Genomic DNA, 127636 nt, shown 5'->3' on the forward strand with positions numbered 1-127636 from the left:
TTCTAAGGTGTGTTAGACACTTTGTACTGTTCACTAAAACATGTTTTGAACAAAAATTTGTAATAGTTATTTAAAAGATTATTGAAAAATCAGTGACAAAAGTAATTTGCATTTTTGGAGATCTTATAGAACAGCTAGGATTTTGGGAAAGATATTTTTGGAATCGGGGGACAAAAATGTATCAGGAAATGAAAAAAACTGAACGCGCATGTTTTTTTAAATAAACATTTTATCCAGGACAGGGGTGTGAAAAAAGGCATATACCCAAATTCAGGGACGTCTTAGCTTTTTATTTTAATTTTTTTTTGAAGGGGGGGGGGGGTGCATATTTTAGAAGTAAAATGCAAAAAAATTTTCTGGTTTCCAAAAAAATAATGATGCATAATAAAAATTTTATTTGTAGGGGTTATAGAGTTTTTTTTGTAAGGGGAGGGGGTGAATAAATACCCCTTTACTACACTATAATTCAAAAATTGTGTCGTTAGTCTGCATGTCTTTCCATCAGTCTGATTAACTAAATGCTACAATACTATAATACTAACTAGTAGCTGCGCCCCTAGCATCTAGGGGCTCTATAATCAAAGGGATATGGCTGAGCAAAAAATATCCTAAAACCACCTTAGGTCCTTTAAGAAGCTTTACTGTAAAGGAGTACCATATCTGTTCGTTAGTTAGCGAGATCCTTCGCTTCAGAGAAAAAAGCTTATTACTTTATATAATAGGACTAGCGGCTGCGCCCCTAGCATCTAGGGGCTCTATATTCGATGGGATAAATAAGGGCATAAAAATAGCTTAAAACCATACCCAGACTTATTTATAAAAATAGAATAGCCTAAAACCATCTTAGGGCATATACGAAGCTTCGCTCTAAAGGAGAACCATATCGGTTCAGTGGTTAGCGAGATCCTTCGATACAAACAAAAAAGCTTATTACTTTATATTCTAGGATAATACAAAAATTACATAACATTTAAACTGCCTTTCTTTAAGCTAGAAAAGTCAACTTTAGTAAAGATTACGTACGGATGAACAATCCGAATTATAAATTAGCTTGGCTACTAACAAAATTATTTTAGAATAATAAATGTCACAAATAAACAATGTAAGATGGATGAGCAAAATATTAAATAATAAACCTCAAACAAAAGAATGAAATCAAGAAATTTATTATATATTTGACCGCACAAGCAGATAATTATGCCCTACTGCTATAAGATTATGACGTATATTTTGTTTGGGTAGGTTTATGCTTTTTTTGTCCCCTTTTAACCCTTACAGATCGTGGAGGGGGAGGGCCTAAAAAGTGGCTAATGAGTTGTCTGACCGCTATAACTAGAAAAAGTAATTTTCTTTAAAAATGCACATGAACCACTATATCTCTATCTGTAACAGGAGCCGAGATAAAGGGGGGCAAAATTAGCCCCCCCCCTCCCCCGATCTATTAAGGTGGGAATTGGGGCCCGATCTATAAGGGTTAATACAGAACGTAATAGTCACTAAAATTACGTTAAATAATTGTTGATATAGGTTTAGCAATAATAAGTAAATATCGAGGATTTTAATGGATATGTTAATTGTTAATAGACGATAAATTGATCTTCACATCCCCAATTTTAATAAACAAAATTACCCTTTTAGAAGTTTGTACCAACCAACCAATTAGGATTTAATAAAGTGTTTAGGCAAACAAATGAGATAAAGTATTTATAAAACGTTGGGTACCATGCAGTTTTATGTACAGCTCAATACTCCAAGGTGAGAGGGGACATTAGTCTGATTATAACACTAAAATTTATGATAACATTTTCTAATAAGTTGTCTTATGAATTTTGATAGGTTGGTTCATTATGTTGAGTGTTCAAACGTTTCTACCAACAATTGTAATTTACAGAAGGGATAACTTTGTGTATTATCATTGGAGATGTACATCAATTTATTGGCTAATGTTCCCTCCATTTCTGGTAAACGTTTTTTTGCTTTTATGATTGTTGTCATCCTTGTGAATATATTTATGGTTGACCTTATTTAACATACTAATATTAGCTAGCTATTAGCGCAAATGTGCTAAATATTATGAATACTTATTAAAACAAGGATGACAACATCCATAAAAGCGAAGCTACGAAACATTCTGACAAAGGTACATTAACACTTGGAGAATGTTTGAACTGAATATGCAGAATATAAATGATTAGTTCTGAGCAAAATTGTTGCAAAAAAAAGTGAAAGATCGACATGTTTTGAATGGACTGACGAAAATTCTGATAACGATTATGATAGTAAGGAACGATTTTAAAATCGTTCCTTACTATCACAAGAATCATCATGCCAAGTTTGTAATCGATAGGAAAACTTTAACATCCTTAAAGATTGCCGACGGACCGATCATAATTATAGAAAAGCTTCGCTTTAAAAAATTGCACAATACATCATGAAAGTCATAAACATGTCATAATTTAAACTAGAATGAAAGTTTACAATAATTAACACTTTTATGTTAATTAGGCTAAATATTAAATAATTTATACGATGTTTTTTTGTTTAATACGTTTGAAAAGATTTCTATACATAAAAAAGGTAAAATAATTCGTTTTTTTCCAAAACTGGGAATAAATCAATGACTTGCAAAGCAAGCAGACGAGCGAACATTTACATTTATAGAGTAAAAATACATTCATTTTAGGACTAATTTATAGATTTGCTTCGTTTGAAACGATTTATCCAATTATCTGAGTAATCAATATTTTAAAAAATCAAGCAAATTTGATAATCAAATCATAAAATATCCAAAAAGAAAGATATAATTAATCTTAAAATGGACAGACTGACTTTTTGTAATGATATGAAGTTGCTTGTCTTTCTAATTGGTGGGCAACTTGTTAATCATTGACTGTAGCAAATTTTTACTTTATTATGACAATACATGTATAAGTATAGATTATAATCCAGACAACTACCTGGTGCAAGCGATGGAGACCCTATTCGTCTGATAGCAAATAGCTTTTGTTTGTTTGTAGGGACTTGGCTGTGTTTATATTTCCAGCGCTATTAGCTAATTTCAACGACCCAATGCAAGATCTGGATAGGGTCTCCGCTCTGTGGGCAGAGTTACATATAGCTCATGCGAACCTAGTAATAGTGTCTAACTTTTTATCTTTGTGACGTAACAAAATTTTTTTTTTTTTTAAGGTTTTCCTTTCCCACCTCCCCTCTCATCCTTCGATTTTTGTAAGTCACAAAGATAAAAAGTAAGACACTATTACTAGGTTCAGCTCATGCATCTTTTTTTCGTTTACTTTGATATTATGACAATTATTTCAATTAGAAAACGTACTTTTTTACATAAATCAAAGTTATTACGTAGTGACATATTAGACAGAAATATATATTTCCATTAAATGAAGTACAGACACGAACTTAAAGAAAAAAAATACCCGCCTTCTTAGAAATACAAGGACGCTTTAGTCATACTGAGGCGAGCTTTTAAATAATATCTTTACCTCAATTTAAACTAGCGGCTGTGTCTTTAGACATCCACAAGCACTGCACTGTATATGAAGATACTAGAAAATAGCATAAAATCATCTCAAGAATAAACCATAACAATAACATACAAATAAGTATCTAATCGGTTCAGTGGTTATAAAGATCTTAATAGACAAACAAACAAAATTCTTACGTTATAGTAAGAAATAATAGGTATTTTTAACTCTGTTGATTTAATTATTGCAAAATATGTTATCTCTGCTGAAAGCGTTTTTGTGTTTGTGTTCGCCAATGATTAAATGTATGCATACAGAGAACACTACAGATATACGGAAACTACGCTTCCAAAAAATCTTATAATACCCCAAAACCAACTAACCACTCCACCCTTTACTTGGTATATTTCAGCTTATCTGTGACCGTATTATTTCTTTAAATTGCGTGGCTTTTGTCAGTCTTATCCCGTGGGATTATCCTTTTCACAGCGGCGCATCTCACAAGTGAAGACATTGCCCCCCCCCTCACCCCTTGTTACAACCCCTTAGATTAAAACCTAGGATCTTCAGGGATAAGACAATGAATAATACATTTATGTACGTACCAATTGATGATAGACTAAATTACACCTTCTTTTAATGGTCACAATTGGTTGAAAAGTTTGAACACTACTTTCATCAAAATTCAATTAGCACCCAAAGTTGCTAAGTACTTGATTATGAAACTTTGGGTACCAGTGTAATTTCCAATCCAATATCCCCCTGCCTCCCTGGATTCACCCCCTTGCCAAGGATTAAGTATTCTACTATTATTATCAGAAGTAGAATCTTGAACCTTGTCATAATTTTTAACATTTCAGGGAGGAGCCCAACTTTAGATTAACAAAGAAAATAACGTTTTCATAATCTGAAATATTTTTATTTATGGTTTCATTATTGGAAAGGTTAGGTCATGAGCAGAAAAATAGTCTAAAACCACCCTATATGAAGCTTCCCTTAAATGGAGAACCTAACCGGTTCACTAGTTAGAAAGACTTTAATAGACACTACTTAACTACTTCATATAATTGGATATACGATGGTTGTCTATTTGTTTATTAAAATCTCTTAAATAGTCTACAAACATAAAATTAAATTATCTAGATTAAATAATTGCTTGTGTCAGGTCATTGTTTTCTAATAGAAAATTAATTGCAGATGTCGTTTCGCTGAAAATTTAAAGTACTGCTAAAATAAAGTTTCATATTTTGGTATGATTACTTAAACACTAAGATTGGCTTCCAAATAATGGGGGGGGGTATGAGAAAGACTAATGAACAAATAAGGGTAAGAATTAAGTAAAAGGATAATGAACGAGGATAGTTATGTCCAAAAGTCTAATAGCAACAATAAATTAATAATATCTAAAATAATAAGTTTATAATAAGGTATTTTAATACTATAAAGTTGAATTTTTTTATTTGTGACTTAAACTAAGATCTCGTAAACTGCAAGCTTGTTTGATGCACATTTTTCATAGAAGGTAAGTATTGTTCCAGAGCAGGTTCAAGGCCATTTTGCGAAGTGCTAATAGTATTCAAAATGTTCCCAAGAATTTCAAAAATACTACTCCCCCACCTACCCCACCTACGGAAAAATTAAAATGTGAAATTAATTGACAGACGGACAATATTAATTACGGATTCCCTAGTTATAGAGTAGCTGCGCTACTAAAGATACAGGAGTTGAGGGGGGAGGAGAAGTTAGGGGCTTATGTCTGAACTATTGATTTATATGTCGCGACAATAAAAAATATAATGCAAATTAAAATGACAACACCTAATCTAATTGTTTAATTGTTAGGAGCGAGGCTACTCTATATTTGAGGGATGTCCGTAAGTTTATTTTATTCGATAAAAAATGAGGGATTGCTTGATTAAATTAAAGCAACGCAGATAGGGAGGGGATGTTGGAAAGTAAATTACACTGGTACCCAAAGTTTTATAGCCATGTTATCTTTTTAAAAGCGAAGCTTTTCTATAATTAGGGTCGGTCCGTCCGTCCGTACGTCCGTCACGGATAGCTTTTTTCGTTAATTTAGACATGTTAGAATTGTCCTATCGATTTCAAATTTTGCATGGTGATTCCTTTAGTAGTTAGGTACGATTTAGAAAGCGTAGCAACTCTATAATCATTACCAAAATGTCCGTACGTCCATTTTAAACATGTTGATTTTTTTACTTTTTTAAATAGCCTTTTTCGTTAATTTAGGCATGTTAGAATTGTCCTATCGATTTCAAATTTTGCATGGTGATTCCTGTAATAGTTAGGTACGAGTTAGAAAGCGTAGCAACTCTATAATTATTATCAGAATGTCCGTACGTCCATTTTAAACATGTTGATTTTTTTTACATTTTTAACAACAAATTTGTATGTGACCTAATTATCCGATTGGTCTGATTTTTGGTATACTGATTCCTAGGACAACAAAGTACAATATTATAAGCGAAGCAACTCTATAATCAAGTCCTAAAAATGTAAGTATGTCCATAATCATTATCCTGTATCAAGCAGTTTTTCAACAAATTTACTTACAATTTTGCTTTGACTCTTATACATTCGCATTCTGATTAATTAGTTCTGACATTATAGTTCTGACATTAGTGTTAATGTCTGTTTGTCCTACCCTTTCAGAGCTTCGCTTTTATGGATGTTGTCATCCTTGTTTCGTTAAATATCCGATTGTTTGGTTATTTCCAAAATTTGCAAACCTATTTAAGGGTACTTATTGTATATTATTATTTGGGATGTTTATCAATTTATCGTCCATTGTCTTATTTCCTGAAAAATGTTTTATAACATTACATTTATTCGAAGTATAACAGTATATTGCTGTTTTCTTGTTGTGGCTGCGCTACTAATCGACAAAATTGTATTTGTTTTTTTTAATTTTCTGATTTTTATCTAAGATAGGGGCATATATGATAAATCATAGGGATTATTTGATAACAATAGTTCATTCATTTTTGTTTACAGCCTTTTTAACACGAAGCTTTTCTATAATTACAGTCTATCCGTAAGTTCGTAACGGATAATTTTTATCGTTGGTTGTTCGAGCTTTTTTTGTCCTACCGTTTGATTTATGAGTTCAGTTTTTATGGTTGCTGTCAGTCTTTTTTTACAAAAAAAAAACTTACAAGAACTTACAAAAAACTGTCCAAAACAAGGATGACAACATCCATAAATTCGAATCTCAACATTGACAAATGAAGTGTGACAATGAATTTCATATTTAACATTATTTGTAAGCCTTAACGAAAATTTTATTGCTTCGCTTATAAATAATCGACCTAGGAATCAATATTCCCAAAACTTGAAAAGTTCATAGAGTTGATACGTTTTTAATTTGTACCTAATTGTTACATGAATCATCTTGCCAGTTATGTTGGCCCCGAGGTGCCCTAGGTCAGGTCCAACAAAACTTGTTTTAATTACATAATCTTCAGATAATTAATCCAGGGATCGGAAGCCTCACGTAAGCCGCGCATAAGCCTCAGTTTAAAACCTGCTTGTGAGCAGAAAAAAAAATTTCAGAAAGAAGGATTGTCTGCTAAAGAGCCGTTTTATACATCCAGCTGAATTTTATTGTGATAAAATCACGATTTCACTGAGGCTTACACGCGGCTTACGTGAGGCTTCCGATCCCTGAATTAATCTTTAATATGATACGATACAGGATTTAGGCTGTTTCATTTTCTTCAAGTCTTGAGATGGCTTTAAGCTATTTGTCTAGCCCGTAGTAAATTTATAGAAAGGAAAGATCTACAAATCGAAGGTAGGCATGGTATTATGGGTGGCCCTAAATAGGTGATCTAAATAAAGAAAATTATGTGAATATAATTTTCAACCAATTCATTGAGAAATAATTGAATTTTAGTCTGATCAATGGCTAGGATTGCTTAACCAAAATGAATCAATTAAATTGCTCGATTAAGGGACAAGATTATTGCAATTATAAAAATAATTTCGCATTAACTTTTCTTTATTTAAAATACTTTTATAGTTTCGTTCAAATACTGTATAATACAGGTATAAAGAATGAAAAACCATCTTGAAACTCAAGCCAAAAAAAACACACGAAACCCTTATTTTGGAGAACTCGATTGGTTCAGTGGTTAGCAAGATCGTAAAAGACAAACAAACAATCGTTGCCAAATTATATTATACTAGCGGTTAGAGGCCTCTAAATCCTTCGGTATACTCAGACAGACATCCTGTTACTTTTATATAAGGAAAAATATTATTTGCGGGTGGTATATTGATTTATCATCAATTGTTCCATCCCTAAAATTAATTGACTCAAACAAACTTTCAGACAGGAAATATAAAAACCTTAAAAACAAAACTGTCACCAACAAAATTAATTTGTTATCAATTTATTCTAAAAATAAAATTGTGATCATTCTATTCAGATCAATTTAGGAATTAATTACCTTTCAACAAGTTGTTAAAATTATACAGGGAAATGACCAAGGCAAACAGATTCTTAAAAACTTTAAACTTTATCTAGTTTATCTAGGGGCTTTATATTTAAAAAAATATAGAACAGAACAATAGCCTAGAACCATACCCATTAAGGATGAAATAGCCTAAAACTATCTCTGGGCATATAAGAAGCTTTATTGTGAAGGAGAACCACATCGGTTCAGCGGTTATGGAGTAAATGTTAATTTGTTAACGGAAATTTTAACAAGAAATCTATCTTTGATAGCAGTTGAGAAAATTGACTGATTGCAAACAATTTACATGTAACAAAGCAATTGACATACGGATAAGGCAAAATTCAGACATCTATCTTTAATAACAACTGAGGAAAAACCGATTTGCCTTAAGATTTCCCCTAAAGCATCAGTAACAGAAACGGCTGGCCAAAAACACAAGCTCATGTCTATTGCTAAGCAAAATATATCTCTCATAGCCTTAAAGACGGGCAGACACAAAACCAGACTAAGTTAGTGTGTCGGTATGTATTTCTTGTATTCCCCGGCAAGTTCGAACCCATTAATCCCTTTTTTCCTTACACCAGAATTCCCCAGAGAATGAGTGTGTTATGCGGCATTCCTAACTATCTCCGCGCGTGGCTTGTAAACAAACAAAAAAGACGCGCACTTTTCCTTTGATGATTCCCATGTGAGGAGCTACATGAATGAAAATAATGTATTGCTTGAATATACATGCGCTCTGATACGTGGAAGATCTCAAATAAGCCTTCCTGCTTAGTTTGACATCATATGTGGTAAGAATTTATCTTTTGATTCTTGAAAATAAGCGTAGAATGGTACAATTTTATGAAGAAATTTAAATCATTAATTTTTCAGCAAATAGACCATTTAACTGCTAAGTTTTGATATACGAATATTTACTTTTATATTATTGATTATTTTATTCTAAAATTATCAATTTCTGATGCGATTTAATATGATTCGTGCCAATTTTAAGTTTTTTAGAAAATTCATATTTTTTATTAAATTAAAATCACGCAACCTCGATGTTACAAAATAATAACAATTAATTTTATGTAATTAATTCTTATATTTTTGTTTTAGACTTACTGTTTTCATGGTAATAAATACACATTCGTAAACTTCACTATGTTGGTCATTCGGAGGGCTTCGAGATAAGATTTCGAGAACGGCTAGGCATTGCGTTCCGAAACAATGAAAACAAGACAGAACAGATGCAGCTAAGAAGAATCTGTGAAGTTTTGTGAATGTGTTGGTTGTGATACCTTACCACACATTATTATAGTCATAATCAGTACAGTTAACTTTAGTGACAATCATGGGTCCTAAAAAGAATAAAGGTCAACATTTGGAAAAAGCGGCTGCGCCCAGCCGTTGAGGCCCTAACCAGTGAGCTAAGTAGAGTGATGAAGTTGGTCAGTGATACTTCAGAACTTGATGTTAGACATCTCACTAAGGAGTCAATCCTTGTCCATGACAAGTTCGAGACATTTGACAGCATCATGGTCGGTTTTAGCAAGCTTGGTTTGAGAATCCAAGAGCTTGATGAGTTTAGTGACATTTATTCTGATATAGTTACTGTGCAAAAAGACTATAGTGCCTTGAAGGATGCTCTTGATGCTATAGAAGAGCTTAGTGACATTCAAAGTGTTGTTGATTTAGTTGGTGATAATTTGCCTAACCATCAGGCTGAACTATATGATCGATGCTTGAAGATTGTGAAAGTTATTAAAGGGTCGTATTTTCCCTTACCCGATCCAATTATAAACACTTTGTCTGCTTTGATGAAACGATTGGCTGAGGTTAAGCTTGAACCTATGAAGCCACCCACGACAACGGCGGGTGCCTCAACAGCATCGCCATTTGTGTCACCGTTTGGCACACCACAATTCGCCACCGGTTCTATGTTCACGCCAGGATATATGAATCGTGTTGACGAACGTCTTCTCCCCTCTTTCGACGGCCAGGAAGCATCCTACGTAAGTTTCAAAGACAATTTTAAAAAGCTTACTGTAGGACAGGACCCGTCGTATTTGCAGTTATTGTTGAGCAGTGAGAAGGTCTGTAAAAATAAAGAGCTGAGACTTCAATTAACTCAGATTCAATCGCATGAATCTCAGTGGGCTTACCTTGACTCGCGTTTCAAGTCTAAGACACGTCAAATGCTCTGCCTTTTCAACCAATGGGAGAAAAAGTCAAAACCGTCGGACTCCAACCAGATTGTGACTGTGTTAGCAGAGTTCGGTGGTGCAGTTAGCCAGCTGGAGCAGCTGACTAAAGATGATGAAGATGATGAGGTTACCACCAGCCAGTGGTTGACCGTGATCCTTCTGGAGATGTTATCCAAGAAGTTACCTCGAGATTTTCAAGACAAGCTTAATTTGGCATTGGGCTCAATGGACGTCCCAAATGTGCCAAAGTTGATGCAGATTATCGAGGAGCAGAGGGGCGCTATTTTAATGCGGTGCTCGACTGATACTGACACCCCCTCTAAGAAGAAGGGTAATCCTGCGGCAGCGGCTACAGCCGTAGGTAAACCTGGGTCTCCAGCTAAGACCAAGAAGAAACAACCTTGCCCGTCGGAAGGTTGCAGTTCTGAACACTTGTTGTTTAAGTGTTCCAAGTTTAGGGATCTGTCTGTTCCTGAACGTAAAAACTTTATCAAGAAGATTGGTGCCTGTTTGCTTTGCTTGCAAAAGGGACACAGGGTTGCTGATTGCCCTAAGGCCGATAGACTTGGCAGCTGTACCATAGACAGCTGCAATCAGCCTCATAATTCGTTATTACACAAATCTGTTGCTGGTGGACAAGTTGCGGCAGTTTATGAATCACAGTTGTTCAGCAAGAACAATTATATGCTGATGTTGCAGCAGCTACCAGCCGTGGCGGCTGACAAACGCCAAGTCACCGTCAATGCAATGTGGGATAGTGGAGCAAATCTCACATTGATTTCTAGAAGCATCGCCAAGAAGTTAGAGTTGCCATCAACTGGTCGCACAGCTACTATTTCTTTGGCAGATGGAAAGAGCCAAGCATGTCCTACGGTTAAAATCTGCTTGGTTGACCGCAACCGGAATTGCCATATTCTGGAGGCGGCGGTAGTGCCCAGCATTGGTACTGACGAAGGGTTACGTTCTATTGATCCTGCAGCCGCCGCCGAGATTTTCGATATGAAGCCTGATAATTTCTCTAAGGTTGACGGTAAGATTGACGTTCTTATCGGTCATCTGACACCAGCTATGTTCCCGTGTGCAGATAAAATGGTTGGTGATTCTAGACTGTACAGAAGCTTATTTGGTACAGGTTATCTAGTTGTGTCTGCGGACGGCAGGACTGTTGCTAATCCTGTCGCTTGTAAAGCTACTAAGCTAGAGGTCAGCAAGATGGAGTTCCTTTCCACCGAGAGTTTGGGGATACAGCCGCCATCAATGTGCAGCGGCTGTAAGAACTGCCGCCATTGCGCTGCCATTGCCGCCGGGCAGTCCGCCTTGGACGTCCGCAAGCGGCAGCTGATTGAAGAAGGTTTGACACTGGATCTTGAGAGCCGTATCTGGACGGCTTCATATCCTTATAAGACGCCGCCAAGTGTGTTGTTTGATAACTCAGAGCAGGCGTACAAGATTTGCCTGCGTGACCGGCAAAGAATGGTCAAAAAGGGCGAATACGATACTTTCTGCCAAGTGTTCAAAGAAGCTGTTTCTTGTGGCGTGTATACAAAAGCGTCGCCAGAAGACCTGTCTTATACTGGGCCTGTGTATTATTCGAGCCTGGTATGTGCATATAAAGAAAGTATCTCCACGCCGTTGAGGATATGCGCCAACAGTAGCCTCTGTTGCAAGGGGTTCAGTCTCAACAGTATTATGATGGACGGGCCAGTTCCATTATATTCCCTGATGCATAATCTTATTCGGTTCAGAAGCTACAAGTGTGCGCTTGTGGCTGATATCCAGAAGTTTTATAACAGTTTGTTAGCTACCTATGAAGATTCTCAGCTGAAACGCGTATTTTTTGCTGATACAGTTGATGGAGAGCCGGAGGTTTACCTCACCAGAACCGTTAATTTTGGTGAAGCCCTCGCCGGCGATATGGCCGTGACCGCCCTCAGACTCACTGGTCGTATTTTTGGTGGAAGATCCCTGCAGGATGTTCATGATGTTTATGGATCTGAGAAGATTAGAGGTTCTGATGTTGTAGCCCATCAAGATGTGTGGAGAGATGTTCAGCAGCCACTCCGAGAGCTGGAACAGATGATTGAACCTGGAAATTTCAGATTTAAATCTGTTATTTATTCTGGAGATGATGTTGACAGTGTGAAAGTTTTGGGCATTGTTTGGGTCCCAAAACAGGATATATTGTTTTTGCCTGTCAGAGCCAACCACGGCGCGAAGATCAAGGGTAGAAAGCTGCTGGAGGACCTGGACTTGGAGGATCTCTGGAGAAGTCTACCTGAAACGATAACTAAACGAGAAGTTTGGAGAATAGTACAACAACTATATGACCCGTTGGGTCTAGCAGCACCATTGTTGCTTAAATCCAAGCTGTGTCTACGCTCAGTTTGCATACATGGATGTGACTGGGATGATTCCATACCTGGAGAGTTGAGGTCAGAGTTCGTGAGCAGCCTCCAGGACAGGGCGGCACTTGGAAATGTGTCGTTCAAACGTTCGATGGTTCCTGATAAGCCATTGGGGCTTCCAATGGTAATTGGTTTCTGTGATGCATCAAGCTCAGCCTATGCAGCCATCACCTACCTGAGATGGCCAGTTGCTGAAGGATTTGATGTAGTTTTGTGTTGCGCCAAGTCACGTGTCGCACCAGTTAAGATTGAGTCTATACCAAGGTTGGAAATGCTATCTTGTCTAATCTTGGCAAGGCTTGTGGATACAGTTGTCAGAGCCCTACCTTTCAACATCTCTGGCAAAGTATTTTTTAGTGATAGCAGCTGCGCCCTGGCACAGTTATCCAGTGACAGTGTTATGCTAAATGTTTTCAACAGTCATCGTGTTTCTGAAATACAACAGTTGACGAGCCCTGAAGATTGGAGATGGGTACCAACCCAACACAACATTGCGGATTTGGCTACGCGAGGTTTGTGTACAATTGAGGATGTACAACCTGGATCTACATACCAGGAAGGTCCAAGCTGGTTGCGCCTGGAACAGGACCAGTGGCCCGTTAAAACGGCGGGTGAGGTTAATGCATCTATTCCTGAGAGTGAGCTTAATCCAAAGATGGCGAAGCTCAAGGTAATGTTCACACAAATGGTGGACAATGATTTCTGGAGGTCGCTGGCAAAGAGGACCTACAAGCAGGCAAGAAGGACTGTAGCTGCAGTTCTTAAGGCTGCTAACCGTTTCAAGTTGTTACTTGTTAAGAAACGTGGTGTTGCAACAAATGAGGATGGTGGTAGCAACAATGATAGTTCTAGGTATTATGAGAACTATACTTTCACAAACACTTACTTGGATTCTGTTTGTGACCTGTTTTTGACATCCTTCAACCAAGAGAAGGAGATGACCATGGACGCCGAGGGGAAGTTCGATTCTCTTCAACCGTATCATCACAAAGTTCAGGTTTGTTGGCCCATAGTGGGTCACGATGGATGTTTTCCTCTTCGGACATTTACAATACTCAAAATGGCCGCTAGAGGTGACGAAGCTCTCGAGGCCGCAGCTGGAGGCCCGAGGAAAGTTATGAAGGACAGCCCAGGTGTTGTCTTGCTTAGCCGCCACAACAGGCTGGCAAAGCTGATTCTACAACAGTCTCACGATGAGCTGGGCCATGGAGGCCATCGTAAGACTTTGGCGCAAAGCCGAAGATATGCTTGGATCACACATGGCCGCATGGAGGCTATGAAAGTGGTCAAGAATTGTGCTGCATGTTCCATTGAGTATGCCAAGCGTTCGAGTCCCGCAATGGCTAATATCCTGCCAGACCGTGTGGAACCGTCAGTGCCCTTCCAAGAGGTTCATATGGACCTTGCGGGGCCCATAGAAGTTGTGAAACCTGGCGTTGGCACCAGGAATACCAAGACAAAGTACAAAGTCTGGTTGTTGATAGTAGCTTGTAGATTTACACAGGCTGTGTTTATTGATGTTTTGACAGATTATTCAACTGAAGCCGTGCTGGTCGGCTTGAGAAAACTTCAGGCGTTTTACAACATGCCAAGAAGAGTTACTACTGATCGTGGTACCAATATGGCTGGTACCAAACGCATTCTAGATGAACTTTTGAAGGATACAAGGATGCATTTTGAATGGCATCTTGTGCCCACAGCTGCACATTCATTCGTTGGCACTGTGGAGAGACAGGTTGGGCTGGTCAAGCGGGTGTTGAACAAAAAGTTGGCCGGAGCTACCGTAACCTTCAATGATTTACTGGTGTTGTGTGCTGAGACAGCTAGAGTGCTGAATTCTAAACCATTGACGTATGCCACTGCAGGAGAAGACGTCAATACCTGGAGAATAATTTCACCTGCTGATTTGCTTGGAGGCAGGACAAATGATGCAATCTGTACGTTTGAAACCGGTTGCAAGGAACCGATTACCAGGAGGTTGGAGAACTTGGAGGAGTTGACCAGGCAGTTCCATCAGGTGTACAAGGAGCAGCTCATGCCCGAGCTGTTGAGGTCCATCAAGTGGCGCCGCAACAAGGTGCTGCTCGAGCCAGGAGATGTGGTGCTTGTTGATGACAGCACAAGTTTGATGAAGAAGTTTAGACTGGGACGAGTTCAAGAAGTGCGCCCAGGTGGAAGGACCGTGGTTGCCAAATACAAATTATCAGACGACGCAGCCGCCACAGATAACGAGACTTCCGCGAGACGACTACTGAAGATCGATCTACCCAAAGTTTAGTATAAGTATCGTTCTTGTTTAACTTTGAATTTTATTTTTTCGGTAGATTTATCAGATTTTTTTCGAAAGACAAAAAACGCAAATTTTGATACAATTTCGTTTAAACTTTCAAATCGATGCAAGATTTTTTTCATTTGAAATGCAAACTTAAGTTTTTTATACGTTTTCGCAAGTTCTTTCAATGATTTAAGTCTTTCCGAGACCTGGGATTTTTTTCGAGGAAAATTTCCTAGGTACCTACGCAGATATAAACATTTTTATCCTTGTTGGATTGAAATTTGATATGATAAGAAATTAACAAAATGAGATTTTTACATCATTTAAATATTTCTTTATGATTTATTACAATCACATAAATAATTTAATATTACATGCATATTAAAATTATTACTATTTACCTTGGAACTGATGTACCTAAAGAAAAATGCAGATTTTTTTTGCAATGAATTAAGTAGATTCTTTGATTTTCGTAGAATTTAGCTTAATAAGACCGCTTTACGACGTACCTAAGCTCTGTTTCCTCGGCCAGGCCCGACGCAAAACGGCAAAACTAAAGCATAAAATATTTTATTTTTAATTTTGATTTGCTTTGATTGATGAATTTAAAAGTTTCTTTGAATTATTTCATGATTCTTTTTATTTTTGATTTGAATTAAACATCACTAATTATGTTTGTTTCAGTTGATGCAGCCCTGCGCCAGAAATCCTGTTAGAAATTATGCAGTATCAAAAGTTGTGATGGAAAGTCATAACGTCCAACAGGATAGCTGGAACAAGGCATTTATTATTATTTGATGGACATTGTTAGTTTGTATCTTGAGGGATTCATTCTAACTGAGGCCCAGATTGCCTTTAATTATGACTGTATGAATATGTATATGTTGCTTTCTTCTTAAAACAGAGAGAAATTGAAGATTCAGCATTTTAGAAAAGTTCTTTTCTTACGTTGAGCTTTTGTTTTATTTTAGTAAATTTAATTTGCATATTTCAGTTGCAATTTTAATTTTACGCAATTTTGATTCACGAAGATTTAAAATTATGAAATTTTAATTTTCCAAAGTTTGATGATTTTTTACAGTCATATTTTATTTAGATTTAAGTATCTATTTTATGAAAACATGTTTAGATTTAAGGATCTTACTTATCTTATCTGAAAAATGTTTAGATGTAAGCACAACTATTTTTCTGTCGGAGAAAATTCTAATTATTGAGAAGTTTTTATGCAATTTTACTTTTCTTTTCTAGCAAAAAGATTTAGTAGAAGAAATGTTATTATTTAGTCTTTCTTTCTTTTGATGAAAAAAGTTTGAGTTGATTATTTAATTATCGATGCGATTTTTAGTATAAAAATCATTTACCTATTTTATTATGTAGGTACCTAATTGAAGTTTAGGTACTAATGATTATTAATTCATGTATTCGCAATTACATGGTCTGTAATTCTAATTTTATTGAGATTATGAGGCCATGATATAATGAGATGTGTGAGTGGTAAATGTGCAATTCATGAATGTTGAATGCTTTTCCCATTCCTTATTCCTGTCCTTATGTGGTAGCTGAGGCGGTTTGAGTTGTTGTGGTATTCGTAAGTTTCCATAACCAATTTTAGGCCTTATGGCCATGACATTTTAAACTCTTGTAATTTATGCGTTATGAGATTGTGATCTCGTGGACACTGTCTGCACGTATATTGCAAAGATGAGGTATTGTGTTCGATTCCCAGTGAATAGACGGGTGTGTGTCGGTATGTATTTCTTGTATTCCCCGGCAAGTTCGAACCCATTAATCCCTTTTTTCCTTACACCAGAATTCCCCAGAGAATGAGTGTGTTATGCGGCATTCCTAACTATCTCCGCGCGTGGCTTGTAAACAAACAAAAAAGACGCGCACTTTTCCTTTGATGATTCCCATGTGAGGAGCTCGGTGAATGAAAATAATGTATTGCTTGAATATACATGCGCTCTGATACGTGGAAGATCTCAAATAAGCCTTCCTGCTTAGTTTGACATCATATGTGGTAAGAATTTATCTTTTGATTCTTGAAAATAAGCGTAGAATGGTACAATTTTATGAAGAAATTTAAATCATTAATTTTTCAGCAAATAGACCATTTAACTGCTAAGTTTTGATATACGAATATTTACTTTTATATTATTGATTATTTTATTCTAAAATTATCAATTTCTGATGCGATTTAATATGATTCGTGCCAATTTTAAGTTTTTTAGAAAATTCATATTTTTTATTAAATTAAAATCACGCAACCTCGATGTTACAAAATAATAACAATTAATTTTATGTAATTAATTCTTATATTTTTGTTTTAGACTTACTGTTTTCATGGTAATAAATACACATTCGTAAACTTCACTATGTTGGTCATTCGGAGGGCTTCGAGATAAGATTTCGAGAACGGCTAGGCATTGCGTTCCGAAACAGTTAGTTATAGAGTAGTTTTGCTAATATTATTGTATATTAGGAAACAGAACGTCGTTTTACTAAAATAAATCAGGAATCTTAATGGATATAACAATTGATATTCATTTTGAAAGTTTTTAAGCCTTTCAATGATGACGTCCTTATAAAACTTTGGGGACAACTATAATTTACTACCCAATGACCCCTCCCTCCCAGATATGTCCCTTTGATGACCATAAGTTTAAGACTTGTTAATGAATCCTTGATTTAAATTACGATATGCTACAAGAAAGTGTTTACATATTGTAACCAAAAAATAGCTTTACTAAATCATACAAGAAAAGTAGTGAAAAAAATAGTAAATGGTACAAGAAAAACAGATCTATAGTAAAGATATATATAAAGACAAATACCCCCATTTCTTTTTCAATGACCTTTTTCGTCTGCTTCTAAATTATTTTCTGCTGCTTGGCTGTGTTAATATAAGCGACACCACTGGTTGTTTTTCATTGACCCAATCGAAAGATTGCACAAGGTTGATGCGATGGGGGGATACAGTTATTTAACCCTTTCTCCCTCTAGTATTTTACTCTAATACCAGAACTACAAATGTATAACAATAATTGGATTTCTAGAAGGTCCAATGGAACTATTCATCCCATCGTACAGACAACCATCCTTGATTGTACGACCTTTTACTGGAAGTCCTTCCTACACTCTAACTTCAAACATAAATGATAAAAATATTGAAATCTTAATAATTGTTGAAAATGCTACAAGTTGTAATATAGCAGAAGAATAAATATACTTATTCTAAAACCACTGCGTTATTTTTTAAACACTAAATATATGGTTGATCTAATATTGTAAGAGAAAGGGAGGTTCTTACTTAACTACTTCATTTATTAGAGCTAAAATAGAGATGTCTACGTAGATTTATTTGGTTATGTGTCTAATAGTAGAGAGTAGGTTTACTCGTGGTTTACCTCAAAGTGACTTATCAAACACGAAAATCCTCCTAAATTGAATATGTGGGGGAGGGGTAGTTTTGGTATTTTTCTTAAGGGTAGGTTAGGTTGGATTATATTGGGTACAGGGTAGAACAAAAGAGTTGGGTCCCCCCGCAGGGGTTATGCATAAAAAAGATATTCCCATTCTATTGTTTCAATTTCTAAAGGGATAAGACAATGTTTGATAAATCAATGTAGCAAATTTACTGCTTCTGCTGATAATAATTATTGGTTAATAAGTTTTGACCCAAAAAATCAAGATTTTGAAAAATTAATATTAATGGTGTTAATGGTTTTCTAGATAATAAGTCTAATATTCTATTGAATTTTTATGATTTTAGGAAATGGGTGTATATAACTCTAATACATACATGGGAAGGACATTGGACTTTAAATGATACCGGTACCCAAAGTATGTGTCTTATTTCTTGGCCTAAAAACTTTGGGTTCTTTTATAAAATTTTGACTTTTCAACTACTAATTGTATTCTACAAAAGGGTTGATTTTATAAATCATAATTGGGGTTGTACATTAACTTATAGTCCATTGTCTTATCCCTTAATATCCCTGCTCTAGTTAGATTATTGTAAATACCAACCCAACCAACTATCTTATTGTCTTCTTGCATTGAGTAATTTAATCAAGAATATTTCCTTATAATAAAGTAACAGGATGTCTCAGATTCAAATTCTGTCTGCCTGTTTGTCTGTGTGTTTACTATTTGTGTGTTTGTTTGTTCCGAAGGATCCCTCTAACTACTGAACCGATTAGGTTCTCCTATACAGTGTAGCTTATCATAGGTCCTGGGGATGGGTACTACCAAGAAAAAAAACTGACTGACGAACGGACATTGCGAATTATAGTGTAGCTTTACTACTATAAAATTTTTTAATGTGTTGCAATCCGACGAAACTTAGATATGTTTAATGAAAAATTAAGACCATTGCAAATTATTACTATTTCTTTAATAAAATTGCTTCATGTATAATATTTTAATAAGTTATAATGGCTTTATTAAAAAAATATTATGTTTAATGTTTATTCTACATAATTACTCTTCGTAAGAAAAGGTTTGCCGAAAGTTGATCCCAAAGGATCTTTAGGGAAAAGGAAATGGCCGATAAATTCACATACATCCCAAATAATAATAAACAAAATTTACTCTTTTGTAGATTGTAATTCTTGACTGAAAAGTTCTAGAACGTGGTTATAAAACTTTGGGTACCATTAAAACTTTCAGTCTAATGTCCCCTCCCTTCCGGCTAAGATGGGAGACTCTAAGAGATGGTAACAATTTTAATGATTATTGTTGTGTGGTCAAATTTATTAACACAAGAAGCACTTTACCAATTTACTTACAATTACGCCTCTAGAGGCCTCTAGGGACACTCGAGGTGATGGGTGTAAAAGTCGACCCCCATTCACATCATTTAATTTTAGTTTTAAACTAAAACTTTTTTTGTAATGGGTCACTTTTTTAGGGGGGATTTTTCTTGTAAGGGTGTTAGTACCAAATAGTTATAATACTTAATAAATCCAATGAGAAGCTACACTGTAAAGGAGAAACATATCAGTTTAGGGGTTAGCGAGATCTTTCGGAACATGCGGACAGACAGACAGATGCTATTGTTGTTTCGCGACATTCATGGAATTTATTATTTCCATCGGATAAAAACACTTTTTTAAAGATATTTAATTGTTATCAAAAATTAATATTTTTCCTGGACCAAATCGACCTTTTTAGTTATCAGTAAATTAAGTTTGTATAAATGTACCAAATTCATTTGATAACCTATACTAGTGACTAAGGGTCATTATTATGAAATTATCCTTTCATACAATATATAGAAACTAGCGGCTGCGCCACTAAAGTCTAGGGTGCTCTTTATTCAAAGGGCTAGATAGAAAACAGAAAAATTAGCCTAAAACCATACCAAGGATTAAATCTTCAGACAAAAAACATTAATAGGATATCAAAAACTAAAATTGTAAACTTTTTATGATTATTATTGAAACACAATGTCTTACTACTTAAGTTTAACATAAAAAAAGTATAAAAAAACATCCATAAAATCGAAGCTCCAGAAATCAGACAGACAAACAAATAAAATTTGTAGCTGTTTAAAATCAAAGAAGCAAAATGAATTATTGGTATGCTCTGCTTTATAACTAATAGGTCTAGAATTCATTAGTCTAAAATGCATGGCAATAGGATAAATGCTTGAAGTAAAATTCATTTTAAAATATCTAAAAAGCATTACAAACATTAACAAAAAAAACTTTTTGAAATGATTTGATTTATTACACTTGTCTTAACCTCTTTTTGAGGAAGCTTTGTGTTTATCAAGATCGAAATTAATTTCCTTATTTCATAATTCCAGTCAGAAAAAATGTCGTCTTTGTTTGATTTTCCTAAAGAGTTGCGGCATTGTAAAATTGTTTATGTTTGGTCTCTCCACGTTACTTCTGATTTATGTGTGTGTGGATAAAGACATTCGGAGAATTGAGTCGGGCCTAACATTGGTCTCAAAGTGCGTGAATAACCCTAGTATGCCAGGTGCTTAAACCATAAGAACTTCAGGTAGTTTTTTCTTCATTTATATATATAAATTGTATGGCATATAGGACGGATTTATTAAGTTTAAAGGCTTTAGCCAGCTACACGTGAAACTTTATTATGATTCAAATATTATGTTTTAGTAATTTTTATGTGCTTATATTTATGCATTTAACAATGATCTATTAAACCAAATAATTTTCCTTTAAAGCCAAAGTACCCAAAGATTCTTTAACCGTAGAAAAAAAGATTTTTAAAAAGCAAATAATATTGTGTGGATATATAAACTGGAATTTTGTATTAATTGATTTTGTAATTTCAGGACTTTGAAATAGTTTGTGTCAATAAATCTATACTCAAACCTGCTGTTGAACTTGATGGTTCCTGGTGTTGGGGGTTTTGCCTTGTAAGACTAAGATCTCTAGAACTTCCCGCAAATTCGGAAGTCACACTTAACCAAAGTGTTATGGTTATTAAGACAACACTTACTAAATTGTACTTAACTGTAATAAAAATCAACATATCAAGCATTGAATCGACAGGACAATTTTGACATACCTTATTTAACCCATTAGTGCCAAGCGCCACTTTTATGGGCCGATCAAGCTGTAAGTTTCAGGGAAGCTTTATAATGGTCAAAACGGAATTCGTATTTTTTTGTTTTGCTCTAGTGGCATGCACAGGAAAGTTGCAAAAAAACCCGGTTCGGCTTGGCCATAAATACCAACCAGGCATTAACACCCGTTTTTGGTGCTTTCCCCCAGTTTTAAAACCCGGTTGACCTGTATAAACCCGGTTATTTTGACCAAAAATCGAAAAATGTAATTTTTGAACGCCAAAAGTGAGATGAACACTTTTTAGAACTTTGATACGATCCGTAATTGAAAACTACACAACCTCATGTAATCTAAAGAGCTACAAGTATAATACGAAGCGATTTATTTCAAATTTCGTGTTTAGCCGGCGATTTCGGGTAAAAAAACCCTGTTTTGTTGTTGTTGTCAAAAAAGATCTATTAGTGAAACCAGGTAATAAAAATTTCAGACTCAAAATGGAAATGCCGAACCGGGCCTATATAGGGCGTAAAAAAACGATAAAAAAATCATATAAAAAATAATAATTTAAATAAAACGAATTCACAAATAGATGTACTTGTCAATAAACTTTAGATTTAACGAAAAAAATCAGCGACTTTACTATAAAAACAAAAAAGTTAGATGGGGTATTTTGAATTGTCATGATTTTCAAACTTTGTTGATCTATACCGGCAAACGGAAGTAAGCAAAACTGCCTGCTCCAGGGGGAAATGAAAGCCAGGGTAGTAGAGGGGGGATTCATACTGAGAATGATGCAATTATGAAGCCGGAAACCGTTTTTTTTTACATTTTCTGGCACCGGGTTTTAAAACCCGGTTTGGCACTAATGGGTTAAGGATCATAGCTTTCCGTTACGCACAGTTATCGAATCTCGACGACAAAGATTTTTTTATCCAATCTTGACAAGTGAGGTATTTTTGGAAAGAGGAATATATATAGAAAACGCCTATGAAAATTAGAAAATCCGCAGAAATCATATTTGCAAGTTATTTGCAAAAATCTGCAATGTTAATTTGCAAAATTAATTTCATGCCTTAAATGACTTATTTAAAAAGAAATCTTTTTATGAAATGTGTTTATCTATAAGTTTAGAACATACTTAAGGCAAAAAAAATTTCTTTAGTGTTACTTTTTTCACCTTATATATGAAAAAAGCAGTTTCTCACATTTTATGATAAAAAAAGGTATAGGAACAAAAAATATTTTTTTTCTTGATGTAAACACAATGATTAGCATAAAGACTATCATCCTAAATGTAAAAATCAGATATAAAATGCTTTTTAGAGCAAAAATAGTACAAAAAGTAACCAAGACATTTTTGCAAAGTATGAAAATCTGAAGAAAATAGTTCTTTTTGATTTTGATATACATATCAGATAAATGTATATAAAATTAGTGATCAAAAACTATAAAACAAGTTATAACTTTTTCAACCCTATCATTTATTAAAATGCACTTTTAGGTTTACTTATTACCAAAGTAGCACATAAAAACTCTTTTTATTAAGTTATTAAACAAAATAAATTCAAATCAACAATTAGGCGTTTTTTATAATGCAATAGACCATTTTGTAGTTGGTTTTTGGCATTTATTTTGTTCAATTACATCATAAAAAGAGTTTTTATGCACTACTTCGGTAATTCTTAAACCTAAAAGTGCAATTTAATCAATGACAATGTTGAAAAAACTTATAACATGTTTTATAGTTTTTAATCACTAATTTTATATACATTTATCTGATATGTATATCAAAAGCAAAAAGAACTTTTTTCTTCAGATTTTCATACTTTGCAAAAATGTCTTGGTTACTTTTTGCACTATATTAGCTCTAAAAAGGATTCTATATCTGATTTTTACATTTAGTATGATAGATTTTATGCCAATTATTGTGTTTGCATCAAGAAAAATCATATTTTTGGTTCCTATACCTTTTTTTATCATAAAATGTGAGAAACTGCTTTTTTCATATATAAAGTGAAAAAAGTAACACTAAAGAAACTTTTTTTGCTCTAAGTATGTTCTAAACTTATAAATAAACACATTTCATAAAACGATTTTTTCTAAAAAAGTCATTTAAGGCATGAAATTAATTTTGCAAATTAGCATTGCAGATTTTTGCAAATAACTTGCAAATATGATTTCTGCGGATTTTCTAATTTTCATAGGCGTTTTCTATATATAATCCTCTTTCCAAATATACCTCACTTGTCAAGATTGGATAAAAAAATCTTTGTCGTTGAGATTCCATAACTGTGTACGAACAGACATACGGACCGACCCCAATTATTAAAGAAAAATAAAACAAAATAGTCATTAACTTTCAAGGTTTTATAATGATCCAATGTATGTATTATAACCGCAATGGTAATAAAATAATTATATTACATTCATGAATATAAAGTAATTAAATATGAAGGGTCGTTAATTGGTTCAAATCATAAAAGTTCAATTTATAAGTAGGGCAGCTACTCCATAAACAAGACATTGTCTAAACGTCTGTCTAAATATATTTTCGTGTTTATTGAAGACTTTTAATAGTTCTAAAAATTATTCAAAGAGCTATCTAAGACATCATTTTTTTTAAATTGTTAAAAATTAACAATTGCTAGAAAGTTGAAGTTGTCACAATTAGATTTTAATAAAAAAACTAAGCAGATTACAAGACACAGAAAATCAAAATGGGAGGGGGAAAAGCTTATAGATGCTATGGGCGGAAAAACTAGTAGATTATGTTGTGTTGACCGATACGTAATCGTAAGTAGTCTAGCCTTGTAACAAATTTGATTTCCTTTTTTAATCCAAGAAAGTGTTTATTGATACCTACTTCCGTTATAACTACGGATGTGCTCGCCCATGTTCTTCATATAATAACCTCATATGGACTTTTATAGACGTTAATAGATAGATAGATTAGTCTAGCCATATTAGATAATAATTACAAAGGAGGGACATTGGGCTGTTTATTTCACTGGTCCCCAAAGTTTTATAATAACGTTTTCTCATTCGTTGGCCTAAAAACTTAGGGGACATTTATTGAAATTTGATTGGTTGGTTCATTGAGTTGAGGGTCCAAACGTTTCAACAACAAATTGTATTCTACGGATGGGTTTGTTTTATGTGTCATCATTAGGGATGTTCATAAATTTAACGGTCATTGTCTTATCACTTTAGATCCCTAATAATTACACTCTAAAACTCTGTCAAGATTTAAGTGGAGAACTTAGGTAACTTTGTTTATGATCATTTAGGATGTATATCAGTTTATCGTCCATTGTCTTATCCCTTAAGATCCCTGTCTTTTTACATTCTTATCAACTGGATATAAGTGTGTTTTCTTTTGCCATTACGGATATGCTCATTCTTGTTACTCTATGATAAAGCCGTATTTAAACTTATTTAAACTTTTATAATAGCACCCCTGTTTTATGAAGTATGGTTGTCTCGCCATATTAAATAATTTATATCCTATATTAAGTAACAGGATATAAGTGTGTCTTTATATCCTTTGCTATTATGGATATGCTCATTCTTGTTACTCTTTATAGCCTTATATAAACTTTTAAAATAGCACCAATGTTTTGCTATAAGTATGGTTGTCTCGCCATATTATATAATTTATATCCTATATTAAGTAAAAGGATATAAGTGTATCCTTATTTCCTTTGCTATTACGGATATGCTCATTCTTGTTACTCTATATATTTAAATTTTTAAAATAGCACCGCTGTTTTGCTATAAGTATGGTCGTCTCGTCATATTATATAATTTATATCCGTTTCAGTAGCGAATCTACTCTATACCTAGTGTATGCAAATTTATGTAAAGTTATATAAAATGGCTGTTTCTTTTGATATAAATTTAAAGCTTCTGAAATATAAATTTATTAACATTTTTTTTAAGGCTTATTAATTAAAAAATATTTTTTATAAGTGTAGAGCCGAATCGGTTCAGCGGTTACCGAGATCTTAAGCTTCTGGCAGACAAACGGACAGACATCATTCTGTGCTAATTATGAATATTATTGCTCATATTACTAAGTAGCTTCTTGAAGGTAGAGGAAATTGTAACTTGATATCTTCTTTTTAAAAGCAAAGCTTTTCTATAATTAGGGTCGGTCCGTACGTCCGTCCGTCCGTAGGTCTATTTAAAACAAGCTGATTTTTTACTTTTTTGACAACAAATTTTTGTTAAAATTATTTTATTCATCTGATTGTTTTAATACTGATTCCTAATACAGCAAGGTATAGTGTTATAAGCGAAGCATCTCTACAATCAAGTCCTAAAAACGTAAGTATGTCCTTAAACAGCAACATGTATTTAATCAGTTTTGCAACAAATTTACTTACAACTTTGTATACTATACTTTGTATAGACATATCCATTAATATCCAGTTTATTCAGTTTTGGCACTCTTTAAGTTTGTTTGTTCTTCCATTTCAGAGCTTTGCTTTTATGGATGTTGTCATACTTGTTATTTTGATTTTGACCTCATTTATTTAAAATAAATTTTTGTCTCGCCATATTAGATAAAATTCTTCCTTTTGGAAATAAATATGAATATTTCCTTTGATTTTGTTTATTAGTTTGAAATTATTTTTTTATATTATTATGGTGTTATACTAAATATCATGATTTTAATACGTATCTTTTATATTGATTTTGTCTTAATCAAAAGGAATCCCATTATAATATGAATAATCCTTAGGATGATTTTAGGTTAATTGTACTTTTTTGTCCTTACGTTAAAATGTAAATACAAAAAAATGTTTATTAAAGTTCTCTTAAATAGCTTTTTTTGTCCTTAGGTTTTAGGTTATTTATTTCGTATATCAACTCCCCTTAGCAGCTAGGTGCAAAACAACTGGTAAATTGAAAGTGTGTGTGTTTGTCTAATGTATGACGACATACGCATCGTATTATAGACAGCTTTCCGCGGAAATCTAAATGAAAAATTACAAAACTGGTATAAATTTTATGTTTTTTGTTTTGTTCTTTGTGAAAAATTGTCTGTAATACGATGCAATACATGATTTTTCAGTATGGCTGTTTTGTTTTTAAATCATTGCATTACTGGCCAAATAACAAACTTTGCTTTTGACAGCAAAAAAGTAACTTAATTGCTTTGATTTTAATTTTCCCCCGAACATAATTAAATCGTAATAAGGGTGTGTGTGCATCACGGAGGAAGGGAGGGGACATTTGACTGTAAGTTACATTGGTACCCAAAGTTTTATAAACACGTAACTTTGGGTACTTTAATTGATAGGTTCGAAACTTGTACTGTCTAAACTAATCAACCAATAATTTTGATGTTCAGAAGTGGTAATATTATTTACCATCATTTTATTTTCGATTTCTCTTGGGAGGGTGGTGGTACCCTCCCCCAAAATAGCCATAAACCTTTCCAGAACCTATGAGAAACTACACGCACTGTAAAGGAGAACCATATGGCGGTTGGCGAGATCCTTCGGCACAGACTGAACACAGAAATCCTGTTACTTTATTATAAGTATTGTCTTATCACTTAAAATCCCTGAGTGCCTGAACTTTAGGAAGTGAGTCATTCAAATTGATTGTGTAGTCACTTTTTATAACAGCTACAAAATAGGACAATCTCCCTATAGGAAAAAACCTTCAAATTTAAATTCTATATTTTAGAAGACAATAAATGTATAGATGTATATAACCCAAACAACTACCTGGCCTAAGTTTTTGGGAACTTTTTGAAATACTATCAAGTTGATTCTTTCTTTTTGTAGCGACTTAGCTGTGTTGATATTCCTGAAGCTATTGGCTGATATTCAAAGACCTAACTCGAATGTCAGCACACGGTTCCAACCCCGTGGGTAGAGTTACATAAAGCCAGTGTCACCTCTATCATTTTAGTGATAAGACAATGTACGATACATTGATGTAAACCCTAAATTACTTAAAACAAAACTAGTCCTTCTAAAACTTTAAGTTATCATTAGAAAATTTTGAACACTGCTAGTTTTTACAAGCCATAAAGATTAAATGAAAATCTCTTTTTAACCAACAAATGGGAGAACCCATTTATAGAACCTAAGGGATTAGTCTTATTCATATTACATTGTCCCCTACCTCCTTTTGAAAGGAATTATTTACAAAAACGCTTCAAATTCAAAGCTGGAGGATTTTGTTAAAGGGGGAAATATAACCATTTGCGCCAAAAATTGTAGAATCCCTTCGTGTGGTTTATAATCTCCACCCTATGATTAGTTTATTAATCAAATATGCTAAATTCACACAAGTAAAAACTACTTTTTAATAACTGTGTTTAGTCAAAATAGCTTTAAAAATTAGGGCATAAAAATAGCCAAAAACCATCGCAGGACCTAAATCTTGAATAGAACAGAAATGGATGTATTTAGAATACTTGTATATATTGACAAGAAAAAAAATTGTCGTCAATTCAACTTGTTAATATGGACCTCATTTATTAATCAGTTAGTTGATCCAGTAAAAAGGAGGAGGGTTATGTTAAAGGGGATGTGTTTCGTTATTTTAGTCAACTGCGATCATTACTTTATTAGAGAAAATATGGTGCAATATCCAAGTAATAATATATCGATTAGAACAGAATCAAAATATTATGTGAAGCTTTCCTTAAATGAACAATACAATTTTTCTAGTGTTAAGCAGGGTCTTAATTCGCATTATGAAATTTTTGCTGTAAACAATAATAATCTATTTTGTTTTACCTCCACACGTAATGATTATTTGATAACATGCAACGTTATGATTTTTAAAAAAGCATAAACTCGATATTTACTAATAAGTACTGTTTGGATGTTTGCAGGGATTTTAAGGGATAAGATAATGGACGATATTTTTTTTATACATTACCAATTATGATAAACAAGATTAACACTGCTTTAGAATAAAGTTATTGGTCCAGAAGTTTGAAACTAACCAATCAAACTCAAAAAAGCGCCCAAAGTTTTGGAGCCAATGAATAAGATAATGTGTCCAGAAACTTTGGGTACCAGCTTAATTTATAGTCAAATGTACTCTCCCTCCAAAGAGTTTATGATTATTCACCTCAAAGTGCCTAAAGAACACAGAAACCTTCTTCCCTTTACATTTATTCAAACTGGGGGGCTTTAATTACTCTTAATCTTCTACAAACAGTTTAATTTCATTTAACAAAGATTATAAGATGCCTCTAGGGACGTAGCAGCCAGTGTACTAAAAAGTAAAATATGATAATTACCATTCGATTTTTTTGATGATATGTCGTAAAATATTTATTTAGGTCAACACTTACATTAAAATCTCATAAAATAATATAAAAATCAGGGAAGGGGACATTGGGCTTTTTTACACTAGTCCAGTATAGTTTTATGATAACGTTTTATTATTCGTTGGCTCAACAACTTTGGGGATTCTTAGTGAATTTTGATTCGTTCGTTCAAGAAGTTGCTTAACAACCACTAATTGTAATCTACACAAGGATTAATTTTGTGTAACATTATTTCGGATATAAATCAATTTATAGGACATTTTTGGTAAAATTTACATTGAATGAATATCCTTTTCAGGAATGTTTAATATTGATCATAGTTTTAAAAATCGGTCTAATAATTGTACTGGGCTTCAAATTTTTATTAAAACTCTTTCCAAATTAACTTAAAAGTGTATATCATTTTTATTAAATCTTGATTGGCATTTGTAAACCAGCAGTGTCCAAAATTTTCCAACTAAAAATCTGTTGAAGGGGTATCTTTTTAACAGTCCATTGTCTTATTCCTGTTTTTCTTAGTAAAATGTATGAATTAAGAAAATTATATTATATTAGATTGCTTATAATAGCACAAAATGACATAGAATAGCTATAATAAAGCAAGGGATTAAAAGGGATAAGACAATGGACAATAAATTGATGTACATTCCCAAAGATGATAAACAAAAATAACACTCATATAGATCAAAACTAATGGTTGAAAAGTTTGGACACAATTTGTTTTAACCCAACCAACAACAATTGAATAAAATTACCCAAAAATTTGAGCCAATGAATAAGAAAACTTTGAGTACCATTATAACTCACAGTCTACTGTCCCCTCCCTCCCTGAATTAAGCATAAAACAATATGAACATAAAAACTTATTTCTAATTGAATCATATAAATAAAAAAAGGATTTTGTGCTTTTTTACAACAATACGCAGTCATTTTATTTTCATTTATTGTTTATAATAGTTATTATATTATATCAAATATACATAAAAAATGACGCATCTTATAAAGTAACAGGATGTCTTTTAACTTAGTATTTCCATTAGTATCCCGTAAACGGCTAAACTGATCATGCATAAAAACGATTAATATCTGCTGCATTAAAACCAGTTCTAAGTCATACTGGACAATTATGTAATACATCGTATTACAGACAATTTTCTTCAAATAATAAAATAAAATTATAAAATTTATTTGTTTAGCTATCCCAGGCCTTCCGTCCCTCGGATCTAACAAAATTGTTTTTTCATTTAATATACGTAGAAAGCTGTTTATAATACGATGTGATAAATAACTTTTGTCTTCGCCCCTTTAAGATACATGGTCTTCACATCAGTTTAAATGGCAGAATACCTTCCAAAAGAACATATAATAAACTTCCCTGAAATTAATATACCTAATAGCCTTTCGAGATATTGAGTAACACTAATGGATTTATTATTTTTTGAATCTTACAACAGATTATCATGTACTCTTAGTGAAGCTTATAGCTGGCAAAAATAAGACCCCATTCACCCTCTCTACACAATCTCCTCCCCTCCTACTTGATAATCTAAATGATCAATAAATGGTGTCCATGTTAGCAACATAAATTGACTGCAATATTTCCCCTGTCGTAATATCCATATATTCACACTTAAACCTACAACTACTGGTATTAAATCATCCTGCAATTTTTCCAATCCTTTATAATCTAAACGTAAAAATATTTCAAACACGTTTAAAGCTATTGTATTAAATAACAAGGACAATTATGGCTATTAATAACGCAACAAAAACAAGTTATTTTTCAAGCTTTAATTTACGCATTAAACCAGATATTTTTTAAGTTTGTGAACTTTTAATGAATTCTGATTAGTTGGGTCATTAATTTGAGTGTCCAAACGTTTTAACCTCTCATTGTAATGTATATTAATGTTTATTTTGTTTATCATCATTGGGGATGTACATTGAACCCGGTATTAGTGTCGGACTGATTATGACGTAACAAAAACAATTAGCTAATGAGAGGCTACTATGAATTTTACCATTGGACAATAATGTCCTCTCATTGGCTATTTTTTTTTGTTACGTCATAATCAGTCCGACACTAATACCGGGTTCATGTACATTAATTTATCGGCCATTGTCTTATCACTTTAGATCCATGCATTAAAGCAGTGCAGCATTGATATTGAACAACTTAAGAAATATACTAAAATAATCACGAAACTTTATAAGAAACTTGACGAAGTGACATACGAACGTATGGGTGTACAAACATACGCTAGTTACAAAGTAGCTGTGATACTTAAAATAACCCTATGAATAAAAATGTCTCAACTTACAATTGAAAAAAAAGATAGAGGATTTTGTTTTGAATTCCTAAGTCACTAATCCGAAAATTGTGAGAATTTTTAAATCCTTAGGAAGGTAGGGGACAATGGTTTATAATTTACACTGTTACCAACAGTTTTCTAAACGCGTTATCTTATTCGTTGGTTCAAAAACTTTGGGCACTCGATTTCTAGTAGTCTTTAAACATTTACTACAATAATTTTAATTTACAGAAGGGATAATTTTGTGTATCTTCATTAGGGATCTATCTACATTAATTTAGCGCTTAGTACCTATGAGAAGCTACACTGTAAAGGAGAATCATATCGGTTCAGCAATTAGAGAGAACTTTTGGTACAGACACAAAGAAAAAAGGACATTCTCTTATGTTTATATACTTTACTCTTTTAACAAAATCTGAATAAGTCTATATGCCTAAGTCCAATGTTAAATAAATATTCAAGCCTTTTTGTATATACGTGTTATCCTTTTCAAATGAATTCTTTTATGGCTATGGGAATCTTAATATAAAGGACAAAATGCCTCATAGAAAATATTTTCCAGTATAGCTTCGAAACCGAGTAATATTATGTACATGCTTACATACAATATTTTCACAAAAAAATAAAAGAACAAGGATGACAACATCCATAAAAGCGAAGCTCTGACACGGTAGGACAAACGGACATTAACACTTGTATGATGTCAGAACTGAATAATCAGAATGCGAATGTATAAGAGTCAAAGCAAAATTGTAAGTAAATTTGTTAAAAAACTGCTTGATACAGGATAATGATTATGGACATACTTACATTTTTAGGACTTGATTATATAGTTGCTTCGCTTATAATATTGTACTTTGTTGTCCCAGGAATCAGTATACCAAAAATCAGACCAATCGGATAATTAGGTCACATACAAAGTTGTTGTTAAAAATGTAAAAAAATCATCATGTTTAAAATGGACGTATGGACATTCTGGTAATGATTATAGAGTTGCCACGCTTTCTAACTCGTACCTAATTATTACAGGAATCACCATGCAAAATTTGAAATCAATAGGACAATTCTAACATGCTAAAATTAACGAAAAAAGCTATTCAAAAAAGTAAAAACATCAACATGTTTAAAATGGACGTACGGACATTTTGGTAATGATTATAGAGTTGCTACGCTTTCTAAATCGTACCTAACTACTAAAGGAATCACCATGCAAAATTTGAAAGCGATAGGATAATTCTAACATGTCTAAATTAACGAAAAAAGCTATCCGTGACGGACGGACGGACGGACAGACGTACGGACGGACGTACGGACGGACGGACCGACCCTAATTATAGAAAAGCTTCGCTTTTAAAAACCATACTATTATTACCAGTTTTGTAAACCCGAACTCTCGGACCATCAAAGCTAACAGATGTTTCATTTTTGATTTTGATACGCGGAAAGCTGTCTATAATACGAGAGGCAATCGGCGCATTCACAAGTTTTTATATAAACAAGGATGACAACATCCATAAAAGCGAAGCTCTGAAACGGTACGACAAACGGACATTAACATTTGTATAATGTCAGAACTGAATAATCAGAATGCGAATGTATAAGAGTCAAAGCAAAATTGTAAGTAAATTTGTTAAAAAACTGCTTGATACAGTATAATGATTATGGACATACTTACATTTTTAAAACTTGATTATAGAGTTGCTTCGCTTATAATATTGTACTTTGTTGTCCCAGGAATCAGTATACCAAAAATCAGACCAATCGGATAATTAGGGCAAATACAAATTTGTTGTTAAAAATGTAAAAAAATAACATGTTTAAAATGGACGTACAGACATTCTGGTAATGATTATAGAGTTGCTACGCTTTCTAACTTGTACCTAACTATTACAGGAATCACCATGCAAAATTTGAAATCGATAGGACAATTCTAACATGCCTAAATTAACGAAAAAAGCTATTAAAAAAAGTAAAAAAATCAACATGTTTAAAATGGACGTACGGACATTTTGGTAATGATTATAGAGTTGCTACGCTTTCTAAATCGTACCTAACTACTAAATTAATCACCATGCAAAATTTGAAATCGATAGGACAATTCTAACATGTCTAAATTAACAAAAAAAGCTATCCGTGACGGACGTACGGACGGACGGACGTACGGACGGACGGACGGACCGACCCTAATTATAGAAAAGCTTCGCTTTTAAATAAGTGAGAAGTCTAAAAGTACAATAAATTAATGATATATTTAACTTTATTAATATTAACTCCCCATTTTTCCAAAGATCAAAAGAAAACTTAACAATAAGATAAAATTCTTTATTTTTAAAGATTTATGACATTATCTTATCGATTATAGTTTCAATAATAGGAAGATAGGTCCATGAAAAATTGTTTAAAATTGGCACAATAGCCAATCCCTCCCTTGGGGATTCAAATTTTTTTTAAAAAAAAGGGGGAGGGATGGGATAAGTTGGTTGGTTGTTTGTCCTATAATGTTTCCAAAATTTCAATTAAAAGAATTACATAATTTTAGTGTTTTGTTTCTCAGTACGTTCATTCTATAGCATAAAGTTTTAAGGATTTTTAAAAGCGAAGCTTTTCTATAATTAGGGTCGGTCCGTCCGTCCCTCCGTCCGTCCGTCCGTCCGTACGTCCGTCACAGATAGCTTTTTTTGTTAATTTAGACATGTTAGAATTGTTCTATCGATTACAAATTTTGCATGGTGATTTATTTAGTAGTTAGGTACGATTTAGAAAGCGTAGCAACTCTATAATCATTACCAAAATGTCCGTATGTCCATTTTAAACATGTTGATTTTTTTACTTTTTTAAATAGCTTTTTTCGTTAATTTAGGCATGTTAGAATTGTCCTATCGATTTCAAATTTTGCATGGTGATTCCTGTAATAGTTAGGTACAAGTTAGAAAGCGTAGCAACTCTATAATCATTACCAGAATGTCTGTACGTCCATTTTAAACATGTTAAATTTTTTACATTTTTAACAACAAATTTGTATTTGCCCTAATTATCCGATTGGTCTGATTTTTGGTATACTGATTCCTGGGACAACAAAGTACAATATTATAAGCGAAGCAACTCTATAATCAAGTTCTAAAAATGTAAGTATGTCCATAATCATTATCCTGTATCAAGCAGTTTTTTAACAAATTTACTTACAATTTTGCTTTGACTCTTATACATTTATATTCTGATTATTCAGTTCTGACACTATACAAATGTTAATGTCCGTTTGTCGTACCGTTTCAGAGCTTCGCTTTTATGGATGTTGCCATCCTTGTTTTTTTAGAAGCTAAAGGTCTCAGAAAATGCTGGTCTGTAATGGTTCTAATTTTCAGCGATTTATAAATGTTTTGGCGTTTACTGTTTATAGATTGATCTCTGCTTTTTAAAAACACTATTTTTACAATGCAATGGGAGTGAACTACGTGTATTACTCTTCAGAAGACTAGCAGCTTTGCACTTAGCCTGTAGAGAATTTATCATTTATTTTTATTGTTTAAAAAAATGTTTTAAATCTTTGAAAGTGTCTTTGCCTTTTTGCGCTTCGCCCCTACAGGAGAAGGGAGGTCCTCTATCATTTTAAATAAAAAAGAATTAAAGAAGAAACTAAAAAAGGAGAGAAAATTTTTTTAAAATATATGTAAAGGATAGACATCGTTTTACTTTGTATTGTAGACTAGCGGCTTCGGCCCTAGCATCTAGGGGCTTTTCCCCTAAAGGTTAAGGGGAAAATTTCAAAAATCTAGTTTACATTTTTTGTTTATATTTTTTCAGGGAGAAAGGGAGGGGACAATGGATCGAATATTCAATTTTTAAGAGTCTCAGACTTTGGGTACTGGCTCAAAGGGAATGTGCAAGAATTTAGCAGTTTCTGACTGACTTTGGGTACTAGCGCAGAGAATGCCGCTAACTCGTTTGTTAATTTTAAATATTGCAGACTATCAATAAACTTAATTTGTTATGATGTGGCTGATTTTAACATTGTTTTTCTCTCCAGAAAATATCATTTCATAGATAAAAACTTTATTGTGATATTTGTTTAATAAACGATCTAAGAATCCAATTAAATTTTGGGTTTGGGGCTATGGGTTGAATGGGTTCCAGGGAGATTTTTCTAGTTATTAATTACATAATGGTTATGTCAGTCTGATGTGCTGGTAATATAATTTTCAAATGAATGCTTTTTTCTTGGAACTTTCTTCTTATTTTATTGTTTTCTGTATTGTATTAACTCTCCCTTTAAAATTTCCTCCATATTTGCTGGATTAATCTGGATTTCAAGGCCTTTCAGCAAATACTCTTAAATTGAATTAATTGCCCATTGTCCCCTCCCTTACTCCCTGATATTTTTTAGATATTTTCTGTATTTTATAACTTTATATGACACTTTATAACTTTTTATATTGATTTTAATTTTTCAAAACCTTCAAATTTTTTCTCTTTTTTAATGTTTTAAAATATGTCTTTGCCATTAACCTTTTTGGGGCTGCGCCTCTACAGGAGAAGGAAGGTTTTACAATCTTTTCGAATTTGATAAAATTAGTTTTAATATTTTAAAATATAAAAAAATCTAAAATTTATAAATTTATGAAGATTTATAAAAATATATAAAACATTAAAAATTGATAAAAATATAAAAAAAATTTGGGGGGGTGCTTTTCATTTTCTGAAGTGATCGTGTGGAAAAGAAAATAGCCTTAAACCCTATATTCCCTGAAGATTAGAATCCGATCGGTTCAATGGTTACTGATATCTTAACCCTTAACGGTCGGGGGGGGGGGGGGCGTTGAACGCCCCCCATCCGGTTTTTTCTATCTCATTTCTTGTGTGTGAAAGATAAAGAGCCCAAACTGCTTGACTTTTTAAGTATGGGTATGACACATAACTGAGAGTTAGAATTTTTTGAATATCTCCATCCTGGCGGGCACAGGATGCCAGCAAACCTGGCAGGGTCATCCAGGTAAAGAACAAAATTTTTTTTTTGATTTAAACAAAGCATTTTATCTTACCAAAATACTAAAATATCCTCTAGTAGTACATCCTCATATTAAATACAGGTGTTCAAGTCAATTTCAGGTTCCAGGTATGATCCTGCAGGTCCTGAACCTCCAGGTCTCAAGAAATCTTTAAAATGCTCCTGTGGCCGCAATTTTTGACTTAGAGACTTTAAATTTTAAACTTAAGCTTTTCTTACATGTCTACGTAATGTATTAAAATTTCATAAAGATCCGCCGCCGTTTTCCCGCCGACTGCAGCGGCTGGCAGCTGCCAAGTACAGCTGCGACCGCTGAAACTTATGTTTCGATATTTCAAATATAAAATTTAAATAAAATAAACATTTTCTGCAAAAAAAAATTTCTTCTAGCTTTAAAAATAAAAAAATTACAGCCGTTTGAAATTTTTAAGTAAAAAAGGACCTAAAAACAAAGGTTGTTAAATAAAAGGGTGAAGGAAGCGGAAATTGACCTTGACTTACTTAAGGTCGGAAATTCACCATAACACAGGGGACTTGCACAAAAATTTTTAGCCCTCTAGCTCTAGTAGGAACTGAGATAATGAGGGGGGGGCGTTGAACGCCCCCCCCCCCCGACGGATTAAGGTGCGGCAATGGGCCCGACTGTTAAGGGTTAAAGGACGACTGGACATTTAATCAGAAAAAATCATTTATTTCTAGGATATTTATTTAAAAATTTATTAAACACAATAAAAACACAAACACTTGATTAAATACATATTAAAATGAATGATAACTCTCTAGGAATTCTTATAAAAATTTGATATATATTAATACATTCTATTTTGAATTTAAAAACCATCAAATATTAAATTTACTGATGTCAAATACTCAATCCTAGTTTGCACCACAATATCTTAGGTTAACGGTACAGTCTCGTATATTATCAAGATAGTACACAAAATAAGTTCCACAGTTGGTAACTTTTCCATCATATGCAATCCAACATTGGAAACCAGAATAATCAAAACAAATCTGAATTAGTACTTACAGGTATTAGGTGAACGCACTGATATAATTTTTATGTAAAAGTAACAGGATATACAGGGTGTCCCTCATAAACTGTTTTTTTTTGAAACGCTTATTACTCCCTTAATATTTGAGCTATCTTAGTAAAATAAAAAGTATTTGGCAGCCTACTACTGACCATTTTATGGAGCAATGATGAAAAATCCACAAAATAAACAGGAAAAAATCTACGAGGTATTACATAAGAGGTCCATTTTATTGAATATAGACTAACCCACAAGAAAATATTTGCTTTGTGAACTTTAAGATTAGTTAGGGTCCAAACAGCTGGTCGCTTAGACTTTCTAAGCACAAAAATAGAACAGACTTGACATAAAATACCAGAAATTCTCAATATTCAAGAATCTGAAGTGTAATATAAGTAAACAACATGTAAAAATAGGCATAATATTGATCTTCTTTGTTAATTTTTCATGTGAGCTCGCTTCAAATGCACACAAGAACCTGAAATATACCAGATATTTTAATTAGACTACAATGCCAGTTCTTATAATGTCTGGAGTAAGTCTTTGTGATCCACCGTTTAACCACCGGCTGCTTTTAAAGTTAACTAAGGCATATTTTTCTTGTAGATTAGTCTTATAGTGACTAAAATCAGCATGTTATGTATTACCTTGTAGATTTTTTTCTGTTAACTTTGCGGATTTTTCATCACTATATCATTAAATGGTCAGTAGTAGGCTGCCAAATACTTTTTATTTTACTAAGATAGTTGAAATATTAAGGGAGTAAGAAGCGTTTAAAAAAAAAACAGTTTACGAGGGACACCCTGTATATCTGCTGGAATTACATTTTCTCCTATTATATACATTGAATCTCACATAGACAAAGGAAAAGTATATAACTATTTTTTTGGAAAAAAATAGAGGTCTGTGGGGTCATAGCTGCTATTCTTATCATAAAGATTAATATCTGTATTTTACAATTTTGATAACTATTGAATTTTTGACCCTCCATTTTCACATAGGTCACGGGATCTTTTAGGCTTTTTTGTATTTAAGCCTGGTATGTTTTTTTCATACCCTTTTGAAAACAGACAAGATGCTTGGGGCAAATCTGCTAGTATAAATCTTAACCTTATTAATTATAATGAGAATAATTAGTAGCCTTGTACTACCTCTATGTCTAGTGTAGAACCTGGTACAGTAGGTAAAGTTGCATTACACCATCCTGAAAGCCATGTACCACAATGATCTTCACCTGGAGCAGCCTGGGAAAGTATGGTCCCTGCAGGAGGGAGAAACCTAGGGAAAAACATTTAGTTGTAAAGCTAAAAAAGAGGTTATCAAATTAGGATATTGGGGTTAGAGTCAGGGGCGTCCAAGCTTTTTATTTTGGGGGGGGTAAAAATTTTTGAAGGGGGGGTTAATTCGTTTTTTTTTTGGGGGGGGGTAAAATGGCGCGCGAAGCGCGCCGCAAATTTTTTTTTACCCCCCCCAAAATTTGCTTGGGAGGGGTAATTACCCCCCCTGAAATCTGTTGGCAGGGGTAATTTTAGTTTACCCCCCACAAAATTTACCCCCGGGGTAAAATTTTTTTGGGGGGGGTAATTTAAATTTTATTAAATATATAGTATTAAAAATTTTTTTTTATTAGAGATTTTTTATTTTGGGGAGGGTATTTACCCCCCCAAAAATGTTTGGGGGGGCTAAATACCCCCACCTAAATGGTTGGGGGTGCCTACGGCACCCCCAGGGTAGGGGTAAATTTTAAATGGGGGGGGTAATCGCCCCATTACCCCCCCCCCCCTTGGACGTTTATGGTTAGAGTTGAAAACAGAATATACCTAAAAAGATCGAACTAATCCAAAAAGAAATCTCATCTTATTACCAAACCTTAACATCATCTTATTTATAATTTCTCAATGCTACGGCAAATAGATTCGCTACCTTGAAATGGCTTTTTACGCCAAAAATGAAAGAATTTTTTTTGTTTTATATAAATATGTGGGTTTTTTGTAGATCTAAAGGTATATAAGACAATGTCCAATAAATTGATGTAAATTTCCAAAAAGGATACACAAAATTAACCCTTCTGTAGATTACAATAAGTGGTTGAAATGTTTGGACACTCTAGTAAATAAACCAACCAATCAAATTTCAATTAAAGTCCCAAGGGTTGTTAAGCAAACAAATAAAAAAACGTTATTGAAAGACATTGGTGAAAAGTGTAATAAATAGCAAAATGTTTTCTCCCTCTCGGCTTTTATCAGTCTGTTTATAAAGTTCAATATTGTAAAAATTTTACCAACAAGTTTGCAATTAAAGGATGGAGAGAAATTGGGCAACTGAAATTTTCTGGATACTGATATTAAATAAAAATATGGCATATTTTATCAACGTATATGTTATAAGAATGCTCAACAGTTAGAAAATATAGAATACTATGTAACAAACTTTATTCTTTGCTACAGAATCAAAAAAGACAATTAACCCAAGTTTTTATTTTAATATTTAATATCTAGATTACTAATAATCATATACCTGTACCAAGAGGCTCCTTTCCACATTGGGCTAGTATTTAAACCTGTGGAGTCACAATTATCACCGTCTCCACTGGATATTCCACGGTCTGCTTCATTAAGAATATTATACTGAGAACACTCTGCGTTACCTTAACATATTATTCTTATAAAGATTAAAGCTCAAAAATTTATAAAAAAAAAACACATTTATTATTACAAATTAAAATTTGTTTAGCAATATCTATCTTTTAGGAAATTGTCAAAATTCTAAACCATAAATCAATTAAATATAACCAATTGTTCTGCAAAAACCTAAAATAAAAAAAAAACCTTTCAAGCCCTCCCCTCCGTTTTTAAACAAATTGTCCCAAAAAGGGACTTGTCCTGACGGGAGAAAAGATTTTTTATAAAAAGCCTTTTATGTAATTATTAAAATGTTTAGTATGTAAGTTTTCTGAATTTTTTTCCTTGCTAATTTTTCTAATTTAAAATGATACACTTATCAACAATATATCCCCCGCGTAGAGATACCTAAATCTGGTGAAAGAAATGTGTCATGAGTCAAGAAATAATTCTTTTTTTTGACTCCACTGGATGATAATACTTAGACTGAGAATGATCTATATCACTCTGATGCTTTGTGCATTTTAAAACAAGGTAAAAAATTCATTAATTTTAAACATTAAAAGTTTTATTTGATTAAGCTAAAAATAATTGATTTTATTCTTAATTCAATTAGCCCAAAAATAAGTTTATTTTTTTCTTTTGTATTTTTTTAATTAATTGATATGAAATTAAGTTAAGAGTGATTTAATTTATAATTCATTATTAATATTATTCTCTTGTGTATAATGTTTCAATATAATTACTTAAAGAGATGCATTGCTTTCTCTGGATTTATACAGATTGACCCACAAAAAAGTATCTTTTAGCATTTGCAGCCCATATTTCTCAATAAAGTATTAAAAAATGTATAAGTCCTTGTTCTCTATAAAATATTTTTTTACATTAATTAACAAATGAGATTTTTAGAGCTAAAGTTAAGTGGTTAAGGAAAGTGTAACTATTTACACTCCCAAAATTGTTTGTGAGGGGTAAATACCCCCTCCTAAATGTTTGGGGGTGTCCTTAAATATATGTTAGAATTGTCCTATTTATTTCAAACTTTGCAAGAAGACCTTCTTAACAACAGTTTTTTAACCCTAAATAGTCGTTGGCGGGGGGCGTTGAACACCCTCCCCCCCAAATTCGTTTGGGGGGGGGGTAATAACCCCATTACCCCCCCCCCCACCCTTGGACGTCTATGGGGGGGAGGGTGTTCAACGCTTCTTGCAAAGTTTGAAATAAATAGGACAATTCTAACATGTATTTAAGGACTTCCCATAGTTGTTGCTTAGGTTCTAAATATCGCTATACTAATTGAATGGAGATTTTAGGGAAGCTCTTTATTTTCTTATTTATACATACATATATACACTTAAATCAACCCCCTCTCTCTAAAGCAACTAACTAACAATGCCTGGTATATATCAGTGCTTGTGGGGCAAGAAGTTGTCTCTATAGTCAAAAGTATAATCCACACATTTTTCAACTACTTGCCTCAAATGGCAGACACCCATTTTCATTTTTTAGGGACCCAGCTGTGTTTATATTTCCAAAGCTATCAAGTAATTTCAAATTCTAAATACAAATAACAAAAATGGAGCCCTGTCCTGAGGGGAGAATATCATATAGCTCTTGTCACCTCTGTTTTTTTATTTTAATAATATTATTATACACTAAGGTGTAAAATTGACATTAATACACCAGTTTTATTTTTGCCAATTTTTCTCTTGTCATGTACCTACTCTCTCTATCTAACGATCTAGAGTGATGTATTTATTGACACTAATTTATGTCCTTTTCTCTGCAAATATTTAATAGATAATATAGTTTTCTTACCTACTTTTAGGATTCCAAGCTTATAATCCATTGCTTTTAGTAAAAACTAAAATATAAAAATTGAATTAAACCTTATTTTTAAAATTATATGCTTAAATTAGTGATATAGCTATCCATTTCAGACAGACAGACTGACCTGAAACGTAGAAAAACTTATGTGTAAAACACATTGAATAAAAAATTGAAAAGATTTGTTACTTTACATCATCACTGTCTAATTCATATGAGCTACTTGCAAGTACTTTTGAATTTTGACAATCACAAATGTACCTCAGTTTGATTTGTTATCTCCCCAAACAAACTGTTCACATCCATCTTAAAATTTCATTATAGAATTATTTACTTTTTTTGTACTTTATAAACAGTTAAGAGGTTGAATCCATTTTTATATAAGCAGAAATATAATCTATGATTACGGTTTTGACCCTCTAAAAAATTTAATTTTCCTCCCTCTTGGTAATGATATTATCAAGGCCGGTTTGATTTTTGTAATGTACCATTTCACTTTTTATTTGACGAAAAAATCTCTAAAGACAAGAAAGTTATTAAAGTTTGAATTTTTTTTTATAAAAACTTCAAAATTTCAACTTTCTATATAAAAAAATACCTTAGTCAAATTTGTTTGCTCAATCAAATTTTCTAATTTCAAAACTTTAGTCTAAACATGAAAAAATACTCTTTTTTAGTATAGTCTTTATAAATGAAACTTTAGCTAGAAATAAAATATCTAAATCTTAATACTACTTAGATTATTTTAATTACCTCATATTGATTTGTTATCTTCTCATCCAAACTCTTTACATTAGTCTAAAATTAGTCTTATTATAATTACAAATGTTTTTGATTTTATTTTTTACTTAAATTTTATTGACTAAATTGTAATATTTATTATCTATCAAAGTAGAACGATATCTATCTGTCCGTCTGAAGCTTAAGATCTCAGTAACTCTACTCCTCAGGGAATATACCTACTGGTCCTGTGATGGTTTTATGCTATTTTCTAATCTATTAAGTCCCCAACCTCCCCAAAAAATGAAAAATACCCCCCCCCCCCAAAAAAAAAAATTCTTTTTAAAACTAAAATTAAAAAAAGGGGGTCGAATAAACCCCCCTCCTCCCCTAGATTTTTTTTACTTTTTCTTTTTAAATCTGGAATACGAAAAATTAGGTTGAGGCTAGGGTCTAATATAAAATATCATTAATATTATTAATATTAAAAATAGGGTTAATGTTTCAAAAATTTTAAAAAGAGGCTTATAAATAAAGAGAAATAAATAAGTTACATTACTTGTTAAATAAATTTTCTAATAAATTGGAAGCAAAACAAATTTCTCAAAAAATAAATATAAAAAATGTATTTTTACTTAAACATAACAGTGTCCAGTTTTATACAAATGAAATCTAAAGCATATAGCAAATACTAGAAAGATTAACAATAGTAAGCTTTTTTAAAATTATTAGTGTGTCCTTAATTGATTTGGTGCTCCAAATCATTTGCTTGACTTAACAGTAAATACAGTGGTTATATAATCCTTTCTTTATTTTTTAAATCCATACTTATTTAAACGAATTGCTTATTGAATTAAGTTTCTTATTCTTATTGATATTATTTAGAAAACTGGAAGGATTTTTTAGGCATTTTTCTGTCAAAAATACAATTTATTTGTACCTGTGATTCATTTTTCAAAGTTTCAATTTTCATGTTAGTGGCCTCAAAGTTTGCCTTGAATAAAGAAATATTTTTCCTCTTAGTACATAGTAATGTTAAATATTGGTTTATTTTTATTTTATTTTATCTCCAATAACTACGTTTTCTGGGTTTGAAAAAAAAACAGTTAGAGTACAGAAATAAATATTATATGTCCATATTGTCTGTAAAAAAAGGGGCCAACAAATTATTCTACCAATTAGTTGTTTTTTTTTAACAATTTACTAATTTTTCTTGTTGCATACTTATTACGTCTTTACTTAATAATTGCTCATGACTGTTACTCATCTTTTTCAATTTACATCCTTAATCCTTCAATTTAAAAGACACACTATAAGCAAACTTAAAGAATTATAAAACAACAAAATTATCAAGAAAAAAAAATCTGTTTACATAGAGCCACAAAAAAATTATTGAAAAGTCTTGAACTCAACATTTATTGAACCTCTTATTTTACTTTTCAACTAATTTGTTACAAAGTAAATAAGATACTTTAATCTAATTGTTATCACAGATTTAGCATTTTCCTCTTACATGTACCTATTAGTACAGTCATATTTTTAGAAATATTAAAAACAAGTAAATTTTATGTTTTTTTACAGACAAAATAAAACTATAAAACTATACTTGTTTCCCTTATGCTTCTTTTAATTGATTTCTAAAACCGGAATAAATAAGTTATACACACTGTGTACATTTGCTATTGGTTGATTTATGCAAAAAAAGACCCATGCAAAATAATTTTTCTGTAATGCAAAAATTGCGACTGTAAAAGCACTTTGAAATTTTGATGCCCCCCTTATGGAGATTAAAAATTAATTGCATCAGAACTTTGGCTTCTTGGTTTACCAGGAAAGGCCTTGAGGAGTAGAATCAGAAAACTTTGTCCATTTCAAAATATCTTGTTCCTAGCCTAATGACCAAAAACCACCATTTTTTAAAGTTTATTGAGAATTGTACAATTTTTAGATGTTTAGAGATTTTCTCATGATAGGAACGAAATAGTTCCTAATTCTCAATAAACTGTAAAAAATTGTGGTTTTTTAGTCATTTCTAAGGCTAGGGACAAGATACTTTGAAATGGACACCACGAAGCCATAGTTCTGATGCAATGAATTTTTTACCTCCATAAGAGTGTGCTCAAATTTCAAAGTGCTAGTAACGTCCCAATTTTTCATTACAGAAAAAATATTTTGCATGGGTCATTTTTTGTTGCATAAATGAATCATATTTTGGCTGGGGACAGCCAAAACTTTAACAAAATTTTTCTAGGACAGGACTCTGTAACGTATATATATAAAAGCTTTTGTTCAATATACCTTGTTAGATTCTTGAAGTTTTTTTACTTGTTTGGTTAATATCTTGATGGCTTTGTTTACATTACCTGCACACATAATTATTTATCCTGACAGTCCATTGCCACACCTTTATAAGTTGGGGGGGGGGCGTATTCTTTGAACACCCCCTCCCCCTATTATTTCAGTTAATAGAGGTAGTAATAATAATTAGAGCTAGAGGGCTCAATTTTTTGTTCAAGTCCCCTGTTTGATAATGAATATCCGACCTTAAGTGAGTCATAGTCAATTTTCGCTTCCTTCATCCTTTTGTTTAAAAAACTTTTTGTTTTTAGGTCCTTTTTTTAATTAAAAATTTCAAACTGTTGTAATTTTCTTATTTTTGAAGATAGAAGAACAATTTTTTTCAGAAAATGTTTATCTTTATGAAATTTTACAGTAGAAATATCAAAACATAAATTTCGGCGGCCGCAGATGTAATTGACAGCTGCCAGCCACCGCAGCAGAGCTTTGTGAAATTCTAAAAGTTATGTAGACATGTAAGAAAAGCTAAAATTTAAGATTTGAAGTCTCTAAGTCAAAAATTGCGGTCACAGGAGCCTTTTAAAGATTTCTAGAGACCTGAAGGATCAGGACCTGCAGGATCATACCTGGAACCTGAAATTGACTTGAACACCTGTATATCATATGAGGAAGTACTACTAGAGGATATTTTAGCATTTTGGTAACATAAATTGCTTTGTTTAAGTCAAAATAAATTTGCTCTTATTATTATTATTTGATTCTTTAATTGTCTTTATCATTTACTTCCAAAAATTACATTAAAAGTAAAAAAATATTAATTTAAAACTCATTTAAAATATTTAAGTTGGATAAAAATTGTTTATGTACACATATACATAAAAGAATATCATTTCAAAATTACATTGGTTAAATAAAAAGATTTTTACAAACTGAGACATTCCCTTCGTTCAGTCATATTTTAATTCCTCAAAAATTATAATGGATCACATTTAAGATGTGATTGGCAGACTTGAATAAAGAAGAGAGGGGCAGGGACAGTTTTATTAAAAGCAGAATGCTCTAACACTGTTAGGTACAAGGGTCGCCAGAGGATGAATTAAGAATAATTTTCGACTGGTCCCTTACCTTGTTATTGCCCCTATAACTCAAGTCACAGATCCTGGGCAGGGACAGTTTTATTAAGAGCAGAATGCTCTAACATTTTTAGGAACAAGGGTCGCCAGAGGATAAATTAAGGATAATTTTCGACTGGTCCCTCACCTTGGTATTGCCCCTATAACTCAAGTCACAGATGTGGTATTCCCCTAGCCCAGTCATCAATAAAGCCTCCAAAAAAATAGTGTATCACATATAAGATGTCTTTAGCAGACTGAATAAAGATGAGAAAGGATGGTACAGGTATTCTGATAATAGACAGCTCTGACCCTGTTAGGTTTAAGAGTCACTAGAGGATCATTATCGACTGGTCCCTTACCTAGGTATTTACCCTGTATAGCATACTTGAGCTGACTAACCGACAGAGTAGAAATGAAATTTATCCAGGGTCAAATTGAAAATTTATCCAGGGTCAAATTGAAAATTCATCCAGGGTCAAATTAAAAATTTATCCAGCGTCAAATTGAAATTTTATCCAGGGTCAAATTTGATCTTTACCTGGATGACCCTGCCAGGTTTGCTGGCATCCAGTGCCCGCCAGGATAGAGATATTCAAAAATTCCAACTCTCAGTTATGTGTCATAACCATATTTAAAAAGTCACACCGTTTGGGCTTTTTATCTTTCACAATGAGATAGAAACGCCAACCCCCCCCCCCCCCACCCGACCATTACGGGTTAAGTAACTAGAATAAAATAAATTATGACATAAGGGGATAGTTCCATGAAGTGCATTTAAAGTAATCAAGAATTTGAAATTGTTTATATATATCAAAGAAGTAATTACACCATAATGAAATGGGTACTTAACCCTTAACGGTCGGGTGGGGGGGGGGGGGCGTTGAACGCCCCCCCGTCCGGTTTTTTCTATCTCATTTTCTGTGTGTGAAAGATAAAGAGCCCAAACTGCTTGACTTTTTAAGTATGGGTATGACACATAACTGAGAGTTGGAATTTTTTGAATATCTCCATCCTGGCGGGCACAGGATGCCAGCAAACCTGGCATGGTCATCCAGGTAAAGAGCAAAAATATTTTTTTGACTAAAACAAAGCATTTTATCATACCAAAATACTAAAAAATCCTCTAGTAGTACATCCTTATATGAAATACAGGTGTTCAAGTCACTTTCAGGTTCCAGGTATGATCCTGCAGGTCCTGATCCTCCAGGTCTCCAGAAATCTTTAAAAGGCTCCTGTGGCCGCAATTTTTGACTTAGAGACTTCAAATTTTAAACTTAAGCTTATCTTACATGTCTACACAACGTATTAAAATTTCATGAAGATCCGCCGCCGTTTTCCCGCCGACCGCCGACTGCGGCGGCTGGCAGCTGCCAAGTACAGCTGCGGCCGCTGAAATTTATATTTTGATATTTCTAATGTAAAATTTACATATAAATAAACATTTTCTGGGAAAAAATTTTTCTTCTAGCTTCAAAAATAAGAAAATTACAGCCGTTTGAAATTTTTTTAAAAAAAAAGACCTAAAAACAAAGGTTGTTAAATAAAAGGGTGAAGGAAGCGAAAATTGACTTAGACTTATAAAAGGTCGGAAATTCATTATCAAACAGGGGACTTGCACAAAAAATTTAGCCCTCTAGCTCTAATAGGAACTGAGATAATTAGGGGGGGGCGTTGAACGCCCCCCCCCCCCGACCGATTAAGGTGCGGCAAGGGGCCCGACTGTAAAGGGTTAATCTAAGATGTAAAGTAGAATATTCACAAATCACAAGGTAATCATTTAAAATCAATATCTCATGTAGCAATAAATAACATTCAATTAAATTAAATTAAATTAGCTTATAAATCAATTTGTCAATGAGATGAATTAAAGTTTTATACACTATAAATAATAAGAAAATAAAACCAATAAATTAAAAGTAATATTGATCATTATTAAAATAAAGAAAACAAAGACATTAAAAAAAGGAAATGTAAAAATAATATTGAATATTACCTTGTGATGAAGAATCATCAAATCCAAGTATAAAAAGCACAAAGAAACAAAGAAACATTTTCATGTTTGCCTATTTTTAGTTTGTTTAGCCTTCTGAAAATTAGATTTTTTTTTAACCATAATAATGTATTCTTGGAAGCCTGTAGGAAATACACCACTGCAACTGCCACAATTAGACCCAGCAAGCAAAATTTGAAGCAGCTTCAATAACAAAAAATATAAGCATATTAGAATTACTTTTTAAGAATTGGATATTTTTAAAATTTGATTAAGCATGTGACTAATCTGAAGGCGCTTTTGATAACCCCTGTTCAAATGAATAAAATACAAAATAAAATAAGTGACTTTTCAGCAAAAACTTTTGAACAAACTCAATCAACACTGAAGAGACAGGTGAAACAATACACCAAAAACAATGCAGCAAGAAGAAAAGCATAATAGCCTGAACCACATCTGAATCTTTTGCAACACATCTTTCTTATAGACAACCTACAAAACAACAAACATAGCAACCAAATTTTCAATTCAGCCACCCATCAGCTAATCAATAAGCCGAAATCAATCCCAGCCACCATCAGTTACAGTCTCATAGTCTAAAATAGCAAAGCCTACAGACACATCAGCCAAGTCCAATCTGTATTGGAAGCACATCTGCCAAATTAGAAGTAACAAATTTTACTGCAATTGACCAGTAAAAAAAAAAACAGTTTAACAAAATACAAACAAATATTTTGATATTTCAACAAGACACTGATTATGCTATGATTATATAAAATTACACAGATGTTTAATTTTCTTCTTTACTTCTCTTTTCACTTAAAACAAAAATTAGTTTTGGGGCACTGAAGGGAAAGGGGGAAGTTGAATCTCTACATAAAATTTTAATTTTTTTTTGTTGGGGGGGGGGGGTTCTTTTGTGGGGATGAATTTCCTACCCAAGCATAGAATTAAATCTTCCCTGGACCTTTGAGATGCTTCACTGTAAATGGTCATCATATTGATATTGAGATTCTTTGCTACTTAAAGACAGACATCCTTTTACTTTTATATTAGGATTATAGTCAAAAACTTGCTTTACATACTAGATGTTTTGTGTGCTTTAATATGCCCATTAGGGAGGTAAGAAAAAGTTTTAATCCTCTTTGGGGCACTGGTGGTATGGTGGAGAGTAAGTTTTGTTGGTGGTAATTTTTAGTAGCGAAGCTACTCTATAATTCACTTTGTCCATCTGTCCGTCAGTCCATAACGCTATGGGGGAAATAGGATTTACTCAGCTCCTATAAAAGATAGAATGCTGAAATTTTTTGACAACATTCCCATCATTAAGTTACACAATTAAGTATAAAACATCGATGGTGGTAGGACCGCTTTTTAGCAGGTTTTAGGCTATTTTTGTATTTTTCACATTTTTCTTCATATCTTCAGTGTTTATGGTGCGATTTTTAAAAATTTTTTCAGTTATAGATATATAAATTAAATTTCCAGTCGTTTCAAGAAAACAACTATGACAGTCAGACTGCCTTTAAGCAGGTTTTAGGCTATTTTTGTATTTTTCACATTTTTCTCCATATCTTTGGTGTTTATGGTACAATTTCCAAAATTATTTCAGTTATACATATCAAAACTGAATTTCCTGTTGTTTAAAGAAAACAACCATGACGGTCAGACTTCCTTTTTGCAGGTTATTGGCTATTTTTATATTTTTTACATTTTCCCCCATATCTTGGGTGTTTTTGGTCCAATTTTAAAACTTTTTTGGGATATCAGTATCAAAATAATTTTTCCCATTGTTGTGAGCATTTTTTATGTAATTTACTTTGACCGTCATCATTAACAAAATAAAACAGGGTTTCGTGTTTATTTTCTCCAATAAATCAATTAACCCCTTACAGTCGGGCCCCTTGCCGCACCTTAATCGGTCGGGGGGGGGGGGGGGGAGAGCAACGCCCCCCCTTATTATCTCAGTTCCTATTAGAGCTAGAGGGCTTAATTTTTTTGTGCAAGTCCATGGTTTGATAATGAATTTCCGACCTTTTATAAGTCTAAGTCAATTTTCGCTTCCTTCACCCTTTTATTTAACAACCTTTGTTTTTAGGTCTTTTTTTACTTAAAAATTTCAAACGGCTGTAACCTTCTTATTTTTGAAGCTAGAAGAAAATTTTTTTCTCCAGAAAATGTTTATTTTTATGTAAATTTTACGTTAGAAATATCAAATATAAGTTTCAGCGGCCGCAGGTGTACTTGGCAGCTGCCAGCCGCCGCAGTCGGCGGTCGGCGGGAAAACGGCGGCGGATCTTTATAAAATTTTAATACGTCATGTAGACATGTAAGAAAAGCTCAAGTTTAAAATTTGAAGTCTCTAAGTCAAAAATTGCGGTCTTTGGAGCCTTTTAAAGATTTCTGGAGACCTGGAGGGACAGGACCTGCAGGATCATACCTGGAACATGAAATTGACGTGAACACTTGTATTTCATATAAGGATGATTAGAGGATAATTTAGTATTTTAGTAAGATAAAATGTTTTGTTTAAGTCAAGAAAAATATTTTTGCTCTTTACCTGGATCACCCTGCCAGGTTTGCTGGCATCCTGTGCCCGCCAGGATGGAGATATTCAAAAAATTCCAACTCTCAATTATGTGTTATACCCATACTTAAAAAGTCAAGCAGTTTGGGCTCTTTATCTTTCATACACAGAAAATGAGATAGAAAAAACCGGGTGGGGGGGCGTTCAACTCCCCCCCCCCCCACCGAACGTTAAGGGTTAAACCTCTTGGGGCAAAGCCCTCAGAGGCTATGGGCGAAACCGCTAGTGCTCTATAAAATCAAATACTAATATTTAATATTAGCCATAAAAAAAATAAGACGGACAAAAGTTCCTAAGGTGTAAGTAATAAATTGCGCTAATAAAATGTACATATGATTTATTAGTAGCGAAGCTACTCGTGATGTCTGTCCGTCAGTCTGTCCGTAACGCTATTGGGGAAACGTGATTTTCTCGGCTCCTATTCGAGATAGACAGCTGAAATTTTTAGTGAATATTTTCATGACATATGCCCATATAATCTTTACATTGTTTTATCTATCTGTCCGTTATTTGGGGTGCTAGATCGATTACTAGATTTTCAAGTTTTCATGGTTTTCTCGATTCCTATTCAGGATTGACGGCTGAAATTATCAGGAATTGAATATGTACATATTCTACATATTTCCAAAAAGTTTCATTAAGATTTGTCCATTAATTGCAGTGCTAGATCGATTCCTAAATGTTTATTGTATGACAGTGCTTAATAGTAATTTTTTCTCGATATCCATTCATAATTTTTGAGCTTCGCTACTTATGGATGTTGTCATCTTTGTTTCTTTGTTTGTTGTTAAGCAATAATATGATGATTCATCCAATATTTATTTAACATTTGCTACTTATTATAAAATAAATTTCCCTAGGTATCTGATAGTATCTCCAGCAATTTTCATAAGTTCATCTCACCTACAGATGGGCTGAGGTCAGATTTAGTAGGCCCAAGTCGAGAATCCACGGTAAACTATCAGCGCATTTCGAATCTGCCTTGTTGAACATATGCGCGGCCAGCTCGGCGTACCTGTCCTCCTCCATCGCGTCGTCCAAAGATTTTCATGGGCAAAAAAATGAGTGGGGGGGGGGTGATTTTGCATAATAAAAAGGGGAAGGTTGTGAGGATGAATTTTGGATTTTAACTACGACTAATTTTTCTTATATAACACATTAAAGACAATATGTACTTTGCAGTAATGAATATTATGCATGATATATATAAAAAAAAATTGCCATAATATGGCCATACATGGGCAACTTTCAGTTTTTTCTGAAGCTGAACTGATTAAGTTCTCCCTTTTCAGTTTCACATAGGTTCTGAAATGGTTTGAGGTTATAATTCCCGTTACAACTTACTTACTTCGATCAAAAGAATTATCAGCATACATTGTTTTTTTTTCATTTTTATAATTATTTATAATTACTATTTTCAATGCAAAAAAATAATTACCTACGTAAATAGTGGTTTATATAACTCAATAAACAGATGTTGTATCTGACAAATTATATTAATAATAAAGTTTTATTTTCCTCGCATTTCATGGTCATTTTTAAAAGCGAAGTTTTCTATAAATAGGGTAGGTCCGTCCGTCTGTCCGGAACAGATAGCTTTTTATCCCATTTATTTGGGCATGTTACAAGTGTTGTATCAATTTAAAACTTGCAGTGTTACCATTAGTAGTTAGGTATGATTTAAAATTGAAACAACTCTATAATCATTAAACAAATGTCCGTACTTCAACTTTAAACTTGTTTTTAATCATCTGAATTAAAAGTGAGGTATTTCTATATTTAAGTCCTAAATAAATATGTAAGTATGTTCTGTTCTTTAACTTTAACCTGTCATTAAGCAGTTTTTCAACAATTTTACTTACAATTTTTCTTTGTTTTTTATACATTTATATTCTGATCATTCATTTCTGACACTCTACAAGTGTTAAAATTGGTTTACTATTTCAGACTTTTCTTTTATGGAAGTTTTCATCCTTGTTTGCTAACATTTCATGGAAAAGTAAAAGCAAGCCTGCAGGAAATACACCATTCTAAATGCTAAAAGGCTGTTACAAGTAGATCCAAATTGAAATCCTATTGCCTCAATAACAAAAAAAGTCATTTTAGAATAACATTTTAGGGAGTTGAAAATCTTTAAATCTTTCCAGCCCTAACATAATTATAATAAGAAGAGAGCTAATACTTTCTCTAAGTTGTACTTAATTGTTATGTGAATCATCATGCAAAATGTGATATTGATAGGATAATTCTTACATGAATTAAGTATCAATAAAAGTTATAAATTACATAAGGAAAGATGTACGGACCAACCCTAATTTTAGTAGGATAATTTTAAGTTACCAAAAGAGCTAACTCCGATGGACAGATCAGTAAAATCAGTCAATTTTCATTAAAATCAATAAAAATTTTGGAATTATAGTGCAGTAGCTACCTTTTAAAATACAAATAAGGATTGGAATTGCCATTTATCTTAAAAGTGTATTTTCTCAATATGAAACGTCTAAAAACATTGGGTCATTAAAACTAGTAATTTTTGTAATACGGTGTACTAAGACAGTAGCTTTTAGTCTTGTTAGTTAGTCTCTTAGAATACAAATGACGAAAAACTGCAACAAATCTACATTTAAAGACATAAAGCAGGAAAAAGTATTTAAATATAGTTCATGTCTCAACAGTTAAACAGACATTGTCGCCAATAAAGAAAGAAATATTTAAATAAAAAAAAATGAATGTATGTTAAAACATGTTCTACAATTCGTCTCATATTCAATAACTCACAAAAAAATTATACTAAATACAAAAAATAATATTGCATCAAAATAACTATATTATTTATAAATTAACCAGGAATAAAGGCTGAGGTAAATCTTTATTTTTTTACTTTAATGATTTTGCAGTATGAATTAGCTTTCCTCAAAGATTGTAATTTTACAGTAATATATTTTAATCTTTTTTTCTTCATACATTTATCTCTAGTGATTTATATTTTATATCATTGTTTTTAAAACCTAGCAGACAAAGCTTTAAGGTTTTTAAGGGGAAGAAAAGAAAAGTGCAATTAATATCAATTTAATATAATAAAACATTTTTTTATTATGAATTATTATTTATCTATACTAATCTATAAGTAGAACGATGTCTGTCTGTCTTTCTGTCTGTTTGTCTGTCTGTTTGTTTGTCTGTCTGTTTGTATCGAAGGATCTCGCTAACCGCTGAACCGATCGGGTTCTCCTTAACAGGGTAGCTTCTCATAGGTCCCGGGAAGGTTTATAACTATTTTCTTGGAAGATGGGACACCCCCAACACCCCCAAAAAAAAAAATTTTTCTTTTTCTTTTTAAATCTAAAATTAAAATAGTGGGGTCGACTACCCCCCCCCCCCCCCTTCTTTTTTCTTTTAAATCTAAAACACAAAAAATTGGTTTGATCGAACCTCTTAGGGCAAAGCCCCTAGAGGCTAGGGGCGAAGCCGCTAGTCTTTAATAGAGTTACTGCAATTTAATTCCAAGGAATAAGAAATATTGACTGCACCTAATGTACAGACCCTAATAAAAGGAAAGCTTAAATTTAAAAAAAAAAAACATTAATTGCAACTACCACTAAATTACATAAAATTATCATGAATTTATATATAAACCAAGCTTTGCTGTCCAATTTTTTTCTTTTCCAATATTTTTCTCTCATATGATATATATTATTGTTTAGTCCTTAAATGAAGATTTTAAGAATCAATTTCTTTCTGAAACGTTTCTTAGTATGATTTAAAAATATAAAATGAATGAAAATTTTAGTTACATAACAAGCAATTAATGAAATTATAAATTTTACACCTGTTTGTGCATCTATGTATATCCTTACCATAAATATTACATTAAAATTATTACTTAATTTAATTCTATATTTGTTAGGCCAGATTATAAATATTTAATTGTATAAATTAATTTATGTTATTGATGAACATCCTTAGCATTACAAAGTACTGCATGTAACTAAAGACGTTTAAAATGGTAACTACTGCTGCTAAGTCAGTTCCGCAACATTAATAGTTAGAGTGGGGGAATGCCTTGGCCTAAAACAGACTGCAACTCATTAACATGCACAGTTAGGACTTCTAGACAAAGGTTGTGGAATCAAGAGTTGGTTGTGTAATAGGTACTACCTTATTTAACACCTTGGTGATTGAGCGTGTTACAATGCAATTCAAATATTCAAGGTGACCTGGAGAGGACTTGTATCCGAAGCGTCACCAAGCCCACAAGTGGTCAACTATATCAACCTAAAAGCTAATACAGAATATGTATGTATTAAATAAAGAACACTAACTCCAGGTTATATTTTGAAAAATTTATTTTTGTTGCGGACAGTCCTTTGAAGTCTTATAACATCAAATTTATGTTTACCGTACTTGTAAATGAAATAAATCAAAGAGAGTCTATCCATAAAAGCTTTGTGTCTGAGAAAGCATAAAAAACTAGATATAATCATGTTTTTTATTAAAAACCTCAAGAAATCCATCCTATTGAACTGGATAGGTAAACAAGAAAAACTCCTTTAAAGCTAGGATCAGAAATCAGGATTCTGAATTTGGGCCCATATACAGTACTAGCGGCTACGCCTCTAGAGGCCTCTAGGTGGCACTTGAGGAGGAGAGAGTCAAATTTAATAACGCAATTTCTTATTTTAAATTTTAAAAGAAAAAGTAAAAAAAAAATTTTGGGGGGGGGGCGAAATTTTTTTTTTATGGGGGGGGGGGGTTGCCTCCCACCTCATTTTTAATTTTAGTTAAAAAAAATTAATTTTAGTTAAAAAAATGTAAAAAAAAAATTTTTTTTGGGGGGGGGGTTTGGAGTGTCCTTCCCCCCCAAAAAATAGTTTTAAACCTTTCTGGGACCTATGAGAAGCTACCCTGTTGAGGAGAACCCGATTGGTTCAGCGGTTAGCGAGATCCTTCGGTACAGACACACAGATAAACAGACAGACAGACATCCTGTTACTTTAGTATAAGGATTACATATTCCTAACTTCACAATCCAACAAACCCAATCTAATCCTCAATTTGTTTTTTTGAGTAACAGAAATTTCAAAGACAGCTAAAATCTTGTAACTGTGCAGTAGTTAAATAATATTTTTAAAAATTCTTTCGAAGCAAGAAGTGGTTAAGTTTCTAAAGATATCCTTTATTAGCTACTAGCGGCTTCGCCCCTAGCCTCTAGGGGCTTTGTCCCAAGAGGTTTGATCAACCTAATTTTTTGTATTTTAGATTTAAAAAGAAATAGTAAAAAAATTTTTTTTGGGGGGAGGGGGTATTTTTCATTTTTTGGGGGGGTTAGGGGTTTCCCACCCCCCAAGAAAATAGCTTAAAACCATCACAGGACCAGTAGGTATATTCCCTGAAGAGTAGAGCCCAATCGGTTCAGTGGTTACTGAGATCTTAAGCTTCAGACGGACAGACAGACGGACAGACAGACAGACAGACATCGTTCTACTTTGTATTATAGATAGCACATATAATATTTCAAAACAAGATCCAAGTGTTAGATTATTCTATGAAATGGTTAATCTAGAAACCAATTGTTCTACTCCTATACAAGGAACACTATTGACGACGAAATAATCAAGAATAATAATGTAACTGTAGTAAAATTTATACAGGAAACACATTTAATACAAGGATATAACAACTAAAGATAAAATGAACTATGAAGAACTGTGTGGAAATTCGTCTTAATATGCAATAGATTCAATGGAAGGTCTTCTCAGATACAGGTTAAATTGAATCTAAACAAAAGAATAAAGTTACTAGATTGTATAGAGGGTCAGTGATCAACTAGTACTATTTCATTAAACATGGAATGATTCCATCTATCAAAAACTAAGATAAGGAAAATGTCCCAGAGGTTTTATTTACAATTATCCCTCTATATTCTAATACCTCTTTATAACTGCAATTAAATGAAAATAGAGACAGCCCCGGCAAATAAAGAATAGATTCTTACCGGAAATTGCAGCTTAAGGTCTCACAAACAGCCAACCGAACATCTAAGGGCAGGAACACTTCTGCAGATGGTTGGTGGGGAGTACAAGGGTGACATGGTATACTATTTACCGGATCTGGTTATGTAATTTAACTTTTTATTTGTTACTTATACCTATGTGTTTATTATTAGTAGCGAAGCTACTCTATTAATTTCTAATATATGAATATTAGACTAAAGAACTAGAACCATTTACTGTACGTTTTAATTAGATTATGTTATAATTCTAACCTAATTATTTATCTGCAAATATATAAGCAGTGCAACTATTCTAATAATGTCTAACATATGCAATATTAAACCAAGTAATATGACTATTTATGTTGTCTTAAATATTATTCTATTATTTATTTAAATCTATTATATTATCCTGTGACTGGTAGATTCATCAAGGGGGGGGGGGCGGCACGGCACACAACTGGTCTCAGCAGCGATACTAGTATATGGGGCAGCAGGCACACAATCCACAAAATTCATCACATGATACTCGCATGGATACAACACGACACGATCAATCTAAAAATAGGAGCAAAGTTAAAGGACACTCCTATTTTTTTAAAATCTTAACTCAAGCATTAAAGTTGGATTACTCTATAAAGCTTATTACTGTGCACTTTTAATCTAATTGTATTTCAATTCAGTAATTCATTGGTGTAAAACTTTTACATAATTTAGTACAGACTTTCTTTTTCTATTTACTATAATTATGAGGTATGACTACGATAGCTTTAGAATGGCTTAAAAAGGGTAATTCCTACCTTTAAACCAGTCTTTAGCAGGGTGTTCTATGAACTAGGGTCTATGCAAACAGCATAGCAGGTCCACTCTGAATAGATATTTTTCTATTATTAACTTAATACTTTTATGTCTAAAGAAAAGGAGAAGACATAAAAAAAGAAATTGTAGTCTACTTTTATCTAGAATTTTAACAACATTCCTTTAACTTTTCAACGTGAAATTATCTTTAAATTATATGTAAATGTTATTTATTTAAATCAACATACCTATAATATGCCCAACATTTTTCCCTAGAGAGACGCTCATGTAGTTGCGTCCGTTCACTCCAAGAATGTTCAAAGGAATGACGATAAATGGGCGTACAATAATTCATTTTTTCCGTTTATTTGAATTATTTTTTTAAAACTTTTCTTATACATTTTATTCTATTTTTACTTTTATTTACTCGTTTATTTATTTTGTCGAGATTTCTACTTTTAACATTTTAGTATATTTTTCATTGCCGATATCTCCCTGGGAGGGAAAACTATTCTGTAAACAAAATTAAGAAGCTGAATTCACCAGTCTCTCCAAAATCATATAACACCAAGAACATACACAAAACTGTTCTGTTAAGGAGAACTGAATCTTTAAATCGATTATCAACGACTTATTATTTTTCATTATATTTTTATATAAGGATAATTATTATATGATTAACAAGCCTTTCTTATAAACACGCATTTACTTTTAATTAATCATCAATTTGCACTTGTCACTATCAATGTACTTAATAATTTGCAAATAATTATAATTTTAACACTTAATTACGTGTATATTTTTTTCTGTGGTATAAAATGATTATATATCCCCCATGGTACTATATAGGGGTTTAAAACTATTACAAAAAAACTAATATAATTTCTTTATACATAAACCCTTTTGGGCAACCATTTACCCAATATAAATTAACCTAACCTATATTAACCTTTTTTCTTCAACATATTTTCTTTATACCTAAACCCTTTGGGGCTATCATGTACCCAATGTAAATTAACCTAACCTAGCTTAACCCCAACGTGGCTAACCTGTACCCAATATAAACTTACCTAACCTCACCCCTTTGGTAGCCTCTAAAAACCTTTGGTGCCCTAGCCCAACCTGTTCCCTTTCAGAAATCATAATTTATGTTACAGAATTAAATTCATGAGATGAAGTTTATAATCATATGATATGATAGGGGGAGGGGGGAAATTATAATAAAAATAAAGAAAACAATATAATTTTAAAAATTTATTTACTCATTAAAGAAAATGAACGATATTACAAATTGAAACCAAAATATATTGAACTTAAATAATCATTACACAGGCATAAGAAATAGGTGTTTATATATAGTTTTAGAATGAGAAAAATATTACAAATCCATTCTAAGCAAAATTGAAATATAAACTTGAAATAGTAAGTAAACTACAATAAAAGAAATTATATATATTATACAGGCAACCATCTTAAATCTTGTTTTGAGGGTAAAAATGAGAAGGGGGTGAAATAAGTGTTGCCTGTATAAGATAATATGTTAGGCCTTTTTATATTTTATTTTTTCCTTTTTTTCAATTTTGCTTACAATGGATTCCTAATATTTTTCTGATTCTAGAGGTATATATGAACCCTTATTTTTTATGCCTGTGATAAGATATATTTATGTTCAAAGTTTTGATTAAACCAAGGTTTAAAAAAATCTATTTTTTCAAAATTACCTGACAGAATTCAAAAAGTAAGGTGTCAAATTAAAGATCTTACTATTTTCTTCTTTTTTTGTTTCGTTTTAGTACCTTAAAACCGACTTAATTTTTTTTTTTAACTTAACCATTAATGGTCAGGGGGGGGGGGGGTTGAACGCCCCCCCCTCCGTTTTTCTGTGTGTGAAAGATAAAGAGCCCAAACTGTGTGACTTTTTAAATATGGGTATGACACATAACTGAAAATTGGATTTTTTACTTCGGGTAATATTGTGGCTTTCAGAACATTTTTATATAATTCACTTTATATTGATACAATAAAAAAACATTACTCTGTTCATTGGAAATAATTTTTTTTTCCAAAACAATTAATTTCATTGAAAAATCTAACATTTACAATAAAACAAATAATTCTGAAATCTAACCAATAAGATGTCTTGTTTTATATAATTCTTTACAATTCAAAAAAAGAATGTTTTCACAAAGTGACTTATTTCCAATGTAGTTAAATATTTTTTATTTAATTAAAATGAAAAGAATGAAAACCGTACACATAAAAGATACATACTTTTTAAAATTATTTTAAAAGATAAGTTTTAATAATCTTATTTTATAACACATTTGTATATGTGACAAAAATAAATTTGTTGTATTGCATAAACATTTGTTGTCATTAAACCCTTTACAGCCATTTTTTATGTTTTTAAAATAAGTGAGAGAACACAAACATGTTAATGTTAATTCGTTGATATATTATAAAGAATTAACTTTTTAGTGAATTTTTATAGTAAAGCCATAAGGCCTAATTTTACTCTATAACCAGAATACAATATTTATGAAGCAAAACACTCTAAAAGCTACGAATTTTACCCAAATAAAAAAAAGACCTTTTGCTCGGATCAAAATGATCACGGCAACAGTAAAAATTAATATTTAAATCCCCCCAAAAAAGTTTATTGGGGACTTAATTCAAATTTAGGCTCTGCAGTCTCATTCTACTGGTGTCATAGTATATTTTTTATATACGTTTTAAAAATAGGTTCAAAACAGTTTAAGCCTATCATTTATGTTTTATTTCCTTTATATCTACTAATACTAGTTAAATGAAAAAATAAATAATTTTAATTTCATATAAATTTTTTACACTTGTCAATTTATCACTTTTATTTTAGCATTTTCTTATATCAAATACTTCAAAAGACACTCCTTGATTTAAAAAAATAAAGTATTACATATGCTTTTGTTTACTAAAGGTTGTGTAAAACAAGGATGTCAATTTACATTAAACCTTAACAGTCGGGCACCTTGCGGCACCTCAATCGGTCAGGGGGCGGGGGGGGGGGGGGGGGGCGTTCAACGCCTTCCCCTATTATATCAATTCCTTTTAGAGCTAGAGGGCTAAAAGTTTTTGTGCATGTCCCCTGTTTAATAATGAATTTCCGACTTTAAGTTAATCAAAGTCAATTTTCGCTTTTATTTAACAACCTTTGTTTTTAGGTCCTTTTTTAATTTTAAATTTCAAACGTCTGTAATTTTCTTATTTATGAAGCTAAAAGAACATTTTTTTTTGCAGAATATGTTTATGTTTGTGTAAATTTTATGTTAGAAATATTAAAATATAAATTTGAGCGGCCACAGCTGTACTTGGCAGCTGCCAGCGGAAAAATGGCGGCGGATCTTTATGAAATTTAAATACGTTATGTAGACATGTAAGAAAAACTTAAGTTTAAAATTTGAATTCTCTAAGTCAAAAATTGCGGCCACAGGAGCCTTATAAAGATTTCTTGAGACCTGGAGGATCAGGACCTGCAGGATCATACCTGGAACCTGAAATTGACTTGAACACCTGTATTTCATATGAGGATGTACTACTAGAGGATATTTTTGTAAGATAAAATGCTTTGTTTAATTCAACATAATATTTTTGCTCTTTACCTGGATGGACCCTGCTAGGTTTGCTAGCATCCTGTGCCACCCAAGATGGAGATATTTAAAAAATTCCAACTCTCAGTTATGTGTCATACCCATACTTAAAAAGTCATGCAGTTTGGGCTCTTTATCTTCACACACACCATTGTTCAAGGCCTCCCCCCCCCCCCCAACTGCTAAGGGTTAAGCAATAGGGTGGGTAGATTTGGGATATTTTTTATCTGAGACCAACGTGGGAATCTGCATTTGATGTTTATAGATATACTGATTTAAAATTTATCTTAAGTCTTAAAACAACCTATATACATTATACATACATATATACAATTTTATGGCTATTTTTGAAGAAAGAAATTAAGGGTAATAATTGCTCTTAAGGATAACATATATATTTTTTTTTCATATAAACCTGTATATACAGCTTCCTTTTGATTGCTCAGATGTTAGGAAAAATGCAATTTTTAGGTCTTTTTTTTTCTTGTGAAACATGCAGGTATAAAGCAAAAATATTGTTTTGACTTTGTCCGCAACAAAAACTAATTTTAATTTTTTCAAAATATAAATGAAAAAAACTATTATTATTAAAAACTTATTTTTGTTGCGGACAGTCCTTTGAAGTCTTATAACATCAAATTTATGTTTACCGTACTTGTAAATGAAATAAATCAAAGAGAGTCTATCCATAAAAGCTTTGTGTCTGAGAAAGCATAAAAAACTAGATATAATCATGTTTTTTATTAAAAACCTCAAGAAATCCATCCTATTGAACTGGATAGGTAAACAAGAAAAACTCCTTTAAAGCTAGGATCAGAAATCAGGATTCTGAATTTGGGCCCATATACAGTACTAGCGGCTACGCCTCTAGAGGCCTCTAGGTGGCACTTGAGGAGGAGAGAGTCAAATTTAATAACGCAATTTCTTATTTTAAATTTTAAAAGAAAAAGTAAAAAAAAAATTTTGGGGGGGGGGGCTAAATTTTTTTTTTATGGGGGGGGGGGGTTGCCTCCCACCTCATTTTTAATTTTAGTTAAAAAAAATTAATTTTAGTTAAAAAAATGTAAAAAAAAAATTTTTTTTGGGGGGGGGGTTTGGAGTGTCCTTCCCCCCCAAAAAATAGTTTTAAACCTTTCTGGGACCTATGAGAAGCTACCCTGTTGAGGAGAACCCGATTGGTTCAGCGGTTAGCGAGATCCTTCGGTACAGACACACAGATAAACAGACAGACAGACATCCTGTTACTTTAGTATAAGGATTACATATTCCTAACTTCACAATCCAACAAACCCAATCTAATCCTCAATTTGTTTTTTTGAGTAACAGAAATTTCAAAGACAGCTAAAATCTTGTAACTGTGCAGTAGTTAAATAATATTTTTAAAAATTCTTTCGAAGCAAGAAGTGGTTAAGTTTCTAAAGATATCCTTTATTAGCTACTAGCGGCTTCGCCCCTAGCCTCTAGGGGCTTTGTCCCAAGAGGTTTGATCAACCTAATTTTTTGTATTTTAGATTTAAAAAGAAATAGTAAAAAAATTTTTTTTGGGGGGAGGGGGTATTTTTCATTTTTTGGGGGGGTTAGGGGTTTCCCACCCCCCAAGAAAATAGCTTAAAACCATCACAGGACCAGTAGGTATATTCCCTGAAGAGTAGAGCCCAATCGGTTCAGTGGTTACTGAGATCTTAAGCTTCAGACGGACAGACAGACGGACAGACAGACAGACAGACATCGTTCTACTTTGTATTATAGATAGCACATATAATATTTCAAAACAAGATCCAAGTGTTAGATTATTCTATGAAATGGTTAATCTAGAAACCAATTGTTCTACTCCTATACAAGGAACACTATTGACGACGAAATAATCAAGAATAATAATGTAACTGTAGTAAAATTTATACAGGAAACACATTTAATACAAGGATATAACAACTAAAGATAAAATGAACTATGAAGAACTGTGTGGAAATTCGTCTTAATATGCAATAGATTCAATGGAAGGTCTTCTCAGATACAGGTTAAATTGAATCTAAACAAAAGAATAAAGTTACTAGATTGTATAGAGGGTCAGTGATCAACTAGTACTATTTCATTAAACATGGAATGATTCCATCTATCAAAAACTAAGATAAGGAAAATGTCCCAGAGGTTTTATTTACAATTATCCCTCTATATTCTAATACCTCTTTATAACTGCAATTAAATGAAAATAGAGACAGCCCCGGCAAATAAAGAATAGATTCTTACCGGAAATTGCAGCTTAAGGTCTCACAAACAGCCAACCGAACATCTAAGGGCAGGAACACTTCTGCAGATGGTTGGTGGGGAGTACAAGGGTGACATGGTATACTATTTACCGGATCTGGTTATGTAATTTAACTTTTTATTTGTTACTTATACCTATGTGTTTATTATTAGTAGCGAAGCTACTCTATTAATTTCTAATATATGAATATTAGACTAAAGAACTAGAACCATTTACTGTACGTTTTAATTAGATTATGTTATAATTCTAACCTAATTATTTATCTGCAAATATATAAGCAGTGCAACTATTCTAATAATGTCTAACATATGCAATATTAAACCAAGTAATATGACTATTTATGTTGTCTTAAATATTATTCTATTATTTATTTAAATCTATTATATTATCCTGTGACTGGTAGATTCATCAAGGGGGGGGGGGGGGGGGCGGCACGGCACACAACTGGTCTCAGCAGCGATACTAGTATATGGGGCAGCAGGCACACAATCCACAAAATTCATCACATGATACTCGCATGGATACAACACGACACGATCAATCTAAAAATAGGAGCAAAGTTAAAGGACACTCCTATTTTTTTAAAATCTTAACTCAAGCATTAAAGTTGGATTACTCTATAAAGCTTATTACTGTGCACTTTTAATCTAATTGTATTTCAATTCAGTAATTCATTGGTGTAAAACTTTTACATAATTTAGTACAGACTTTCTTTTTCTATTTACTATAATTATGAGGTATGACTACGATAGCTTTAGAATGGCTTAAAAAGGGTAATTCCTACCTTTAAACCAGTCTTTAGCAGGGTGTTCTATGAACTAGGGTCTATGCAAACAGCATAGCAGGTCCACTCTGAATAGATATTTTTCTATTATTAACTTAATACTTTTATGTCTAAAGAAAAGGAGAAGACATAAAAAAAGAAATTGTAGTCTACTTTTATCTAGAATTTTAACAACATTCCTTTAACTTTTCAACGTGAAATTATCTTTAAATTATATGTAAATGTTATTTATTTAAATCAACATACCTATAATATGCCCAACATTTTTCCCTAGAGAGACGCTCATGTAGTTGCGTCCGTTCACTCCAAGAATGTTCAAAGGAATGACGATAAATGGGCGTACAATAATTCATTTTTTCCGTTTATTTGAATTATTTTTTTAAAACTTTTCTTATACATTTTATTCTATTTTTACTTTTATTTACTCGTTTATTTATTTTGTCGAGATTTCTACTTTTAACATTTTAGTATATTTTTCATTGCCGATATCTCCCTGGGAGGGAAAACTATTCTGTAAACAAAATTAAGAAGCTGAATTCACCAGTCTCTCCAAAATCATATAACACCAAGAACATACACAAAACTGTTCTGTTAAGGAGAACTGAATCTTTAAATCGATTATCAACGACTTATTATTTTTCATTATATTTTTATATAAGGATAATTATTATATGATTAACAAGCCTTTCTTATAAACACGCATTTACTTTTAATTAATCATCAATTTGCACTTGTCACTATCAATGTACTTAATAATTTGCAAATAATTATAATTTTAACACTTAATTACGTGTATATTTTTTTCTGTGGTATAAAATGATTATATATCCCCCATGGTACTATATAGGGGTTTAAAACTATTACAAAAAAACTAATATAATTTCTTTATACATAAACCCTTTTGGGCAACCATTTACCCAATATAAATTAACCTAACCTATATTAACCTTTTTTCTTCAACATATTTTCTTTATACCTAAACCCTTTGGGGCTATCATGTACCCAATGTAAATTAACCTAACCTAGCTTAACCCCAACGTGGCTAACCTGTACCCAATATAAACTTACCTAACCTCACCCCTTTGGTAGCCTCTAAAAACCTTTGGTGCCCTAGCCCAACCTGTTCCCTTTCAGAAATCATAATTTATGTTACAGAATTAAATTCATGAGATGAAGTTTATAATCATATGATATGATAGGGGGAGGGGGGAAATTATAATAAAAATAAAGAAAACAATATAATTTTAAAAATTTATTTACTCATTAAAGAAAATGAACGATATTACAAATTGAAACCAAAATATATTGAACTTAAATAATCATTACACAGGCATAAGAAATAGGTGTTTATATATAGTTTTAGAATGAGAAAAATATTACAAATCCATTCTAAGCAAAATTGAAATATAAACTTGAAATAGTAAGTAAACTACAATAAAAGAAATTATATATATTATACAGGCAACCATCTTAAATCTTGTTTTGAGGGTAAAATTGAGAAGGGGGTGAAATAAGTGTTGCCTGTATAAGATAATATGTTAGGCCTTTTTATATTTTATTTTTTCCTTTTTTTCAATTTTGCTTACAATGGATTCCTAATATTTTTCTGATTCTAGAGGTATATATGAACCCTTATTTTTTATGCCTGTGATAAGATATATTTATGTTCAAAGTTTTGATTAAACCAAGGTTTAAAAAAATCTATTTTTTCAAAATTACCTGACAGAATTCAAAAAGTAAGGTGTCAAATTAAAGATCTTACTATTTTCTTCTTTTTTTGTTTCGTTTTAGTACCTTAAAACCGACTTAATTTTTTTTTTAACTTAACCATTAATGGTCAGGGGGGGGGGGGTTGAACGCCCCCCCCTCCGTTTTTCTGTGTGTGAAAGATAAAGAGCCCAAACTGTGTGACTTTTTAAATATGGGTATGACACATAACTGAAAATTGGATTTTTTTGAAAATCTCCATCCTGGCGGGCACAGGATGCCAGCAAACCTGGCAGGGTCATCCAGGTAAACAAAGCATTTTATCTTACCAAAATACTAAAATATCCTCTAGTAGTACTTCCTCATATCAAATACAGATTTTCAAGTCAATTTTAGGTTCCAGGTATGATCCTGCAGGTCCTGATCCTCCAGGTCTCCAGAAATCTTTCAAAGGCTCCTGTAGCAGCAATTTTTTACTTCAAATTTTAAACTTAAGCTTTTCTTACATGTCTACATTTGTATACAAATTTCATAAAAATACGCCGCTGTTTTCCGCCGAAATTTATATTTGTTGAATGCCCCCCCCCCCCCCAACCAATTATGGTGCGGCAAGGGGCCCAACTTTTAAGGGTCAAACTACTTTAAAAATAAGGGGTCTACAAAAAAAAACGATTGCTTATCTAAATTCTATGGAAAATTTACAGTGTTTTAGCCTAAAATATACAGTTATAAGGTTTTTTTGGTGCTTGTCCGAAAAGGTTTTAAGTTTTAGGTAAGTTTTATAAACATTCTGGGGTAGTTTTAGGCTATTTTCTGTCTAAGTAGTGAGGTTTTTTTATGCTTTTGTCTGTTAAGATCTCGGTAACTCCTGAACAAATTGAGTTTTATATTTCAGTGATCTTGCGATGGTTTTAAGCTATTTTAGTGTTCTATAATATAGTATATTTCTATTTTACTGCAAATAGATTTATCTCTGCTTTTAACCCTTACAGATCGGGCCCAAATTCCCACCTTAATAAATTGGGGTCCTGTTACAGATAAAGACGTAAAATTTTTTTCTGGTGGTTCATTTTATTTTAGAGAAAAATACTTTTTCTAGTCATAGCCAGACCGCTTTTTAGCAGCCAGCCTCTAAATTTTAAAACAGCTGTAGAGCGGCCATATTTGCGGCTAGGATAACCAAATTTTAGCACGAACTTTTAATTTTCATAACAAAAAAAAAATACTTTTTCTGATCATCGCCGAAAAATGGCAAATAACGGAAACCGCCATTTTCGGCGGTTACGGCGGTAAAACGGCAGTTGGCGGCGCCAATTAATATTCTTATCTATTTATTGTTGCTCAAGGATTTACCAAAAAAATTATAGGTCTCCAGCTCTAATAGAAGCCATGATATTCATGATATAAGTCTATAGTAAAAGCCGGACAAAAAACCGGTCATAAAGTCGGTCAAGGAGCGGTCAAACGGTCATAACACCACTTTTCTCAGAAGGTCATTGATATCTAAGTATTCATCAAAAAAAAATTAGGTTTCTACCTTATACACAAAAGTCATAATGTAGAAATTAAGATTAATTTAGATTTTTTTTCTATTTTTGGTGCTACCTAACCGACTGGATACCAAGACCGACACAGACCAGATATCCTAATAAAATCAACTCTTGCCGATGTATAATCACTAAACTTAAAATGTCATGAAGTCACAGCTCTCCATCTTACCTACAATAAAAATGAGATTGATCTGTAAGGGTTTTTTATATTTTTCATATTTCAAAAAAATTTTATTTATGTACTAACAAAGAGGTAATATTATATTATTTAACTAGCAGCTTCGCCCCTAGCCTCTAGGGGCTTTGCCCCAAGAGGTTTGATCAAACCAATTTTTCTTATTTTAGATTTAAAAGAAAAATTTGTAAAAAAAAATTTCTTTGAGGGAAGAATTTTTTTTTTGAGTGGGGTAGTCAACCCCACTATTTAAATTTTAGTTTTAGAAAGATAAATTTTTTTTGGGGGGGAGGGATTTTTCATTTTTTGGGGGGGTTGGGGGTGTCCCACCCCCCAAGAAAATAGTTATAAACCTTCCCGGGACCTATGAGAAGCTTTCCTGTAAAGGAGAACCCAATCGGTTCAGTGGTTAGTGAGAATCTTTGCTACAAACAGACAAAAGAAAAGACATACAGACAGACATCGTTCTACTTTGTATTATAGATAGAATAATTTGATTATGTTTAGTTTTTTTTAATACTATATTCCATGTATAAAAGTAACAGGATGTCTATCTGTAGCTTAAGATCTTGCAAACTGCTGGACCAATATAGTTGTCCTTCAAGTTAAAGCAGTTATCAAGTATTTATGTCCATCTAAAGCAACTAGCAATATGCTTTTTCTGACCTCAGGGGAGAATTGGACATTTTCAAAACCATGGAATGTGATAAATCTCAAAATATCCTACTTAGTTCCAAATAGACAATTATTTTTTTATTTCATACTAATTATATTCCATTTAACAATTTTTCAGCCTAACGCTCCAAATTTAAATACATGTAATCATAAAACAAAATAATTTTATCTTGCAAGATATTTATTTAAAAATTCATTAATTCAAAAACACACTTGATTAAATACATTTAAAAACAAATTATAAATCTTTAGAATTAATATGTTAAAATTAGTGAAAATTTAATATTTTAATACATTCTTTTTTGAATATAAAAACTATCAAATATTTCATTTACTGATGTCAAATACTATATCCTACTTTGCACAGTAGTGTGTAATATGGTGGGTCTGGCTCTCTGGCATATCTCAAGTTTGGCAAACTTAAAATTTTGCAAAGCCTTATTTGAAAGAAATAATTTATTTTAGTACTTTAAAACCAAATTATTTAAAAAAAAATGAATTACTTCAAAAATAAGAGGTCGACAATAAAACCGATTGAATATCTAAATTCTATGGATCATTTTACTACTTACTAAAAACACCTACTAGCTATTATAAAAAAAAATCACAAAAGTTAGGGCACCTTCTTTGCAATTTTAACACATAAACAATGTTTTTAAAAAATATTTTACATAAAGTTTACTGATTTCCAGGGCAGTTAAATCCATCCATTGAGCTTGTGTTGGCAGAGCCTTTTCATAGCCTAACAGTTAAAAAATTAATTAGATTTATGCATTACAGAACTGTTTCATAAAATATTATATCTGGCAACTAAGATAAAATTAAAGAATATCTTTATTTCCGGAGGGTAAAGTAAATAATTCTCTGGTAAATTCAGAATTCATAAATTTTTTAGTATTTAAAATTTGCCATGGGCAAAATATAACATTCTATGGACGGACAGATGATTATAAAGATAAATACTTGAATCAACAAATCCTCAACAATTTACAGATCACATATTTGATACATCCCGTACATGAACTTGAACCAAGCAGGTTTCTCACACAATCTGCTAATAGTATAGGATTGGTTAGACCTTGAGCAGCACATTGATAGATTTTAGGTGCAAGGGTAACAACACATTTAATACCAGTGAATATACTACAGCTTCTAAGGCCCTTGGGAAACAGGGCCGAAAGCTGCTGGCTAGTCAGGTTAGCTTCACTGATATTAACAATCAAATCAGTATGACTGTCAATGCTTTTCAGCAATTCAGATTTCACTGCCTGAAAATAACATAAATGAAATTAATTTTGCAAAACTAGATTGTACATTTTAAAAATCAAAGATTTAATGTAAACAATTAAATCCCACCAATTTTTAATTGCAAAATTAAGTAATCAATTAGATTTGTTAAAATGCACGGGAAAAATATTCTCTATATCATAACCTATTTATGCATCAAATTTTATAACTTAATTGAGAAGAGAAATTTTTCAACGTTATAATTTTCCGTAAATTTACAAAAGGTGTAAACCTACAGAGGGCTAATTCTGCAAATGGTCTTGTGTTACAAAAGATCTACTTTGCTATGATCTAATGCTACAAAAGATCTAATGTTATAAAGAGTCTAATGTTAAAAAAGGTTGGATGTTACAAAAGACCCTACAAAATATACATATAATTGATTAGGTTATATGGCTAGGGGCTAAGTGCCCTTGGCTATGTTATTTTTTTTAAATGTAATCAAATTATTTCAAAAAAGAATCTTTCTTTGGCATTTGGAATGTTTTTAAGCAATAATGTTATTACTTTTAATTAAAATTTCTGCTTATTCTACAAGTGATATAAGCCTTGACTTCATTTTCCAGTTCTAAAACCACAGACTATACATCAAAATACATACATTAAAAATTAAAAAAAAATTAATGAAATTAGAGTTGAAATTACATTTTATATTAGCACTAAAGGCAACAAATGTTTTAAGGGAATATTTAAATGTTCACTGTAATATGAAAAAAAGTGTCAACATTGTTCTGAAACTATTTAATTTAAACATTAACTTGTTCAGCTATTTACTTTTAATATAAAAGATACAATGTATATATAAATGTTTTTCAGCACATACCTTGTTTGTTTCTTGAAGTTTTTTTACTTGTTTGGTTAATTACTTGATAGTTTTGATGTCATTACCTGCAGGAAATATATATCAGGACATACAGGGATAGTTTCATGAAGCGCATGTAAAGTAAACATTGTGAATTTTACAAATAATTAAGATTTATGGTAATCAACAATATTTTAAAATTAAATCTTAAAATTGTTGATGTTTTTTGTGTTAAAAGAATACAATTTAAATTCTTTCTCTCAGAACACATACAAATCATTTTGTTTGTAAATATACTTAAATGCCACCATTTTAGCTTACAAAAAATAGAAAATTTGCCTTTCTGCTTATAAACAATTAAACAAAAGTTAATAGATTTTGAATTGGGTATTCAATCTAAGATGTAGATAAAATAATTTGTTCCTAATCCAATGATTGAAAATTATTTTTATCATAAATCCCAAAATAACAGCCAATTAAATAAAATTAACTTACAGTTTAAGAATCAAGTTAAAAATAAGAATAATTAAAATTCTTATTGTATTTCTCGTAAGAAAAGTAGATCCAAATTAAAGTGGTAAGATAAGAAGAAAAAGACCTTTTAAAAAGGGGGATTTATAAACAATACTAATTATTACCTTGTGATGAGGAACCATCAAATCCAAGAATGAAAAGCACAATGAAACAAAGAAACATTTTCATGTTTGCCTAGATTTTAATAGTTTAGCTTTCTGAAATTGAAAATTATTCTTTTTGGTCAATAAAAATGTATATGCATATGTAGGAAGCCTGCAGGAAATACAACGCTTCAACTGCCACAATTAGACCAAATACCTTAAATTAGAAGATTCAATAACAAAAAAGATTAGAGCATTTAAAGCATGACTTTTTTATGAGAAAGTTCTGTTTATTTCGTGTTACTAAACATGTGACTAGGATGAAGGTGCAGCTGACATCCCCTGTTCAGATGATTAATAAAATAACAACCATTAAAACAAACCCTCTTCTCTTTCTTGAGAAACACCGAATGGATTCTGCCTCTACTACAGCAAGAAGAAAAGCCTGACAGCCTGAACAACAGAACCTTTTGCAACACATCCTTCTTAGCCAACCTATAGGTAACAACTGAGCCACCCTATGAGCCCAAGGCATCAAACCAGAAGCCAAAAACATCACAAGTCACATTCAGCTAGAGTCCCAAAATGCAGCTGCAGATAAAAACCTACTTAGATAAAGACACCATAAGCCGAGTGCAATTTGTATTGGCTGCCCTTCAACTGGCAGCACGGCTGATAAATAAGAAGCAACAAATTTTACTGCCCTTGACCGGTATTTTAAAATAAACAGTTAAATAAATTACAAACAAATATCTTGATATTACAATGAGACACTGGTGACTTTTCTTCGTTCTGCTATGATTTTATAAAATTACACAGGTGTTTAATTTTCTTCTTTACTTCTCTTTTAACTGAAGGAAATGGGGAGAGTTGCATCTCCACATAATTTTTTTTTTTTTTTGGGGTGGGGGTTAGGAGTTGGTTATTTTAATTTTTAGAGGTGATTTCTTTGGTATGGTTGAAATATCATAACCAAACATAGAATTAAACGTTCCCTGGACCTTTGAGATTCTTCACTTCACTTTAAAGTGACTATGAAGCTGGAAAAATTCTGATATATGTTAAAGATTAATGTTTTTAAAGAGTATTTTTTCAAGAAATAAGTCTTATAAACTTCCCATTTAAAAATAAATTGAACTTTTTATAAAAATGTTATATATGTACCTATGGAAACATAATTGATTTGTTGGCGATTATTTATTTTACATTTTAAAAATTTGAGTATTACCCCCCCCCCCCCCCCCAACAGAGAACAACTATTTTAGGTTAGGTTAGGTTATAGGCTAGGGAGCTGAGCGCTGCGGCTAGGCAGGCAAGGGGGCCGAGTGCTGCGGCTAGGCAGGCTAGGGAGCCGAGCGCTGGGGTCAGAGTTTATAGTTCTTTGGTGGGGGGGGGGGGGGGGAGATTGGTACTCAAATTTTCAAAATTGAAAAAAAAATTTCTAAGAGGATATTACCGATTTTTTTTAATATACATATCTTAAAACCTGTCTATTCGACAAATAACAATTATTTTTGTTAATGTTTACTTGTAATTTTAACGTAAAATATAAGCTTTTGTTACATACCTATTAAACTAACCAAAAAAGGTTCTAATTGCTTTCTACGGGGAGATTAAACAATTTCTACCTATAATCGAAAAGATATCACCAAATATAGGATAACCATATTGGTTCAGTGGTTAGTGAGATCCTTGGAACGGAAACGGGGTTGTGGGTTTTTTATAATTCTAACAGTAGCTTTTAACCCTTACAGATCGGGCCCCAATTCCCACCTTAATAGATCGTGGGGGGGGGCTCAAAGAGCCCCCCCCTCTATCTCGGCTCCTGGTACAGATAAAGGCGTAAAATTTTTTTCTGGTGGTTCATGTGTATTTTTAGAGAAAATTACTTTTTCTAGTCATAGCAGTCAGACCACTCCTTAGCCGCTTTTTAGCGGCCAGCCGCTAAATTTTAAAACAGCTGTAGAGTGGCCAATTTTGCGGCTAGGATGACCAAATTTTAGGACGAACTTTTATTTTTCATAACAAAAAAATTACTATTTCTGATCATCGCCGAAAAACGGCAAATAACGGAAACCGCCATTTTCGGCGGTTACGGCGGTAAAACGGCGGTTGGCGGCGCAAATTAATATTTTTATCTGTTTATTATTGCTCAAGGATTTACCAAAAAAAATTATAGGTCTCTAGCTGTATTAGAAGCCACGATATTCATGATATATGTCTGTAGTAAAAGCCGGACAAAAATCGGTCATAAAGTCGGTCAGGGAGCGGTCAAACGGTCATAACACCACTTTTCTCAGAAGGTCATTGATATCTAAGTATTCACCAAAAAAAATTTAGGTTTTTACCTTATACACAAAAGGCATAATGTAGAAATTAAGATTTTTTTAGAATTTTTTCTAATTTTTTTTGCTACCCAACCGACTTTGACCGGACACCACGACCGACACAGACCAGATATCCTAATAAAATCAACTCTTGCCGACGTATAATTACTAAACTTAAAAAGTCATGAAGTTACAGCTCTCCATCTTACCTACAAAAAAAATGAGATTGGAAAAACTAGAGGGGGGGGGCTCTTTGAGCCCCCCCCCCCCCCGATCTGTAAGGGTTAAAAGGATATTTTAGGTAAATGATGATGATTGCTCCATAGGGTTAGAGCCCCACCGTAGGTGCTAGAAATAGGAGAAAAAATTCGACAAAACCCAAAACTTCATTTCCTTTATAAGCGTTTCCTAAGATAAGCATTTTTTGAGTATAACCCTCTCTCTTTATATATATACTAGCGGCTTCGCCCCTAGCCTCTAGGGGCTTTGCCCCAAGAGGTATAATTACATCTTCTATTACTTACCCAGCAGAACGGATCGCAAATTTTCGCATCTACCCAGCAGGAAAACATTTTCTCGATTAAATAACGAATTCGCAAAATTCGTAAAAAAGAAAAAAAATAGCGATTAAATAACGAATTCGCAAAATTCGTAAAAAAAATGCAGGGAGGATTTTTTTGTTTTGGGGGGGTTGGGGGTGTCCCACCCCCCAAGAAAATAGCTTAAAACCACCGCAGGACCAATAAATATATACCCTGAAGAGTAGAATCCGATCGGTTCAGTGGTTACCGAGATCTTAAGCTTCAGACGGACGGACAAACAGACAGACAGACATCAAGCTACTTTGTATTATAGATATATATCTACTTTTCTTTTAATCTCATTTTGATGACCAAAATGTTTTTTGTATTTACTGATAATTTCAAAAGTTTTTTTTTCTGTATACAAATGTTTATAAAAGTACTTCTATAATTTAAGTATTTTAATGTGTTATGACGACAAAGACAATTGGTTAAGGGACGATTTCTTTCCAAAAACATTGAGGCCACACATCATGAAAGATTGTTTAAAAAAATGATTCCAACTAGCATTAAGCTCCTCTCCAGTTTTTGTGTAAGTGAGGATTGTCAAAAGAAAAAAACATGTAATTCATTTTTTTTCTACTCTTAGTGCTTTCCCACAAGTTGCTGATTGAACAGTTACACACCCCTCCCCTTATTTTTTGAATGAAATGAAAATAAGTAGAGTGAGTATTTTTTTTCCCTTTGCCTAAACCCTACCCAGTACCCATTAAAATAGTCTGACCTAAAGTTATAAGCAAACAAATGAAAAATTAGGTAGGGGGAGGGGGGTATCAGTGCCCAAAGTGGTATTTTGTGTCACTGCACCCACCCTTTCCTCTCAAAGTACTAAACAAAAGCAGAACTTCAAATTTGGAATCAATAGTAAATGTGTCATAATTGTTGCGTGTTTTTTTCTGTTTTTCAGCACATAATTGTCATTGTTAGGACTGATTTTATTTCATTTTATTTTAAGTTTGATATTATTAATATTATTCTATTTTTATTTAAATTTTGAAATGATATAAACTTATGTTAAATCAATTTTCATGGCTATTGGATAATTGATACAAATGTTTCTTCTCACAAGGAAAACCTTGACAATTTGCAATAATTGGTAGCTAAAATTGAAAAAAAAACAAGAATGACAACATCCATAAAAGCAAAGCTCTGAAACGGTAGGATAAAAGGGTATTAACACTTGTAGAGTGTCATAACTGAATAATCAGAATATAAATGTATAAGAGTTGAAGCAAAATTGTAAGTAAATTTGTTGAAAAATTGCTTGATGCAGGATGATATTTAAGGACATACTTACATTTTTAGGAATTGATTATAGAGTTGCTTCGCTTATGATATTGTACTTTGTTGTTCCAGGAATCAGTATACCAAAAATCAGATCAATCAGATAATTAGATCACATTCTGGTAATGATTATAGAGTTGCTACGCTTTCAAAATTTTATTATAGTGATCACCATGCAAAAATAAATCGATAGGACAATTCTAATGTGCCTAAATCAACGAAAAAAAGCTTTCCGTAACGAATGGACGTACGATTCTGAGTAATAATTCCATTTATATCTATATCAAAATACCAAAATGCTTAAAATGGACAAATTTATATATTAAAATATGATTATTTATAATTTTTTTTTTTTATAAATTTATGTTAAATATCTTTGATAATATATGTTGTTATCTAATGTCTCATACCTATATTTTTTAGACAAAATTAATTAAAAATTAAAATCAGAATATATCTTCATGTCTTAGAATAGTGTATTTTAAAAAGGTTGAAAAACAAAACAAAAAACTAATTATTAAATTTAATGGCTTTATAACATTGTACCTTATTGTTTTGGGAATTTCAAAAATCTAGAAAATACAATACACATAACATGTAGATAACATTGTTTTGAATTTTAGAGCTTTTATGTCTGTAATTCTATCTATAAATAAAAAATTTTCTGCTTCTAAAAAGTTTGTATTACCTCTATATAATTTTAGAGTAGACAATAATTTTGTTTGTCGAGTCCTTGTGTATATAATTCCATGTACATTGTACAAGTAACATGCAAATTTTGTGTAGTGAATCTTATTTGACAATAATAAAGTTTTTTGGTTAAGTCCCTTTCGTGACAACGCCTCTTAAGGGGCGTTTCTTCGTATTTTCACAGTAACTCTTGATAGGTTATTTTAGGTTAGGTTAGGTGATTTCCCTGCAGGGTTGGGCAAATAGCCCCGCGGGGGCTAGAGGCTAGGGCCTTAAGAGGCGTTGTCACGAAAGGGACTATACCCATTTTTAATAGTGCAAATATAATGCAAAATCTGTTGCTATTGCTAACAATTATATTAAGGAAATGTGTGTTTTAGGGCGAAAAAGATAAATTTTAAGGGTTTTTGTAATAGGCTTCATTAATTATAATCTTCAACAACTTTTTATGTGATTTTCTGTTTTGGAATCAAAAATCAAGTAATCAATATGACCTACTCTGCCCAAAATAAATAAACGAAACGAAAACTAACCCTGACTTGTTTTCAATCAATATTTTTCTAAAAATAGAATATTAAAATCCCCCAAAAATAGCCCATAACCACCGCAGGATAAGTAGCTTATTTCCTTGAAGTGTTGAGCCAAATCAATTCAGTGGTTACCGAGATCTTAAGCTTCAGACAGACGGACATCATTGTACTTTGTATTATAGTTATATAAATGAAAATTTTAATGGACTATTATTGCAAATATCAACGAGTGTAATCATAATTATTTTAATAACATCAATTAATAGCAGAAATATGCACCAGTTATTTTTAGATTTTAGGGCGCATTTTCCTTTTTCTGATCTGACATTTATTTTGATTTTTAAAGAACACCTGTATTTATTATTTTTTTAAATGACTTCAACAATCAAAGTAACAAAATAAAGTTTTACTGTTTTTTTTCTTGTTATCAAGACAAATGAGAATGCAATTTTAGATCATGCAGGAAGATTTTGGATGCCTTAAAACCCAGGCAGAGATCTGCTATATATTTTTTTTATTGAAAAAGTCACATCTTTAGCTGTGCAAAGATTATAAAAAATAGGTTTTCTAGCAGATTGGGTAGTTTGGATACTCAATAGTCAAGTACATAATATCAAAGCAACCCTAACCCAAGCTCCTCTGTTGAGAGCGTCATTCATTACAGTGACTTAATTTGGGACACCTGCCATACTCGGCGAGGGTGAGGTATTAAAAAGTAGATCCCTTGAGACAGCGGGTCAAGTACTTGTAATTGAGCTGGCCCTGGTGCACAAAAGTGTCTCGTCCTACTCCATGACTACTTAGGTCCAAACACTAAGAAACTATGGCTAAACACAATTTAGACCAAATACCGACCATATGCAGCTTACGTCCATCACCATCACACTAGAGCTGCATTATTTATAAAAGTAATTTGTTTGCTGAGTTACTTGTGAATATAGATCGGGGATCTATTCTAAAGGGATAGGTAAGACAATGGCCAATAAATTGATGTACATTTCCAATGATGACATACACAATTATCCTTTCCGTGGATTAAAATTAGTGGTTGAATTGTTTGAACACTCAACTTAATAAGCAACCAATCAAAATTAATTCATTAAAGTCCCCAAAGTGGATAAGGCAACGAATATGAAAATGTTATAGTAAAACTTTGGGGACTAGTGTATTAAACAGTCCATTGTCCTCTCTCTTTCTCTCTGATTATAATTTCTTTTAAAATGGATAAACTGTTTATATATGTCATCTTTGTTCAAGGAAGGCAGATTAAAAATGTATAATTGGGATATAGCATTAAAACAAAAAAATCAAACAATTTTTTTGTTTGTTTGTCTTGACAATAATTCTACATATATGTATCTATACACAAATTACCAAAAATGAACAAAATTAGACATGTTTATGCACAGGAACATCCAAAGCGGGAGGGGGTTAAAAAAAGCCCAGACGTCCTTTTCTATTGTGTACCCCCCTCCTAAATAAAAAAAGCTATATTAAATGCGGTTATTAAATGCGTGGATAATAAAAGCTTGGCCTTGAACTTTGATTATAATAAAAAGAAAACCCTGATTAATAACAATTATTTCAGCTACAATAAATATTGACAAATGCACATATATTTCAGAGGGATCAAGTGCACCTCACGGTAAAATATTTCTGGCAACGATTATCTCCCAAAATCCATTAACTTTAAAAGCTGCTAACGGCCAAATGGTGTAACCAATAGATTATGCTGGCACTGAATTTTAACCGAAAAGTCCTACAAATAATCTGGATGGAATAGTCATTAATCAAAAGTGCACAATTAACTCGCAGTGCATATAAATACGCTAAAAAGACTTATTTTATGCGTTTTTTCAATTGTGAAGCTTTCCCTGGATCTTAACTAATCCTGATTATGTGTACGTGTAGGCCTTCTAATGCTGCTTAACAGGGTGTGCGGGAACGACATGCACGTTCAGCCGTTGGAAGCTGGCAGCCTTTAAAATTAATAGATTTTTGGAGATAAATGTTACCAGGAAATCTTACCGTGAACTGCACTAGACTTTTTCAGTAACATTTTTAGTATTAAAGTTTAATAGGTTGTAAATGTACAAATGTTTCTATAGACGTCAAACTTTACTAATTGCTATAATTTTTTGACATTGCAAATAAAAATAAATATTATTTAAAATATCAAACATTAAAATTAAAAATATATAAAAAATCTTTTATGCCTTTAATTTTCAAACAGGATTAATTGGCAGGAATCTAAAGGGATAGGACCAATATAGCCAATAAATTGATTTACATCCCGAATTAATATACACCAATGCTCCACAGTTCTGGATGATGTAATCATTTTTTAGAATAGGACTAATTGACATTTTCAAATTTAATTTCACAGTTTTTAATTTTTTTATTTTAACAAAACTTTCCTTGATACAACATCATATTATCTCCAATAATTTATTCATGAATAAATTTAGATACAAGCAAAATATATATAATTAACCCAATAAAAATCACACACAAAAATTCCAGTTCGATATTCATTTTCAGTTCATAGCCATGGCATCAGGAAATGTATTATCAATCTAAACATAAAATATATTTAGCCATAAATATATTTAGTATGAGTTAATATGATCCTTCCTTTATTTATGAAATAATTGTTATATATTAATGTTATATAATTATACTAGCGGCTTCGCCCCTAGCCTCTAGGGGCTTTGGCCCAAGAGGTGATCAAAAAGAAAAATTTTGGCGAAATTTGTGAAAGGACCAAGGAAATCTTCAGCAAAAAAAATGGGGGAATTTCTTTGTTTTTTTTTGGGGGGGGGTTTAGGGTGTCCCACCCCCCAAGAAATTAGCCTAAAACCACCACAGGACCAGTAGGTATATACCCTGAAGAGTAGAATCCGATCGGTTCAGTGGTTACCTATATCTTAAGGGACGGACAGACATCATTCTACTTTATATTATAGATGTATAGGAAACCTTAAGAGTAGAATGCGCTTTGACCTATACATAAGAATTTTAGCTTTTCAATCAATTAGTTTTTAATGCCCTTTGAATGTTTAGTAACGCAACAGGCTTATATGTACTATCACCTAAAAAGATGAATAGGCTCCCGAGTAATTGATTATATAATATATAATATCAAATATATAAATAAAACAGACGAACTTAACATTGATTAGGATAGGTCGAGCCAGACCACACTCATAGTCTAGGTATATAGACAAGCACATGTTTTTTCTTAAGTAAGAACAACAAAACTACCTACCAAAGATTGTAGTTAGGAATGATACATTGTCATACCTTAGTATTGGCAGAGAGAAGGAATTCCAGATCCACATCCTAAATCATCCCACTTCATATTGTTAGTCCAGGAAGGATCAGGATGATTGTTTGATGAAATCTAAGAGAAATAATTCATATCATAATTAATAACAAAATTTTGTTCACCTAAATCAATGTGTTATTAAAAGCTTAAAATATTACCATAAGACAATCTTGATTTCCATTGTTATTTGGTTCATATCTATGCCAATCAGTATAGGTAACTAAGAAATTAATTAGATTACTTTGTTAGAAATGCAAACTTTATTTTTTCTATTTCAACTTCAAAAAGTCATTTAATAGTTTAGGTTTTCTTAAAGTTAAAATTGTGTAATTTATAAGTTAAACACTAAATTAAATTCTAATTCATTGGTGAGTTTTTACATATGTTGTGATCTAAATTAGGATTTACTTAAAGATCCATCTACCCAAGACCATTTTCCCTCTAGAACAGAATCACTTCCTCCAAGCCAGAATCCAAGGTAAGTACTGATGGGCTTCAATAGATCTTTTGTAAAAAAAAATATATAATTAGGGAAGGAGGCAGAAAAACTTCAAACACACATATTTTATGCTATGTAGAAATAAATGTGATTCTAGAATTGAAGATTATTTAGTAAAATAAGTAATAACTTGAATATCTTTTATAACTATAAATTATACTTGTTTAGGTTAATCTATGGATAAAATCAGTTAACATACATAAGCTTCTGTGAATTAGGATCTTGTAAAAACTTTCAGAACTATTACTGGAAAACTAACTTTTAAAAATTGCACAGCAAACCTTTGATGAAATTTTCATCATGACTATTTTTCACAATTGCAAGTTTAGCATTTGGTGCCAACGAAGCACATCTTGCTTTAGCAGTATTCCAATTTAATCTTTGCATCACTATTTTGTAGCAGGATCCTAAAATAACAAATTTAATTTAAGTAAAATATGAATGGTGCGATTTATGTTTTTCATATTTACAAAATTCTGTTAATTTCCCACCTGTTTCTGTGTCCAGAATCCATCCTTCTCTGCATTTACATACATTTTTGAGACAGATTCCATCTCTGTTTTTGAAACAAGTATCTCTAGGCCCACCAGCTGGAGCAAATGCACACAATTGACCAAGTAATACTCGGCAATTTCTTAATGACATTGGAGTAAGTTATGTTGTAAAGCAATATCATACCTTATGTTTTACACAAATATCAGAAATGTAAAGAAATTTGACTTACCCTAATTCATTTGGATTATCACATCCAAATGTAGAACTTATCATAAAACCTATGATACAAAGTTTGTTATTAGACAGAGGATTTCTTTTAAGTGAATAGAAATTTCTAAGTTCCCTTAGAAAAAAACTTACCCAATGGAATTGCCAAGAATATAAACATTTTAAAGTTTAATTTTTGATATGAATAGAGATACACTGAAAATATGAAAAAAGCATGAAATATACTTAGTACAATTTTGATAATTATGATTAACATTATGTAAAAGATTGAAATAGAGAGTCTATCAATAAAGGTATTTATTTTAAATTATAATAAATAGTATCTTACCTAAAAAAGTAATGGATGTAGAACTGATGTCATGTTGCAAATTAACTTTGTATTTAAAGGGCTCAACAAGTGTTTTATTTCCATTCATTGGGTTATGGAAAGAAATCAGAGTTGCAGGCTTCATCACCATATTTTCACGGTAGCTTTTCTCCTATTTCTAGCCCCTACAGAGGGCTCTAACCCAATGGGCCAATTTTCTAACCATGCAGGGCAATCATTGACATTACCTAATCTAAAATAACCTAATAAAAGCTACTGTGAAAGTACAATAAAACCCGCTATTTCGTTTTCTTCCCATGATCTGATTTATCATTTACTAAGTATATTTGCGATTAATTTTATTTAATGAAATCTTCCAATTTTTAACATGTACAAAACGGCCTGCTTAATTGCTTCAAGATCCATGTCAGATCTATATAGGAAATAAATGTCTATAAACGAGCTCAAGTTTTCCAAGGAATATATGATTAAAACTCATAGTGCTCCAATAATCCATAATAAACTCTCATTGCCCAGAATGATAAGACCCATTATTTTACTTTATTAAAAATAAATTCATTTTTTTCATTTCATGTTGCTATTTACCTTATATTGATGTATTTAATTTCTAATCATAAAAAAGAAAATTTAAATTTATAATATGATAAATTTAAGAAAACTATGTTTTAAAAGAATTCGATTGTGGCGACATTTTGTGTGTTCAAATATTAAACTAAAATTTAATCATCAGCATTAACCCTTTGGTGATGGTAATGTAAAGAAAAAAATATAATTTAAAAAAATCTTTTAAAAATCATTTAAATTATTAAATATTTACTTTCTTTTAGATAGTAATGACGGGTGAGGAAAATAGATTTATTGAGAAATAGATATGCATATAGAAAACTAGCCAATAGGGAGATAATTATATCGAGCCAACTCTAGTTAGATAGATAAGTCAAATCATGATACAAATTGAAATTAAACATTGATAATTTTGACCTGTATTTCTTGACACTATTTTTTTATACTATAATATAATTTATAGGTTACTTGATAAAGCCCTTTTAACTTTAGATAGATTTTTAAAAGCGAAGCTTTCTATAATTAGGGTCGGTCAGTCCGTCCGTTCGTAAGGCAGTCTGTCCGTCAGACAGTAACAGATAGCTTTTTCAGCATGTTAGAATTGGCCTATTGATTTCAAACTTTGCATGATTATTCCTGTAGCTTTATTTTATCATATGTATTTTATAAATTTTTATGTATTTTATAAATTTTGATCTCGACTGAGTCTAAAAAAAATGTACACAGCCAAATCGCTACAAAAGAGCAAAAAGTAATTTGCGACCTCTAAAATTTTTAATCTTGAAAAGTCCAAAATAATCTGACTTAGCAAAGCATTTGGTGAAATTTCAGGTTTTTAAAACAATTAAAACAATGGAGATATTCTTTTTTTCTTTCAATTTTTTGGTCTTTTTGGACACATATGGACAGATATTCAGACGGTATTGGCCATAATTATCGAAAAGATTCGCTACAAATAACAATTGATATGGTTTGGTGTAAAAATTTTCAAAATTAAAAAAAAAATTATTCCTAAGAGGATAACGCCAATAAAATATATACAATAATTGGTGCTGACTCATTTGTAAAAATAAAATTAAACGAATTTGCTCTAAATCTACAGGTGTTTCTTTATACATGTTATAATTACTCTTCTTTGTTGCGTTTTAAAATAAATTCTATTTAATGGTGCTGACACACTTGTATTTTTATACACGTCAACTTATTAATTGTTCTTTGTTGCATTTTAAAATGAATATTATTTGAATTTGCGAATTAAAGTACATTAGGAATGAATTTATAATTTAATCTTATAAAATTACGTAGAGAAGCTCTATAATGATTTTAAAATTTGAATCTAGAATCAATAGAATCTGCATAGATTTTTCTGTACATGTGAATGTCATTCTATATGATATTTAAGAAGATATGTACAGAAATATTTTAAGATGATTTGTTTTCGCCTGACTGCAAAATACCGAAAACTACCATCCCAATTGATTATCCATTTCAGATATAAAATTTTAATTCATCTATAATACTAAGTAGTACAATGTCTGTCTGTCTGTCCGTTTGTCTGTCTATCTGTCTGAAGCTTAAGATTTCAATAACCACTGAACCGATTTGTCCCCAACCCCCCAAAAGAGAAAAATACCCACCCCCTTAAAAAAATCAATTTTTCTTTTAGATCTAAAATACGAAAAAAAATTTGATCAAACATCTTGTGGCAAAGCCCCTAGATGTCCTCTCTCTCTCTTTGGAAGCTACTCTGTCTGTCTGTCAGAAATCTATTAGCAAAGTCTTAGTTTAAAAGCTTGCTACTCTTAACTCAAAATGTCCGATGGTACGTCCAATCTAGTTTGATTCTATGCAATTAATGCATCCCATCTGCTAGCTATTAGTTTGTATTAAAATATGGGTCAATAATCTTTTTTAGCTGCAAAGCCTCTCTATAATCCATCTGGTCTATACGCTAGTCTATACTCCGTACGCTAGTCTGTCAGACTGTAACGGCGCTATGAATTAAAATGAAAAATAAGATTTTCTTGGATTCTGTTGTATATAGACAGCATAACTTTTAGTGAAAATTCCTATGATATACATACATATATTATGCTTCTAGTCTATATTGTTTTGTCTGTTTGGTGATTTTCTTAGTAGTGGCAACTGAATAATGAACTACTATATAACTCTCTTTGTCCATGTGTCTGTCCAAACTGTGATTTTGTTGTGCTTCGCTACTTATGAATGTTGTCATACTTGTTTGTCCAACCTTCAATAAAAATAAAAGTATCCTTTTTGGCGTGATAACTATTTTATTCTGAACAAAAAAGCAAATATTAAAGAAATATTGTAACAAAACTTTTTTTTAAAATTCGACTTAGATCGAATGTTACTTTTATTATCTAAAAGAAAATAATATTCTTCAAGTGATTACTATCTCCGTGATAATAGTGTTCGTTTTTTCAATAAATTATAATCCAGACAACTACCTGCCCCAAATGGTGAAGACTCTTTTAGTCTGCTAGCAAATTGCTTTTTTATTTCTATTTCCGATAGGCTCCCCCGCCCTTTGGCATCTGTTAGGTATAATTCATGCCCCTCTATTCTTTTACTTTAATGTTTATTCCTACAACTGTATAAAATATGACCTTCAGTTTTAGGAATGTTTTCATCCTTGTTGTTTGGCTGATTTTCTGGTAGCTTTGTATGATATGTAACATAAAAGTTCCATGTGCGTTGATTCACATAACCAATATAGTATCATACATAAAAATAAAATCGTTTTTGATTATAATTTTTCTAATTCATACTTTGTTGGTTTGTATGATGACTAAAAAGCGTCCATCTGCTCTTGTTCACACATAAAAAGTAAATTTGCAAGGTTTTTTTTACTTTTTATGGTCAAATATTAATATTTTATGTATGCATACTTTCTTTTATTAGGATACTAGTGGAAGTTTAGGGAATTCTGAACTTAAAAGGGATGGGAGGGGGTAGAAAATTACCTAAAACTTAAAATTAGAAGAAAAAAGTCTATTGCTTCTTTACATATCAGGGTCTTAACGGCCAGACAAAAAAACGTATTTCTTTTCACAATACGATAATTTCTATTTATAGCATAACAAGCTTTGTCAATAGCCTTTTTGTTATAATCTGGGTTTATTTTTTACATAGTCTTAAATTCCAATAATTTGATTAAACCCTAAAATTAACAATATTTTTTTCTGACTGAAAAAAAAAGACTTTTTAAATGTTTTAAAGAGAAAAATGGGCTTGAATTATTCGAGGACCAGCTTCACTTGGGATAAAACCCTTAATATTCTTTTAAAAACAAAGTTTAATATTAATTTGTAGAGGTTTCGTGATTTTAAATCATGTGAAAATTCATGGTTGGAATAAATATGGTTGAACCAAAAGCGATGCTGTGAGTATTGGTGCAAAAAATATGACGTAACAAAAAAAATTAGCCAATGAGAGGCCGTTATTAACCAATGGTAAAATTTATAGTGGCCTCTCATTGGCTAACTTTTTTGTTACGTCATATTTTTTGCACCAATACTCACAGCATCACCAAAAGCGGAATTATCATTATGCAAGGTTCCGTGATTTTTCAAACTATATATTTGACGGATTTTATCAGGGGATCTTAACCCTTACAGATCAGGCCCCAATTCCCACCTTAATAGATCGGGGGGGGGGGGGGACTCCAAGAGACCCCCCCCTCTATCTCGGCTCCTGGTACAGATAAAGTCGTAAAAAATTTTTTCTGGTGGTTCATGTTATTTTTAGAGAAAATTACTTTTTCTAGTCATAGCAGTCAGACCGCTCTATAGCCGCCTTTTTAGCGGCCAGACGCTAAATTTTAAAACAGCTGTAGAGCGGCAAATTTTGCAGCTAGGATGACCAAATTTTAGGACGAACTTTTATTTTTCATAACAAAAAATTAACTATTTATGATCATCGCTGAAAAACGGCAAATAACGGAAATCGCCATTTTAGGCGGTTACGGCGGTAAAACGGCGGTTGGCGGCGCAAATTATTATTTCTATCTGTTTATTATTGCTCAAGGATTTACCAAAAAAAAATTTTAGGTCTCTAGCTATAATAGAAGTTACGATATTCATGATATATGTATGTTGGTCATAAAGTCGGTCAGGGAGCGGTCAAACGGTCATAACACCACTTTTCTCAGAAGGTCATTGATATCTAAGTATTCACCAAAAATTTTTAGGTTTTTACCTTTTACACAAAAATCATAATGTAGAAATTAAGATTTATTTAGAATGTTTTCAAATTTTTTTTGCTACCCAACCGACTTTGACCGGACACCACGACCGACACAGACCAGATATCCTAATAAAATCAACTCTTGCCGACGTATAATGTACGGTAAATTCTACATATTAAAATTATTTTTAAAAGTTTTGAAAGAATTAGAGCCCGAATACAATAACTATGTCATAAAACTTTGGGTACCAGAGAAATTAACATCTAAAAAAAAATAATTATATTTATTCAACATTTATAATTATAAATAAAATAAAGATTTATTTCTTTTTCTTTTCTATCTTCGATATTTCATCCAAACATTCTGGTATATCTCGCCTTGAAATAAATGATAACATAAATTTTTAAAAAGTAATAGTTATATTTTAATCTGTATACTATAGTATGCAAGAATGTCCGAGCTTTTTTAAGAGGCGGGCGTAAAAGAGGGGTTTCAAAGGTTTGGAGAGTGGTTAATCTAATGTATTTCCAAAGATTTTGTTTGGAGGGTGGTAAATCCCTCTCCCCCTCCCCCTAAATGGACTTTTTATTCATAAAATCAACATTAGTCTTTATTATTATATTATGTAAAATATTAAAGTTTTTTAAGGTTAAGATATATTAACTACTAAATCTTAAAGGGAGCTACACATAGGTCAAATAGGTTTTAATCTATTTTTCTGCCAAGGTTCAAGCCTTTAAATGTCCAAATTCGAATTACCTTCAGTATTATATTTTTGTAAGCCCTCATCCCCCCCTCCCCAAAAAAAGAGATAAATAAGCTTGGACGTTCTTGCCCACCTGTAGGTACATCCAGGTTCTGGTCCATGTCCATCAGAAACTGCACAACATGCCCTGAAAGTATGATAATTCCAGAGATCTTAAGGGAGAGAACAATGGTCGAAAAATGTATGTAAACTCCAAAGTTATGATAAACAAAATTATCACTAATGTAGTAAAAAACTATTGGTTAAAAGTTTGGACAACTGAATCAACATCTAATACAAGTTCCTAAAGTTTTTAAGCCAACGGATGCTATAAATTGTTTCTAAAACCTTAGAACCAATATGATTTACCAATCCAAAGTCCTCTCCCTCCTTGATAAATACTCAACTGTAAGAAGACAAAGATCAAAATATAATATTTTCGTTTTTTTGTCGTTACTTTAGGTAAAGTTGGGTTATATTTGGCTTGCAAGGTTGGGATACCGCAGATATTATAAGCCCCAAGGGGTTACGAATTCTCCCGCAGAGGTCATGCATAGAAAAAATCCACGATTTTTTTCAATTCATTTAAAAATAAGAGGGAAGGTGTTTAAGTGCTTAATAGGCACTTTTAAGGTAACACATCCACAGGTAAAGGCATAAATGTTTATGTGTTTTTGTGTGTATGTGTGAGTGTGTGTGTGTATGTCTGTGTTTGTGTGTGTTTGTAAGTATATTTGTTATGTGAGTGTGTGTTATTAATATATCAGAAGAAATCAGTACAAAGAATTCCATAGTAATCGATCCAAAAAGTGAGTCATCTTTTTACTAAACCTTTCTTGCATACAAAACAACGAAAAATTGGATAAATAAGAACAGTAGAGTATAATACATTAAGCATAGTAGAAATTAAATAGCAGGTATTCTCATTCGCTGGTTTAAACCTTTAAGAACTTTTAATAAAACATGATTGGCTTTAAAATAGCAATCAATGGGAATGTATCTCAATTTATCGTCCAGTGTTTAATCCCTCAAGAAGATCCCAATATGAAAATTTGCTGTAATATGAAAATGTATTATATTTAGTAATCCTCCCTTTTTAACCAATATCTCCATGTATCTCTTTTTTACTCCTCTCATACATGAGTTGGTTCAATAATTTCAATTGTAAGAGAATCACACTACGTTTTGGACTTCTAATTTACTGTTATATCATATAATTGTGTTATTCAAGAAACCAGCAAAACATAGAGGATTATAACCTCAAAGAGTATGTAACGCGGCCTCTAACATTTAGTTATGAGTGGTGGCAGGGAAGGAGTGGATAATTTTCTGTAAAATATATTGGTACCCAAAATTTAAAAACAAAGATATCTAATTTGTTGGCTCGTAAATTTGAATGCTTTTATTTAATTTTGATTGGTGGGTTAAAATATGGTAGTGTCTAAACTTTTCAACCAATTTTTTTGATTGAAAAAAGGGTAATTTTGTTTATCCTTGTTAATTATGTAAATTGTTTTATTAATTATTGGCTTATCCCTTTAGATACCTGAATAGTAGAAACCTAACATATCATACAAACACTTTTGTTTTCATACTTTACAAAAACATCTTTTTTTTACTAAATGCAATGCCCATAGCTTCTAGTTGCATCTCAAAAACGGCCTAAAAATTGCCCTAGGCCAATGATAAACTTCCATGATCAGCGGTTAGCGAGATCTTACAGAACACACTTACAGACAGACAGATAGACATCCTATAACAATTATTACATAAGAATAGATTTGAAAATAAACGTATATGTAATATGTATGTATATTAACTTTTAGAAAATGATGTATAGTATATAAAACTCTCTTTTGCTCTTAAGAAATAGAACAAACGCCTTTGTTAATTAGCTATAATACCTTTAACTATAAATATGGAAGTCTTGTTCACATAGAACTTGGTTTTATTTATGGTTTTTAAAGCAAAGCTTTTATATAATAAGGTCGGGCCGACTGTACGTATCTCCGTCCAGTTAGCTCTTTTAACAAATTTTTTTCAGTGATAATATTATTATATATAGCTGATTCTTGGATTATTGATTCCTATTACAACAAGGTACAATTTTATGAGCGAAGCATCTCTATAATATAATAATAAAAATTTAAAGTATGTAATTTTACAACAAATGTATTAAATTTACTTACAAATTAATGTTCTGCTTATAAAGTATATACTGAAACTCTACCAGAGTTATTGTTCGTTTGTCCTTCCCTCTGATTTAAGAGCTTTGCTTTTATGGATCTTATCATCCTTAGTTTTCTTGGTCATGGAGGATTCTAACACAATTTTAAAATTTCCCTAAAAAATGTATCTTTTATTTCCCAAGTCTAACTATTTATTCGAAGATATGATATGATAGTACTAGTTTGAGCGACCAGTGTCAGGTCTTCATAAATATTGGAAATTGTCAACAAGACATACATCTACGGGATATGTCATAAGAAAATATTTTTACTTCTATAATAAAATTTTCATTTTATATATTGTTTTCAATTTTTTTCATTGTTGAAATCATTTAGATTTTTAAAATATACATAATAATATAATTAAATATTCATTTGTTCAAAATTGTTTTTAAATTTCTTGTTTTACAAGCAATGATAGTTTATTTTTATACATAAGTCATCCTCTATTGAGTAAAATACAAACTAAAGTTTTACTTTTTCACCTATGTATACAGATGTTACTAATGTATACAGGTGTTATAAATTATGTGTTAAATTTAACATTACGCATTATATATCTTTATCATAGAATTTTTACAGCATTTTAAACGGAAAATATTAAATGTTAAAAACATTTTCATCGTCGCATGCAATATCTAAGCAGGTCATATTTTAGGAGTTTCCCTAAAAATTCAAAAATTTTCAATAGCAAACTACATTTAAATTTATTTGTTCATATAAGCGTCAATCTAAGGGATAAAACAATGGACGCTTAATTGATTCATTTCCAAATTTTACCCCTTCTGTAGATTAAAATTTTGAGGTGTAAAAGTTTGTTGCTTTTTTTTAAAGTTTTTATTTCAGCGTAAAAGTTGGAACATCAGCCATTTTCAATTTTTCACGGTGTGATAGAAAAAAAAGTCAAAAAAAAAATATCCTATTACTTTGTATTATAGATATATCTACCTAGAAGCTGTACACATATAGTAGCTACCATAATCATACCCCCCCCCCCCCTAATAATATTATTTAACATACAGACAGATATCCTATTACTTTGTATTATAGATATATCTACCTAGAAGCTGTACACATATAGTAGCTACCATAATCATACCCCCCCCCCCCCCTAATAATATTATTTAACATACAGACAGATATCCTATTACTTTGTATTATAGATATATCTACCTAGAAGCTGTACACATATAGTAGCTACCATAATCCTACCCCCCCCCCCTAATAATATTATTTAACATACAGACAGATATCCTATTACTTTGTATTATAGATATATCTACCTAGAAGCTGTACACATATAGTAGCTACCATAATCATACCCCCCCCCCCCCCCTCTTAATAATATTATTTAACATACAGACAGATATCCTATTACTTTGTATTATAGATATATCTACCTAGAAGCTGTACACATATAGTACCTACCATAATCATACCCCCCCCCCCCCCCCTAATAATATTATTTAACATACAGATAGATATCCTATTACTTTGTATTATAGATATATCTACCTAGAAGCTGTACACATATAGTAGCTACCATAATCATACCCCCCCCCCCTAATAATATTATTTAACATACAGACAGATATCCTATTACTTTGTATTATAGATATATCTACCTAGAAGCTGTACACATATAGTAGCTACCATAATCATACCCCCCCCCCCTAATAATATTATTTAACATACAGACAGATATCCTATTACTTTGTATTATAGATATACCTACCTAGAAGCTGTACACATATAGTAGCTACCATAATCATACCCCCCCCCCCCCTTAATAATATTATTTAACATACAGATAGATATCCTATTACTTTGTATTATAGATATATCTACCTAGTAGCTGTACACATATAGTAGCTATCATAATCATACCCCCCCCCCCTCTTAATAATATTATTTAACATACAGATAGATATCCTATTACTTTGTATTATAGATATATCTACCTAGAAGCTGTACACATATAGTAGCTACCATAATCATACCCCCCCCCCCCCTAATAATATTATTTAACATACAGACAGATATCCTATTACTTTGTATTATAGATATATCTACCTAGAAGCTGTACACATATAGTAGCTATCATAATCATACCCCCCCCCCCCTAATAATATTATTTAACATACAGACAGATATCCTATTACTTTGTATTATAGATATATCTACCTAGAAGCTGTACACATAGTAGCTATCATAATCATACCCCTCCCCCCCTCCTTATTAGTATTATTTAACATACAGACAGATATCCTATTACTTTGTATTATAGATATATCTACCTAGAAGCTGTACACATAGTAGCTACCATAATCATACCCCCCCCCCCCCCTCCTTAATAATATTATTTAACATACAGATAAATATCCTATTACTTTGTATTGTAGATATATCTACCAAGAAGCTGTACACATATAGTAGCTACCATAATCATACCCCCCCCCCTTAATAATATTATCTAACATACAGACAGATATCATATTACTTTGTATTATAGATATATCTACCTAGAAGCTGTACACATATAGTAGCTACCATAATCATACCCCCCCCCCCCTTAATAATATTATTTAACATACAGACAGATATCCTATTACTTTGTATTATAGATATATCTACCTAGAAGCTGTACACATATAGTAGCTACCATAATTATACCCCCCCCCCCCCCTAATAATATTATTTAACATACAGATAGATATCCTATTACTTTGTATTATAGATATATCTACCTAGAAGCTGTACACATATAGTAGCTACCATAATCATACCCCCCCCCCCTAATAATATTATTTAACATACAGACAGATATCCTATTACTTTGTATTATAGATATATCTACCTAGAAGCTGTACATATATAGTAGCTACCATAATCATACCCCCCCCCCCTCTTAATAATATTATTTAACATACAGACAGATATCCTATTACTTTGTATTATAGATATATCTACCTAGAAGCTGTACACATATAGTAGCTACCATAATCATACCCCCCCCCCCCTTAATAATATTATTTAACATACAGACAGATATCCTATTACTTTGTATTATAGATATATCTACCTAGAAGCTGTACACATATAGTAGCTACCATAATCATACCCCCCCCCCCCCTCTTAATAATATTATTTAACATACAGACAGATATCCTATTACTTTGTATTATAGATATATCTACCTAGAAGCTGTACACATATAGTAGCTACCATAATCATACCCCCCCCCCCCTAATAATATTATTTAACATACAGACAGATATCCTATTACTTTGTATTGTAGATATATCTACCTAGAAGCTGTACACATATAGTAGCTACCATAATCCTACCCCCCCCCTTAATAATATTATTTAACATACAGATAGATATCCTATTACTTTGTATTATAGATATATCTACCTAGAAGCTGTACACATATAGTAGCTACCATAATCATACCCCCCCCCCCCTTAATAATATTATTTAACATACAGACAGATATCCTATTACTTTGTATTATAGATATATCTACCTAGAAGCTGTACATATATAGTAGCTACCATAATCATACCCCCCCCCCCCTCTTAATAATATTATTTAACATACAGACAGATATCCTATTACTTTGTATTATAGATATATCTACCTAGAAGCTGTACACATAGTAGCTACCATAATTATACCCCCCCCCCCCCTTAATAATATTATTTAACATACAGATAGATATCCTATTACTTTGTATTATAGATATATCTACCTAGAAGCTGTACACATATAGTAGCTACCATAATCATACCCCCCCCCCCCCTAATAATATTATTTAACATACAGACAGATATCCTATTACTTTGTATTATAGATATATCTACCTAGAAGCTGTACACATATAGTAGCTATCATAATCATACCCCCCCCCCCCCCTCTTAATAATATTATTTAACATACAGATAGATATCCTATTACTTTGTATTATAGATATATCTACCTAGAAGCTGTACACATATAGTAGCTACCATAATCATACCCCCCCCCCCCTCTTAATAATATTATTTAACATACAGACAGATATCCTATTACTTTGTATTATAGATATATCTACCTAGAAGCTGTACACATATAGTAGCTACCATAATCATACCCCCCCCCCCCCTCTTAATAATATTATTTAACATACAGACAGATATCCTATTACTTTGTATTATAGATATATCTACCTAGAAGCTGTACACCTATAGTACCTACCATAATCATACCCCCCCCCCCCCCTAATAATATTATTTAACATACAGACAGATATCCTATTACTTTGTATTATAGATATATCTACCTAGAAGCTGTACACATATAGTACCTACCATAATCATACCCCCCCCCCCCTCTTAATAATATTATTTAACATACAGACAGATATCCTATTACTTTGTATTATAGATATATCTACCTAGAGGCTGTACACATATAACAGCTACCACAATCGCATTCTTCCCCTTCTTCAATAATATTATTTCCACAAATTGGACCTGACAATTATTAAAAGCTGAACTGATGTGTAGTTTATATAATTCAAAGGGTAGTTGTGGTTTGGGTCCACCCATAATCAATTTTAGTTTGAAAAATTAAAATATTATTTTTGAAGGGTCGTTTTTTCTAGGGCGATTTCTTTTGGGAGGTTGAAAACCTTCCCAGGAAATATGAGAAGCTTTATTGTAAAGGAGAACAATATTGGTTCACTGGTTAGCAAGATCCTTCTGTACAAAGAGACACACAGACATTCGGTTACATTTACATTATTATTTTTTACATACAAGTATATTTTTTTACAATATGACCGTAAAAACGACATAAATGGATTATTGAACAAACCTTTTATTTCATAAAATTAGCAAATGAAAGCAAAGTTGTTGTGATAAAAGCCTATAAATGTGAAAATACTAAAGAAAGCATTTAATTTTATATAAATTTTTTCTTATACCTTGAAATTGTTTGAGGCAGCTAGTATGTTTTTCTGTGTTCAAGACATCCCAAACACTCTCCTATCAAATAGGAAATTATAATTTGAGGGTTTATGTCTGCCATTTAAGATATTGTTCATGATTTTAAGTAAATTGGTTCCCTATGGGTTTTTAACTATTTTTGAACACAATAGCAATAATTAAAGGGTCATTGTTAAAACCTAAGCTCAATTTTTTTCTCAATAAAAGAATGACTACATCAAATAGTAGCAATGCTCATAATTAGAACACTTTACTAATATCAGACAATAGGTAAAGTGAATAATTGTTTGGATAGATTTGTAGAATTGTAAAACAATATTTAACTATCTATCTATATTAGTAGCTGTTGAACTGATGGACAGCTAAACTAGCTATAGAGCGGCTTCAAAAGTTAAAAAGAAGAGTTAGAATAGATAATAAAAACAAGAACGACCTTTGTGCATGGCGACATAATCTGATGATTTAACTTTTGTCCATCATTTGAAAACTAAAATAAGATTCCTATTATTTTTTTTAGATTTTTAGTGACGTATCGGTCATGCTTCAAAAGACATAAACCTTACTTTTTAAAGGTTTTGTGATATTTATAAGTTTTTGCTAATCCTCTCTCAATCTTTCTCATCTCCTCTATAAATCAAATTGTCTGTTTGTTTATTTCATGATTTTTTGTGCTTTGCTACTTTATATTTAGTAGAGTAGGTACTTTGTTTAAATAACGTATGTCCCATAATCTGCAAAACAATTTCAGTATATAAGCCAATTTTTTTTTAAAGTGAATATACAGACAGACATCCTGTAATTTTTAAGCTTATAAAAAAATTCCTGTTATCACAAACCTAGAGTAAAGACTGACCTTCGACATAAGAAATCGACCATTATGTTTCATATCATGGGGAGTACAATCAGGTCTCTCCACCTTGTCTGGGTCATGGTGACCTCTAAACTAGGGATAATTATCAATATTCTTGTCTAGACAGACCATGAGAAGTATAGTCATGTATCTCTTGGTCATGGTGGCCTCTAAACTAGGGATAAGTATCAATAGTCATGTCTAGACGAATAATATTATAGTCATGTCTCTCTACTATGTCTAGGTCATGGTGACCTCTAAACTAGAGATAATTATCAATATTCTTGTCTAGACAGATCATGAGTAGTATAGTCATGTATCTCCACTATGTCTAGTGTCTAGACATATGTCATGAGGAGTATAGTCATGTCTCTCTACTATGTCTAGGTCATGGTGACCTCTAAACTAGGGATAATTATCAATAGTCATGTCTAGACAGATCATGAGTAGTATAGTCATGTATCTCCACTATGTCTAGGTCATAGTGACCTCTAAACTAGGAATAATTATCAATAGTTATGTCAGATTTGTTATGGCTCTAACAATACTCTTTTTTGTGTCGTTTTTATGTACATAGATTTTATTTGACAATAACAATTATATCTTAGGTAGGAGAGCATTGCAAGTTAGCTGGGAAGAAAAAAAGGACTGCAATCTGATAATAGATATTAATGGCTCAGTAGTTTTTGTCATAAAATCACTTTTCATAAATACACTTGTCATAAATATATTTGTCAAAATTACATTTGTCATAAAGGTAAACTTGTCTTAAAAACATTTGTCATAAAGGTACGTTTGTCATAAAAACATTTTTCATAAAGGTACATTTGTCATAAAGGTACATTTGTTTTATAGGTACATTTGTCATAAGTTTCATTTCTCATATAGGTACGTTTGTTATCAAGGTACATTTGTCATAAAGGTATGTGTGTCATAAATTAAATTTGTCATAAAACCATTTGTCAGAAAGGTACATTTGTCAATATAAAACTTTGGGTACCAATATAAAACTTCGAATACCAGTAATTCATGACAAACATACCTTTATGACAAGTGTTTTTATGACTAACCTACCTTTATGACAAATGTACCTTAATGACAAATTTTTTTATGACAAGTGTACTTTTTTGACAAATATATTTATATTTTATATTTATATGACAAATGTTTTTATGACTATCGTACCTTTATGACAAATGTACCTTTATGATAAATGATTTTATGACAAATGTTTTTATGACAAACGTACCTTTATGCCAAACATACCTTAATTACAAGTGTATTTTTGACAAGTGATTCAGACAAAAAATACTGAGCCGATATTGGTAAAAGTTGCAAAAATAAGAAAATATGGCAGAATCAAAAGAGTTGTAAAAATAAAAAAAATAATCTTTAACTCAAAAGTTATGGTTTAACATTGTTTTGTACTAACTTAGATAATAGAAGAAAAAACTGACTTACCCCATTGTATGTAAAAGTTCATGAACCAGATTAAAAACGCCCATTTTAGCTCCAATTCTCTAAAAGAAATCCAGGATAATAATATCTATAAGTAGCAAAGCACAACGAAATCATGGATGGATAGACAGATAAAGTGAGAGAATATGTGACTATCATATCAAGAAACCTTCCCAAAAAATAAATATCTTTAATAGCATAACAGACAGACTGACGGTTAAAGTTAATTGTTAACAGGATGATCTTATGTAGAGAGTATCTTTATAAAAAAAAATAAGTAGATTATCATAAATAGCTGCCAAAATATTCATCATGAAGAACAAACAAAGTAAAAATATAGAGTAGCTTCTATACTTAAAAGCAAAAGAAATAATTGTACAGAAGGCTTGACAGGCATAATTGTATTTATTTTGGGTTGCCATAAAAAATGAGTACATATCAGTCTAATTGATTATTGCTTTGAAAGAAAGCTTTGTTTATGTCTTAAAATTATCTTGAAATGTTATTTACCTTTTCAAGTTTGCTTCTAAATGTAACGAAGAGTGTATTAAAACTAAAAGCTCTCAATCCACGGCTTTTTAATCTCACACGTCTAAAAGATTTCATTTTTTTAAAAACAAAGCTTTTCTATACTATAGAATATAGGATTAGTCGTTCCGTCCGTACGTTGCGTAAGAGAAAGATCTTTTATCGTTAATCTAGGCATGTTAGAATTTTCCTGAAGATTTCAAACTTAGTTCCTGTAAAAGCTATTTATGATTTGAAAAGCATAGGAAATCCATAACTGAGTTCTACATTCAAAATATGCTGACTTTTAACTTCCTTAAAAGTCTTGAAAATAGTTTAACAATTTTAAAAAATTTGAGAAAACACATTTATACTTACTCTTGACAAATTCCTCCTATTGCTCCTGGGTTGGTTGAAGCTTTCCATGCCAGGCCTAAACTATCATACTTTAGAAATAGATGATATAGTATATGTATACGTGGATATATTGATTGGGTAAAATATATAATCAAGTTAGGTTGCTTATATGGACCTAATTTAGTGTTCAGTTCGTTTATCCAGTATGAGAGGAGGATGGGGGAAAAGGGTTCGATCCCCCATTTATCGTTATTTTATTCAGATAAGAGTATTACTTTATCAGAGTACATGAAAATCTGGTGCTACATCCAAGTAATAATATATAAATTGATAAAGAGAATATTACATTTATTAATTGCATAATTAGGAGCACCTTGAATTTAACAAAGCAAGCGATACGCTTATTTAACTTAAATAAATAATGAAACAACTAAAGATTCATATGAAAATTGCATTAATATTATCCTATAAAAAAAACAGGATGTCTGTCTAGTTTGTACTATGTATGTCCTCTAAGATCTTGTAAACGGCTGAAAAATCTTCTTTTATTTTCATGAGGTAATATAACCACTTCTTTTGATGGAAATTGTTGATGAAAAAGTTTGGAAACTAAAAGTGTATAACCTAATTTAGATTTAGTAGCCAAAGTTTTTAGGCCAATCAACAAGAGATCGTGAATAATTGTCCAAATCTTTTTTAAATTCTTACCGAGTACAAGATCCTTGAAGGCTCTGTTTGTAAAAAGTATCCCCAGACAAAAATTCTCAAAATTATACCTAAAATAACAAAATACAGTATGCTCCAAAAGTAAAAAAGTAATGTTCACTATTCGTGAAAATAAATGTAAGCTTAAGAGTATTGTCTAAACCAGCAACCATGACTCAACAAGTAGCGCATTCGCTCCTCGTCAAGGGGTGATATGTTAAAATCTCGGCTCAACTCAGAGTCATAACTATATATATTAAGAATGGTTCCTACTGCTGCTATGTCAGGTGCATTTGGAGTAGGGGGAATGCCTTGACCCAAAACAGGTGCAAATTATTACCATACACCAGAAAAAGTTTGTACAATCAAAGAGTTGGTTATCTGTTGGGCGTTACATAACCTAATACACCAGGTGTTTGAACAGAAAAGGAGAGATTTGGCTCCCTTTAGTTATTCTTGGACTTGACGTTATAGTGTCATGAACATCAGCCATGCCAGAATAAGGTAATTGATTGGTAAGATTACTTTCAATTTAACAAAGGTATTTATCTACATATGTACAATTTTTCTTTTACATGACAAGACTCTTATTACAGCATACAATTATAATTCTTAAATAAGGTTGATTATTTATTGTAATCTGATATGTAAATTGTCAATTAGTATGTATTTTGAATAAAAAGAAATAATTATGTTTTATAGAAAGTACATAGATCGTGTAAAATATAAACATTAGAAATATTTAAGACAATACAGAATAAAATACCTAGAAAATGCTTTTAGATAGTGTTCGGGAGTTGTAGATTTCACATTTAACATATATGAATTGGATAGCTAAAACAAAACACAAATTAGTCATGAATTAGATTTCCTGTTTCTTTGACCATGTTATACTTACATTTGATGTAAAAATTGTAAGTTCTTTCAACTTGAATCTAAACAAAATTGATAATTTATTGTTTTACTTATTTAAATTTTTTAAAAGTCTACATGAATTCTGTCTGCATATTGTAGCAAATATACTCTACAATTCACTATGTATGTCCATCTGTTAGTCATGTTTAAAGTTTAAAGCAACTCTTTTGTATTGATTTTGCTTAAGATTTAGTTGCTTTTACACATGAACTCTACAAAACGTATCAAACAATCAAAATTTTAACCTGACACATTCACTAATACCATCTTCATTGAAATCTGCTGAAGCAAAGAATCTAAACAATACATAATTATTTTATCAGTATTAAAAATAAATTGTATCATTTATATATATTGGAAATATATCCTGCAAAGATAAATATTGGACCGACTGAGATGATAATATACATTATCTTTAACACTGAAAAAATGTTAATAATCTTTTGTTTTACATATGAAAGTATAATTTACTTATTTGCCTCTTTCAAATGCCACAAGATTAGAAGTACAGTATTCTTTACAGAACCAAGTCCAACCTGTTTCAAAATGAAAGATTTGAGTTTGTGTACATCTTAAAATAAACTATTTATTTCAAAATTGTTATGATGTTTAATGTTTAGATTAATGAATAGAATTATTCATTATGGATGTACAGTTATTTATTGCATTGTATTAAAGATAGTTTTATGCAGATATTACAATGAAAAATTAAAGATTAAAACCAGTTTTCTTAGCCTCAAGGCCATGAAGGCCCAAGCTAACAAATCTGGTACAAGTATTATGATTTTTACAATACATGATTTTTCAGTATGGATCAGAACCAATCCTAATCCTAATCTGATACAAAGCCAAACTGGAAAATAAAATAAAATTTACTTGATTATAAAAAGTATGATCTGCAACAACGCTAATCTCACAAACTTTAGGTTCACACTGTAATCTTTCTCTCTAAAACAATTAGCAATTATTTTGAACATACAAATATTTTAGAATGTATAAAGTTTTTATATGAAAAACCTAAAAATATCAAGTAGGTGTTCTTTTTGCATTTTTAAGATAAATGTATAGTGTTTAGGGATAAGACAATGTTCACTCATTCGTTGGCTTATAACTATGGGTTCTCTAATTCAATCTTGATTGATTGATTCAAACTAGCAGTGTCCAAAATTTTTGATCAATAGAAAAAATTTATTCTACCTATTATCATTGGGGATATACAACAGTTTATAGGCCATTGTCCTTTCCCTAAAGATCCCTGCCAGGAGTTCTAAATATATATCACCTGAATTTTGATAATATTTTTAAAATGTTGATGCAGTAATGTATAAAGTCCTTGGCCTTGTATGAGCAAATCTTTGGACATTCGCTCACTTGGCTCCACAAAATGAGATTTTTCCTAAATAATCAAGGATGAGAAAATCTATTAACTCTTGTAGAGTGTCAGAAATGAATATATAAGCAGAATATTAATGTATTAGTTTTACAAAATTGTAAGTAAATTTGTTGCAAAACTTCTTAAATACAGGATACTGTACTCAAAAAATCAGATATATCACATGAAAAAAATGCTGTCTAAAACGTTAACAATCAACACAATATGAATGATAGTATTGCTATTCTGGTAATGATAATAGAGTTGCTACACCTTCTAAATCGTAAATAACTAGTAACAAGAATCACCATGTAAAGTTCTGAGTCGATAGTACAATTCTAACATGTCTAAATTAACGAAGGAGCTAACTTATACGGACGGACGTACGTTCAAACGGACAGACCCTAATCATAGAAAAGTTTCGCTTATAAGAAGAAAAACAAAAGTATAGATACACAATGTCATAATTGGACATAAATGGTAACACAGTGCAGTGTAACAAAATTGGTATTGATTTTAAAATCTTAATTTATAAGGTGCCAAACATGATTTTTTAGTATTGATCGGCTCCAAAGCCATACCGAAAATTGTGTTACCTTTACGTAAATAATTCCATAGAAATGATGATTTAAAACATATCCAACTACGGCACTGATAAAAAAGAAACATATTATGTTCATTTACAATAGTTTTGAAGGCATCAAAAACTTAAAACATGGATTTTAAGGGATATAGCAATGGACGAAAGATTAATATACATCCCCAATGATTATTTCCCTTAAGTAGATTACAATTATTGGTTGAAAGGGTTCGATTCAACCAAACAAACTTCTACAAAAGAACCCAACGTTTTTAAATGAGAAAAATAGGTTTTAATTTACAGTCCAATGTCCCCTCCCTCACTGTTTCCAACCCTTTACAAATACATGATTAGCACCGATAGGCAGATGAACAATTAAAACTTGAAGAATGGCTTGAAAACAAAATCATGTTTTTGATAAAAGAAATAAAAGTACCTAAAAAGTTCTTCTTTGACATAACCACTCATATAAGTTAACTCCAATGTACTAAAAAGTCGTCTTAGTTTTTATTCTTTTAAAAAAAATATTTTTTGCTGGATTTTTTTGCTACAACAAAGTAAATGAACAAAGAAATTTAGGTTAAACAAAAAATGTATATCACTTATATTGAATTTTCGTATCATATAAACTAGTAAGGTATTTTTGTCTGTAGCTAAAGATCTCATGAATTGCTGGTCCGATGTTGTTGTACTTTTCAGGGTAGCTTTCTAAATGTATGTGGTGGTTTCGCGCTATTTTCCTGCTCTTTCACCACCCACCCCACCCCTTTCCACCTAGAAGCTATGGGTGAAGCAACAAGATGATAATACAATTAATAAAAACGTATTTTTCTCTTTTTTCATCGGATATTTTTTTTATTTTTTTTTTAAATTAATCATATTTACCTTAGCAAAACTTCCAATGATTTATTTCCTTCCTGTAAAAATATAATTATCATATTAAAGACAGTTTTTCGCGAATAGTAAACACAAAATCATATGATTAATTAGAGTTTGTTTTTTCGAGGAGGAGATGAAAGCACAAGCTAACAAAACATAGATTTTTCGCTGTGATGTTTTTTTTCTTCAAAGGAGATTAATTGGATTCATAGCCATACAGGAAAAACTGCTATTTAAATGCTAGAGTTGTTATGTATATTCTTTATACAAAAGTAACAGGATGTTTGTCTTTTATATGTACAAATGTCAGCTATGATCTAGTAAACGGATGGACCACTCGTTCTCTTATGTGAAGAGAAGTTAAGAGAATTAATCCAGTAAAGTTTTAGAGCTATTTATAGGTAAGATAAAGTTCTTGAATATGAAATTATTTTCTTTGAATGAACAAAATTATACTTTTTACTACTTTTGGATATAACTGTACTTGTTTTTATGTAAATGATAATACCTTCAAAATAGTTATTTTCAGATTTTCATAATCATCTTCCACAATAAAGTTATTCTTGAAAATATATTAAATTTTATAACTGCTTTAGTTATCAAAACTTTGGGTTAGGTAAATTGGTGTAAAATCCCTAGCCTCGAATATAAATATTTGTCAGTCTCAACTCTGTGGCATAATTGTGATTTACTCGGCAAATTTTAGATGTAGACAGCTGATTTGTTTGTGATGATTCCTATGATACATGCGAATCTAATCTGTTTGGTTTGTCTGTCGGTCAATCTTCAAAGATGCAAACGCATAAAAATACAAATACGATTAGGGGGTTAAACCCCTCCCCTTGGACGAGGGTAATACTACCTCAAAGCTGACATCTGTTAGACACAGAGTGAACTGATTTCTGAAAGCGTTTATTTTCACCTCCAGATCACATGGAGTGATAGATCTTTTATTTCTCCTAAAATATAGAAAATAAATATAGAAGATAAAGACTGGCCTCATAAATCCGTCAAACTTAAAAAGGAACGTCCTAGCAGCCGAAATTTTTTATGTATTTATAGTTATATATGATTCATTTCAATAATAAAAATAACAAAAACGATATATCTATTAAATTAAATCTCTACCCTTTATAATCAATAATATGGCCGGATTGTTCCTTGCTATTTTACCATTGGCTGATTTAGAGAGTAGGTATCTAGATCATATCTATTATACGACCTTTTTTTAGGAAAGAAAATAAATGTAGAAAGACTAGATAAACAATCCATTTTAGGACAAACTGTAAAAAAACAATAACATAGGAACATTTTAGCCACATTATTGGTTTAGAAGTGTCTATATTTTGATAAAAAAAGTTACTTTTATACCTTTGGTGTATAGGTTCTTGAGATATTTCAGTACAATTGGCTTCTGTATAACACAAACTTGCTTCGACTCTAGCTTTTTGTAAGAATTATTAAATATCTACTTGTTGTACAGGGTGCGGAACATAAATTCGGAAAATAAATGTCACTGGTACCCAAAGTTTTATGACAAAGTGATTTATCTGTTGGCTCTTTGGGTACCTTTATTGAAATTTGATCTGTTAGGTCCAAAGCATTATTATCCAAACTTTTAACCATTTAATCTCAAGAAAGGGTAATTTTGTTTACCTTAATTGGAAATGTGTATAAATTTATTCCATAATATCCCTGTAAAGGATCAAAATATTTGTTCATTTACCTATGGGCAGAGTAGATCTTTTCTTTCTTGTATGCTGATCTGAGTTGAAATCCTCCAAATCCACATCAATTTGATTCCAATAATCTGCTGACCAATCTTTATTATGAAGTTTACTTTTATTAATTGCAGTTGTCAATCAAAATTGCCATTTTTCACCTATGCATTTTAAATAGTAATTTTTCAGGAATAATAGATATATTTATTAATTGAATGTTAACCCAGACTATATGTACTCTGATAAAATGATTCTAAAATATAAGTTAACATCTATTTATCCCCTTTACACATCATCTCCCCTCCTACTGGATAAATTTTCCCCTGTCAATATAACCACGGATATCCTATATCCATTTTAAGAATTGAGTTTTGACAAATAATGCGAAAAGTTTGAACATAGATATCCAAGCTCTTTCTTTTAGGAGAAGTGATAGATCAAATTATATTTACCCCAGATTGTAAAACTTCCATTGAAAGGGTAATTATTTTTCTACAGTGGATATTATTCGGTTTCGAAGCCATACTAGAAAAATTGTTACTTGCTTGTTTTAAAAGTAATTTTCCTTTTGAAAAATCAGTTTCAAATTGAGGTTCATCATCTACTATTTTGTATTCTCTGTATCAGTCGAAACTAATCTCATTAGAAGTTTTAAAAGAAAAGCTATCTTTAATCAAAGTAGAATCTGTCTGTCCGTCTGGAGCTAAAGATCTTGGTAACCACTGAACCGATTAGGCTTTACTCTTCAGGAAATTGACCTACTGATCCAGTGGTGGATTAATGATATTTTCTTATTTTATATGGAAAAAATATTTTCCTGGGTTTAATTTTTCCAGAGACAAAATTTGATGATAGTTATTTCTCGCATCGTATTATAAACAGCTTTCCGCGGATATAGAATGTACAATTATGAGATTAAAACCAGTTGTTTTCAACCCCGAGGTGCCGAAGGCACGGGCTAAAAAACTGGTTTGAATCTTATAATTGTACATTTTTATATTCGTAGAAAGCTGGATAGAATACAATTTCTTATGGATGAGAACCGGTTTTTATCCACCAGATTCAAATGAATAAGATAAAAGATTTTTTTTTTATAATATCTTGATAGCTTTAAGAACTATTCTATTTAGGAGGGGGAGTTCTTATTACCTCTTGAGGCTAAGCCTCTTGTGTTGAAAAACTATTAATATTAGAATCATCCTGTTGATTTTTTTTAACATGATAAATGTTTTCATTAGATTAAAACAATAGAGGAGGTTAGATAACTGTATGTCCCCATCCTTTCAATGACTTTCAATTGGTCTTTAAAAATCAACCAATAGCATCGAGAATATCAACAAGACCAAGTCACTACAAAATATAAGAAAACAATTTGCTAGCAAACAAAAAGGTCCCAAACAGGGGTAAACATATAGATGCGTGCAGAAGGAGGTGTAGGGGGGGTGTATAAATCACACTGATAAAATTAAGGGGGGTGGATACAGCCCCTTACTCACCTCTCTCTCACCTTGACACACTACCTTAAAAATATAAGAGGGGTTCCACATCAAAGTAGTAACACCCCCCTTGAATTTAAGAGGGTAGTGAAAAACATTTTGCATTTCTGACACTTTCTATAGCTCCTTATAGGAATGGTTAATGTGTTTGTACAAATATAAATGTGTTTTATTTTTTTGTTCCTTTTTTGAGATTAATTCCTTGAATTAGCGGAGTGTAGTGATTCAATAATTCCTTAAATAAATATTATTCAATAATGTAATATTTCTTTTGTGTATTAAAAAAAAGAATAAAATATAAAAAAAAATTACAAATGTATATTACGCTTACTTCAAAGTAACAAGATGTTTTTCTGTCAATCTGTCTGTTTTACCGACTTGTTTTCTTATTTTCTTTTAAAGGGAATATTAAAAATTGGAAGGAGTGCGAGGTTTGATCCCTCTAGAAATGTAATGTATGATCCTATTTTCGCTTCTCTTTATAATGATATCATCTTGGCCGATGTGATTTTTATAATCCGTTCATTATATCAAAAGAGACGAACTTATAGATATTACTTCCATAAAAAATGGTTGCACTCTCCTAACTGTTAAAAAAAACATTATCTAACAATTATATCATTTGATCTTATTGTTCTTTTTAATTTTTGAACACTGAATTTTCTTACCAAATATTATAAATAATGAAATGGTCCATCGTACTTGCATTATTATGCTTCACTATACTAACAATAATTCTAATTAATTCATTAATCCTTATACAAAAATACATCTTGTAAAGTGTGCCTACAAACTGACAAAGATTAAGGTTAAGCTAAAATCTGGTAATAATCAGGTATCTAAAGTGATAAGACAGTGGCTGATAAATTTTTGTACATCCCTAATGATTATACACAAAATTAACCCATCTGTAGTTTTTTTTAAACGTTTGGACACTTTAGTTACTTTTTACAGTCACGAAAGTCATTTAAAACTAGAAAGTTTTCAATTAAACTAGTTCTTCCAGTGGTTAGCAAATTTACAGAGGGAAAAATAATGGATCATGAATTTAGATTCCAAGTAATAGCCGTGACATTTCACTTATAAGGATGCATGCATCCTCCATTTTGGAAAAATCTAAATAAACTAGAGTTTTATGTATCATTGTAATTTTGCTTCCTTAACATTTTGTTTTTGCAAAAAAGAGTCATTGATTTAATACATATTCTTTACTAGTGGCTAAGCCCCCAGATTTTATTTTTTTTAAGAAAAAGAAAACAAAATTAGAGGATATTTTTTTTCTCATGGCGATTTTAATGAAAATACCTTGACAGGCCCTATTCGAAGCTACATCGTAAAGGTATCAGCGGTTATCAAGATCCTTTAGTAGATACAAACAGCATACAGACGCACATAGACATCCTGTTACTTTTAATCAAAGATTTGTAACATTGAAAAAACACGTTCCATACACATATTAAATTAGTGTTAGATTTCATTGTTTTTTTTCTAATAAATTTTTACATTAAAACTGGATAATTATTCATGATAAATAAAATTAATGCATGAGAATATAAAATAGTATAAATAGTATGTTTGTCTCTCTTTCTCTATAGCTAATCGCCGATATGGTTCTTTCTTTTACAGTTAATATTCTTGTATGTCAAGGAAAGGTTTATAACTATTTTTCGGGAGGGTACCTCAAACCTCCCAAGAGAAATTGCATCCTTCTCTTTTTCTTTTAGCACAAAAATCATAAGTTGGGGTAGACTCCGCCAACCCCCCCCACTCCCTAAGTAACCTAGAGATCTCTAGGAGTGTAGAGTTAGACGCTAGTATAAAAATATAATATTAAAACTTTTATGTAGTAATATAGATTAGTCTCTTTAATTTAGGGTAAGCTGTTTATAGATGCTGTTAACTGAAAAAATTTGGCTTGATAGAAGTTATTTACAAGCACTATTATAATTATAATGGATTATACTTTTTTATATAAAAAAAAGATAATGTTAACAATAAAAAGAAATGAAATTGTCTAGTTTTAATTAAATGAAGAGCAAATTTATTTCTTAAAATCAAATTTTTAAGCTTGTTTAATGACGAAAATTCTGTAAACTTTCCAACCAAACATATGACTAGATTGTTTATCCACTGTGTGCTTTACTGATTTAGGATCCGCTAAATATGTTTATTGTATTTGCAGCACTAGCTAGACAATAACAATTTTAAAATTTATAATATAAGTTTTATAAAATTGTAGCTAATTAATCTTTATCTAGTTAAATTCTCAGCTTTGCCAGCATACAAATTTATTTCTACATGTATGTAATTATTGTTATAATTAACTGTTTATGGGCAATCATTATAATCTTTTTCTTCAGTAAATATGATGTTGCTTCGGTCAGCTTCATTGAAGATTTCATCAAGTATTTTCCTAGATAATAACCTTATGAAAACTGGAAGACAAAATTTTTTTATTATTATTAGTAAAAAGATTTCAAGTTTGCAAAATGTTCAATGAAAATGAATTATTAATGTGAAGATATATACTTAGCAGTTTGATAATCATTACTCTTGTCATCATACTTCTTCCATTTATCAACATATTTACTTACTTAGCAGTTTGATAATCATTACTCTTGTCATCATACTTCTTCCATTCATCAACATATTTACTTACTTAGCAGTTTGATAATCATTACTCTTGTCATCATATTTCTTCCATTTATCAACATATTTACTTACTTAGCAGTTTGATAATCATTACTCTTGTCATCATACTTCTTCCATTCATCAACATATTTACTTACTTAGCAGTTTGATAATCATTACTCTTGTCATCATACTTCTTCCATTCATCAACATATTTACTTACTTAGCAGTTTGATAATCATTACTCTTGTCATCATATTTCTTCCATTTATCAACATATTTACTTACTTAGCAGTTTGATAATCATTACTCTTGTCATCATACTTCTTCCATTCATCAACATATTTACTTACTTAGCAGTTTGATAATCATTACTCTTGTCATCATATTTCTTCCATTTAGCAACATATTTACTTACTTAGCAGTTTGATAATCATTACTCTTGTCATCATACTTGTTCCATTCATCAACATATTTACTGGCTACAACATAACCACCATAGCAAGCATGATCATCATCTAAAATTAGAGAAAAGCTGAATTTTCTTAGCTTATTTGCTTTGTCTTGTTCATTATTTATAAAAATTCAATTAACATATATTTGCTTTTGCCTTCTGATTTTAATAGTTATGTATGTGGACATGTACAAGGTTTCTAATCAAATTTTTTTAGTAATGCAATTTACTATATTTCTTTAATCTCTATTATCTTACATACAAATATTTGATAAAACTATCATGGAATATCAGCAATGTTAATTTAAGTATTAACTATATAATTCATTTCATAGGTCAATTTTTATTGAATGGAAATCTACTACTTTCTCAAACATATTACTTACCTTTTTTAGGATCCAAACAATTTTTCAAGTGAGTGAGAAGAGCAATTGTGATTTCATTTATATATTCGACATACTTTTCCTAAATAGTGTAAACTTAAGCTGCTCAATATTATGAATAATATTCAAGCGGTTAAGTATCTTAAGGATGTCGGCTGAGAAGGGCTAACCTACAATAAGAATTAAATTGAATATTTTTGAATTTAAAAAAAAAAGAACATATTGTCTCACTCCTTACAGTGATTAATTGTTATACATTTCCATTGTAAGAAATTATTTAAATAAATTTTTATTTTGGACAGTACAATTTTAGTATTGAAGGTTAAGGGGGAAAGGAAATGTATCCAAGGGGCTGGGGTGCATCAAGGGTGAATTGTAGGGGGGGGGGAATGATGATTATTCTAATTGTACCCCAGTCGTAGAGAAATCTTTTAGCTGGACGCGTCTGTTAAAGAATATTTTTATCATTTTATGTTTTGGTGAAAACTAAATAGGTAAGCTGTTAAGTGTTTTTTTTTTTTTTCATATTTTATTTAATGTTGAGAGTATTATTTACTTAGCTGTACTTGTTTACTTCCTTTTTCATATTTGCTGTTGCTATTTCAACCATTAATTGCTTTATAATCTGGATGCAATTGGTTTGTGTTTAAAATTTATGGAAATTTGATCAAATATTTAATATTAATTTAAAATAATAGGTGCACCCTTTAATTTGATGGGGTGACAATTTAATAAGGAAAATAAGTGATATCTCCTTTTCTCTTGTCATTAACTAAAAATTTTTTGATATAGAAAATTATTTATAGGATGCCTCCAATCCAAGGGACAAGCTTTAAACCCGTATCCCCGCTATCAAATGCAGAAATTATTAATTTGTGTGTGCCAGGCACAGGGAATGTAGCGGCAAGGGCGCTTCAAGAAAAAAAGTTATGGGATGCGTCACCAACGTTTTTCTTTTTCACACATCTGGGCTCTGATAACAAGAAAATTAACAGCTGCTATTTATCCATGTTGGGTTCTTGGCAGTCAGATATCATTGTATCTACCCACAGATTCTGCCCAGCGCTGGATGAAGAATCCTTTTTAACTATAAAGGATCTGGACCTTTCACAGTTCAGATTGGACGAGAACCTAGTGTCACAATGTATTCCCTTATCCTCTCTAGAACCGGTCATCAACCTAGAGGGGGAAAAAGTTTCTTGGGAGGATTATGTGGAGCAAGGAGGAAGAGAAATGTGTATACGCGCGCATGTCACACCAACGACCGACCATTCTGCTAGGCTATCTCTTATGCTGGTCCCGGAATCGTTAGAAGTCTTGAATACCTTGTCCTGTGTAGCGGGTTTAGTACCTGGGTTTGCCTTAACTAGCAAAGAGCTAGCAATTTCACCAGCGGCAAGACTCCCTTGGGGCCTAGCTTTTGTAACATTGCTAATAAAAGGGGACACAACAAAGGACGTGGGGCAGATTGACCAACTTGAGCTAAGACGAGCAATTCACAAAGTGTTACAGGGGTCAATTGTCATCAAAGCATGCCGCCAGATGGAGTCTTACAAGAAAAGACTGGAGAAGCTAAAAAGTGGTGAAGTCAGCGATCCTATAGCTACAGAAGTATGGCCAGAAGTTCAAGGGGCTACTAATTACAATTCAGGTAAGAGTTTTAAAGGTTCTACTAGTAGTTAGTTTACCGTCATAAGGTTACAACAATTTTCTAATATTTATGCTTGACTAACCCAATCACCTCTATTCAAACATGCGAGTTGCTAACTATTAAGTATAGTATTTTAAGTTTATTCAAAAACAAAAGCTTTTATATATTTAGGAAAGGGTCATGTTTAATCATGTTGAAATTTGCCTTTCCAGTTATAACTTTGCAGGGTGATTCCTAGAGTAGTTAGGTACAAATAAAAAAAGCCTAACAGCAATATAATTGTTATTTCAAGTTTAGTGTTGACTTGTATACACATATATCTCAATTATTCAGTTCTGACGCTACAAGTGTTAATGGGCGTTTGCTCTCATGTTTTCAAGGCGTTGCTTTTATGGAGTTTGTTACCATTGTTTGTTTGTTTGTTTTGCTCTTTGGTATTTCTTTAATGAAACTATTTGGAAAGATAGAGTAGCTGCGCTAGGAAAGAAATATAGGGGGGTAAAACCTTGTGTTAGTAAAAACATATTTAAGTGCTGCATTTTGTTTACATAAGAATTGCGGAAATTTATATTTCTCATTATTTCTAAAAAGAATATTTCTTTTTTGTAAGAAGAGAAATGAGGTAGTTTTAAAGCTCTTTTCTAAGATTTGTTAAGTGGTAAATACTCGGCAGATGCATATAGGCACCTAATTATTTGTATTTTTATTTGGGACAAGTTATGTCTAAAATATTGGAATTGCCATAATTTCATATTGGTGGATTATTTAGAGCTACAACAGTGATGACTATAATCTAACAAGAATTTTTTTTTTAATAGTTAATTTCATATTTGATTTATTGGCTAATTTTAACAAATTATTTATTTGTTATTTCAATATTTGATTTCTATGGAAATGTCACAGAACTTGACTCTGTTGAATTAATGTTATTTGATTTTATAAGAAAGCTATTAAAGAATTTGTTTTATAGCTACATATTATTTCTCACACATTTAGAAGTTAAAAAGACAATGTGTAAAATTATTAATCACATAAGGTTTACCGTTAAGGAATTCATCAATTTAAATCTATGCTTCATTTATTTAAAATGCTATTTCATTGTTAATATTTACAGGGCGAAGAATTTATAAACCTGTGGCAATAAAGGGTAGCGCCAAGTACAATGGAAGAGGACTGTACACTAAAGAATCTTTTAATTTTGCCGGATTAAAGCCAGGCATTGCCTACATGTTGGCTAATGCAGCAAATCACAGCCTGAGCGTTAACACTTGGAAAACTTACTCAACTGTAAAAACCCATATTGAAAGTTGTAGCAGATTTTATAATAATCAATTTAAGTTTCCCATGGATCAAAATGACGTTATAAAATTTATTGGTTGGCTCATGCATGTAAGACAAGTAAAAGGTTCCACCATAGATGTGTATGTTGCTGCATTGCGACAAATTCACATGGCCAGCGGATATATAGTAAAGAATCTGCGACCGGACATAGTTTCGTCCATTATAAACGGCCAGAAGAATGTTGATTCATTAACTGTTAAAAAAACCGAAGCTAGGCTACCAGTGACTTTTTCTATCCTCAAACTGCTAAAAATAGAGATAAATAATCTAGAGCTGGATATTGGCGAAAAACGGCTAATTTGGGCTGTTTGCTCCATTAATTTCTTTGGAGCTTTGAGAGTTCACGAAAGTTTAGCCAAAAATAAAAGTTATTTTGATCCCATAAATACACTCTTGGGGAAAGATTTAGTATTAAAGAAGATTAAAATCAATAAAGAAGCAGTTTGGGTGATTCAAATGCGCATTAAATCTCCAAAAGAAAGCAGAGCTGTTAACAACCAAATTGTGGATATATACGAAAATAAGGGCCCTTTGTGCCCAGTAAGAGCTTTGAGGTTCGAACATTATGGATTATTTGTGTAGGCTATATGTTTATTTTATATATTAGTTTAATGTAAATTCAAGTAATTTCTATCTATTCAAGTTTAAGTTTTTTTTTTTTTTTTTTTTTTTTTTTTTTTTTTTTTTTTTGTATGAATGTCCGAACATTTCTCTATAGGAATTTTCTGTGTTTTTTTTTTTATATTGTTGGGATATTTCTATGTATTGGTTTAAGAATCGATCAAAACTCCATAATGTTATCGATTCAGGAAATGGTTGGAAACCAACCCGCCCCGCAACCGTAACCTTCCTTTTTTCCGAAAGCAAGACGGGTCCCCCCTGACGGGAAAAGATTTGAACAAATTTCTTAGATTATGTCTAGGAAAACACATCCCTTACAGGAAGGGTTTTATTTCTTCTCATTCCTTCAGAGCTGGAATTGCCAGTCACATGGGCATTTTAGGCTATTCTGATAATGATATTATGGCTGTTGGCAGATGGAGCTCTAGATGTTTTGAGCTTTACACGAAATTACCACGCACAAAAAGATTGGAAATGGCTAAGAAAATGGCCAATATAAAGTATTAAAAAGTGAGTCTGAAAATTTAGTTTTCTTTTAAACTTACATGGGTTTATTTCGTTTACTTTGGTTATCCTTTTTATTTAAAGTAGTGAGGCTTTTTCATCTTAAGCTTTAGATATTGGAAACTGCTGATTTGATTTATTACACTTTTCAGGGCAGTTTTATAAATGTCTTTGAGAAGTTTTAGATTATTTTCCCGATTTTCTTACACTGTCCCCGAGAGGCTAGGGGCGAAGCAACTAGTAGTAGATAGTGTAGATATTTATATTGCATATATTTCACATTTTATTTTCCCGACACGGAGTTCCTTCACACATAGTAAAAAGGGGGAAGGTATATCAATAAAAAATATTTAATATGGAAACTTGAATTTATATCATAGGGGTACTGGGGTTGGGGGGGAGGGTGAGGGGGGGGTTTGGGGATCAATCTTAATGTGATTGTTTGAAAAAAATGGGAAATTGGAATCTAATTTGTAACTAAGCATAATTTCAAATTATTCATTCTAGCAGTAAATGATTTTGTTGTCATTGATTTGTTTGTCTCACATTTTAATGTTTTTTTTTATTATTAAAGAATTGCCAATTTTTATATAGAAACTTAGCAGGGGTGCTAGGTTTAATTCTACATTTTATTTTTAAAGCTGCGTAGTTTATAAACACGATTAAAATTTAATTTGGATTTACCCATTTAATTATTTCATATTGAAATTAGGTAATTATACTTAATGGTTATCTGGCGGCATATAAATATTCATGGATTTATTATTTAGACCACGACAACGCAACCTCTAGCGACGAGGATCTCTCTGACCCGGGCCAAGATCAAGATTCTATTTTAAGACAAGTAGGGAATGATTTGGATTTGAATGACTCTTCTAACTGTATGCCTAAAAGGTGATGTTTATTTTATGTAGGGTAGCTACTCTTCAAGCTTAATGTGGAAATTATCTAAGCTAATATGTAGATTTACAATCAAATGACATAAAGAGTAATTTTTTCCAGTTTAATAATTTTAACTTTATCTAAACTAGATATTAATCTAAATAAATTGGTCAAATGCATTCGGACAGGAGTCTTTAAAACTTATTTATATCTAATTTATCGTTGAAATTGAGAAAAATTAATTGTGTTCAAGATCAAATTGTTTGGTTATTTGTTTGTATTTACATACAATGTTAAATTTTGGTTTGAATATGATTTTTTTTTTTACAGGAAAGCTCTTTGCTCTGGTAGTTCAGCCACTCCAAGTGCGAAACACCACAAATTTTCCGAGTCAGCTGAAGTCTACTATGCTAACTGGGACCAGCTGGAATTGATTTGGCCTTTAGATGAGAGACCAGAAGGTATATTAAACATTTGGATTTATAATGTGCCTCTAAGGGCATTTTTTCGCAGTGGGTAGATTTTTTTATATTTTTTTTTTTTGGGGGGGGGGTGGAGTCATTTTATTGAACTAATAAAAAAACCTTCCCAAAACATATAAGAAGCTTCACTGTGGAGGTGAACCATATCGGTTCAGTGGTTTACAAGATACTACGCTACAAACAAAAAAAGCTTACTACTTAAATATAATAAGATATCATTAGGAAATTTATTGCATCAAAAGAGAAATTTTTATTCATAATTAGTTCTAGTTATTTAGATAAAAGATTTTATCTTATTTAGCTATAAGATATGGTCTTATTTAGTTTGCTTTCAAGTTGATAGGTGTCTCATTTATTGAAGAGTCATATATTTATTTATTTAGGGCATTTGAGAGACAAGAAGTGGATTAATTCTACCCCCCTTGATACAATTCTCCGATTTTATGAAATTTATGAAAAAAAGCAGAAAGATTTGTCTTCTAATGATAGTATGCGAGAAGATAAGAAGCCGAGGACGGTTATGTTCGAAGCAGGAGAAGACAATTATTTTGATTGCTTGCATCCGGCCAGATTCTTGCGGTTTCCTCTTTGTACTTTAGATGACATTTGGAAGAAAGTCCCAGTTGAAATAATGGAGAAATATCGGAATCTGGATTTGGCTTCAGTTGGAGCAGATTGTCAGCTCAGTGAGAAAACCATTGCTAAAATGCATTCTAGAAGAGAAATTTTACAACTTCGTTATTTTTACTCTGGCAACGCTGGTGTATCAAGAGGACCAATGGTAGAAACTAAAGTTAAAGATGGGAAATCTCTAGGGACTATTGCAGATTTTAATTGGTCTAACATTTCAAATATTAAGAACCTACAGGACAGCATTATCAACTACGGTTTGACGAAGCAGATGTTGTTTCCGTACGATCAGACAGGATATCTTTTTATGAAATTATACAATCACTACAACTGGCTTCAAGGTGCGGGTAATGACCTTAAAAGAATAAATTTAATGCAGGAACATTTTAATTATGTAATGGAGGCCAATGCATCGAGAGCAAGTAAAAAACAGTCTCCATTTGATTTTGATGAGTTGGAGAAATCTCTTAAAAAAATGTTAGACAACAAAGGATTACCAAATAGTCCTACAGCGTTATTTGAAAAGAGCACGGATATCGGATTTCAAAAGAAAGTTGTGAACAGTCAGAAGTCTAGCTCTAATAGTGGATTTGGTCTAAACAAGAACAAATTTAGTTCTCCTCAATCCAAATCGCGATTTATTTGTTATGATTTTAATAATCAAGGGAAGGGTTGTACGAGGTCCAAATCAGCTGGAGGTTGTAAAGATGCCAATGGGAAAGAATATGCCCACAATTGTTTATTTTATGATATGGTAAAAAAACAGTACTGCTATGGGCCACATAGCAAACAGAATCATGTTTAATCATTTTATCTAGTGATTATGTCGTAGTTTGTGATATATTGTTATGAAATGGAAATATATTTGATTTATAATTTTTAAATTTTTATTTTATTAAAGAGCTGTTTTTCTATGATTAAGGGTAAGGGTTTCGTCCGTAGTTTGTTAGATATGTCCTAAATATCCTTTTCTTTAAAACTTGGGGATTCCTGTAGTAGTTAGGTATGATTTTCAAACATTGTTACGCTATAGCTATTACAAGAAGTCTGCATTATAGATTTTATTTAAAGTACGTCATTTTTTGCGAACCATCTTAATAATAAAAAAAAAATTGAGTATACACTTAAACATTACACTGCATTTCAGCAGTTATTTTTTGTGTTAGTAAATAATTTTTCAATTTCTAAATTTTTATTATATCCAGATAATTTTCTAACAATTTATTCACTTTAATAATTTTGGCATAAGGTTTATTTCTGAGTTATATATTGTTTAAAGCGAAGCTTTTCTATAATTGGAGTCCGTCTGTACGTCCATTTGTAGAGTATAGTTTTTTCGTTATATTAGGCATATTAGAATTGTTCTACCGATTTCAAATTTTGAATGGTGATTCCTTTTGGTAGTTAGTTACGATTTAGAAAGCGTAGCAACTCTATAATCATTACTGCACGTACATTTAAACATGTTTTTTTTTTTTTTGATTATTTTTTAACAACTAATTTTTTATGGGATCTAATCACCCGATTGATTTATGTTATATAGATTCTTGGGACAACAAAGTATAATGTTATAAGCGAAGCAACTCTATAATCAAGTTATTAATGTGTAAGTATGTCCAAAAAACTTTATCCTATATAAAGCATTTTTAAATAAATTTACTTACAATTTTGCTTCGATTCTTATACACTTATGTTCTGATTATTCAGTTCTGACACTATATAAGTGTTCATGTCTGATTATCCTACCGTTTCAGTGCTTTGTTTTGATGGATGTTGTCATCCTTGTTTCATTTCTATTTATATGGGTAAATTATTTATATGCAGTAAATTACCAAGGGTGTGAGTCTGCATGTTAGTAAAAAATATGGAGGCCTCGATAATTAGTTAGTTATTAAAATGGTTCTGGTTAGAATATTTTGCTGGTATTTGCAAGTTTTTATAAGCTTATTGATTTCCTATCAATTTAAATTTTGGGGTGAGGGGTTGCCATTATGTGAAGTAATTCTATAATTTGATTTATTTACTTTATCTATCTTAGTTTAGGTCTGCCTAACTACTATTTTACAGTTGTTTAGTAATATCATTCTGTCTTATAATTGTTGTAACCGAATTGTTGAGGAGCGATAGGTTTAGAGGATTTAAACAATTAGATTTACAGATATTTTCAGTATTTATTTTATATTTGTTTAATTAGTTTTGTAAATTAGGTTGGAGGAATTTGGATAGTGAAAAATCAGCTCTTTGGGGAATATTCTCAGACGTTTCACAGAAAGGAAGACCAGATCCTGTTAAGAAAAAACAATTTAAGCCAAAGTTTGATCTTCCAATATTAAACAATTATAAAGACAATCCTGGGAAAGATTTCTGGGATAAATTTCCTTCTAACTATAAATTTCCAGGAAAGTCTATGATTAATCACAAAATATTGCGAAGTCTTCTTATTGACAACAACATTACCCCTGATGAAACTGTTCTGAAAGATTTAGAATTTGGAGCTAGTATTGGTTGCACTGGTGATGCTAGGTTACCTTCTTACAGTTCTAATTCAAAATCTGCTTTAGAGTTTGGCCACCAAGTTACAGACGCAATTGCTGACTGGATATGCAAAAAATTAGCATTTGGCCCCATAAGCAAAGAAAAAGTACCTAAAAATGCCAAAATATCTGGCATAATGTGCAGACAAAAACCAAATGGTTCTGCTAGAGTTATTCTAAATCTTAGTGCTCCTAAAGGATCATCTGTTAATGATGGCATTAACAGCGATGATTTTCCAACAGTAATGTCATCCACAGAAAAATGGCTTAAAGTTTTGAATAAAGCTGGACATCGTTGCCAAATTGTTAAAATTGATTGGAGTGATGCTTATAAACATATAGCAGTTTGCCCAGAAGATATTGAGTTACAGTTTTTTTTTGGCTTGGCATGTATTTTGCTGAGCTATGCCTAATATTTGGTGCAAGCAGTAGTGCTGGCATTTACGATAGGCTTGCTAAATTAATTCTATCATTAGTCTTAGCCATATCTAAATTCCCTAAAGATATGGTCTGTCAACATCTTGATGATGTAGTAGCTGCTGCTCCAGAAGATTGTTCATCAATTTATAACTTTGATAAAACATACACAGATGTGGCGGATAAGATTGGAGTCAAATTGGCTCCTAGAGATGACCCTGATAAAGCTTTTGCGCCTAGATCTGAGGGGATAGTTCTAGGTATTCATTATGATACTATTTCCTGGAAGTGGAAAATACCAACAGAAAAACTCAACAACATGTTACTGTTGATCTATGATATTCTAGAAAATGATATAGTTGATGGGGATTTAATTGAAAGCTTGTCAGGGAAATTAATTCACATAAAAGCTTTGATTCCAGAGTGCAGATTTCATATAAGTGAACTAATGAAAGCAGTTAGAGAAGTGCGTGCTGGTTCGCAGAAAATTAAAATCAATGAAAAACTTAGACAGCAGTTGGACTATTGGAGACTTATGTTACCTGTATGTAATGGTAATATGAATATTCCCAATCCTGACTTACCTTTTCCAGTTTGGGCATTGGATTTCTATACAGATGCAGCTGGAGGTACTGACATAAGTCCCTGGAGAGGCCTTGGTATGGTTTTTTCTCAAGGGTGGAGCTACTTACCTTGGCCTAAAAATGTGAATTTTGGCAAACGTGATCACAATGGTAGGCAGTTGGGGAAAAAATTATCATTTCTGGAGTTACTGGGACCTTTATTAGTACTGTGCTGTGCTCCAGACATATGTAGGGGTAACACAATAAAAGTCTGGATTGATAATATTGGAGGAGTTAAAATCTGGCAGAAAGGCTACAGTCCTACTTGCGAATTGTGTACTTCAGTAGTACGTGCTATAGCTTTTATTGCTAGTCATCTACAATGCAGGATAGACATTGTAAAGATTACTCGTTGTTCAAACAGACATGCACTGATGGCAGATTGTCTGTCCAAAGGAGACATGAAAGGATTTGTATCCATTTGGGGTGAAGGTCTCCCAGATTCACAACCAATCCCTCAAGGTCTGATTAAATGGATAAACAATCCCAGAACAAATTTTGAACTTGGTACTATGTTATGCAAGGAAATAGATAATAGAATGAAACTTTAATTACTCAAAATGTATGGATTATATTATTTAATTAATATACAAATGATATTATTTTGTTTTTGTTATTAGCAATTTATCATTAATAAAGAAATCATTTTACACACAGTGTTTTATTTAGGTCGTACATCTATTTATCATTAATATAGAAATCATTTCACACACAGTGTTTTCTTTAGGACATACAGGACACTACGTTGACTAGGACTCTGCTATGCAGGTTTGGGGGGTTATAAGTTGGTTTTTTAAATTTTGCTACTAAAATTTTTTAAATATTTAAAGATATTTATAGGCTTTAGGAATTTGTATAGTCACCTGGTATGTAATATTGGGTGATAAGGGGAAATTAAGGGTTTGATATATTATTAGAATTCCAATAAAAAATAAACATTTTATTGGAAAAATTAAATTAAACTTTGCAACCTAGTCAGTTATCCACTAGTCCTTGTTTCCTAGTTAGTCTGGGTAAGTAGGGTTAAAAAGGGGAAAATAAATTATATGGGTTTTATATTAGCTAGGTAGGTATGTTAAGAAGTGGTTTCAGAAGTAAGGGGAATATTTTATAATTAGGTAAAATCTAGTGTAGGTTTGGTTCTGATCAGGTAGGACTGCTTATGTAAACTTAAGCTGCTCAATATTATGAATAATATTCAAGCGGTTAAGTATCTTAAGGATGTCGGCTGAGAAGGGCTAACCTACAATAAGAATTAAATTGAATATTTTTGAATTTAAAAAAAAAAGAACATATTGTCTCACTCCTTACAGTGATTAATTGTTATACATTTCCATTGTAAGAAATTATTTAAATAAATTTTTATTTTGGACAGTACAATTTTAGTATTGAAGGTTAAGGGGGAAAGGAAATGTATCCAAGGGGCTGGGGTGCATCAAGGGTGAATTGTAGGGGGGGGGGAATGATGATTATTCTAATTGTACCCCAGTCGTAGAGAAATCTTTTAGCTGGACGCGTCTGTTAAAGAATATTTTTATCATTTTATGTTTTGGTGAAAACTAAATAGGTAAGCTGTTAAGTGTTTTTTTTTTCATATTTTATTTAATGTTGAGAGTATTATTTACTTAGCTGTCCCACCCACCTCTCCCATTTCTTCTTATTGATTTTTCGTGTATATTTATTTATTATTCTTATTCTTTTTATAGTCGTAGAGAAATCTTTTAGCTGGACGCGTCTGTTAAAGAATATTTTTATCATTTTATGTTTTGGTGAAAACTAAATAGGTAAGCTGTTAAGTGTTTTTTTTTTTTTTTTTTTTTTCATATTTTATTTAATGTTGAGAGTATTATTTACTTAGCTGTACTTGTTTACTTCCTTTTTCATATTTGCTGTTGCTATTTCAACCATTAATTGCTTTATAATCTGGATGCAATTGGTTTGTGTTTAAAATTTATGGAAATTTGATCAAATATTTAATATTAATTTAAAATAATAGGTGCACCCTTTAATTTGATGGGGTGACAATTTAATAAGGAAAATAAGTGATATCTCCTTTTCTCTTGTCATTAACTAAAAATTTTTTGATATAGAAAATTATTTATAGGATGCCTCCAATCCAAGGGACAAGCTTTAAACCCGTATCCCCGCTATCAAATGCAGAAATTATTAATTTGTGTGTGCCAGGCACAGGGAATGTAGCGGCAAGGGCGCTTCAAGAAAAAAAGTTATGGGATGCGTCACCAACGTTTTTCTTTTTCACACATCTGGGCTCTGATAACAAGAAAATTAACAGCTGCTATTTATCCATGTTGGGTTCTTGGCAGTCAGATATCATTGTATCTACCCACAGATTCTGCCCAGCGCTGGATGAAGAATCCTTTTTAACTATAAAGGATCTGGACCTTTCACAGTTCAGATTGGACGAGAACCTAGTGTCACAATGTATTCCCTTATCCTCTCTAGAACCGGTCATCAACCTAGAGGGGGAAAAAGTTTCTTGGGAGGATTATGTGGAGCAAGGAGGAAGAGAAATGTGTATACGCGCGCATGTCACACCAACGACCGACCATTCTGCTAGGCTATCTCTTATGCTGGTCCCGGAATCGTTAGAAGTCTTGAATACCTTGTCCTGTGTAGCGGGTTTAGTACCTGGGTTTGCCTTAACTAGCAAAGAGCTAGCAATTTCACCAGCGGCAAGACTCCCTTGGGGCCTAGCTTTTGTAACATTGCTAATAAAAGGGGACACAACAAAGGACGTGGGGCAGATTGACCAACTTGAGCTAAGACGAGCAATTCACAAAGTGTTACAGGGGTCAATTGTCATCAAAGCATGCCGCCAGATGGAGTCTTACAAGAAAAGACTGGAGAAGCTAAAAAGTGGTGAAGTCAGCGATCCTATAGCTACAGAAGTATGGCCAGAAGTTCAAGGGGCTACTAATTACAATTCAGGTAAGAGTTTTAAAGGTTCTACTAGTAGTTAGTTTACCGTCATAAGGTTACAACAATTTTCTAATATTTATGCTTGACTAACCCAATCACCTCTATTCAAACATGCGAGTTGCTAACTATTAAGTATAGTATTTTAAGTTTATTCAAAAACAAAAGCTTTTATATATTTAGGAAAGGGTCATGTTTAATCATGTTGAAATTTGCCTTTCCAGTTATAACTTTGCAGGGTGATTCCTAGAGTAGTTAGGTACAAATAAAAAAAGCCTAACAGCAATATAATTGTTATTTCAAGTTTAGTGTTGACTTGTATACACATATATCTCAATTATTCAGTTCTGACGCTACAAGTGTTAATGGGCGTTTGCTCTCATGTTTTCAAGGCGTTGCTTTTATGGAGTTTGTTACCATTGTTTGTTTGTTTGTTTTGCTCTTTGGTATTTCTTTAATGAAACTATTTGGAAAGATAGAGTAGCTGCGCTAGGAAAGAAATATAGGGGGGTAAAACCTTGTGTTAGTAAAAACATATTTAAGTGCTGCATTTTGTTTACATAAGAATTGCGGAAATTTATATTTCTCATTATTTCTAAAAAGAATATTTCTTTTTTGTAAGAAGAGAAATGAGGTAGTTTTAAAGCTCTTTTCTAAGATTTGTTAAGTGGTAAATACTCGGCAGATGCATATAGGCACCTAATTATTTGTATTTTTATTTGGGACAAGTTATGTCTAAAATATTGGAATTGCCATAATTTCATATTGGTGGATTATTTAGAGCTACAACAGTGATGACTATAATCTAACAAGAATTTTTTTTTTTAATAGTTAATTTCATATTTGATTTATTGGCTAATTTTAACAAATTATTTATTTGTTATTTCAATATTTGATTTCTATGGAAATGTCACAGAACTTGACTCTGTTGAATTAATGTTATTTGATTTTATAAGAAAGCTATTAAAGAATTTGTTTTATAGCTACATATTATTTCTCACACATTTAGAAGTTAAAAAGACAATGTGTAAAATTATTAATCACATAAGGTTTACCGTTAAGTAATTCATCAATTTAAATCTATGCTTCATTTATTTAAAATGCTATTTCATTGTTAATATTTACAGGGCGAAGAATTTATAAACCTGTGGCAATAAAGGGTAGCGCCAAGTACAATGGAAGAGGACTGTACACTAAAGAATCTTTTAATTTTGCCGGATTAAAGCCAGGCATTGCCTACATGTTGGCTAATGCAGCAAATCACAGCCTGAGCGTTAACACTTGGAAAACTTACTCAACTGTAAAAACCCATATTGAAAGTTGTAGCAGATTTTATAATAATCAATTTAAGTTTCCCATGGATCAAAATGACGTTATAAAATTTATTGGTTGGCTCATGCATGTAAGACAAGTAAAAGGTTCCACCATAGATGTGTATGTTGCTGCATTGCGACAAATTCACATGGCCAGCGGATATATAGTAAAGAATCTGCGACCGGACATAGTTTCGTCCATTATAAACGGCCAGAAGAATGTTGATTCATTAACTGTTAAAAAAACCGAAGCTAGGCTACCAGTGACTTTTTCTATCCTCAAACTGCTAAAAATAGAGATAAATAATCTAGAGCTGGATATTGGCGAAAAACGGCTAATTTGGGCTGTTTGCTCCATTAATTTCTTTGGAGCTTTGAGAGTTCACGAAAGTTTAGCCAAAAATAAAAGTTATTTTGATCCCATAAATACACTCTTGGGGAAAGATTTAGTATTAAAGAAGATTAAAATCAATAAAGAAGCAGTTTGGGTGATTCAAATGCGCATTAAATCTCCAAAAGAAAGCAGAGCTGTTAACAACCAAATTGTGGATATATACGAAAATAAGGGCCCTTTGTGCCCAGTAAGAGCTTTGAGGTTCGAACATTATGGATTATTTGTGTAGGCTATATGTTTATTTTATATATTAGTTTAATGTAAATTCAAGTAATTTCTATCTATTCAAGTTTAAGTTTTTTTTTTTTTTTTTTTTTTTTTTTTTTTTTTTTTTTTTGTATGAATGTCCGAACATTTCTCTATAGGAATTTTCTGTGTTTTTTTTTTTATATTGTTGGGATATTTCTATGTATTGGTTTAAGAATCGATCAAAACTCCATAATGTTATCGATTCAGGAAATGGTTGGAAACCAACCCGCCCCGCAACCGTAACCTTCCTTTTTTCCGAAAGCAAGACGGGTCCCCCCTGACGGGAAAAGATTTGAACAAATTTCTTAGATTATGTCTAGGAAAACACATCCCTTACAGGAAGGGTTTTATTTCTTCTCATTCCTTCAGAGCTGGAATTGCCAGTCACATGGGCATTTTAGGCTATTCTGATAATGATATTATGGCTGTTGGCAGATGGAGCTCTAGATGTTTTGAGCTTTACACGAAATTACCACGCACAAAAAGATTGGAAATGGCTAAGAAAATGGCCAATATAAAGTATTAAAAAGTGAGTCTGAAAATTTAGTTTTCTTTTAAACTTACATGGGTTTATTTCGTTTACTTTGGTTATCCTTTTTATTTAAAGTAGTGAGGCTTTTTCATCTTAAGCTTTAGATATTGGAAACTGCTGATTTGATTTATTACACTTTTCAGGGCAGTTTTATAAATGTCTTTGAGAAGTTTTAGATTATTTTCCCGATTTTCTTACACTGTCCCCGAGAGGCTAGGGGCGAAGCAACTAGTAGTAGATAGTGTAGATATTTATATTGCATATATTTCACATTTTATTTTCCCGACACGGAGTTCCTTCACACATAGTAAAAAGGGGGAAGGTATATCAATAAAAAATATTTAATATGGAAACTTGAATTTATATCATAGGGGTACTGGGGTTGGGGGGGAGGGTGAGGGGGGGGTTTGGGGATCAATCTTAATGTGATTGTTTGAAAAAAATGGGAAATTGGAATCTAATTTGTAACTAAGCATAATTTCAAATTATTCATTCTAGCAGTAAATGATTTTGTTGTCATTGATTTGTTTGTCTCACATTTTAATGTTTTTTTTTATTATTAAAGAATTGCCAATTTTTATATAGAAACTTAGCAGGGGTGCTAGGTTTAATTCTACATTTTATTTTTAAAGCTGCGTAGTTTATAAACACGATTAAAATTTAATTTGGATTTACCCATTTAATTATTTCATATTGAAATTAGGTAATTATACTTAATGGTTATCTGGCGGCATATAAATATTCATGGATTTATTATTTAGACCACGACAACGCAACCTCTAGCGACGAGGATCTCTCTGACCCGGGCCAAGATCAAGATTCTATTTTAAGACAAGTAGGGAATGATTTGGATTTGAATGACTCTTCTAACTGTATGCCTAAAAGGTGATGTTTATTTTATGTAGGGTAGCTACTCTTCAAGCTTAATGTGGAAATTATCTAAGCTAATATGTAGATTTATAATCAAATGACATAAAGAGTAATTTTTTCCAGTTTAATAATTTTAACTTTATCTAAACTAGATATTAATCTAAATAAATTGGTCAAATGCATTCGGACAGGAGTCTTTAAAACTTATTTATATCTAATTTATCGTTGAAATTGAGAAAAATTAATTGTGTTCAAGATCAAATTGTTTGGTTATTTGTTTGTATTTACATACAATGTTAAATTTTGGTTTGAATATGATTTTTTTTTTTTTACAGGAAAGCTCTTTGCTCTGGTAGTTCAGCCACTCCAAGTGCGAAACACCACAAATTTTCCGAGTCAGCTGAAGTCTACTATGCTAACTGGGACCAGCTGGAATTGATTTGGCCTTTAGATGAGAGACCAGAAGGTATATTAAACATTTGGATTTATAATGTGCCTCTAAGGGCATTTTTTCGCAGTGGGTAGATTTTTTTATATTTTTTTTTTTGGGGGGGGGGGTGGAGTCATTTTATTGAACTAATAAAAAAACCTTCCCAAAACATATAAGAAGCTTCACTGTGGAGGTGAACCATATCGGTTCAGTGGTTTACAAGATACTACGCTACAAACAAAAAAAGCTTACTACTTAAATATAATAAGATATCATTAGGAAATTTATTGCATCAAAAGAGAAATTTTTATTCATAATTAGTTCTAGTTATTTAGATAAAAGATTTTATCTTATTTAGCTATAAGATATGGTCTTATTTAGTTTGCTTTCAAGTTGATAGGTGTCTCATTTATTGAAGAGTCATATATTTATTTATTTAGGGCATTTGAGAGACAAGAAGTGGATTAATTCTACCCCCCTTGATACAATTCTCCGATTTTATGAAATTTATGAAAAAAAGCAGAAAGATTTGTCTTCTAATGATAGTATGCGAGAAGATAAGAAGCCGAGGACGGTTATGTTCGAAGCAGGAGAAGATAATTATTTTGATTGCTTGCATCCGGCCAGATTCTTGCGGTTTCCTCTTTGTACTTTAGATGACATTTGGAAGAAAGTCCCAGTTGAAATAATGGAGAAATATCGGAATCTGGATTTGGCTTCAGTTGGAGCAGATTGTCAGCTCAGTGAGAAAACCATTGCTAAAATGCATTCTAGAAGAGAAATTTTACAACTTCGTTATTTTTACTCTGGCAACGCTGGTGTATCAAGAGGACCAATGGTAGAAACTAAAGTTAAAGATGGGAAATCTCTAGGGACTATTGCAGATTTTAATTGGTCTAACATTTCAAATATTAAGAACCTACAGGACAGCATTATCAACTACGGTTTGACGAAGCAGATGTTGTTTCCGTACGATCAGACAGGATATCTTTTTATGAAATTATACAATCACTACAACTGGCTTCAAGGTGCGGGTAATGACCTTAAAAGAATAAATTTAATGCAGGAACATTTTAATTATGTAATGGAGGCCAATGCATCGAGAGCAAGTAAAAAACAGTCTCCATTTGATTTTGATGAGTTGGAGAAATCTCTTAAAAAAATGTTAGACAACAAAGGATTACCAAATAGTCCTACAGCGTTATTTGAAAAGAGCACGGATATCGGATTTCAAAAGAAAGTTGTGAACAGTCAGAAGTCTAGCTCTAATAGTGGATTTGGTCTAAACAAGAACAAATTTAGTTCTCCTCAATCCAAATCGCGATTTATTTGTTATGATTTTAATAATCAAGGGAAGGGTTGTACGAGGTCCAAATCAGCTGGAGGTTGTAAAGATGCCAATGGGAAAGAATATGCCCACAATTGTTTATTTTATGATATGGTAAAAAAACAGTACTGCTATGGGCCACATAGCAAACAGAATCATGTTTAATCATTTTATCTAGTGATTATGTCGTAGTTTGTGATATATTGTTATGAAATGGAAATATATTTGATTTATAATTTTTAAATTTTTATTTTATTAAAGAGCTGTTTTTCTATGATTAAGGGTAAGGGTTTCGTCCATAGTTTGTTAGATATGTCCTAAATATCCTTTTCTTTAAAACTTGGGGATTCCTGTAGTAGTTAGGTATGATTTTCAAACATTGTTACGCTATAGCTATTACAAGAAGTCTGCATTATAGATTTTATTTAAAGTACGTCATTTTTTGCGAACCATCTTAATAATAAAAAAAAAATTGAGTATACACTTAAACATTACACTGCATTTCAGCAGTTATTTTTTGTGTTAGTAAATAATTTTTCAATTTCTAAATTTTTATTATATCCAGATAATTTTCTAACAATTTATTCACTTTAATAATTTTGGCATAAGGTTTATTTCTGAGTTATATATTGTTTAAAGCGAAGCTTTTCTATAATTGGAGTCCGTCTGTACGTCCATTTGTAGAGTATAGTTTTTTCGTTATATTAGGCATATTAGAATTGTTCTACCGATTTCAAATTTTGAATGGTGATTCCTTTTGGTAGTTAGTTACGATTTAGAAAGCGTAGCAACTCTATAATCATTACTGCACGTACATTTAAACATGTTTTTTTTTTTTTTGATTATTTTTTAACAACTAATTTTTTATGGGATCTAATCACCCGATTGATTTATGTTATATAGATTCTTGGGACAACAAAGTATAATGTTATAAGCGAAGCAACTCTATAATCAAGTTATTAATGTGTAAGTATGTCCAAAAAACTTTATCCTATATAAAGCATTTTTAAATAAATTTACTTACAATTTTGCTTCGATTCTTATACACTTATGTTCTGATTATTCAGTTCTGACACTATATAAGTGTTCATGTCTGATTATCCTACCGTTTCAGTGCTTTGTTTTGATGGATGTTGTCATCCTTGTTTCATTTCTATTTATATGGGTAAATTATTTATATGCAGTAAATTACCAAGGGTGTGAGTCTGCATGTTAGTAAAAAATATGGAGGCCTCGATAATTAGTTAGTTATTAAAATGGTTCTGGTTAGAATATTTTGCTGGTATTTGCAAGTTTTTATAAGCTTATTGATTTCCTATCAATTTAAATTTTGGGGTGAGGGGTTGCCATTATGTGAAGTAATTCTATAATTTGATTTATTTACTTTATCTATCTTAGTTTAGGTCTGCCTAACTACTATTTTACAGTTGTTTAGTAATATCATTCTGTCTTATAATTGTTGTAACCGAATTGTTGAGGAGCGATAGGTTTAGAGGATTTAAACAATTAGATTTACAGATATTTTCAGTATTTATTTTATATTTGTTTAATTAGTTTTGTAAATTAGGTTGGAGGAATTTGGATAGTGAAAAATCAGCTCTTTGGGGAATATTCTCAGACGTTTCACAGAAAGGAAGACCAGATCCTGTTAAGAAAAAACAATTTAAGCCAAAGTTTGATCTTCCAATATTAAACAATTATAAAGACAATCCTGGGAAAGATTTCTGGGATAAATTTCCTTCTAACTATAAATTTCCAGGAAAGTCTATGATTAATCACAAAATATTGCGAAGTCTTCTTATTGACAACAACATTACCCCTGATGAAACTGTTCTGAAAGATTTAGAATTTGGAGCTAGTATTGGTTGCACTGGTGATGCTAGGTTACCTTCTTACAGTTCTAATTCAAAATCTGCTTTAGAGTTTGGCCACCAAGTTACAGACGCAATTGCTGACTGGATATGCAAAAAATTAGCATTTGGCCCCATAAGCAAAGAAAAAGTACCTAAAAATGCCAAAATATCTGGCATAATGTGCAGACAAAAACCAAATGGTTCTGCTAGAGTTATTCTAAATCTTAGTGCTCCTAAAGGAT

At 31.9% G+C, this 127636-nt stretch overlaps 5 protein-coding genes and 2 long non-coding RNA genes across 8 annotated transcripts; 2 read left to right on the plus strand and 5 right to left on the minus strand.

The window, feature by feature from the left end:
* Positions 1 to 36691: 36691 nt before the first annotated feature.
* On the minus strand, positions 36692 to 47700 carry LOC145327940 (uncharacterized). Its single transcript, XM_080171467.1, has 10 exons — positions 47606 to 47700; positions 44498 to 44562; positions 43140 to 43193; positions 42233 to 42277; positions 42078 to 42128; positions 41741 to 41785; positions 41471 to 41516; positions 39549 to 39678; positions 38183 to 38309; positions 36692 to 37011 (listed from the first exon to the last, which is right to left on the minus strand). The coding sequence occupies exons 1-10, from the start codon at positions 47667 to 47669 to the stop codon at positions 36874 to 36876; spliced, it is 765 nt and encodes a 254-aa protein (XP_080027593.1). The 5' UTR covers positions 47670 to 47700; the 3' UTR covers positions 36692 to 36873.
* An 8115-nt stretch (positions 47701 to 55815) lies between these two features.
* LOC145327941 (uncharacterized) lies at positions 55816 to 56641 on the minus strand. The gene is made up of 2 exons (XR_013882279.1): positions 56185 to 56641; positions 55816 to 55966 (listed from the first exon to the last, which is right to left on the minus strand). It is a non-coding gene; the product is annotated as an uncharacterized LOC145327941 (long non-coding RNA).
* Positions 56642 to 62483: 5842 nt separating this feature from the next.
* Positions 62484 to 64006, minus strand: LOC145327942 (uncharacterized). The gene is made up of 4 exons (XR_013882280.1): positions 63902 to 64006; positions 63656 to 63723; positions 62853 to 63413; positions 62484 to 62634 (listed from the first exon to the last, which is right to left on the minus strand). It is a non-coding gene; the product is annotated as an uncharacterized LOC145327942 (long non-coding RNA).
* A 14321-nt stretch (positions 64007 to 78327) lies between these two features.
* On the minus strand, positions 78328 to 80784 carry LOC145327943 (C-type lectin lectoxin-Lio3-like). Of its 2 annotated transcripts, XM_080171469.1 has the most exons (9): positions 80759 to 80784; positions 80563 to 80625; positions 80432 to 80480; positions 80199 to 80341; positions 79989 to 80114; positions 79617 to 79712; positions 79367 to 79428; positions 79184 to 79283; positions 78328 to 78456 (listed from the first exon to the last, which is right to left on the minus strand). In XM_080171469.1, exons 2-8 carry the CDS (start codon positions 80588 to 80590, stop codon positions 79185 to 79187), a joined length of 603 nt encoding a protein of 200 aa, XP_080027595.1. In that variant the 5' UTR covers positions 80591 to 80625; positions 80759 to 80784; the 3' UTR covers positions 78328 to 78456; position 79184. The 2 variants fall into 2 exon arrangements, with proteins under 2 accessions (XP_080027595.1, XP_080027594.1); XM_080171468.1 differs by lacking the exon at positions 80759 to 80784 and having other exon boundaries at positions 80563 to 80626.
* A 5018-nt stretch (positions 80785 to 85802) lies between these two features.
* Positions 85803 to 102939, minus strand: LOC145327944 (disintegrin and metalloproteinase domain-containing protein 10-like). Its single transcript, XM_080171470.1, has 23 exons — positions 102846 to 102939; positions 102491 to 102563; positions 101982 to 102078; positions 101628 to 101681; positions 101126 to 101157; positions 100677 to 100727; positions 100257 to 100311; positions 99571 to 99684; positions 99165 to 99236; positions 98760 to 98824; positions 98534 to 98584; positions 98272 to 98308; positions 98140 to 98207; positions 97377 to 97444; positions 96690 to 96744; positions 96315 to 96396; positions 95808 to 95866; positions 94350 to 94434; positions 93930 to 93983; positions 93475 to 93535; positions 92944 to 93022; positions 86372 to 86425; positions 85803 to 85909 (listed from the first exon to the last, which is right to left on the minus strand). Exons 6-23 carry the CDS (start codon positions 100706 to 100708, stop codon positions 85852 to 85854), a joined length of 1149 nt encoding a protein of 382 aa, XP_080027596.1. The 5' UTR covers positions 100709 to 100727; positions 101126 to 101157; positions 101628 to 101681; positions 101982 to 102078; positions 102491 to 102563; positions 102846 to 102939; the 3' UTR covers positions 85803 to 85851.
* Positions 102940 to 108563: 5624 nt separating this feature from the next.
* LOC145329133 (uncharacterized) lies at positions 108564 to 114806 on the plus strand. Its single transcript, XM_080173182.1, has 4 exons — positions 108564 to 109455; positions 112692 to 112815; positions 113134 to 113264; positions 113669 to 114806. Exons 1-4 carry the CDS (start codon positions 108612 to 108614, stop codon positions 114718 to 114720), a joined length of 2151 nt encoding a protein of 716 aa, XP_080029308.1. The 5' UTR covers positions 108564 to 108611; the 3' UTR covers positions 114721 to 114806.
* Positions 114807 to 116954: 2148 nt separating this feature from the next.
* LOC145327604 (uncharacterized) lies at positions 116955 to 118040 on the plus strand. The gene has a single exon (XM_080171142.1). It carries the CDS (start codon positions 116955 to 116957, stop codon positions 118038 to 118040), a length of 1086 nt encoding a protein of 361 aa, XP_080027268.1.
* Positions 118041 to 127636: the final 9596 nt, after the last annotated feature.

The sequence above is a fragment of the Acartia tonsa genome, chromosome 9 (assembly GCF_053477335.1).
Source record: "Acartia tonsa isolate MP-2025a chromosome 9, ASM5347733v1, whole genome shotgun sequence".
NCBI classification, from domain to species: Eukaryota; Metazoa; Arthropoda; class Copepoda; order Calanoida; family Acartiidae; genus Acartia; species Acartia tonsa.

What these genes read in the sequence shown, in the direction of transcription:
- LOC145327940 (XM_080171467.1), bottom strand. Translation starts at nt 47,669, where the DNA reads ATGAAAATGTTTCTTTGTTTCTTTGTGCTTTTTATACTTGGATTTGAT. An exon ending in AACTTCAAGAATCTAACAAG is followed by an intron (nt 43,194 to 44,497) that starts GTATATTGAACA and finishes TCTTTATTCAAG; the next exon opens with GCAAACTTTGAGGCCACTAA. An exon ending in AGATAACAAATCAATATGAG is followed by an intron (nt 42,129 to 42,232) that starts GTAATTAAAATA and finishes TTTCATGTTTAG; the next exon opens with ACTAAAGTTTTGAAATTAGA.
- LOC145327943 (XM_080171469.1), bottom strand. Translation starts at nt 80,590, where the DNA reads ATGTTTATATTCTTGGCAATTCCATTGG. An exon ending in GATAATCCAAATGAATTAGG is followed by an intron (nt 80,342 to 80,431) that starts GTAAGTCAAATT and finishes AATGTCATTAAG; the next exon opens with AAATTGCCGAGTATTACTTG. An exon ending in TTGGGTAGATGGATCTTTAA is followed by an intron (nt 79,429 to 79,616) that starts GTAAATCCTAAT and finishes TTAATTTCTTAG; the next exon opens with TTACCTATACTGATTGGCAT.
- LOC145327944 (XM_080171470.1), bottom strand. Translation starts at nt 100,708, where the DNA reads ATGAGTGGTTATGTCAAAGAAGAACTTTTTAG. An exon ending in TTATGTCGCCATGCACAAAG is followed by an intron (nt 93,536 to 93,929) that starts GTCGTTCTTGTT and finishes CCTATTTGATAG; the next exon opens with GAGAGTGTTTGGGATGTCTT. An exon ending in TATATGTGTACAGCCTCTAG is followed by an intron (nt 86,426 to 92,943) that starts GTAGATATATCT and finishes TCATACTTTCAG; the next exon opens with GGCATGTTGTGCAGTTTCTG.
- LOC145329133 (XM_080173182.1), top strand. Translation starts at nt 108,612, where the DNA reads ATGCCTCCAATCCAAGGGACAAGCTTTAAACCCGTATCCCCGCTATCA. An exon ending in GGCTACTAATTACAATTCAG is followed by an intron (nt 109,456 to 112,691) that starts GTAAGAGTTTTA and finishes TTTATTATTTAG; the next exon opens with ACCACGACAACGCAACCTCT. An exon ending in TTTAGATGAGAGACCAGAAG is followed by an intron (nt 113,265 to 113,668) that starts GTATATTAAACA and finishes TTATTTATTTAG; the next exon opens with GGCATTTGAGAGACAAGAAG.
- LOC145327604 (XM_080171142.1), top strand. Translation starts at nt 116,955, where the DNA reads ATGGTCTGTCAACATCTTGATGATGTAGTAGCTGCTGCTCCAGAAGAT.